Genomic DNA, 144179 nt, shown 5'->3' with positions numbered 1-144179 from the left:
GCAAATAATTTAGGGCATTCACTTTTCGTTAGCATGTATATTACGTCATGTGTCGTTTTGCTAATGTAAAAGGAACCTTACAATTTTTTTTCTTAAACAGTAAACTATATAATTAATTTGATAAATTATCACCAATAGCTAAATACGTATTAACTCCCTATTATTGAGCATTTCAGTTATAAGCTTAAGAAAAATCATAACACAACCTACGTACGATACATCCAAAATTGCATTCAATTTGTTTATTTATTTTTTTTAAACGTAGCAAAGATTAACAGCACAGACTTGTGTATTGCGGACAAGCCGGATGGGAGGAATTATGAGATTCAATGGAACATCTTAATGATAAACATTCATAATCATCCTTGATGCTCTGTCTATTGTCTTCTTCAATATTATTGTACAAGCGCAGTAAAACACCCACACTATATCCGAGAGAAATATTATGATCTGTATAAAGTATGTAAAAAGTGAGATTTGGCGATTATTTATTTGAAGAAAAAACTAATCAATAAGGAAAATGTCTAAATATTTTATACAAAAAAATCCAGACGATATTCTGCAAATTTTACATGGTTAAATGTATTGTAGTGATATATTTGTTTGTACTAAATGACAAGGCAATTAAAATTACAAATAATCGTCTTATTTTATTTCATCTTTGACTAGATATATAACTAAACATTCCCTACTATGTTATAGATGTAACCAGTTGTTAAATAAATAAAAAACGTGTTTCTGAACCAATAACAGTGTGCGTCTTAGAAAATTGCTGATTTTAGTTGAATATTCCTACTAACCAATCAAACTGATGGTACAACATATTGTCAGCTTTAGTATATTTTATGCTGCATCAACTATCTTAGTAACAAATATCCCCGTCACAGCAAAACTGCAAATTAAGTGAATTTCAACTTGCCTGATGAAATTTTTCCTAAACAGTTTTCATAAATAAGACATATATTCCCTATTTAAAAAACATTAGATTTCACGAGTGCTTAGGATTGCTGCTATGTAGAAAGTGCTATGAGGGGGGGGGGGGTAAAAAATGTGTGTGTTTTAATAAATCAGTACAAATACCGCTAATTAATAATGTTATGGTATGTAAATGAAATCAGGTGTTGCAGATGTCAATTATTACCTATAGTTGGTAACGAGTATTTGTCACTGAATATGTGAACTGTATGTTTAATGGTGAATGCAGCATCATAGCCACTAAACCATAAATGATGACCGCACAATAATGAGACCAAGACCATAAAGCTTTTATGGACCATATTATACATCATGTCAACCCCTACTACGTCAACGATAAATCGTTCCTTGTTATAAATAGACCAAAAAGAAACCAATGTTAATGCAAATGTGAAGCATGTTTGTTGATATGTTTACAAAACTTTCATTTTTAGAATTGATTAGACCTAAACACTTTATTTATTTGGAATGAAATAATTAGTTTAAATTGTAAGGATGTTCTGTATATGTCACTAAGAACAACCCTAACTATATTTTTTAGATGTGCAGGTGATTGAGCTCGCCTTTGTCGATCATTTGTAGGCCTACATTTGTATAAACTGGCTATTTACAACTCTATTTTTTATGCTAAGTACTGGAAATAAAATAGCTACTAGGTACGTAATGCAATAGGTTATAAAATCTCCGGAACGGTTTAATATATTTTTCACTACACTAAGGTATTTTTACCCATTTTACAAACGTTTATTGGAGGCCAAAAGCTACGTATTCCTGTCTATGCCAGCCGTCATCGTCATTTTGGGGACCGAGCAGGTTTTTACATCTTTACGGCCAAAAGTCAGCTGTTCACTTACTTTCTTAAAACATTAGTGCATATTAAATACACAATCAGTATCCGTAGAATTGAAGTAGACTTGTTTTATTTTGACCGCTGCCTAGCAACTACAAATTCTTATTTTTGGTGGTTCCTCAAATGTCTTCCCATAACCTTAAGTTGTAGTCATGTTGACTGTTAGTGTGCATTATTATAGTGGTGAATTGTGGTAATAAGGGCGTAGTTTGGTGTAAAATAGCATTCGTACCACGGATCGAAATGGTTATGCAGTTCGTCTCATAAAAATCCACTTTTTAAGGTAACTGTTTATTTATCGCAGTGGGGATTGCCCACGAGAAGTAGGTGGACAATCTTAAATGTAAGTATAGGTTGATTATGGACATTAAATTAAAGGCCTAAAATTTTAGAAAATAAAGCCACGAACCTCAAATGGTTGACTATCCAAAATTACGGCGTTTTAATATGTGTTTTCAAATATTTTAGAAATGTTTATTTACTATTCCAGCAGTATCGACAGTTTTTTTTTCTTTTTTTACCGTTTCTATTTTACCCTTTTCATTCTACCAATTGACATGAGTAGGGTTGTTTAGGGGACTTAAAGAGGGGAGTAAGGAGCCTGCGCCTGCGCCTGCGGCGGCACCTGCGGCCGCACCTCCCCCCCCCTTGCACCTCCCCCCCCCTTGCACCTCCCCCCCCTTGCACCTCCCCCCCCCCTTGCACCTCCCCCCCCTTGCACCTCCCCCTCCCCCTTGCACCTCCCCCCTGCACCTCCCCCCCCTTGCACTTCCCCCCTCCCCCCTGCACCTACCCCTCCCCCTTTCATTCGGTTGTTTTCATTCGGTTGTTTTCATTCGGTTGTTTTCATTCGGTTGTTTTCATTCGGTTGTTTTCATTCGGTTGTTTTCATTCGGTTGTTTTCATTCGGTAGTTTCATTCGGTAGTTTGCACATCCCCCCCCAACCTCCTCACCACTGCACCTCCCCCTCACCCTGCACCTCCCCCTCACCCTGCACCTCCCCCTCCCCCTGCACCTCCCCCTCCCACTGCACCTCCCCCTCCCCTTGCACCTCCCCCTTCCCCTGCACATCCCCCTCCCCCCTGCACATCCCCCTCCCCCTGCACATCCCCCCCCCCCGCCCCTGGTCATCCTACACCTCCGGATGTGCTAGACCTCCCACGGAGAGAGGTGTAGTCGGCAGTCCCTTTGATCTTTCGATACAATGGGAAGCAATAAACGGCGGCGCTCCCTTTGATCCTAGGATACAAAGAAATCCACTTAACGGGTGATTGACAGATCCATTAGTTGAGTTTCTAAAAGCTTTTAGTAAGGCCATTACATTTGACGAAGGTGAGCAAATCGTGACAAGCATCTAAAAAGCTTTGTTTAGTCCACTTACAAAGGATAACCTCCTGGAACGTTCCGTCGATTGATGCCGACAAAGAAACACGTGTTGTTTACCACTGGATCTTTCTTTATTCTTAGTTTAAAATTCCTGGAAGTTTCCATTCCAATACACCGTACCTGCCAGTGCATGACACTGCGACGTAGAAGATTCGTCTTTGTGCGTCACGTCCCTACAGCGGACCCTCAGTTATGGTTTGGTGTTCAGTGTGATAGGTTGTGTGTTCGAGCAGCAGCTACAAGTATTGCATCACTGTTTGTGCACATTGGATTATTGTGATTAAAAGCCGTAAGTACTCGAAATAATATTTATATAGTGAGTGTGTGATAGTATTATTATAAATTTTTTGAACTCTTAACAGATGTAATAGACGAGTTTTACATAGATTATATATAATATATATAATATTATTCATTCATTCATTTAACTTAAAACTAAATTAAATTCGTTTAACAATTTTTTTTTCTTTTCTTAGGAGTCTTTTTCATTATCTACCAAACATTGAGTTAAAGACATAACTTTAGTTTCCTATACATTTATTTTTTAAACGATTCTTTTAATAATGTTTTTCAAAATTTACCATATATATAGGAATTCATTGTATTTATTTTTATAACGATTCTTGTAATAATGTCTCTTAAATTATACCATAAATATTGGAATTAATTTTTTTTTCATTCTATTACATTTAGGAGTCTCTATTATATTGTTCGAACGAAGCTTTGTAACCAATGTTAGATAGAGAGGTTCTTTTTATGAATGATTAAATACTAGCCCACAGGTGAGTGGGAGTAGCATAGTGTGTGTAATGTTAGTGTAGTCTATCTGACACAATAGTACAACTTAGTGGTGACTGTACACTAAATTAACAAACCTAAAAAAAATATATATATTTATCTACCTTATTCAGTTACAATTAATAAATATTTATTTTAATTTTTTAAAATTTTTTTTTATTATTATTTAAATATGTAATGGCAGTTCAGGATAATCTCAGGTCAGATATTAGACACACACGTGATTTTAGTTCACTTTTTACAATTAACTAACTAAATATTTATTTATGTAATTGGTTAATGTGCTCATGATATTGTCGCAGATGGAGGGCTATTCCTTTGGAGGTCCACCACCAGCGGCGGCGGCGGGGCTGGGTCCGAACGTGTGTCCTGTGTGTCGTCGGGAATTCTCACGGCGGGATAATGTCACCCAGCATTTGCGCACGGTCCACCAGCGGATGGTGCGACACACGTGCGACTGGTGCGGCGTTTCGTTTTCCCGTCGGAGTGATCTCCGACGGCACTATGCTAGGGTGCACGAATCTGGCCGAGCTTTGCATCCACCACCATCGCAGTCATCACAGCATCTATATTCTCAGCAGCAGACTCGCCCACGACGGTTTGAGACGCCGAAGAATAGCAAAAACGATGACGACGACGACAACGACAAAGTCAACAACGTCTTGAGGATCGAAGAGGTCTTCGACGTTAATGACAACGACGATTATAGCCTGATGATGGAACCAATCGTCGAATTACCGGAAGGTTTGTTTACTGTACAATTATTAATTAGATAACAATAAAAAAAAAATCATTACTATTTAATATTTTCACATCAAGGAAGATGAATAAAAAAAAATCCACTGTGTTCAATAAAATGTAAATATTTATGTAATAATGAAGAAGAAGATTCATTTTATTGAATGGAATAGGGATCATTTGTTGAGAATAAATAATATTATACAAATTTACATCGGAATTCATAGATTGTACATTTAATTTTTTATCAGAGAGAGAGAGAGAGAAATGGCTACCATCCTTATTCTATTTCATTAAATTTAATAAATTATGTCACCTTGACAAAAATTATCATTTGCTTGCAGAGAGCCGTTCTGATACCCTTACCATGCAAGAGGAGAACATGACGGCTGGCCAATTATTGCGATTTGACAACGAGTTGCCTGTCAGCTTCGACGGCGATGATGTTGGCCACAACTCGCCATCCATTCCGGATATTATTGGTATGTAGTATTAATATTAATTTTTACAATTTTTACGTCAAGAATAGGATATGATTGAAAAATTTATTTACCATCAATTAATATTGAGATATTTGAGTTATTATTATGCATTAAAAAAAAAACTACATAAGAAAAAAAACCCATTAAGATGAATCAAAATCAAGATGGACCGAAAATGGAATAAATTTTAATAATTATTACATTCACATGCATATCGAATGATTGATATAGATATCAAACTACTTTCAATATCAACATCAATTACAAGAAGTATAACTTTTTATTTTATTCTAATCAAATTGTTTTCTTTTATTTGTTTATCATAGATCTGACAACTTCGGCTTCGACATTGCCACAGCCAGAACCAGCAGAGCAACAGCAGCAGCCACCGCAGCAGCAGCAGCAGCCACCGCAGCAGCAGCAGCAGCCACCGCAGCAGCAGGAGCAGCCACCGCAGCAGCAGGAGCAGCCACCACAGCAGCAGCAGCAGCATCTCTGGCGTCCGTGGCAACAGCAGCAGCAGCAGCAGCATTTGGATCAACAGCGTCAGCCAACATCCCCACCCCCACAGCCATCACCACGTAACCCAACAGTGAGTTTCAATTGTACGGACTGTGGTCTTTCCTTCACAAGAAGATTTAACCTGAATCGACATAGGGAGACCAATTGTCCAGTAGTGATTGCGACCACATCATCATCATTATTATCACCACTACGGAGATTCCAGTGTCCTAAGTGTGATAGAGTATTCAAAACGCATTACCATTTGAACAGACATTCCCGCTTCCACTGCGTTGCTGAGAAAGTGCGGATATGGGGCACTGTGGATTCTCCAGCATCACCACCTCCATCTGCTGGTCCTTCGGTCAGCAACAATAACTCAAACGATAATAGTATTCAATATGGAGGTGGTGATGGTAACGACTTAAACACTAGTAGTAGTAGTAGTAGTAGTAGTATTAGGGACAATGATGATGATGATGAACCGTCAGAAATTCCGACAAACATTTCACCAGATGACTTTGAGGAAGTCGAGACGGCGTTTCTTGGGCGTCTGAAGACGTATCGCCTACGTAACGAAGCGCCCTCTTGGCTTACTATCCCAGAATTTCTGACGACTTTGTTTGATCAGGTAGTTACGCTTATGCACCGCATATTAGAACACGTGACTGCCATCAAGACTAACCTGTGGCTGGACTGTGAATTTACCAACGTTCACGACCAAACGTGTCGACGCGCTTTCAAAACCAAGAACGTCACCGTCTTCCGGTCCACTGACATTGAAGACCTGTGCGGTCAGTTGTTTCAGAAGTTAGTGGATGAAAAGGAGACGTGTGAAATGAAGGGCTCGGGCTGGACCTTCGGGAGGATAATCGATATGGAAATCCGAATAAATGTTTATCGTCCTCTCGGAGGCAGTTCATACGTTCCATTGCCCCAGTGCGTCGCCGCAAAAAGAGCCGTGATCAACGTCCGGAATGATCGGGATCAAAAATGTTTTATGTACGCTATTCTATCTAAATTCATTCAAAATTCGTTTAATCGTCAGTTAGACGCCACGGACTTTCCACCTGAGTTCCGTGCGCGAATAAATTTAGATTTCACAAAAATCACTTTCCCTGTACAATTTGAACAGATCCCGACATTCGAGAAGAGGAATGCTGGTGTAAGCGTGAACGTGTACGGATTGGATCGGGTCCGGACTACACGGAGAGATGGTCAATTTACAACAAAGTATGAATACATCGTATATCCACTCCGTGTAGTAGACCGAGAACTCGATAACCATTTCGACCTATTGTACCTGACAGATGACAATTCTACTCATTACGCATTCATTGCTGACTTCGAGAGGTTGGTCCGGAGTCAGATTACCAGACATCGTGAACGACTCTTTGTCTGCAAGCGCTGTTTCGCTCATTTTGACAACAGACCGACAGTCGACGGTAAACGGGGTGAGCAGCGACTTGCAGAACACAAGAAGTATTGTTTAGACCACGCGCCATTGCGCACAGATCTGGCTCCGAAGAAACATATCAAATTTGATAGGTACGAGCGTACACAGCGACAAAGATTCACTATCTATGCTGACTTCGAGTGTGCGCTCGTACCATACGATCGAGAAGACAACCGACCTCTCACAGATCCACCAACCGTTCCCCCTCCGGATGAAGATCCAGCAACACAGCGAGGGGGAAAGCCACATCACCATCATCACAAGAACAATAGACCGGATTCTGAACATGTCAGGACAAGGAAGGTTCACAGACCGTACGCGTACGCTTACTACGTTCGTGATAGCCACAGGTTAGGAGCCGATCAAGAGGACCACGGTAACACGTTTTCGGAACTTCGTCTGTATAGGAGTGAGAATGCTGCGCATCATTTCATGCAATCTATCAAGAAAGACGTCCGGCGTATAAAAGATGTTTTGTACAAAACACGCCGGACCGAACCACGATTAGATGCGCAGCAAGAAGCGGAGTTTCGTGCCGCCACCAGATGTCACATCTGTAAGAAACCATTCGTCGATGACGGTGACGGCCGAAACGATCCGAAAGTTCGTGATCACCAACACTCACCCCCCTACACGTTTCGAGGTGCAGCTCATCGGTCTTGCAATTTAAAATTCAAGGAGCAAGACACGATACATTGCTACTTCCACAATTTGAGTAACTACGACGCTCATTTTGTGGTAAGGGAGCTGGCCATAGACGGAGGTGACGTAAACGTACTCGCCAATACAGAAGAAAAATACATATCTTTTAGCAAACGATTCGTACATGACGGTGCGAATCGTCACAACCGACTCACACTCCGATTTGTAGACTCTTATAGATTTTTGTCCCGAGCCTTGTCAAATTTAGTTTCCCTAATGCCAATAGAAAATCTTCGAATCACCAAATCATTTTTCCCTAACGATGCTGACTTTGCACTTGTACATCGCAAAGGAGGTTTCCCATACGAGTACGTAACGTCACTCTCGGTATTGGACGAAAACGTGTTACCTCCACCGGAATCCTTCAGAGACAGCCTACGCAAGGAGGACGTAAAAGAAGAGGATTACGCTCACGCCCGACGCGTATGGTCACATTTTAATTGCAACACCCTCGGAGACTACGCCGACTTGTATTTGAAAACAGACGTGTTGCTGTTGGCGGACGTCTTCGAGGGTTTTCGGGACCAGTGTCTGGAACACTACGACCTCGATCCAGCCCACTGGTTGACCTTACCGTCGTACGCTTGGGACGTGATGCTCTTTAAAACTGACGTGACCCTGGATACCCTACAGGACGTAGATATGTACCTGTTCTTCGAGAAAGGGATCCGGGGTGGCTTGACCCAGTGCGCAACCCGACACGCTGTCGCCAATAATAAATATACCAAAGCTACCACCGTCAACAATCCTTCAACATCAGCAGGTGGTAGCAGGAGCAGCAACAACAAGAGGCGATTGGAAGATGGCGTCAGCCGAGACGGTCGGTTCGCACCTGCGACTAGTGTTAGTGCCGTAGATAACATCAACAACAACAATAGCAATAACAGCGAATATGGAGATTATATTATGTACTACGACGCTAACAACCTATACGGATGGGCCATGTCCCAGTCGCTCCCGTACAAAGATTTCGAGTGGCTGTCGCGTCAGGAAATAGACGATTTGGTCATCGAGGACATACCGACAGACGGAGATGTAGGCTACGTCTTGGAGGTGGATTTGGAGTATCCACGAGACCCTCGACTCCATGACAAACACCGAGACCTACCGTTCTGTCCGGAACTGCGTAAAGCACCTCGAGACCAATTGCCATATACGGATGACGTCCTCCGAACATACAGCGTAGGCAAATCTGCAAAACTAATGGTCACCCTGTTTGATAAAGACGCATACGTAATCCATTATCGAGCACTTCAGCAGGCGATGGACAACGGATTGCGTGTGCGTCGGATACATCGTGTTCTGCGCTTCAAGCAGCGAAAGTGGCTACAACCGTACGTGGCGATGAATACCAGTCTAAGGCAGCAGGCCAAGAACAAGTTTGAGGTAGAATTATTTAAGCTTATGGTCAACGCTGTCTATGGTATGAGCCTCCAGAATGTAAGAAAACATATCAACATCAAATTGGCTACAAACCCAAAGACGTACACCAAGTACGTGGCCAAGTCTAATTTCAGTGACCGGACGTGGTACAACAAAGACTTGGCCCTACTACACATGAATAAAGTCCGCGTCATCTTGGACAAGCCGGTGTACGCGGGTATGTGCATTCTGGACCACAGTAAGACGTGGATGTACGGATTCCACTACCGTCTGCAAGAGCGGTATGGAATAGATCGGCTCAGACTTCTCTACATTGACACTGACGGGCTGATCTATTTAATCCGTACCGTAGACGTGTACGAGGACATGGTGAATCACCTGGACGACTTCGACACCAGCAACTATCCCCGGGACCATATCTGCTACGATCCGACCAACGCCCGGGTCCTGGGGAAATTCAAGGACGAAGCCAACGGGGTGATCATTAGTGAATTCATCGGCCTGATGGCGAAACTGTACTGCTTCATGTTCCTGCGGACCGGTAGCAGCGAAGACGGTGTCGGCGACGATACACCACCTGTGAAACGAGCCAAGGGGGTGAATCGCGCCGTAGTGGCCAAAGGCCTGACTGTAGACGATTACAGACGATGTCTACAAGAACAGCGGGTCTTATACACGGATAACGATCGATTTCAGACACGGCACCACATAATATACTCCGTTGTGGTGTCAAAACGATCGATGGCGCCGTACGATGACAAACGTTATATCGAAGAGGACGGCGTCAATACGTTACCGTGGGGCCACTATAGAATTCCAGCGCACCGGGCAATGCTATCGGCTCCAGAAGACTGCAACGGGAACGCCAGTAGATGCCACCGTCGGCGCAACATTGTATCGTCACCGTCAGCGACAATGGATGCGGGCGATAACGACGTTGACATCGAAGAAGTAGATTGAAGCAGTTCAACAATAACATCAACATAGTGCGCGTGTTTGCGGTGCATAAGCCTCGGATCGTCGTCGTGGTGGTGATGGCAAAGACAATTGACGGACAAATACTAGTAAAATGTATAACAAAATACCAAATATTTATTAATAATAAATAGTAATTTATTTAGGGAATCAATTTTTAATAAGTCAATTTTTTTCAACTATGATATTTAATTTAGAATCAAATTATTTCAACTGTAACATTACTGTAATTGTAAAAATGAAAAAAAAAACAAATTAATCAATATATACTTATTTATATTATGGTCATAATTGTGAATTGTACAGAAACTATTTTGAAAATATATTCACTCACTTGTTCTTGTTTTGATTTATATAGAGTCATGATGGAAAATAAAAAGACCAACATTGTTTTCAAAATACACTTGTGTTTTTATTTTTTCCAATCTTTACTTATTCTAATGTACATTAGATAACTATATTATTATTTTTATTCAAATTTAAATTAGCTTTTTATACAATCCAAATAGAAATAAAAGACAGGTAAGTAAAATCAGTGGTAAAACATGTCGAAGAGTCTTCGAACCAGAACATCGTTGTTAACAGCGTTGCTGGGTGTGACGAAGGAAGTGGCATCACCGTCAAACAGCTGTATGAAATCATTCATCGTCATGTCGTACATTATGCGACAGTACAGGTAAGTCAGACAGTAGTGACCGCACACGGAAGTGTCGTAGCGTTGGAGTTGGTATTTATTGGATATGTAACGACGTGAATTGCGTCTTAAAAACTGTTGGTATTCAGCCAGATACGGTTGACGGCCGAAACTGTCGAAATATTCTATATGCGTAGCGTCACTGTCCATTTAGAAGGTTACCCAATGTTCACCACTCTCCGTGTGTGGCATGGTGTTCACCACTATGGCCGTCGAAGGCTCGATACGTGTCGGTAGCCGGTCTGATGCGTACACTCCGATGTGCGTGATTCTATCTCTTGGTAATTGGTACAAATATCTTTTGATGTCAGTACTGTTCATTGTGTCACGTCTTCTTCTTCTTCTTCGTCTTCTTCGGGAATAGTATTGAGACTGGCGTTGCTACTGATCGATGTAGTCGTCACTGTCATCGATGCTTGTGTTATAAGTGACAGTGGTGGTGATGGTGACGGCGACGGCCCTCCTGTCGTTGACGATATATCATCGTACAATGGGCAGCAGTGTGTCGTTTTCGCCTCTTCAGCGGTGAGTAGTAGCCAGCCACGTAACAGAGTACAGTTTGAGAGCGAGCAACGGTGTTGTACGGTTTTGTGTCGACCACATCGCAACACGTTGGCGGACAGTAGATTGCCAATCGAAGCAAGTGAACCACAGCCAATATCGCACAAATCCACCACAGTTGTAATATTGTCACTCCATCTATTGTACTTGTTGTTGTTCACGTCTGTGATTAGATTCTTGATAATGTATTCTTTCTTTTCCACTCCCTTAACATATACGATGCTGCGACGCGAGAGGCAAGTGCGCAATTTATCGATCAACACGGAGTATGACACGTCACCGCGATTCCAGTCGAGTCCGTGACAATGTTTGGTCAACCAATAGGACTCTCTGAGTTTATCCGCAGTCAACGCGTCACGATCGAACGGCGCACGTGCGATGTGATGTAATAACAATGTGCCAGTCGACATGTCAACTACACTGGCTTCTTTCACTATGAAATCGTTGTTGTTGTCCTTGAAACACTGTAGGTCCAAAACCACAGCTGTGCAATCACTGTGCCTACATTGCTGCTGCTGCTGCTGCTTCTGTCGGTGCGACGGAGCTTGAAGGTAACAACGATCCATCACGATCAAAGGTCAGTGCGATACTGAGCTATGCGGTGGGGGTTGGTTCTTGTATTTAGCCGCTGAAATCCACGGACACGTTGCGATGTCGGTCCACTTCGATTACATTGTCCATTTCGGCGTACACTATACAGTTGATGGACGAGGCCAACGCTTCTTTGAATTGCAGTTCGATGCGCAAATTACCGTTTCGTACCAGATTCCAGTGACTCGATTCGCCGGCCGACATGTCCGGCGTCAGGTCGAACGCCATCAGACAGTAGCCGTTCGGATAAGCCGATCTGCCGATCTCGTTGCCCTTGTCGGCGAACTGTATACCGGTGCCGGTGAACAGCGTGTGATAGGCGAGTGCGTAGAGTTTCGAGTCTCCCGTGAAGGCCGGTGTCAACGCCTTGCATGGCACTTGTTCACCGTCGATGTACAGAGCGAAATAGTTCAAATTGAAGTGTTGAAAATTAAACGGGTTTTTCTTGAAATCACCGTTGAACGCCACATTATCCACCAGTCCCACGATTATGCGTTTCGGCAACTGACCGAGAAACACACTGTCCAATGTCTTGCCCAGAATACCACTCGGTAGCGTGATGGATTTCACGTCCACACGTGTGATTGGATACTTGGCCGTACCACTTTCCAGCGTCTTGCTGTGCGCCACCAACACGCCGGGATTGATCTTACAACGACGCACAAACAGATTGGCCTCTCGAATGTGCACCTTGTAGTTCGTTGCTGTTTTCGACATTATGGCAAATGAGTTTCTCGATCTGACGAGACGCAATCGCATTTCCACACCATTCAACATAAACTTGGCTTGATTGCACAAATCTAGATGTAAATTTCCCACCATATCGATGTACGTGCTCTTCTTCACGAAGTCGCGTCGTTTCACTAGTCCTGCGTTGTTTGCCTCGCAATCGTCCATTTTGTCGGCTATGTCTTCGTAGAACATTGTGCTGGTGAGATGTGACTTTTTTGCGCTACCGCCATAGTTCAGTAGATTTTCCAAATAGGCGCGATAAGCGTAAGTGTTGTTTTGTGGTGACACCAGTTTGTGATTGATGTACAGATCCACTTGACTGAACAGCGAATGGAGCCAATTGTTAACAGGACCCATCTCTTCGACTAACGCCTCTTCCACTTTTGTGCCGTCATCTTTCACTATTGTCGCTTCGATGTGCAACAGAGATTGCGTCAAGTCCGTGTATTCTTCTCCGTTAGCCGGTATGACAAACTCTATCGGCGAATCGTCTGTCAAAGACGAGATCGGCTTGTACTGAATCCATTTGCCGTTCTCTATACTAGTCTGAGTAGGTGGTAAAGAGAATAAATCCAATTCGGTTTTAACGCATTCACACGATTTCTGATGAATGAATGACATTTTCTTTTCTTTTCTTCTTCTTGTTGTAGGAAAATATAGTCTAATTGAATATATCGTCTATCGGCGGTATTCCTCTTGCTACTCTTCTTTTAGTAGATCTATTCCTCCTGTTTCTACTCTTCTTATTGACGCTTTTAACTTTGCTGCTGCTGGCGCCGGAACGTCGAGGTAGTCTTTTTGTTGTAGGTTTACGCTTTTTCTGTCCCTTATTGATAACAGGTCTTTTCATACTCTTCCTCCTCCTCCTTCTTTGTTTTGTTGTTGCAGCGGTGGACGTCCTTACTCTGAGAAGTGTCGCTAACGACTGCGGTGTGACGCGATGGACACGTCTTTTCTTATATGTGACGGCACGACCACCTCCACTCAATACGCGTTCCAATTTGTCATCGGCTCTGCGTTTCAACGAGCCGGTGAATTCTTTGAGGCGTGTGGCGGCCGCGTACCTCGGATGTTGTGTACCACCAGCGGACACTATGTCGCCGAGGAAACCAACACCTGAACGCAAAGCCACTTTGCCCATGGCGGTTGCACCAGACTTTAGTAACGGCACTACAGACCGCATGAGTCCACTGAGGAAACTGCCGATGCCATGACCGCGCTGGTACGGTGCACCTCTGTACACGGACGATACACCGTTACCCGACTGTTGTAACTGTCGCCGGTAGTATGCCAAATACGGATCGTTCGTATTCATCGTGGTTGTTGCTGCTGCTGCTGCTGTTGCTACTACTGTTGCTGCCACTGATGTTTATGCTGTTGCTGTCGTCTTCGTTGATGTTGTCGCCGTCGTATTCGCCGTCGTATTCGCCGTCGTATTCGCCGTCGTATTCGCCGTCGTAATCGCCGTCGTATTCGCCGTCGTATTCGCCGTCGTATTCGCCGTCGTATTCACTGTTGTCGTCGTTTTAGTTGTCGTCGTCGTTTTCGCCGTCGACGCCGTTTACGTTGCTGCTGCTCGTATATTTATGCCAGCGTGAGCGATCTGCGCAGGTGTAGTTTCATGCACGTAGTCCCAAAGTGGAATGGCAGATGATCGCCTGTGCTGCCCCTTAAGTCAATTTCCACGTTCTCAAATGTGCTCTTGATGACGGGCACGTAATGCGGATCGGTGAAATGCACGGTCTTGTGCGCGCCGTACATGTAGTTTGTCGTATCGATGTTGACGATCTTTAATAACGGTGCCACCGTGTCACCCACCAACTGAGGCTCCACCAAATCACAATACACATACATGTCACCCGGCAGTCCGGCTTGTATGTTGGCCGGCAGTTTGGCTTTCTTGTTGGTCTTCATGTCCGTCTCGACAGGATCAAACCCCAACTGCAGCGCGAGACCGGTGCTCAATTCCATTTGTACTACGTGACTGCGAATCGCTATTTCCACCACTTTGGTGTTTTCATCGTACATGAAAGTGGCGTAAAACCTCAAGCGTTCCATGGCATTCAACACTTGTATCAACTCGGTGATATCGCTATAGTTGCCAGGCTCCACTTTGAGAATGTCCACTTTGACTTTATTGGTTTTGTCAGCACCGCCAGTGGCTATAGCGCTGCGATCTTCATGGTAGATAAATATCTTCGCATCATCGCTCACCGTCAGAAATGAACAGGGGTAATGCGCTTCAACTAGAGCCACTTCCCATTCACCATCCGTCAGATGGATAGACGTAGGTAGTTGAGTTATATAATCAGCCACTGTGTTGTTCGGATAGTAATTCATTGAACTGTTACTGGGCAAGGTCAAATAGAACTGATTATGTTTACTCATTGTCACTGATACGCGGTTGTTAACCTTTATAATTGTTTCACTTCTGACGCCGGTATCCAAGAGTTGAACTCGTCGCCGTAACCTTTCCACTTGACGAGATAACGCTTACTGCGGCCACTGCCTTTAGTGTCCAATATTTTATCGATATCGTACAGTCGGTCTGGCGGCACGGTGACTTTTTGCAATTCTTCTTCGTAGAAACGACCAATCAACGGTGATCCGTTCAAATCGTGCAACACGTACAACGGTAACGGATGATGACCGTACTCGCGGTCCACCACGAACACTTCTTTAATCCAGTTCGTCTCGTATCCTTTGGCAAAAATATTTTTTTCCTTTGCAATACGTACCGTATCGCCCGCCACAAATTTTGCCTTTCTACGCTTAGGTAATTTAGTCTTGATGCCGCTGCCACTACTGTACATGTGTCGCCACACTCGATATACGAGTTTCTTATCTTCTTTTTTCACATCAATCGGACGTACACCTCTGCCGTCAGCAGTAGTACCCAGACTGCTGTGCGCACTGTGATTGTAGGCGTTCACCAGTTGTTGTAGCACATCGATGTAACGGTATGTGTTTTTATACGTAAGATAACGCCACATGCGTGATTTCAAAGTGCGGTTCACACGTTCCACGACCGCCGCTTTCACGTCAGGGTTCTGTGTTGTAACATATCTAACGTCGTATTTTCTGAACAACTGTTTTACCTTGACGCCGGTGAACTCAGTTCCCTTGTCCGTCTGTAGACAGTGCGGTACCGTGACAGAGGATTTTTTAAATATTTTCTCGAATGCGTCGACCACTTCTTTGCCGCTTTTTGTTTTCAACGCTATCACGTAAAGTCGTTTACTGAACACATCTATCACTGTCAGCAGATAGTTGATTCCATCGTTGAACGAGCTCAGACCGCGCATATAATTCAAATCCGCTTGCCACAGTTCGTCAGGACCGAATACCACGTAACGGTTGCGGGCGAATCGTTGACGCACCGGTCTGTGCAACGTGTAAGTGTCTTGTGTCCGTAACCAGTCCAGCACTGTTTGCCGTTTTGTCCTCTTCTTCTTCTTAACTTTTCCCTCCTTCTCGCGTATCGCATGTAATAGACGTGTGACACCACCGTATGATGCAGGATCTTCGGGATTGTAGTACACTCGTTTCATGATTTATCCGCACTACGGCGAAAACGGTTCCCACCTGTCCAACGGCGATTGTAATTGATCTCTATCAAGCTGTCGTTGTCTTCGATGAGCCGCCAACGAGGGTAATGGTGACGTAGGGGATAACGTACGCTGCTGATTGTAAGCCGAACGTAAACGATCGCGCATAGGTGTTCTCGGAGTCGATGATGTGATCGAACTACTCGCCACAGCCGACGTTGCGTCACCACGTAACGATCTGTATCCCGCACCCAGATACTGTAATGCTGTAGAATTGTTGATATACTCCTTGGGCACATTCATGTCGCGTAACGCGTTCATGACTTCGTACCACCCGGCGGGCATGTAATCCACCATACGTACTCTCACTATGCAGTGTAATATGTCCACGATATTTGAATCGGGAATTTTTTCATTTCGCACATACACCGCAAAGTTCTTATCCCAATTTATCACACTACCTTCGCGGACGATAAATCGTAACAGATTACGCACGTCCGGCTTGTACGATTTGGAAAACGTGTCCACAATCTCCTCCATTGTACCGGGTGGTGGCGACGCTGTTGCTGCTTGCAGTAATGATGATGATGATGACGATGCTGTCTCCATGATCGGTATATTGATCGGTTGTCTATTGACGGAGGCAAAATGTAAAAATCTCTGCAGCACCTGTTGATACTGTTTCCATTTTTCATAATAGCTCAAAGTTTTATCCATCAATATACGATGCATTTCGTTATCGATACTATCACTGCTGTCACCACCGAATCGACGTGACGATGATGACGCTTTCCTATTATCCACGTTGCTTTTGTTGTTTGTGGTATTGATATCACTGTTTTTTAACCGTTCGATTAACTCTTGCGGTACAACAACCATTTTCTTAGCGTACTCCATCATTGTGTTATTACTGTATTATTACGTAATCGATTTATGAAGTACGGCTTGTAGTACGGTGCTCAACAGTATTGGTAGTAGGAATCCACCTCCTTTTTGTACTAGATACTTGCGTTTCTTGGCCCAACTCTCACCTCGTTTCACCAATCGCCTGAGAGTTGATTTATACTTTTTCAATTGTCTTTTGCGTTTATCGGACACCGCTACGTTACCACGCAACAGGTTGTATGCACACTCGCACACTGATCGTATACGACTGAGGTCACACACTTTTAACAGCGCTTTACGTTCCTTCGGTGTAGCGTGCACCAGTGCCGTCAGTAGAGCTGCGTCTTTCCTCACACACTGCGACATGACGACTGATACCGATCCGCTATAGACGTTTTCTATTTATTGTGATCGCTGACATTGCTTGTTTTCGGCAGGTACACATAATTAATCGGATCGTCCGGAAAGATAGTCGAACGAATGCGCATCTCATCCGGTGTGGACTGTTTCAAGTCTATTAATAGATACGCATGCGGATCACGTGTAGCTTCCGCATATGCTTCCTCTATAAATTTTGTATTATCCGGATAAATTTGACGGGCTAAATGTTTTATCTGAGCCCGATCTCTGGGGTTTTTAAAACACACTATGTAATGAGCATTCAATGAGATGTCTCTCTGACCTCGGCCCTGATGAAATAGATTCTGCGTTATAAAGAAAACACTCAAGTTCCTATGGTGTGAGCCTTTTGTAAATAAATCCACTACACTGTCGTTTGTTTCACGCATCATGTCGTCCACTATGATCAAATTAGGTACACTACCATCGAAATCGTTCATGTCTGGCAGAGAGTTTTTATACTGGACAATACTGCCTCTGCCACTGTTACTACTGTTCTGCTGCACATTATCATTTGAGTGAGGATGATGCCAATATATGTTAGCAAAATATGTATCACATATTTCATTAGCATGGTCTATAAAACGCATGACAAATTGTGATTTTCCAGACCCTGAAGGGCCGGCTACTAAGGCCGAAAATGGATGCTTCCACCTCAAGTCCATCTCACCTACTGACTGACTGACTACACTGACAACACTACAAACTAATTTATAACAATAGGGAATAAGGAGTGTAAATAAAAGACGAATTGATTATGCTCTCAACGTGACTATACGTATTGACTTACAAAACCTATCAAAGTTACAATATCATTTTAAGAAAATTAAAATTTTCATTAGTTTTGAGGTTAATAAAATAAAATATTTTATGTACATGAATGTAGTTTTTGTAAAAATTAAATTTAAATTTGTTTCAAACAAACTCCAATGGAGTATATTTACTGCCAGGTGGAGCGCTTCTTCTGACGAGGTTAAGTCTATCATCGAATCCCCTGTTGTACTGGTCAATGCGTTGATCTGTGATCGCCTCGTTGTAGCGTCGTGGTAGGTAGACACGCATGTAGTGTTCATCGCCGACTAGTCCCTCCAGCACGGCCATGACAGTCTCTCCGTACGGCGTGGTCACTCGTTCGAATTTCACAATACGATAAGAACACTCTTCACGGAGATCGACGATCTTCGTGTACGGCGTGTTAACTTGCACGGTGTTGAGTTCATTTTTCAAGTTCATCACACCACTGCTGCTACCTCCACTACCATTGACACTGACTGAATCGCATTTCGACATAATAAATGAGCTATTAAAAAATTTAAAGTCAAGCGAAACTGTACACACGTTCGATCCACACAGTGGTTGGACGAGGAATGAATTGTTGCAGCAGCGACAGCGCAGTGGTGGGGAGAAGAATGCAGGTGTTTCGCAATATTTCTCAGAATCCACCCCTGTAGAAGTTTCTAGCACAGACCGGTTTTTTGTAGTTGTTTCTTTTTGTTTCGTCCCCTCGGCTGCAGCTGCGCGTCAACACGTGGCTTCTTGGAATCATCGCTATTGTTAACATTATTTTTTGTCTCATCCGATTGCATCATAGACACTGGCGCCACAGAACGTTTCTTCCTTTGTTTAATTCTTCCACCGTTTTCGATTGCGCAATCGATTGGTCTGCGCCATGCGGGTAGTGGCATCATCGACTGTATCACACAGTGTATTTTTGGAACTCCCGTCAAACGATCAACCCATAAATTTTTTAATTGTGTCAGTAAATTATTCACACTGTTGTATATTTTATCTCCTTTCTTTTCATTCAAATATATGCCGGAACTGTGTGTTTGCACTCCTTCGTCAAATAATTGCAATTTCAATAAAACTCGACCTCGATTAGCGGGATTCTGTACGGTGTATTGAAAATCTTCGTCTATCCACATGATAACCGGCGAATCATTTGTCGATTTAACTATCCATCCTGCATGTTGTGCGTCTTGTTCAGGTTCTCTTTTTTTAATTTCGCTGCCACTATCGGTTTGTACATATTTCACATCACTAGTCGTCTTCACAGGTTTCTTGATAATTTTCTTTTTCTCATTTTGTTGCTGCTGCTGCTGCTCCTCCTCTGCATGATTCATAGGAAAAGTACTAATTGTGTTATTTTCCATCGCATGTATCTCTTCCATAATCAAACGAATAGTTTCTTCTGCATCGGCAATACTCGTAGACATAATATTAATAAACACAAACCGCTCACGTAACGACTGTACTCACTGCACTCGCAGAACTAACTGAATTTTCGGATGTATTGTGATATTGACACCACCAGTAGCGTGTTGCTGCGGATAAATCAACAACTACTCTGATGTTAGTAATCACAAGATGATGTAATTACAAGCTGACATTACCACCTAGCTACGTGGATGATGTTTCTTCGCTATTAGAAGTATGACCACCGAAGAATACCTCATTTAAAAACACTTTTCTCGCTTTCTGTAACACACTGTTAATCAATAGCAAACTTCGCATGTCTTTACGTTTACGGCCAACACAAGCTTTATTCAGTGATAGATTAATCATATCTCTAGCACTGATCTCCATCGCGAAGTAGATACTGATGTAGACGGTTTGCAGGCTAGTAACAGACTTATAAGCGCTGTCAGGCATCCACCATAGAGACCTGGATTGTTCTAGGAAGCTGATAATAAAGCTGTTGTTTTGTCAACAAACACGTTGCCACCACCACATAATGCTCTAACAAAGGAGCATAAATAAAGCCCCTAATAAAGTCTAATAAAGCTCTAACAAAGAGATTGCGCCTTGTAAAAACTGTTAGTACACAACTAATGGAACTATTTATCATCCGTAATTGACAGTTCTGAGAATCCGAGCCAGACTTTGCCGCCGCCGCCCCGACGCCTAGCCTAATAAACCTCAAAGAAAGAGACCGCGTCTCGTAAAAGCTTTTAGAAACTCAAATAATGGATCCGTCAATCAACCGTTAAGTGGATTTCTTTGTATTCTAGGATCAAAGGGAGCGCCGCTGATAATTGCTTTCCATTGTATTGAAACATCAAAGGGACAGCTGACTACACCTCTCTCCGTGGGAGGTCTCGCACATCCGGAGGTGCAGGATGACCAGGGGCGGGGGGGGATGGAGGTGCATGGGGGGAGGTGTAGGGGGAGGGGGAGGTGCAAGGGGGAGGGGTAGGTGCAGGGGGGAGGGGGGAAGTGCAAGGGGGGGGAGGTGCAAGGGGGGGAGGTGCAAGGGGGGGGGGAGGAGCAAGGGGGGGGGAGGTGCGGCCGCAGGTGCCGCCGCAGGCGCAGGCGCAGGCTCCTTACTCCCCTCTTTAAGTCCCCCAAACAACCCTACTGACATGTAAAAAGTCTTCGATTAGGAGTGCGTAGCTTTTTTGCATATTATACCTAAGCAAATACAGCTTTACTGTGGTAAATAATAAAGCAAAGTTAAAACATGTTAGTAAGAAACCTATCACTGGGGATTCTGCCGTTTCTTAATTACGTTGAATCATAGAAACCAATGAAAAGAACAAAGAACTTACTACTGCTCAGGCCCGGACATTGTCTTGCTTCCCTTATCCTTTGTTCACTCCTTTGGTCGTTTGAAAAAAAAACACTTCAGTGGTCTTAAATTACTTAGCAGACAGTCAAAAGGGAAGGCATTTAAAAGATAATTATATGAAATAACTCAAATCTATGTTTCAGTTAATATCATAGTAGGGAACAGAAAATTCACCTGAATTCTTATGGCAGGACTTAGGTCTGTGACCTCCGTACTTTTGCGTTTAAAGGTCGATTCACACATATCAGTTCAGTCACAGTTCCGTTACATTCCAGTTACAGTCCAGTCTCAGTTGCATCCGCAATTTCTCAGTCAATTGTTCGTCAGTTGGTTTTAGTCAGTCTACCGTCTCTAAAATTCACAGTAATTTACAGTCAAAATGTTTAAGTTATAAACCGTTATTCTATCAAATTATCATTGTCCATCTTGTTGATTGTTATAAACAGTACTCAAAATGTAAACACAACCATTTAAATAACAATAACACTATTTCCTAACCTCAAACAGTTCCGTCAGGCGTCCGAACAATCAAAAAATATCGGTGGAATGAAATCTGATATTGACTGACGGATTCCAGCAGAGTGACTGACGGGACTGCAACGGATGAGTATAGATAGTGCTATAGAAAATCCATTAAAGAATATTTTTGTTAACTGTGGCGTGCCTGAAGTGACTGGACTGCAACGTGCCGTAACTGATGTGTGGAATCGCGACCTTAAGGCCACCGTTCGTTCTAACTGGTATAGGCTACACGTAGTACATTTTACTTCGGCACGTTGCTTCTCGAAAAGATTTGTTGATTTTTATGAAATTCAGGTTATAAAATTATACCTACATCTATTGAAATATATAGGCTACCGGCTTAATTTTAAGAAAGGTTTGTAAAAGTTCACTAATAAACACTACCCGACTAAATTTGATACTTTTACAGTAGAACCTAAAATTCAACGACGAAATCGTACGAAGAAAATTTGAACAAAATCAAACACACTTACAACTAAACTGGGTTCTTGTTATTAAAAAAAAACTCTTAATACTTACGACTTGGAATAAATAAATCTGTAGTTCTCAGAAAGTTATGAGGAAAAACTGACTTCTCAATTGCCATAGTCATCTATTTTGTTTAAAATTTTCTTGTACTTAAGTTAAAATTGTTTAATCATTAAAAACCTTTACTGTGGATGATTTAGTGCAAACCGTACTTCATCGTCAGATTCTGACTCAAAACAACTAAAAATCCGCAGATTTGAGTGTAAGAATTTATTACGTTGTGAATTGATTATGAAGATCATTGCTGTAACTCCCACGTAGAATTCAATATCATGAATATGAATAATAAATAACATTTATAACTCAAAAAACAAAACAACAAACATATATGATCTCTAACTCAAACATATTTATTTTTGACATTTGCTACAAACTGCATTATAGCGTCAACCAAAGGTTCTCTTAAAACAAATTAAAATTAAGTTCTTATTGATAAAATCTAAAAACTAAAGATCATTGTTATTGTTATTATTGTTGATCATAAGAACATCAAGAACTACAAGTAAAGTTATAGGCATATTTGTTTGTATACCTAAATCTGTATTACAACCTGGTTCTTGTATACTAAATCTAGGCATTACTTTTAGTATGCGAAACAAATATATACTAATTTCTTTTTATAAGAGAGGCAGTTCTCCTCACCTATGAAATCATTTCACTCTATAGTCGGACATACAGCTTCGATCAACCTTTCCCTGAATACCATTTATGCAGAGGCCATTAGTGAATAGCAACATCTGAACGTGCGTCTCTGTGACTAAAGTTTTTAAACATTCAAATGAGGTTTCATTGCGTACTACTGTACTGTAAAGAGTTTTACCGGACACCAATCAGCTGATTATACTGTATTTGGGTGGCAATTAATGGAATGGGCACACGGGAGGGACGAAGGCTAAAGGTGTAGTGACGTCATATCTCGTGGCTAATGTCTACTCTTGAGGCAACACGATTACCGTAACGAAACTAGGTGTTTTCAGCGGCGTTCGTGGCATAGCTAGTAACGTTTCGATTTGGTGTTCAGGAGGTCCCGGGTTCGAATCCCGCTGGTGGCACCAACTTTTTATCAAAAAATATTCATATCAGCAAGTTTGGTTGGTTAGGTTAGGTTATGACAGTTTAATTTTATAATACTAATTTTTAAAATTAATTTTATAATTAATTAAAAATTATAAGTAATCATTAATTAGATTTTTATCTTATACAGTTTTTATATTATCAGCAAGTCTGGTTGGTTAGGTTATGTTATGACAGTTTTATTTTAAAAATTAAAAATTTATTTTATAATTTTAAAACAATATTTTATAATTAAAATGTTAATTTTAAAACTAAAATAAAAATAAAATAACATTTTTCAACTTAGCGGTTCTAGCGGCGAACGCTGACACTACAAGATATGTTAGCCTTAGTCCCTCCCGTGTGCCCCACCGGGCAATTAATGGTTATAAACAAGAACATAATCTCTCTTAGAGGTTATGACTAGTTATTTTTAGTCCTTTAGTTGGTGGTAATGTATAAAGATTTGAACAGATTTAGTAGTATGGCGTAAACTACCGTACGTCACTCGCCCAAAATGTGTTTACCGGACTATTACTCGACTTTGTCTCGCACGGGAACGACCACACTCGTCCGGTAAACACTTTATTTTCAGGACTAGTAACGTAATATACTATTACATAAGACCGTTTTTGTAAGTAGCCGTTTCAGTTCTGTTCTCAGAATTGAAAAGTTTCACATAACAGCATAGTTTTATTTAAAAAACACGGGTAACGGACCAATGAGGTTCAAAGATTTAGAGAGAAGTAAAATTGTAATGCTTCGAACGACAAGTAATCAGCGGTTTAGACCAATTTAATTGTTAATGAGTGGTGCTAAAAGTGTTTGGTACAATGATTCGTTACATCACTGTCAGTGCCACTGAGGTTATGAACACAAAACATATCCTCTCTAAGTTTCCTCGTCCCCATCTTTCCGAAGTTATGAATAGTTATTGTAATCAATTAAAAAAACTGTCGTAGGTAAAGTAGTGTACGCAACTCGTGCAAATAGTCTTAAAGCACTTGTAGAAGATTTTAAGGTACGAGCCTTTTCGTCAACACTATATTCACGCGATTGTTGCGCAAACTACAATCTCCTTTGTGTACTTTATTCATTTATGAATCTATATATTTAATACACAGTTGTAACACTGTTTTCTCAGTAATTACTGGACCGATCTACAAGATTTATGTCTCAAATTAAAGGGGATAGTGTGTAGATTTGCCGAACTTCCTTGGAATTTATGTTTTTTCTAAGGGCTACGACCTACAGCCCTTTAAAGTTCGAGTCAATACAATTCTTATTGAAGAATATAATACACAGTTTATAAATTATTCGTCAGCTGTTTAATGTTTGTCAGACATTTGTTATTATTTTTATAACCTCACTTTCAGTATGCAATTATTAAACTTGGAGTTTCTGTTTATAAACACACGATTTTGATCAAGGAAAGCGTATTTGTTAACTTATTTTTGAAATGTTTTAGTTTTCCTGCAAAGTATCTGAAGGAAAGTGGTAATTGAGTTTAAGTTTGAGTATGGAATGTGAAATAATACCCATAATAGGGAACGGAAACTTATTGTTTTGATCGATATAATTTATTCTCTACGGCCACCAGAATAATCATGGGGAAATCCGCTTGCAAGTTGTACATATAATTGCTAATGAGTGGGAAACATACAAACATTTTATAGTTGGTGACGAATCTTACTCAAGATCAGTGTTAGACGTTCAGTGGTACCAAACTTTACCTTCTCGAGATGGCGAGTACGCTGGGATACGTGGAACTACAATATATCAGTGAATTTTTTTTCAAGTACACAGGGAAGTTGCTTGAGAAACTGTGACTTACCATTCGGTTCTGGCGAAGAAGTATGTGACTTGATGTTTAATGGCAATGTTGACTCGGGTCATTATAGCGTTATAAAACTTTATACTGTAAATAACCCCAGGGTGTGAAAAGTACAAAAAGAAAAAGAAAAGGTAATCATTAACCGGGCGTAAAGAGAAATACCGAACGAAAAAAAATGTAGAGAACCATCGAACTAAAAAGGTAAAGAGCAGTGTTGGTGTTAAATGTGCTCTGGAAGTCCCTACAAAAAAATACCAACTCTTTTGAATTGGGGTCGTTAGATTGGATCTGTCACTACTTCAAATCTATGAATTTCGAGTCAGAACAGACTAACTGGGACACAGAAATGTTTTAGTTTTCCTGCAAAGTGATCTGAAGGAATGTGGTAATTGAGTTTAAGTTTGAGCATGGAATGTGAAATAATACCCATAGTAGGGGACGGAAACTTATTGTTTTGATCAATATAATTTATTCTCTATAGCCACCAGAACAATCATAGGGAAATCCGCTTGCAAGTTGTACAGATAATTGCTAATGATTGGTAAACATACAAACATTGTATCGTAAGTGATTAATCTTACTCAAGATCAGTGTTCGACGTGCAAATTTTACCTTCTCGAGATGGCGAGTACGCTGGGATATTTGGAACTACAATTTATCAGTGAACTATACCCTAACTATATTTGTTCGAGTAGGCCTACACAGGGAAGTTGCTTGAGAAACTGTGACTTACGATTTCGGTTCTGGCGAAGAGTATCTGACTTGATGTTTAATGGCAATGTTGACTCGGGTCATTATAGCGTTATAAAACTTTATCATTAACCCCATGATGTGAAAAGTACAAAAAGAAAAAGAAAAGGTAATCATCAACCGGGCGTAAAGAGACATACAGAATGAAAAAACATGTAGAGAACCATCAAACTAAAAAGGTAAAGAGCAGTGATGGTGTTAAATGTGCTCTGGAAGTCCCTTCTAAAAAATACCAATTTTTTTTAATTGGGGTCGTTAGATTGGATTTGTCAGTACGGTACTGCAAATCTATGAATTTTGAGTCAGAACAGACTAACTGGGACACACATATTTTTTCCTTATGTTGTCACAAGGGGAAGGTAAAATGAACTCCTTATCAACATTTTGAGTTTATGGAAAATCTTATCAACAGCGACTATAAAAAAAGTATTAAGGGTCAAAAGAGACAAAAAACTATTTGAGTAAAATATAATACAAATCTGCATTTGAAATGGCCAGTTCTAAGTCGCACTTGAATCAACATCTTTCTGGTAGTGGTAGTCTACATAGTTTTAAAATCCACGACTCCTTTTCCATCAAATTGAACCGTTAATACCCTCTAACATTGAACTAAGTATGCCCAACTATACGACGTAAACACAGCTTTTACTCACAGTATGGGTCAAAGATTCGTGAAATGCGACCAACTGCTGATGCGTGATTTACATGTAGGCTAAGTGATTATCTTTATTCCATACAACAAATGTAATGAAAAAAACGACGAATATAGGAATATACTTGAGCAAATTATCTAAATATCATAAATAGCTGCTTATTAGGTTATCAGCATTGCCCAGTTCGTATACTATTTATTTTTCAAATGAAACTCGAATTAATATTAAACATTCATTTGGTTAAAATAATATATGGGTGTGATTAACATAAAATAGTTTATACAGGCAAACTATCAGTTCTATTTCATGTAAAAAATTAAACAACCCCTAAATAAAATACAAAGATAAACAGTATTAATTCAGTATTAAAACAGAATGGATAGGGTACCCCCTCCACCATGAAACAGTATTTGTAATTATTAGGCCTATTTCTTTTATTGCTGACAATATTCCCGTGGCGGAGCACGGGCGGTTAACTAGTATTAATTGAAATCTATGCTAATTTGTTGGTTAAACCTATTTTCTCAGTCTGTGAACACTGCTCTAGTGGATAAATAAAACTGTTTAATATCATATTTTATTATTCTTTTACTTTCTCATTTACTCACAGTTTATTAAGACATGGCAAAAAAACTAGACAGTTTGATTAATTTAAAGACGTAAGATCCCAATATGCAACACAGATTACAGTAAAAATCTAATATAGTAGATATAATTGTAAGTTTGTGTAGTGCGACCTAAATTCTTAGCAAGTCCCGAGTCAATATTAACATTATATTGTCAGGGTCGTAAATTATTTGCAGTAAACTTTATCACGTAGTGCCAACCGAGGTTTTATTGGCCTTAACTTGCAATATTATTGTAGTCTATAAACATTATAGTGAATTCTTTTGGGGGAATGATACACTGTTAAAACTGGTGTTGTATTGATTTAAATGTTTACAAGGTGTAATATAGCAATATAGTATATTGGCCTTTTCATAAAATGTTTTCTAGTATATTACTTGTCACGATGTTGTTTTTTTATTTTTTTTTTATTTTAACACCTTTGCCGAAAGTGACCTCCCGTAAAGCATATTCTCTTCCCCGTTCATTACAAATTTATGTAATCAACTTAAAAAAATGCGTTATAATGCTGTGTGATAACTTTTTATTTTATTGCATATTTTTCTGTTATAGGCTATTAAACTCGGACAAAATATGCTATGAGGCTAAATAGTTTTATAAAAAAATAGTTTTGACGTAAGCACTATTTGTTTCAATTCAGTTAGTATATTTAATTTTCATCTGCATTCAAACCAAATTTCTACCCTCTTCTTTCCTCATCTACTAAATTTACTTAGCATCTACGATTAGTAACTAAAACTATGAAACAACCATGCAATAAATTGATCCAATGAAAATAAAATAAACCGTTTACATGTTTATCTAGTGATCTATCCAGCAAACACCATAGAAAATCATCGTAGCTTGTATAAGTTTTATCTCTATGTTAATTCTGTCACAAATTTCTGTTTATATAAATACAAATAAAAATAATAAAACTCCACGATGCAGGTAAGTAATTTTAAATAACTACATTTGTTTACTTGCAAATCTTGGCAGTAAATTATGATTCTATTTACACTCCATGCAAAGCATCAAATATGTAAATGCTTTTTAATTCAATTCAACAATAGGTTTTAAACTCGATAGGTATGGCATCATTTGTTATTTTTAAGTTTTTATATTTTTATTTCACTGTTAAATTTTCAAATTTTGATGTTTCCCTTTTCGATCCTGTATTTAGTGGAGCAGGCTAATAGTGTTAGTTCAATTTCAAGACCATTGCATGTTTTTTCTTGTTTGCCGATTTTGTATGTTCATAGTACTATATATTATTTTCATAATTTATTACTCAGTTGCAAATTATAAGTGTTAGCATGTATTCATAAAGCATGACCATATAGCACAATGTAAAACTCACTGCATGTTAATAGTATTAATAATCCACAAATTGATATGCAATTTAATATACAAATTGATTGTAAAAGTGGCGATTTTGCCGTGAATAAATAAATAAATAAAAATCTGCTACAACTAATACTATGCTAGTTTTGGTCCACCCTGGGGGTCCATTCCCAGTACCCGCCACGTCTGACGAGCCTTCCCCTATTCGCCACCCGGGGAGGCGCCCGATAGGAGACTAGCAACTCCACACGGGAAAAATATGGTGCAGGGACTGACGGAGTCATTTTACAATTCAAAAAGTTTGTCATACATTTATAACGAGGCAAACGATTTCATAATACGCAAAGGGATGGGATTAAAATCAAAAACGTGTTAATGCCGTTACTCTTATTTTTCAGTAATAACAACGTTTTTAAAGGTGGCATTATACATTGAACGTAGGACTTATCAAAAAGTTTCAAAATGTTTGGAAATATTGTATAACATTTATTACTTACTAAAGGCTTAGAATAACTTACATTTACAACTAAAGAAATCACACATGGGGTATAAATATGTTGCTCAATATAGGATATTGGTCTAATGCTCCTTAAAAATGAAAATATACGTTTTACGCTGACAAATACAATAAGAATAATAGGCAACTCTTTACTTGAGCCTTTCCGAAGCTTGTTGCTAAGAAATATTAATCTAAGTGTAAACCGTAATACATTAGCCGCTACCACCTGCTAGAACATTTCTTATGACTCTGGTCGCCTCTTCTACTTATCCTTAACTTACACTAATTTACCCTAGCGTTAAGCCTATGAAGGTGCACCTATAGAGATAAGTTTTAACTACAGTACTAAATATAGTCTGTCTGCTTATTATATTTTAAAATTAGGAACTAACTGTGGTTATCTTCATATTGGCAGTCGAAATATTCTTTTAATAAAGATTGATTGAGCAAAAAACGTAAAATGGGAAATTTTACATAACGAAATGTAACGAATTTTCATAGTATTAAAACCACATATTGGTGAATAAAGAGTCTTCATGTCTTGACGTCTTGACCTGAGCTGTTCGAGTTATCGCGATCACGGACACCGAAAACACTCACACATTAATAAAACCATTTTAAGTTTCTAAGCCTGAGGTCACATAATTCAATTCTCGCTTTGTTTAAACAGTGAATGAATGGAAGGAAGAATAACAAAGACAGTATTTTTAGGATCAAGTGACTCTAAGGACCACATGCAATGCTTTTATTTAAAAGTTCAAGCTATTGAATAAAAGATTAGTCCTCAAATAGCAGTCCTTTGGTTTTACCGTGATTTCATTTGATATTGAAAAGTAGTGCTCACATGTTATAAATAATCATTCAACATGTTATACTGTTATTTGACCAGTCAGTAGTTCATGAACAAATGTTTTTAAATTGGGTTTTCATTATCAGAAAGGTATTTCAAAAGAATCAACATAAAATGTAATAGCTATATTAGCCAAGTCAATAAAGGGAATAAATAGTGGAACTAATTAGTGAAAAGCTGTTTTTTCCTGGATGTTAGTTGATTATGTAAGGAACATTTTCTGAAAAGTCCCCACCTCTCCTCCTCTTGCTTCCCCCTAACCCCTTTAAAATTAACTTGTGCTAGCCTCTCTTATTTTATCAATATCTAAGGGATAAATAGCAATAGGGTTATGTTTATCTCGATATTTCAATCCTTGTACAATTACATAATATGCCAGTTTTCTCACTTATATATTATAGTGTTACGTTGGATTGCCTTTTATTTGAGCAAACTTCATGTACAGAGAATAAGCTACGTAGGTCAAATGGTAAGACCTGGGCGCGGGACTGATTGATCAGATGTTGTTTTTGCCCTATATGGGGATATAAAATGAAAAAAGCATATCGGTCCCGGGTCTATGTCATGCCGTGCAACCTAACAGTAATAGGTACGTCCCTATACAAGTGAGCTATGTATCTTGTTTTAAAATAATGTATTTAACACCCTGGTAACTAGTTAGCATAATCATGTTATATAAGACTACAGTATTATATATTTTATATATTATAACTAATTCGAACGAAAAAAATATTTGTTATCGAAAGGTATATAATAGTTTATGGATAAAATAAATAACATAACATAGGCTACCCAACATTAATGCTCAATGCTTGTAAACAATATTTGGGAAATATAACATGAATCGAACTGAGTATAAATTGTGTTGTGTTTTCCAGGAATCTCTGTCCCATTTCGCTGTCCCTCTAGCGTAAGACAGGTCAAGCAGAAGTGATATATTGCAAGCAAATTCTTTACACGATTTCCTTAGCTTCAAAGTGCTCTACATTCTATATGAAATAGTTAATACTTTAAGAAGACACTGAAAATAGCCTAATTATCCTTGTATATTTAAATATCAAATCACATATAACTATTTGCTATTTTTCATCAGCAAAAATGATTTTAAATTGCTATGAATTAATTTCTTACGAACAATTATATTTAAGTTAGTTTTCTCGTTTGGTATATTAACTGGGTCTTCTTAGCATATTATTTAATTGTACTATTATAACATTTATTGAACCAATAGAGGACTTAAAATTAAAAAATAGATTCATAGTTATAACTTTTTTTACTTTTGAATTTTCTCTAAAAAATTATGTTTTTATTTTATAAAAAAGCTAACCTTAATAAAAGTATCCCTTTATAATAAATAATATTATTTTCAAAGGATAGGCCTAATGTTTAGTAACAAAAAATAAAAGAAAGACTACCCTAAATACCCAGAGAGGGTTTTAACATAAATTTATTCTTCCATCTTATAAAGGGTGGTATTTTGTGGTGCGATTTTTAAAACGAAATAAAACAATGAAAAATAAATTTTATTGACATAAAAATGTATATATTTTACCGGAACCACAGTGTTCTGACATTAGTGTATAAAATTGATTTCTGTCATATGGGCTCCATTGCGTTCCCATAGATAGTCCAATCTAGTAGTCCAATAATTTTCAAACTCCCTTTCCAGCAGATGATGGCGAATTCCCTTAATAACTAGACGAATGTTGACTTCCAAGTATTTTAGAGTCCGTGGCTTGTCAGCGTAGACTTGAGACTTGAAATATTATTCCCTCAGAAAATTGTCTGTCAGCATATCACTCTACCGTGGAGGCCAGTTAACATTACCTCTATATGAGATGATGCGTTCATTAAACATTTCTCTCATGAGGCCAACTGTGTCGTATGCTGTGGGGCACGTCACGCCGTCTTGTTGGAACTCGAATACCTGACTGATGGACAATTATGTAGTCCGTATCGGATGAAGTGCATGTTAAGTTCATCTGTACTAAAGGTTTTCAAAATACACTTTCATAATTCGTAAACTTTCCTCTTTTGTAAGTCTTACGATTAGCCTACTATGGAAACAAAATAAGCACTAGACAATACACATTGAAATTACATAAAAAATCAGCTGTTTGATTTAAATTTTATTTTTGTGTTTAGCAATGCTACCAACTTAAAAACCACACTACTAAATAATCACCCTTTAATACCTGTCTGTAATATTGATACTATCTACTTCACAGTATCTACTCCACAGAATCTTCTTCGCAGTGTCTGCAGCGTGATGAGTTTCCAATGTAGGTAAATGTGGTGTAAGAAGTTGGTAACACTGATCTGGCCAGCTGCCTAACTACTCTACTTCTCCAATCCACTTCCCATACATCGTGTCTGGGATTACAACGTGAGACAAATGGCTAATTCTGGACGTAAGTTTTGATCTTACTTTCTCTAAAAGTGATTGCTGATGTCATTTAAATACAATGATAGTAGTACAGAAGCATTACATAAACTGGTTATTCAAATTAAGGTAAAGTTACATTTAAAAAGTAATTCAAAAAGGTAGAAATTTCAATACCGGTACTATTTGATATGTATTGATTCGGCTAGTAATTATTAATCCAACGGAAATGAGTCTGAAATTAACGAGTTTTTAAATTCAAATCTGGATTATTTAGAAGAAAGAAATTGAAACTGTATGTTTTAAAGATAAATTAAAACACTATAAGAACTATTCAATGTTCTATGTGTTTAAGTTCATATAACGTTACGTGTTTGCGACTTGATTACCAACGATGTTTTTGGCAACAAACTAAAGTAAGTGCTTAGTGTACAACCATAATAATCCCGAGAGGTTTGCCGAGCGCGGGATTTCATTCAAATCATGTATTTATTTGTGAATCTACAAAGTGCCTGGCCTAACCTATCTTTATTGTATATCTCCGTTGATAGGCTGTTTAAGAAAATCATACTACGCATTTTTTGGAAAAGTGGTGGATGAGAATGATTGGCTTATTCACAAGTTCTTTTTAAGAAGTAGTGTTTGGCGGCTTCTTTTGACCTTGCATTTTCCCATTCAAATAGGCTATGGACTTATGCGTGGAACTATCCAGCAAAAGAAGGGGTGAGTCGGTACAGTAAAAGGGTGAACTGTACTGATAAAAGGTAGTGATCGTGATCAGGACCGAACCCACGACATCACTGCCTTGGAGCCCGAAGTCCGTGACGTTACCGATTGAGCTACCGATTATTGCTGATGGCTGATGTTACCGACACATTTCTGGAAATAACGATTTTCTGGCCTTACACGAGTAGGCCTACCGAACCAGAGCCTTCTCTAGAGGTGGCTATGACCGAACCCAACTTTTTACTGTGCAGTGTGGTTAAAATGCATTTATTCTATGTTGAAGATTTTGAGACAAGAAAAACGATTCGTTTATAAACTGATAGCAAAAAAATATAGTTATAGGTCTGTATTTTGTATTAATTAAAAATTATTTAATAGCTTATGCGTTATGAACAGTTGAAAAATAAATGTTGCTTTATATTTTGAGTAATTATTTGTAATTTAGTTGATAACTTGTTTATGAATATATACTTTTCCAGTTACAAAAATAGTTAAATGATAATGTACCTGTAATCCCTTTGTTGTGCAAAAATCCATGTAGTGGTATCACGATTTCGTATAGCAAAACCTTTTCAATTTGTGAGCAGTTTATTAATAAAGTAAAATTTTCCGTATGTTTAATCCCTATAACTAAAATTGATTGTGTAATTTTAATTTTTTTTCGATTATTATTCTTGTTGCATAAATTAATTCAATTTTTCCATATGTATAAACCCCTTTTTTCTCTTATACAATTATAATAAAACAGAACATTTCTATTTGAAACTATAATGTGTTCGGTTCACTAACTAAAAACAGGGCTACCAACTGAAATGAGATTTTGATGCAAGTTAATGGGTTGTAGGAAAATATCCTTGATGTTGCACCCCTGACAGTGGCTTCGGTCCAAATTCGCTCGTCTGATAAATATCTAGTTAGAATATGATTTCACAAAGTAATTTTCTAACAAAAATTATAATTATTTTATAGAAAATAGTTTATATCCCAAAATCTGCCCATGTGATCATAAAAACTTTTATCACTTAATAGTTAAATGTTTGGATAAATGGGACACTACACATAAGATAACCGTAGTTAAAAATAACACATGCCATCGTTGGTAAAACTAATATTTTATTTCTGAGAGATGCTTTATTTTGAATACATAATTTTGAATTAAATGTTTGCAGGGACTAAATTTAACTTTAAACCACATATTTGTTAAAAATAAACTTTTTTATTATCTTCTTGTTTATCTGTTTTTTTACTATCTTTTTAAAATGATTTTAACGTGGATGAAATTAACTATAGATTAAATTTGTTGTAAATTGTTTAGTGAAACGGTATTTCGTATTAACTCAAACAAAAAAGCAATTTAGTTGTTATTTTTATAACGAAAACTGCTAGGGAGGGCTTGAAAAATATGTAAAATAAGTAATTAATTTTTAGACAGTATATAGACTCTCAGTGCAACGACATAAGCAGACATTGGAGTTAAATTACAGCTCTCATAGAAACGGCCTCTGTCATTTAATATAATTACTGTATAAGTATCCATGCAATCTTGGGGATATTTCAAGTTAGTTTGTCTGAATACTTACAAATAAACTTACAAGGCCAAAAGTATGCTATCTGCTAAATAAATTAAAGTCTTAAATATAATAAACAAATATCTAGTGACTGAAATCATCAAATGATATTCATTGACTGTAAAATAGCCTCATGTTGTTAATTTATTTGAAAAAAATGAATAAGGCGTCAATAGGTATGAACGTGTAGTTACAGATTTTATCATACTTTTGTACAAGTTAATATGCATTTATTAAAGAAACAAAATGCAAAAGCTAGAACGTAAAATGTTTTCAATTAAAGGAGAACCTACAATGCGTAAAATGGTTATATTGGACGTATTGTCGCTCTTTCGTTCAAGCGAGAAAATTCTGGAAACTTTATGAAAATATTCTCCTCTTACGAGAGAATCTGTAAACAACTCATAATATAAAACCCCCTGAATATTTCCTGCCTCTATATTCACATACAACGTCATACATTGCATGCTCTCATTCGATATAACCTACAAGTTTCACATTCTACAATAGGTTTAAGTATATTCTCTCAGCTAATATTACCTTTAATTGTTTCCTTATTAACTAATATTCATCACTCATCTTAACAGGAACGCTCAGAGTTCAATATGACAAAATATGGTACATAAAAAATAAATTTTACTCACTATGATAAACTTCATATCAGCAACACTAGTTTACTTAAAAGTTCGAGAAATTTGGTGAGTTACTATGAAATTGAGCTTAAGAAGATATTTTTAATTTATTAAGTTGTTAAGTTATTTTAATTTAAAGAATAAATTGTAATACATATTTTAAAATTATACAGTTGTGTTGTAGCCTATGATCCAAATATTAGCTATTTCAATTTAAATTGTACATACACCGGTTATTTACGCGATCGAAGAATCTCTTTATTCTTGTACTTAAACTGAACAGCAACCTTTTGGTTCATCTTATTAAAATAATTCTGTGAGTTTTTGAAATCAATATGTAGGTTTCTTTATTAATACTTACTTTACTTTATTACATTTCATAAAACAGAATCCATGAGTTCCCAAGCTAGGATCTCTAAATGATCAATTAAAATGTATATACAGTTTGCCTTCTAGTCAAGTGTTTCATCACCATATAATATAGTTTAGTAGCATTTTATAATATATTTAATTGGATACAAATCGTCTTTATACGAGTAAAGTTCCTTAGGAACTACTCTCTGAATAAAAATCAAGCGATTCAACTACATAGCAACTAAGGTTTTAAAGACAATACTGTTATCATGCAATATTACTAACCTAGGAGTGTAGTTAATTAAGATGAGTAACTAAAGTAGAAAGGTTAGATTCTCATCATTATCTAAATTGATCTCTGTAAACGGTCATTAAACTCAAACGTGGCTTGAAAGGTTGAGTGGACATTTATAAGGAACCCTTTGGTATTGTTGGTAGTTTTTACCCATTTTGATAGAATAGTAAATTCTACTATTTAATATTCCAAACCGACTTTTTTTTATCTCGCGATTAATAAATAGCAACTAACATGACATATTTTGGGTTTGTAAAAACTTCGTAAATAACTTTAACTAGTGTGCCTATCGCTCGAAATTGAGCAATTGCCAAGTATTTACAGGGGTTATTTCAAAAAGAATAACTCTCAGAAAAATTTTCTATGAGTTTACTAGACTAAAATTAAAGAGTTTTATAACTTATGGAAATACTCTCACTGTTCATAAAATTTCTATATAATCAACACTTCGTGTTAATATTTTATAATTTTTCTAAAGTTTACCTTGCTTTTCAGTGTTTTCTACAAATATTCTACTTCCTCGAAAGGACTTTACCCGACTTACCCATTGCCACATGACTGCCCATGTTTATCTTTCAATGGACGTATCTTTAATTGATATTGTAGCATACATAGTACCATCCTTGTCGATTGTATGTCACCACGTTATTTGCTTCAGTTAGCTTTTTAGCAATTAGTGATTGTGTAAGATACGAACCTGTCAGAAGATTCTTCTGTGTTTCTAATTTTATGGTACGGAGTAAGTATGTTTGGTAAGTGATCATTTTTATCTCTTCACTTTAAACTACGTTCTTCCATTTAGCAATTTTCTAATTTCTTTTTTGAATTATTAAGAAAATTAGGTTACAATAAAAGTTAAACGTTTAAAAAATTGCATTTAATATATTCAAAAAGCTAGTTGCTGAATCTATTTATAGGACCTAGCGTAACCAATGATTTACTACTGTACGTGTACGTACAGAAATACACAAATGCGTTAACATTTTAGATACCTTTTATTTGTATTGCGTTAGAGGTTCCTGTTCAAACATGACGTATAAACATAAGCCAATCTCGTTGGCCTTTAGACCTTAATTGACACATGTTCCGTTATAATAACCTCTCCGCTCGTCCATTGTGCAGACAATTGTGCAAACAAGGTACATTAATGTACAATATAAGTACAACAGATAGTAAAACAATTACGTTGTAAGTACAATGTGCAGGAGTTATATAAGCTACGATATTGATTATCTTTGTTATTTTTTTCATTTTCATAGATGGCGCATAGTATAGGATCCCCTTATGTATGAATATTTGTTCTGCCATAAAGAACCTAAGACACATTATACTGATGGTGTATAGAATAGGGTAAAAAAATAACACTGTCAAACTACACGTGCTAATAATCATATTCTAAGTAAACCACAAGCATAAAATTGTAATTATATACTTACAGCTTAAAAGTGAAAACGCGATATTTTTATTTTATTTGTTATAACAATGTACTTGGTCCAAAACTTGTATAGTAGGGTCATTGACTCCACTTATTTGATCTATTGTTGTAATCGTATTCTCCACGCCAATATAATATATTGTTGTCATTACAATAGGTTATTGTATTAGACTTCCATAAACTTTTAAAAGATTCTCTCAAGACAGTTTTTATAACGTCAACACTATACGTTTTTGTGTTTGAATGACCCACCTTCACATCCTAGGATACTGTTTCTAGCCCGGAACTTTTATAAATTACTTCAGGTTAGTCCTAGAGGATCGTAGCATTTTATTATTACATGGATAAAACCATTGACTATACAACCCATTGATGATTGGCGGGATTTGAACCCTGGACCTCTGTCACCGAAGACTCGCACTATAGCACTAGACCAGCTCGCTACCCCCAACACTATACTTTAATGTTATTAACCCCATATCAATACAATACATCGTCAATACTACAGCTGAAAAAATATCTTTTGCACAGTGTAAACTAGTATTAAAACAATGTATACAAACTTCTTAAAATATTCTTTCTAGTAAGTAAAATAATTAATGGTATTGTGACCAACCTTTGATGAAGCGAAACATTGTCAACAACGTATATTGTTTTAAGTATAGTACATAACTGCAAACACAATGTGTTGTAGCGCTGTGGTTGTAGTCAATAACATGAACCAACAACATGCTAGTTTCCATAAACTATAGTTGTATGTACAGTTTACCACTCCAATTTTTGTGAAATATGTTGAGAAAAATATAAAGTATAGTAATTGGCTTTGAATATAGTCGTATTGGGGAGCAAAGTGGTCTAGTGTAGAGCGCGGTACTTCAGTACCTAAAGTCCCGGGTTCAAATCCCGCCAAATCACCAATAAACTGTATCTAAGTGATAATGCCACAACCCTTTATAAAATACCTAATGGGAAAAACGACCCCGGGCTAGAGCCTAACGTCCCCGGACAAGAACAAACCCGTATTACAAAGAAGAGGATGGTTCCATTATTCTCAAGTGTGTATGTTTAAGATATTTTTGTGATAAATAATTAATTAAAGCTCCTAAGAGAGTATTGTCCTAAGGACCATGCAAAATTGCCACTTTATTTTTTAAGTTTATGTTACATAAAAAATATAACATGAACATTTTAATTCAGTGGGGTGCTAAATAACAGGCACGCTTAACCACTTTTATAGTTTGTAGTAGGAAGTGATTATCGCTTACCCAAATTAGTTTTGATTTATACTATCTTAAAAATCGTTTGGCTTAAAATGTGTTAACTAAAGAATATACAATGCCTAGATTTGAAATAACAACGATAAGCTCAAGTTGTTTGCCAGTTCTGGCTAGTAAAAACAAATACATATAGTGCAATAGGATAACGTAAATGGATTAGTAGATGATATTATAATCTATTAAGCTAACAACAGGCCAATAATTGAACATAGACCAATTCCATGTAATAATATCAATACATAAGCCTCTCGTAGATGCTCAGTTATATTACAGGTGTTGTTTAAATAATGGCGTTAGTAATTAACTACTAATACATTGTTTCAAAAGTTAAGGTAGCTGTTTAACAATGGAATTATTAGCAAAACTAATTAAAACGACTCATAAGTATTTGCAGGTGTATCTATTGGTATACTATACTAAAACTGTTTACTAAGCTATAATTATTTTACTTAAAAACACACGTTATTAGTTTCGTTGTGGCATTAATCCTAGGTACTCGTCAAACCTAATGTTATTTAAATAGATGTATTGAAAATCAATTCAGGCAAATGTAAATTCGCTTAGACGGCAGGTTTACTGCGGTGGGGGTATTTTTTTTGTTATGATAAATCTTATGCTATTGTAGACAATTAATAATATCGCGTTATTTAAGATAAAAAAAAACAAACATATCACCTATGTGTTGGTACAACTCCATATATCTTTAGTCGTAGTTGATTAAATAAGTACAAAAATGTATTTATTTTTACTGGCAAACATAAAACATAATATAAACCTATAATATAAAAAATATTACTGGCAAAGTAATATCGTACTAATTGATCTGGTTCTTCCGCCATTACAGTAAGAACTGCTTAGGAAAAATATTGTGTGTAGTAGGAATACATCAAACGAACAAATATAAAGTAAAATTATTTTTTATCAATAATAAAAACAAATGTTAAGAATTTCTTATTTATTTTTGAAAATGTTTTATTTATTTTATTTTTTTATTTTAATTTATATTTTTATGTTTGAAAATTGACTAAGTTCCAGAACATTTCACACTAATAAAAGGTATATTAATTTCAGGGTGATCAGTTGTTGTTAATTTACTACGTACAGTAACATAATGAAAGAAGACAAATAATAATAGCAGAGGTCAATTGAGTTTACTGTAAATGTATAAATAAAACTCAGACTGCGGTATATTTATTTGGTTTGATAACCAATCAAAGAATTCACAAAAAAGCACGATGTTATTTCTGAATCTGTTATCGGAAAATCGTTTACAAAATCGTTTGACTAAAAAAGTAATCAACGAATTAATTGATTGAAAGTTTTTTCCCGAATGAGATTTACAAAGAATAAATAAAGTGGTAAAATAATTTTCAACTGAAATCTCTTTATATTTAAAGTTTTCAATACCTTATTTTATATCAAAAGAATATTTTTAAAGAACAGTCATGTTGCATAATTTGTAATAATACGTTTTATTGTCTGCTTGCAACTTTTACTTTGCATGGGTTTTCAGAATGTACAATTTAGTCTAAACATATTTCCTGTACTGGATTTGACATTAAGATCATAAAGGGATCACTAACAATACAGATCTATAAAAAAAACTGTGTAACAATTCAAACAAATCTAAAAGGAAACCAAACGTTTATTATATTAGTGGTATAAACAGAAATTAATAGCCATATCCAGAGCATTGTTTGATTCAATTCAAAAAAGTTTTGTCATTTACTCTCTAATAAATACAATTTTTACTAACTTTTTAAAAGGGCTTAAATAAATATGAATATTTAATTGTTCTCCAAGGTTTGTAGTAAGCATAGAACATTGCAGTACATCATGGCAATACATAGCAAACGGAGCGCTACCTCGCTGTATACAATAAAATACACTACACAATACACTTAGCTCGACATCGCTGTATTGTATTGTCCCATTTACATTGTATTGTCTTTAGTTTTGTACAAACCTTAGTGTTTATTGTTTAAAATTACTATTTTATTTGTGGAAGTGTTTAGTATTATAATTTTAAATAATGTAACGTACTTGATTTAATTGTATTATTGAAGAATGTAACGAAATTAAGATAAATTATCATCTATGTTATGTGTCAAAAACTTGTAATCCTTACGAACTAAATATGAAGTATTCATGTTAGCCTTACACACTGATGATGAACTCCTAGCAGGTCGAAACTAGTTGTGGAATACAACAATTGGAATTTCAGAATCAGTAGTTTAAACCACTATTATTAGATTAACTATTAAGGGAATGTTTTAATTTTACAGTGATTGAAATAAAACTTATACACCCCGGATTCCACTTTCGGTATAGTACATTGATAAATAAACATGTTTAATATGTTTTAACGGTGATTGTGGCCTCTCGTATTGTGTTAAATGCTTGTTCACATAAGTCTCTGGGCTGTCCGTAGATCTTATCAAGCAAGGGAAAGAGTGAACCGGGACCATTCAGAAATTAACTATACTTTTGAATATTCAATATAATATAATTGAATAAATATTCAAACACAAGAGGTGACTTCTAGACGCAAACTCGCTACATCTTTGCTTACGTGTTAAAGTCCTTCTGCAAGCATTGACTATTGGATTCTGTGCAACCAAATGAACATACTCGTGTTTGCCAAAGTACAACATAAGTTTTAAAAGAAAAGATAATTAAATTAAATCAAACCATATACCAATAGTTATTTGTGTAACTAGTGTGCAAAGTGGAACTTTGCTGCACATGAGAAAAATTTTTACGTGCGAGCCTCAGGCAAGTGTGGAAATTTTGTCGAGTGCAGCAAAAACTCATTGCACTCGTGTTACACATTTCATTTTTCCTACAGTTAATATAAAGCGTATAAATAATTATTCTTTCAAACACTATACAACACGTTTTTAGATTAGGTTAAAATCCAAGCGTTGAACACAATGAGAAACGCTGCACCAGCTGATCATAGCCATAATATTTGTTGCCAAATTATTTTCATGCGTGCACGTATTACGTGCCTAATAAAAGCACACTGTTTCCTGTTGTTTAGTTGGTATTCCAGTATTCTGGAGTGCGGCAAAGAATCAATGTGGCAAAAAAAGTATTAGAGTGCGGCAAAAGTAAGTTAATACAGAAATTAACTACTTGGCGTGCTATAATCAGTGCAAGGAAGCCCACTTTGTCAGGTAACTGTAGGAAATAGTATATTTCGTACCTAGGGCCGAAAATGAGGTTTTGCCGGCTCGAGATAGTTTTTAAGTTCGAGACGAAGTCGAGAACTTAAATCGATCGAGAGCTGCAAAACCATTTCTGCCCGTGGTACGAACGCTATTTTTCACCACACTATACCCTATTACCACTATTCACCACTATAATAATGCACACTGATAGTCAACACAACTACAACATTAAGGTTATGTAAAGAAATAATTTGAGGAATCAGCAAAAATAAAAATAAATAGTTGCTAGGCAACGGCGACAATAACACAATTCTATTGCAATGCTATGGATTTTGATTGTGTATTTAAAATGCATTCATGTTTTAAGTAAGTAAGCGGACAGCTGATTTTGCGGCCCCGGCCTGTAAAAACCTGCTCGGTCCCCAAATTTCGATGATAGGCCAGTCAAATTGGACAATAAAATCGCAAAGCGTGATGTATTGCTGCATTTTTAATATGTTGTTGGGACCCATTAGGGTAACTCAAAACCAAGTTTGCAGCTTCGAGATCCCTGTGCTCCCTGCGTAATAAGTAAAATATTACAAAATTAATGTATTTTTTTAAGTTTTTGGTTTATAACTTATTAACAGTGCGTTTTTCTTAATACTACTCAAACCTAATAATTGAAGTACATTAAATTTCCAACAATTTAAGCATAGTTTAATTTTTGTGTGTCAAATAGTTTTTGAGCAATGATTTTTCAAATATTACAATTTTTTTAAAGTAATTACCATAATTTACATTTTTTCTGGGTTGGACCCACAAAAATTGTGTAATACCCATATTATGGCAGAATTCTTAAAACCTGCTTTTGTAGTAAATTTTATTGGCTTTCGTTTTATCACAAAGCTAGGTATCTACCTCCAACACTTTTCTGAAAACTATACAAATAATAATTTATGAATATCACGATTTTTTTATTTAATGAGATTAAATAATGTCCCCAACCATTAAGTGATAAAAACGAAATAAGGAAAAACACATTTAAGGTGAAAAGTTATATTTAAAGATAAATTATGACAAAACATTCTTATAATTAATATTTTGGCTTTTTGGACACTGAAGGCATGGTATTAGAAATGTTTCCTGATTCAAAATTTTCGGGAAAAGACATATTATCGTCAGGGTCATCTTCATCCTCTTCAATAAATGGTAATGTGACATTTTGGCAGTTCTTAGCAGAGCAAGGAGTACATAATGGTGAACACTTTATCCCGGCCTTCCAACATGTGCAAGCACCCGTGCATCCCTTTTTGCACATACATGAAACTAGTTTCAGAAGGTTGGATGGAGCTGGACTGCATGTTGTTGTCACTGAAACCAATCCTGCTGTGCTATTTGACCAACCCCACTCTGTGGGATCCTTTTCAATCCCTAACCATGTTTGCACTTGGTGGTGTGCTCGAAATAAGTGGAAGGAAGCTGCTTCTTGGGTGGGGGGCAAGCGTGAAAAGTTTACCTTAGCGCGGGTGGCTGCCTTTACAAACAGGCGGAACCGAAGGTTTTCGAATTCATCGTGGAATGTGTTGCCACCATACAAAGCAATTAGGCACTTTTCTCCAGCTTCCTAGGAGGAATTTTAGGGTGAGAATGGGGAAACCTATTTTAATCCCATAAAACCCCGTACCCTTTAGTACGATCATACTGGTTCATAACATTTGCTTTTATGTTGTTCAAAGTTTTATTGCGGACATTTTCCATCACGAATGTAAAAAACAATACACCAACAAAAATGTGTGTATTGTTTTTTTTACATTCATGATGGAAAATGTCTGCAATAAACCTTTGAACAACATTAACACACCATCACTAACAATGAACTTCAATCAAAGGATTTGCTTTTAATTTAATCAAAATCGGATGAGTTTTACTCTAGTTCATGTGCTGATGGACATACACACACATTTACATAAACTTGAACAAAAGGCGTTTTTGACCTCTGGGAATTTGAAGTTGAAAAAGTAAATCAGTCCTGGATGTGTATAAATAATGATATATTTTCAACATCTAAATAAACGAAATTATAAGGTTTTAGCAAATTTCCTATATAGGGAATGATCTATTACCGTAGTACTCATGGTAAGACCTGGACCCGGGACCAATTTCAATACAGTACAAAATCAATAATATTCACGCTATAGATATAAAAAGCAGATCAAAACACAGCTTATCTTTTGCCATTTTAACTTAACAAAGTCATTTTCCCATTTGTTTAAAACAAAATCCTGCAAGTGACGTCCTTGTCCTTTTAACCTGTGAACAAGGTTGACACAACAGGAGGTCGTCTTTCGGGCTCTCGGAAAAGATGCTGCGAGAAAAGTACATCAGCAATCAGCATGAGTCTTATTGATGTAGAACCTGTACTATTGTAGTTAAAATGCATTATATACATATTTGAAACAGCAAAAAAAAAGATATACCGTAGTAGTAGACACAACGATTGTGTTCAAATCAAATCAAATAGTCTTTATTTCATATTGTACATAAATGAGTACATGGAATGGCTTCAAAAACTATATCTAAAACTTAACATAAAGAAAACAAGTATAATAGAAATAAAACACTAATTTAACATAAAGGCCTATTCTTCTTTTTTACTTACTGATAGGAAGTAGCTATTACCATAGGTAATACGGTAATGCTTAGTGCCGAGACCGATATATTTGATGATTTTCTGCGGTGGTAGGATTTACTGTAAGTTGTTTTTACACATATTTATATTATTTTTTTTTTATTGCTAAAACATAGTAACATTTTTTTATTTCTTAATAACTTACACATGTTGTAAAAACAATTAAGCTCGTATAGTTTTCAGAAAAGTGTTGGAGGTAGAGACTTAGCTTTGTGATAAAACGAAAGCCAATAAAATTTACTACAATAGCAGTTTTTAAGAATTCTGCCATAATATGGGTATTACAAAATTTTTGTGGGTCCAACCCAGAAAAAATGTAAATTATGTTAATTACTTTAAAAAATTTGTAATATTTGAAAAATCATTGCTCAAAAACTATTTGACTCACAAAAATTAAACTATGCTTAAATTCTTGGAAATTTTATGTACTTTAATTATTGCATTTGAGTAGTATTAAGAAAAATGCACTGTTAATAAGTTATAAACCAAAAACTTTAAAAAATACATTAATTTTGTAATATTTTACTTATTACGCAGGGAGCACAGGGATCTCGAAGCTGCAAACTTGGTTTTGAGTTACCCTAACGGGTCCCAACAACATATTAAAAATGCAGCAATACATCACGCTTTGCGATTTTAGCCTCTTTTTATGTACGATTTGACTGGCCTATGACAGCTGGCATGGCCAGCAAAACTTAACTTTCAGCCACCAATAACGTATGTAATACAGCCAAAAACATCATAGTGTGGTGAAAACAGTATTTTTTAACCATATATTTTATTGTAGAAAGGTTCACGTTCCAGTCATCTTATATGTGATGTGGGATGATGCAATATCTCCTTGGACATAACATTTCATATTCCCAAACGAGATAAAGAACATTTTAACCAACGCCATAAAACCTCGGGCGCTGACAAGACAGAAATGAGAATTTACGACTTAACCAGCTTCTTTATGACCTGTGGGCTCTCTTTGACCTTCCCCCTCCCTCCCACCATGTGTGGCGTTACTGGTATTTGGAGAAAAGGCAATACAATACATTGTATTATAACAGTGTATCTTATGTATCCATTGCATTTGATAGATTTGTAGCTTTAGCTTTACCTTTAGGTATTGTTGTGTGATTAAAGAACATAACTTCATAGCGATCTTCAAGGTCCAAAATGGTGGTGACAAACACTTCATGTTTTTCGGCAATATTTAAACAAACTTGGGAGAGTCAGTTCAATTTTAAGTTATCTCTTGGAACGTTTTGACGTCGAACATTTTGAATCAATGGTCATTATTATTTAATTTCCTCAAATTTTGTTAAGTGATGCTATTAAGTGTTTAGAAGTATTTAAAACTAAATAAAGTATATTAACTGTTACCCCTTTGCTCATTTAGTATCAATATTGAACGTTTTAAATGTAGAAGTACAATTTGCACATCTTCAAAACGCTAAAACATATACATATGTGTGTTTTAATGTCTGTTGTTACCTCGAGAATAAACTTTAAAAAAGATATTTTCTAATTTTAAAACCCATTGTCATCCGTAAATGAAGAGTGGCCATAGTCTGAACTTTTACAAACACATAAACAATGGTCCTAACCAAACTGTTACGTAAGCTACCCTAGGGACGGTCTCAGTGTATGAAGGTAATGGCAGAGTGAGATGTATGTACAGAGTTGTATGTGTTGAGCAAGCTACAAATGCACAGAGTAATGTATTAGCACTCTCTAGAGGAACACTTACTCCATTGCAACACTTTACGAGTATATAACTATTGTACCACGTCAATTTTATCTTTTAAATAATAAATGTTGTATATTGTATTTAGCCTTTAATATTACAGGGAACATACAATAATAAATTTGTTTTTTGTTTGGTATTTTGTATTTATATTTTAAATGGGAAATTAAAAGTCTCCAAAATGTTTAAATAGTTTTTATTTTTTTTTATTTTTAGTAAAAAGCTAGATCTTATAGCCCTTAGTATACTGGTCCATATAGAATGGTATGTTTCCTAAAACTGCTGAAGTCAATAGTGAACCAGGGTTTTGATTAGTTGCTTGCAGTAAGCATAAAAATGCCGAGTTAAAAAAAAGATAAATCAATTATTTTCAACATTACAATGAGAAATATTGTGAGATTTACAAATGAATATTTTTTTTTAAACTACTACACAATACAAATATTTAAACGACTTATAGGTTTCCAAATTCAAAAGGTAAACAATCAAAACTAGACACAGTGAGATTCTTTTTCTTGTCAAACAACATATTTTTCTAGTTAATTCTACAGAGTATTAATAAGTTTTTTTTTATAATACGATCGATATAAATCTGAAAAGAAAGCTGGGTTTAGCCAAATATTATTATACTAACTGACATACCGTTAATTGTTAAATAGATGGTTTGCCCTGATTTCGATAATAATTAATTAACTATTAATTATAAAAAGTTAACTAACAACTAATGACTAAATATGTTATGTTTTTTATTTGTTTACAGATTGTCAAGCTTTTTGCAGATTGTCAAGGGAGAATAAGATCCAGTCAACTTGTTTTGTATTCATACCTTAATTTAGGTAATAGGTTGATATTTTTAAAGAACAGCTACCTGCTAGTGTAATGTACAATTAATTAGAGCTATGTTATGTTATGGAGTAGTGTTATGTTTTGTCTCGAGAGGTCTTTAGATCTAGTCCGATTGACATGATTTATCCGTAAATTATGTTTATCAAATTTCATAAAATAAATACTGTAACATTCGAACATATTTTATATTTACTCATATTTTATAAGTGTTCTCAGCCCTTATCTACCTACAGTATGTTAGACTGTAAATCTACGCTAAAGTTTCTTAGTAACCTATTTTAAACTTCTTTGTCTCCACGATTCAGAGAATGGATGAGTATGCGATGCACATAAAAATATTCACAGAGCTGACGAAGCTAGTTCAATATTTATGACGGTTGTTCTCGTGTTTTACTGGCAGTTTACACCACATCATCACAGTTAACAGTCAATCATCGACTTATATCGATAATAATGTCACGGATGTTAATTATTAATGTCATTCGCCTCGTATAATTTATTTTTAGGATCGTAAAGCTTAAAATTTGGTTATGCATTTATTAAAATAACCATTGCCTTGTTTTATATCCAAATATATCATTGATATTTCAAATTCTTATGGGCTTAGATTAATAAAATACAAAATAATTAAAATTTTCAAAAAAAAATACTTGTTTTGTGACTGTTTAAGAAACCAGTCTAAAAATATGAGCAGCACAAATTATATCTAAAATTTCTAAAACCCATTTTCATTGGTGGGGGAGCGAGTTGGTCTAGTGGTTAGAGCACGAGACTTCGGTCCAAGAGATCCCGGGTTCAAATCCCGCCAAATCACTAATGGGTTTTATCGTTTTATCTAAGTGATAATGCTGCAACCCCTAGGTCTAGCCTGAAGTAATGTAAAAAAACAATCCCGGGCTCGTGCCTAGCGTCCTGAGACAAAAACAAATAATTTAATATCCTAATCGTAGGATTAATAATTTATTCTAAAATGAAAATGCCTCTTAAAATATCCTATATTTATTTATTTCTGTTATTTTATGTTAAGCAGTATACAAAAATAAAGTAAACCTTTCAACAAAACGATGGTGGGAATGCTCTCACAGCACACAAGCTACACTCGTATTAATTTAGTTGCGGTCTTGTTCTGAGGGAGAACCAGACAATGCTCTTTGTGTTACATCTTCAGTGTGTTCACAAATTAAGCTGTATGTTGTATACTAAGTAAATAAAGTAAACCTTTCAACAAAACGATGGTGGGAATGTTCTCACAGCACACAAGCTACACTCGTATTAATTTAGTTGTGGTCTTGTTCTGAGGGAGAACCAGACAATGCTCTTTGTGTTACATCTTCAGTGTGTTCACAAATTAAGCTGTATGTTGTATACTAAGTAAATAAAGTAAACCTTTCAACAAAACGATGGTGGGAATGTTCTCACAGCACACAAGCTACACTCGTATTAATTTAGTTGTGGTCTTGTTCTGAGGGAGAACCAGACAATGCTCTTTGTGTTACATCTTCAGTGTGTTCACAAATTAAGCTGGTTGTTGTATAAACTAAGTAAATCATTAAAACAGGTGGTCCACTTGTTTGTATATTACTTTATCTAGTAAAATTATTTACTAAAATATTTTGAAGATACGATTGTTTTATCCTTGAATGTCTCATTGCATTTTACCTAGCACTCTACTAGATGACGAATAAATAAATGTAGAAACAGGACGTATAGCATGATAAATTTGGATATTAGTGGGTTAATGGCTAAGTCAGTAGCGGCAAGGACTTCGGTTTGAAGGCAGTGATATCGTAGGTTCGGATCCTGGTATCTGTCACTAATTTTATGAGTACAGTTCACTCTTGTATTGTTCCACGCACAAACCCAGCCAGGCCAAACAAAATTCCCAAAACAAATTCCTAAGGTTTTAATGCACGAGCGGCCTACACACTACACGTGCATTGCACGCCGTGCCATTTTTTATATTGGCACGACGTGCTTTGCACGGCACATTTTGCCCACACACTTGATCTTCAGTGTAGCCTGCAACGTGCTAAATTACATCGACTGTTCGTACAAATGAAATGCAGAACACACACATGTTTTAAGAATATTGGACATGATTAATTGATTAATCATTAAAAATAGACACAAGGCAGCAGCACTAAGCCACCTTAGTGCCTAGGTTAGTCCAGACCTTGCACCTCGCTGCCGTACAGATATACGCCGGTAGGGCACTTGGTTCACAATACTGTGGAGGATGTATGCTCTATGATATATTATATAGAGATCTATGACTGCGTCTCGGGTCACGCATCACATACAGCGCGCGATCCATTGTAATCTCGATGGTCGTGCCAATTATCAATGATCAATTATCAATTATTTAAGGGGGGGGACGCCACTATATGCGTATTTAATCTGTGTTGCAAATGGCCAATACAAAATACCGTTGATTCACTAATAAGAAAGTACTATTATAGGGTCAAACTCTGTCAAAAGTTGTTGAACTACCAGCACGTGGCACGGGGACCGCCTACACACTAGCACGTCAGAACGGCGTGCTTTGGCACGGCACGCCAAAAATCAAACTCGTCTTGATTTCCACCGTGCCATACCAATGCACGCCGTGCTTGCACGGTGTTCACCACACACTTGCACGTTTCGTCAGTTTTTGGCACGACGTGCTTGCACGGCGTGCAATGCACGTGTAGTGTGTAGGCCGCTTTGATCAACGATTGTACATTTTTGTGATCCTGTCAATATTTCTAATAACTTAGACTATTGGTTTCTTTTAAATAAACAAATTGTTATCTGAATAAAATTAAATAACTTCTTGATCAGCTTCGTACGTGTTATTAAATTACCTGAATGGAAAAATACCTCAAATGACACTCATAATGATATATTTACAATTAGGCTATACTGTTTACTCACAAGACGTTAAATGGTATAAAAGACATTCGCCTATTGGGTCTGATGACGATTGGAGTGTCCAATCGTAATCGATCACCACTTATAATCTTTTATATGTATTTACCGTCTTGTCAGTACGCAGTATAAGTGTAAATGTATCATTATTAGTGTTATTTGACGTACTTTCTGTGCAGATTGGATAAAATTGACATCGAACAAAAAACCCGTAACAAATTAAAAGACTTATCTTTACGGTAAAATAGACTGTAAACATCTTTTTATTCGTTTAGGTCCTCGCAAAAAATTAGTCTACAGATCTGTAAAAATATTGTTTTAACATTTTTACGTATGTTGAAAAACAACTAAGAGACAGTAGGCGACAGGAAACCATAAATGTAAGGTTTCTTTCTCAAATAATATGAACGCATCAGTGTAATGCCCTAGTGCTGCAATTTTGGAGTAATTTAACCTTCCACTAATCATCCTTATGATTTTTTTTTGTAACTCGTAACGTATGTGGTGGAGATTGAGACACACTATGTGGATTAACAATCAAACGTCATTTTTTTATGCAATAAGTTTAATGGCAAATTTAGGTGTACAGTACCAAGACAGAAGTAAACCAAGACCAAATTGTTTTTCACTCGTTGTGCTGGATTAAAAAGAATATGGAGTTTATTTTAAATATCACAATTATTTGAGTAATCTTTTAGTAATAACTTACTTTTACCAGCTGTAGATTTGAATTGAAACATATAACTCGATCACAATGGCCAAAATATTAATTTCAAAATATAAACTTAATTTTTTTGTATAGTTTCTTAGTTTGCAACTACAATTACATAATTACTTAAGCAATTTTTTGTCACTTGGAAATGCCCAAACATTACTTTAAAGCAAAGTTAAGTAATTACTTTCGATTCATTTGTTTTGTTCGAAGTTCAAAAGAAATGCTGGAAGTGATTCTAAGAGCCTCTTTGTGGATGGAAGCCTTTAACATGCAAAGTACTTTTTAGACCCTGTAAGTATTTAAACTGCTAAGCTTCGTTTCTTGTGGATTTAAGGTAAGTTTCCTTTAAAGATGGAATGTTTTCTCAATTCACAAAACTGTTTTCATATTAACTGAGTAAGAATTGTTTTTGTGTTATGTTTATGTTAGGATATGTTATTCACTAATTTTAAAAATAAAACCTAATAGTACTCGAAATTGCTTCCTGCTGTGTATTTCTATTACTAAAGAATAAGCAGTCAGTAGGGAGGCCTGGTTCAAAGGTACATATGTAATCCACTAATGAAATACTTAACGTTATTTTCAAACCATCAACTCTTTAACGAAATCATCTTATCCTTAAGCATTCACGTACTTGCTATTAAAAGTGTAAATTTTACTCTTACATACACTTCCATTCACTAGGAACAATATGCAACTATTTTAATTACTCAAATAATAATTATATCTACAGAAATATTGATTCAATTTGAAATTTTATGTAAAAATAACAATTTAGCTACTGTATATCGTGAGGGCCGATATCAAATTAAAATAATAACCTGATAACTTCCTTGATAAATTTGGTTGATAACTCCGCTCAATATTGTAGACGCCTCTGCGAACACCACCTAGTACTGTATACAACTAGAAACTTAATTGCTTAAAAACAGAATATTTACAATACATCATCATACCTAACTCAAACATTATGCTTAACCTTTTAAAATATTAACTATAATACAATTTTACTCCCAGCAGAAATAAACTTTTACTCAACGGTCGCAAGTATAGCATACATTAAAGCATCTTCTTTAAGTAGTGCTTTGGTTTTATCTAATGAAAATATATTAAATGCATTATGAACCCTGCCCCTGGCCCATTTAAGTCTAAAACTGATGTTGGAATCGAACTGGCATCCTTTGGCTTTAATGAACACTTTTAATCACTCAGATACTTAGGCATCCAAGAGTCGTATGTAACCATTGGAAAACATAATAAATTTAAAATGCCCAAGTTAAACAGAACCGTGCTCAAATGTTTCCTTTTGAGGCGAAGCAGATATCAGTTGTGAAAGTTCCCAGTTTCCATCTATATATCATTCTCGCTCCGGTGGCGTTAAGTTCTAAAATATTCTGGAAAAGGAAATGTTACAACACTTTAGTCTTTGCGTGTCTGTTTAGTATCTTTTACATCGGCTTCGTTTGATAAATGCATATTTGTGCTGTAACTAACGATAGGTTATGAATCAAACGGCCAATATCACAAGAAATTATTCTTAAAGAATTTGTTGATAATGGATTGATCTTTATTGAAAATTAGGCTAGTAAAATAAAAACAGTTTATGGTGAAGATAAATTTTAGGCTGGGACAAGTTATTCTACTAGTCTTCGAATATATTTTTGTATTTTCATATTTTTTATATTTTTAGTATTATTAAAATTGAATATAGAGAGTTAAAATGTTCTAGAGTTAGCTAAATAGTTCATGAAAGAAACTACTTTCGCAATTGATTAGAACTCAAAACAACCATTTAATAGGGACCAAAGTAATGATTTTAGGCACAAACCTGCTATATATTAGGAGTAAACTAAATAATCATTACTTTTAATAGTTACAAACTGCGTAGTTTTTTTTGCAGTGTGAACAGAGGATTTGCTATTCTATACTTCTATACTGTATTGTATTTTTTATTGATCCTCGTTTGTAAATAACTTTTATTTTATGAATAATTTAGAGACGTTCTGTTGGATAATTTTATTACTAGACCTAAGCAAACAATTAAAGTACTTAGCCTATAGCAAGGGGGTTTCCCTATGTTTTGGCATATTCATGAAAACAATTATTATCAATCCCCTCAGTGAAAATTCAACTTTTTACGGAAGAATATAAAACTTTTTAAGTAAAAATTACTGTCCATATTATAAAATTGTAAACAATGTTTTCTACGCCAGTGGCATTTTTAAATGTCAGCGTGAGACATCAACCGGATGTTAGTTTGTAAGATTTATGTTATTTTAAATAATGATATAAAAACTATATATCAAGAACAAGTAGTGTAAAGCAAAATGGTATTGCAAATTTGGAAACAGGCCATTGTTTCGAGAATCAAAACAGGGTAATCTTTATTCAGTACATTAACTTGTGTCATTTTTGCTGGCAACAAAACGGACAACTAAAGTGAGAAAGACTAGCGTTAGGAAAATTGTATTTTATAATAGTGACATGTCCGACCATATTTTTATTCTTCATTATCGTCACAAGCAGTATGACGAGGCCAAATTCAAAGTTTACAGTAATACACAGTCAGCAGGATACAATTTTACAGGTTCAAATCCCAAGTCTTGTCGATACAAGTATTTAAACTTGTATTACAATTTACAATTTATTCATACAAAATAAATCATTGACTCTGTGCTTTACGCTCGGATTCGATTACTATATCATTTGTAATTCTTTTCTTGCACTGACTTTTTAAAATATAAAATGTTGTAATAATTGTATTACAATTTCAATTAGTTATTTAATGTAGATCTCTACGAATCCAGCTCTATTAAAACTAAATGTCTTCATGTTATATCACAAACAGAACAAGTAGAGCATGTGTGTAGAATAAGTAGTAGAACAGTTAATTAATAGCGGTATTCCGACTACAATGTATTGTAGTCATAAACTGTCTGCTATATTTATGTATTCTGTATTGCCAGGATGTGTTGGGTCTGCTTTTCCCTTCCACGTGTTGTAAAATACGCACCGATATGTTTAATGATGCTAATACACCATTGTAGTAAGTACAAGTACAATATACATGGACACTAGTTTTAAATTGTCCATTTAAGTCAAATGAAATACGGTCAATTATGAAATATGAACAATTTTAATAAGCCACCCTGAAAATAAAACCATTTAAACTTAATTTGATTAAATAATTATACTATAGAACGAAAAATATTGTTCATGACACCGCCCAAAAGGGTGGCCGTTAAAAATGAGCTCGTGTCGATAACGGTTACCTAAGCTCCAATTTATGAAGTATGCCTACACTATTACATCAAATAACATAAATTTGCAATACTGCAAAGTCACACCCAAAAGATATTCATTTCATTAAAAAGCATTAACTATTGGTTAAGTTGTTTCAAAATCTCTTATTCACTTCTTTATAGGGGAATGATCTGATTACTTAATTTTTAGTACAAACACACTATCATGGATGCGCAAATTGTTAATGAATAATATCATATATTTGTATGACCATTGATTAAGCCTTATATTTCTGTTGTATGGTTTATTTGTGAAGATTAATTATCACATGTTTTAATATTGTTAAATGAGTAAATAAATAGTGATGGAAATGTTGTACTGAGTCAATTTCAGTACAACATTTCCATCACTATTCTTATTTTGACTTTGATGATTGACAATTTAATACAAATCGAGGTTCAACTTCTATTTATTGGGTTAGTTATGTGCAAAGGCTTTTCGGAAATAAACCTCCTGCATTTTAAATGCATGTGTTCATATAAGTCATAAGGTTTTGTCACTAAAGATTTGGGTACGTTTATGGTAAACTAGCTGGCCCGACAGACGTAGTCCTGTCCTATTGTGGTTTTATGTCACATGCTCGTACATTTTCAAGATGAGCTCGTTCGCATGGCTTAATCACGTCCTGGTTGAAGTTCGTTCGCTACGCTCACTCACCTTTAGGAGTACGTATTGGCTTTGCCCCGTTTAACTTCATAAGTGAGCTCGTTCGCATGGCTCAATCACGTCCTGGTTGAAATTCGCTCACTCACTTTTAGGTTAGAGCTCGTTTGCTGCGCTCACTTGCCTTCAGGTTAGCTCGTTCGCTACGCTAACTCACCTCCAGGTTGAAGTTCGTTCGCTACGTTCACTCACCTTTTCGCATGGCTCAATCACGTCCTGGATAAAGTTCGTTCTCTACGCTCACTCACTTTTAGGTTAGAGCTCGTTCGCTGCGCTCACTTGCCTTCAGGTTAGCTCGTTCGCTACGCTAACTCGCCTCCGGGTTAAAGTTTGTTCGCTACGCTCACTCACCTTTTGGTTGCAAATTAGCTGTTGTCATAAATTAAAAAAATAATAATAGTGCTGCACCCTGTTGGCAATCCTTGTAACTTTAAAGCTATTGAACATCATAGAACAGAACCAACTTGTTTAATTGAAACAGCTGATAAGATTCATTAATTCCTTTTAAATATGAAAAATCATAAGGTTAACATGGGAAACTCCAGAGCCACTGGGGCGGAGCCCGAGAGTCCGATCAGAATAAAAACAACTTAGTTTTCCTATTTAATGCCTAAAGAATCGGTGTACCAAATTTCAGCCTCCCAGGTAAATGGGAAGTGGGAGAATTAGTGATGAGTGAGTGAGTGAGTGAGTGAGTGTGTCAGTGAGGGCTTTGCCTTTTATATATTTAGATGACAGCACTGTAATGAGACCAAGACCATAAAGCTTTTATGGACCACATCGTACACCATGCCAGACCCGATAAATCGCTAGGCCTACCTATCGCCATAGAATGATAAAACTAACCACTACCTTTAATATTATAAATCGTGCAATATGAATTACTGCACTGATTTGTCATTTAATTGTCCAATTATAATTAGTTTTGCTCTACTAATAGAGTAATAGATTTAGTAAATCAATGTATGGTCTACATCAGTAAATATTATGAGAAACATTTGATGTTTGTAATATATACAATCAAAATCTCTCGAATCTTGTAGTAGACTTCCTGCCTGTTAGTGCTGGAATCGATTCATAGGACCATTCACTAAACTTGAACATGTAATCTACAATACACTGCTTACTTTCTTTATTTAACTCTTACATCCGGATGACAAGAATTAAAACCCCTATAAATGATGTGCCACTTGACATATGTCGCTATTTTAAAACTTTCAACAATGGGCATTTGCAAATTTTCAAAAATATTTTATTTTAATTTTTATAATTAAAAAAAACTTTACTTCTAGCATATCACAGTAAAGCTAATTTCATTAAGAGTGAGAACATTCAACCGAAGAAGGGCTAAGTGCATTGGTATAGGAAACACAAAGTATTAAAAACACATTGATTTTTTCCAAAAAAAAACTGCTGCCATTTTGAAATGGAAAAATAATTAATTTATGTTTTTGCCAAAATGTTTGTCTGTTAAATACCTTTAAAATGCTGTATAACTTAACAAGTGTTTACTGTTGAAAATTCTGGGATTTGAACTAGTGACCCTCAGTTGTTGGCACACCCTGTATAGGAAAAAAGTAAAAATTATTTTACGTTATTCCTTGGGGTTATTTAGCGGGAAATATTGTATTTCATCCTTGTACCTTAAGACGTTTTTCCGCAATCAATTTGAGACACCTTGCGTGCGCAATCCTGTATATTCTATTTATATCATATTATATTTATAGTATATTATATTTATATCTTATTTTTGTCAGGTAATACCATTTTCCAGTAAGACGGTTACATTTGTTTATTATTCAAAACCATTCAAGTATAAACAGGTGATGCATTTAAAATAGTTGATTATAAAGGTTACTGCACTGTTTAATTGATTGATCAATTACCTAAGAGCAGGTTATGTCTGAACCCAATCAAACAGTGAAGACATTTCAGAGTTGTTGATTGTAGTGTAACAAGCAACCACAGTTTTAATGTATTCAATATTATTGCATAGATTTGTTTTATTGCTTAGCATAGTTGATTTTAACATTGATGTAGTTATCAGTAATAAAAAGCAAATTTAGCAATAAGAAATAAATTTGATAATACATGTATGTTAATTGAAGTTGTTTTACAAGAACGAAACATAACGATAATACAAGTTTGAATATCTAAAAACAAAGATTAATCAAATGCTAACTGTTTTCCAAAACAATAATATGCATATGCCATCAAACATAATATACTTTAGTTATTTTTTAGGTTCACATTTTACACATGCACTATGTAAAGATGACTGTGATTCTACGATGGTACTGAGTCTTGAAGGAACAACTCTCATAAAACCCTGTTCCTGATTACCATTGTAAGCATTTCCTGCAGTATATGCGGGATAAGCAACGCGACTGTTCTTCCAATCCCATTTCTCCGCTCCAGAAGGAAGGTATACCTGTTCCTTTTCATTTCGCTTGCAACAGATACAGCTCCAACATGACTTGAACGGTGTGATCTTTGGAAGTGAAGCTGTCTGCTTGATGTACGTAACGTTGTCAAGGCTATAAAAGTTATTTGGAATTTCATAATCTAGTATTCTCTCTTCACTAGATAGAATTTGGTAGTTTTCCTCGCCAAAATCTTCGTTCTTTGTACAAGGTGAAAGCTGCTCACTATCTAATGGCTTAATCTTTTCGATACCTCCGTGTTCTTCATTGATTAATTTGGTATTTACAGTCATCTTTGAACGAGATCTCTCAGGACTGTATGCTAAAAGGTTTGAATTTAGATGGAAAGGCATGGAGGTTCCAATATTGATAATTATAGAAGCTGGGCTTGATTTTAACTCAAAGCCATTTTCCTTTGTTGTTAGTTGTTTACATCGATTCTTCAATGAAACTTGATCAAAGCAACATTTTTGTGTGGGTAAAATCGCCATTCTGGTGATCGTTGACAGCTCTTTTTCAACTTTATCAAACTCTTCTGGATTGTTGAGTTGTATGCCCTTCCTGCTTTTGCGCAAAGGGACAAAATTGTTGGAATTATCTTCTTCTTGTGAGTTTTTCATCCATTGAACTTTCTTAGTCAATGAGTGTTGAATGCACTGCGCGTTATCTACGGTTATCATTTTCTCCCTGTTTAAAGCAAAAACACATGTTACATATTTATAAAAAAGGTACCTTCTGACATGTAAGTTACACGTTTGTTTCCATGCTGTTTGGCCATCCACAAACAATGATTTAAGTTATCTAATTCATAGTTGTGAATTTCTTGAAACAAAATTTGGATTATTGGTTGCATGAAATACAAAGTGCAGCATCTTGTAGGGTTCTTGGAGTTGGACAGTAAGTGGCACATTAACACATATGTTTGCGAATTAATATATAGATATTTACATTTGGGTCTTGGAACTAAATTAATTAAATTATAAAAATATCATAACGATATTGAAAAAGCATTCTGCATATGATCTTTGACTATTAATACAATCTTCAGTATCCATAGTCAAATGATATGATATAAAATAATGAGGAAAAAGACAACATGCAAAGGATAAGTTAATGTCTGCAGTTTCAATCTTTCCCCGTACGGTCACCATGGTAATATATACAACCTCTTGCACAATTTCTTATACCCTATGTTAAATTATTTTACAATATAATTCATATTTTATTTAGAACTTCAAAAATAACTTACCTTTGCTAAAACTTACTAAATTTATTAAGAACTACTTCGATGCAAAGTATGTCAATAAGCTTTATGACTATTTTAATTTTAACTCTGGTCAATTTTTGTCGCTAAGATACAATATTTATTTCCTGTTAAGACACACACCAAATAGTTTACAGATTTTTACAGTTGTAATTAATCAATGATTACAACTCACATCAGTATCGTCTAGATAGTTTGATACTGGGTACGGCTGGTCTTTGATGATTGAGTTAGTCATCAGTTGGTCACCAAGTAAACGGTGTCCGGGCAATTATTGCGGGCGCTAGGGATTACTAGGACCTTACAAGGTTTTTACGGGTCTCAATTATTCTATTTCCATTATAAAGTTAACAAAACAAGTAATTTCTTATTACCACCCATGAGGTTATTGTATGTTACACATGCAAATTAATGTTGTTTGTCTTCTGACTTTGAAACCATAACATAAAGCACGAACAACATTCACCTATAAAATGTGACAAGATTACGTAACTCACTTACGTTTCACTTATAACGTAACTAAGATGAATACCACGTCAAAACATTAGAAGTCAACTGTTAATTTACCTATAATTTTAATTTTGATTTGTGTACCTTGGGGTAAAGTTTTCTAAAGTACATAAGATTAAACTATTCAAAACATGTAAAAAACTACCCCAAAATATTTCAAACTCTTTTATGTCAAATTATTCAAATTTTCACATTTTTACACAAGTACAAAAACTTGTTTTTCAACATAATCAAATAAATATTCAAAATAAGACATTTTTATTTTTCAATTAGTTTTTTACAAATGTATTACTTTACTAACTTGAATTGACTAAAATAGCATAAAAATAAAGACGTTTCCATCTTCTACTTGAGTTTGTTCTTTGTCATTAAAGTTAACCTAAATCGGGCATGTAATTGCAGAATACAAGGAATCTTATAAAGAACCTTGCTCTCAAAGAATCTCATAAAGGCTAGCTAAACCTTCATAAAGCTGGTAATTAAAGTCTTTCAAGGCTCTACTTTGCTCTGTGGTTCCAAGAATTAATTAAGAACCCTACTAAAGAACTACTGTTTGTGTAAGGGTGATTTTCTCATTGAATTCATTGTTCCTTGACTTACCTGAGTGTTTACTTCTTATTTCGTGTAAGTTTTGGATTGGTTTTAGCCCGTTTATCACACAATATTTAAGTTTGTAAACACCTTCTTAGTAATGAGACTTCTAGTGACAAAGGCCGGCTCCAAATTTGAGCCATTTTAAAGGCATGAACTTCGTTTTGTCATCTTCTATGAAGACAGTGTAAGATGTTTTATGTTGTGTTTTAGGGAATTTAAGTAAAATATTGTAATGTTATTTGTTTAAAATGTAAAGAAGAGATTTTGTGTTTTCATAGTACGTTTAATTAGCATTCGTAATTTTACGAAAATGCCTTGAAGTGATCGCGCACACAATGAAAATAATAGGTATATGATGAGAAATAATCGTTTTCACCCTCATCAACTATACAGTATATCAAATATATCACGGATTTTGAAGTCACAATAAAGTAACGCAGGCTGCTATAGTTATATTTATTTTATAACGGAAATGACTCGAGTAGCAGAGAATAGGTTAAAGTAGATTAACGCTACTTTTAAACTATACGATTTCTGGCGTCAGGTTGAACAGAACTATTTTACACAGTTTCTAATACTTTCACATTACACGATTTCTGACTGTAAGGCGAGATAAATGTTTTTAGAACGTCACAATAAACATACACAGTGTTCAATTGGCAGGTCTAATTGTAAATTATAAATATTGTAACAGCTGATCTATTTGCACTGGCTGGAGGGCACCCGTTCAATTAAAAACTGTGTGTTGTGCAGTATGAAAGCTTGCATTTAACTGCACGCGCCAGTGGACGGCTCAAGATGGGACAGTAATCTACCGTCACCGCAATCATGTGAAACCTACCATGATCTTCTTTAGACTAATAAAAAAATTACCCATTCAGTTTTCAGCCGTACTGGGAAAACCTTATCGTGTAAAACCATTGCGTAACCATTGTACGTTTGCGTGCCAACCATTGTCAATGTTCAGTTACAGGAGCCAACAATAATTATTAAGGTAAGAATAAAACTGAACATAAATTATTTGACTCTAATCCAGATCTAATGAGATATTATAGTAGTGGGATAATTTGGCTGCTGGCCAGATCAGTATTACCAAAATTACCATAAACAAAATATTTAATAATTTTTGTCTATGGTATTACCAACTTCTTACTAATCAGTTTATATCATTGCCAGTATTATCAGATTGAAATTTGCAAGGGGTTATGAGGCATTACTACACTCTTGATAAAGGAAGTGCAGTGTACAGAGGGAATAATCAGCAACAATCTTATATATTAAAACGTGAAAGGGATTTTTTATTTCACGATTCTGAATCAACCACTTGACGGATTTTCATGATTTTTGTGTTGAAAGAAAGATAATTTTGAGAGCTAGGAATGTCGAAACCATAATTTTAGTTTAGGGTTTCAGTTTTTGAGAAATTATGATTTAATTTTCAAAAAGTCTAGCAGCCGACGCTAACATTCTAGACAAGCTTTTGGTATATAATAACATTTGCTTTACGTAACAGCTGTAAACATTCAGCGTTTTTGACACAAATTCAGCATTTGGATGAATATGAAATGACATACGTAGGGTTGACTGATTTATACTATGTGTAATGCTATAATCATTGACACGTTAATTTATTCGGTAAGACGATGGGAGATTATTTAAATATACGTAGTAAAATATTAGATGTTCTAATTTATTTTTTTGAGCAGTCTTTAAAATATACGAGAGGTCGTCCAGTGGTCGAAACTCGACCAAAAATACGTAATGTACTCACTTATCTATTTTCACCCCACACTGTAAATAAAACATGTGATTTGAGTTTCTTCCATTTGTTTTGGTTTTCTGTTTATATTTCGTTGTTATTTTCGTTACCAGCATGGCAACGCATAAGATCCATGTTAATATTTTCAAATTTTTAAACTCATTTTTTGTGCTTATCTTTGAGCCTATTTAAATTTATAAAGGGATTCTGCACACCTACAGAAAAATAGTTTTCTAACGGTATGCGTAGATTTTCCCTACGATGAACACGAGCTGAGAAAAAAGGTTTTAAAGAAACATGCTTGCCTATTAATATATAGATAGATTTAGTTTGTTTTAGTGCAATATAATTTGTTATAACTAACAGCTGGTGCCCATTTCATAATAAAGTACAAACTAATATTATTAGTAAATCAGCTGATCGCCCAATGCAAATCTAATGGAAATTACAAGTTACAAGTTGTAGCTTATTATGAAATGGGCCCCAGGTTGGATAAAGAAATATTCTATAGAAGTGTGAGGTGAGTTTGTTTACTCTGTGGTTTTCTCATTGATTATAGGAAATAAGTAAGATTCTATAACCATAGCTGTATACGAATCGAAGCTCACCAGTCATCAAAAGAAAGTTTATGCAAATTATTTTACCTCTCGACTTTTTGAGGAAAGGTTGTGAAAATAACAATGATCACGTTTTAATTCATCTTAGCAGCTTTTTCTTTACTATAAATTTTGAACTGCTTAAACTATGCTTGAATTAGTAATAGACACCCTATATACAGTTTTAATGGACTACTCGATTCCCGTACGTAAACAGCTCGTCTTGTTTATAACATGACACTGTAAATTACCAATCTAAAGCAATTGAGTTGTGGATAAAGTAAAACTGTGAAACAAAATTATAATAACAACAACTGTATTTGGTCTATTATTATAAATATGTAAATTTATAAAATTGTGATATTTTCAAATTTGTTAACAAATCATTGTAACATACAGCATTAAACAAAAACATTACAATTTAACACAAGAACACAAAATACACCATAGAATCAAAATAGGAACGAAAATGGGGTAGTGCATGGTTTCAAAATAGTTTACATAAGTGTACTAATAGTTTCAGCTATATCATATTGCTGAAGAGGTTCCTGAAATCCTTACAGATTATTTTCTAATCCTTTAGAAAATGTTCTTAACTGTGAGATTTCAAAGCTTGTCTACAGGTTTCTTTCCTCGTACAACAGTGACGTCACAGTTAGAACACATTCTTTGGTACGTAGAGGAGCACAGGCAGTAGTAGTGGGGCTTGACGTGATCGGCAGCATGACTGGAGCTGTAGTGATACGAGCCCCTCTCACAGTGCAAGTTAACATCCAGCGTGTCATTGGACAACACCCCAGACAGTAACATTCTATAAAGCACCTGTTGAAATAAATAAGTAATTATAGTCTACCATTTAGACGTTACTGTGAAACGGGAGGAAAGAAATAATTAATTATTTACCTTGCAAGCTTTTTCCCCAATTTGATTCCCTCTAATGAACAATCCTTGGATGGGATGTTCCTTCTTCAAACAATTCAGTATGTCAAGAACTCCTTCTTCTGTTATATGATTTTTTGAAATATCCATAAATGTTATTCTTGAGTAGGGGAACTTCATACTCAAACTTCTGAAAAGACAAAAGAATTTTAACTTAATGGTAACTTTATGGCACAATAACTTAGGTTATGAGTTGATCACATCATTCATAATCATATGTAAAGTAGAATTTTAATACCAAAACACCCAATTGCACATCAAATTGTTGTGTAGCCTACGATGATGTGTTGTAAGCATATTTTGCAATTTGAAGGCCTCAAGTCGCCCCTTGGTAAATAGTGTCATTTTCAAATGCCCTTGATTTTCTATTAGGCTTTATCACATGTTGCAAACCTCCATAAGAGGTGAACCTTAATAAGAGGTTTCATTTCTTGGACTGGGCGTGTTGGAATTTGGGCTATTTGATGATTAAGTCAATTAAACAGAGGAAGAGAGACCTGCCACCGTAACTCCACCAAGTCATCAAACCAATGACTCTGTTAGTCATCGGTCCAATTAAACTGACTGCGGTACTAGTAACCGTGTGTGTGTATATATTTTTGTAAATATAGACTATAGTGTTAGTGATAAGATTAATTCAGGAAAACCCCTGAAGATACCACACAAGGTGGAGAAATGCATAGGATAACATAAACTTCTTACCTACAAGAACTTAGGCAACAACAAATAAGGTAAATCAAACATAAATCAAGTTCTTGTAGAAAAAAATATTCTCTAGCATATACCAAATAACTTTCTAAAATTGTTCTGAACGGTTGCCTACCTTGCTCCCGAATCTCTGATATTATTGCTGCTGACCATCAATGTCTGCAAAGGACTTCTTCCGATGTATTCAGCGAGTCGTTCGACTCCATGGTCTCCAAAATTGTTACACGAAAGATCGAGTAGTAAAATGGAGGAATTGTGTTTTAACCCTTCAACTAAAAGCTCAATGTCGTGATCAACAAAACCTATTTTCTGTAGGTGAAGTTCTCTCAAAGTGTTGTTGATCTAGAAGATGGTTTTTTTTAAGGATGATAACAATCATTTTGAAATTCGATTAAAAAGTGTAGTACTACTTAAATTGCCAAACACTAGGGTGAAAGTTCAGTTGTAGTGTCTTAAGACTAATAATTAGGACTACCGATTAATATAGAATGACTACCTGCAGAATCACTGCAATTACTGGCTTGAGCATGACTATGATACGTATAACAACAGAGCCTACTTCACTGTCTTTAGATAGTCTTTTCTGTTCTGAGTTATGGTTGTGGTTTAACACATTAACATTATCAGACTCAGGTAGGTGGAATAACGTTATCAGTCACATATGCGTAAGACACCACAATAGTGTTGTTTGGGTTGGACTGCTGGACTGTTGTAGTCATTCCACCTACCCAAGTCTTGTTAAACTAAAACATAACAAATGCTGGTGAAGAGGATGGAATTCGAACCCACATTGCAAAGCACATTGAATTTAGCACCGTTAAAATTCAGTAATTTACATTTTCAATCTCTGCTGGGAGGAATAGCTTGAAGCAAATGAAGCTCTGGATTAAGAAGATATCCTTTGTGAGGTTAGAATACATGTTTTCAGATTGCAATAATTTTGAGCCATACATTTACTAAAATGTTATTTTGTATGGCCGCTTCACAAAGTTGATACTGTAAACATGGTAAAAAAACTTACTTAGAGTGCTATAAACAGAGTGTTTAAAATATATAGTTATGTGAGCTAAATGTAGGTGTTTAATTTTTTTTCCAACTAAGTTGTTTAGATCTAAGTACGTTTCTAAAGCATGTTACTGTTTCTACAGACTAAAACAAGATGGATCAAATATTATGTCTTACCACAAGCATTTGTTGGAGAAGATCAGCCACATGGTCAGTCTGCAGTGTGTGACCCAAAGGACCAAGTATCCTGTTAAAGTTGACAGCCTGGACTGTATTGTTGGTGCGAAGTACAGTAGTGAAGTACGCCAGAGCTGAGATATCCATATCTGTCTCTCCAACATCTAGGTGAGTCAGAGTGCTGTTGGACGACAACATCATCACCAGACTTTTCAACCCCTGAAAGCACTCAGGATAACCAATAGCTGACAGGGTCACGTGTGTTATTGTGAGATGTTCATAACATTCTCATTAACTCCTTACTTTATCTAACCAACACTTTTTTCAAGGTTCAAGAACCCAGCTGTATATCAATCAATCTTTGTTTGCCATTGGGATACATTTACATATGACAAAGAATTTAAAAGTGTCAAGCCCTTGAATGGACAAAAAACCAACGATCGAGGAAAGCAGAGTAAAAGTTCCAACCATAAAAAAATTACCCTTAAGAAATTAGGTGATTTTTAACATAATTATAAATACTTTACTACCACCATGATCGCCCTAGCATAGCAAAGCAAACTTCACTGATGTAACCTAAGATGGTCCACTTGGTCCAAGACCGAATGTTTACCCTTGCTAGTTCAATGTGGCCGCCTTTGACCACACACTCTCCGCCTCAGGTCATCATTCATCCATCAGGTCTCCGGTCTCCGCCTATGATCGCCTAATTGAATTTACAACCGGACAACCCAACTTAGGTTTATTAGATTTCACAAATCCATGCAGGAAGAAGAAATAATCGGGGGGTTCTAGCTACTTGACGTTTGTTGAACAGATGTTTTACACTTAAACTTGGTCTTGGCGTCTTTTTTACCAAGGCAGACGGTGCACCGTCCATTTTTACTGGGAGGCTAGATCAGTGGACTATGGTTTGGTTGGACATTTCCATCCAATTGATTTACAGATACAGTAGAACCTCTTTAATCCGAACCCCTGTAGTTCGAACGTCCACTAATCCGAACGCCTCATTGCTGTACTATATACACAGTACAGCAGCTCTTTATTGTAAACTGCATTTATTGATATACGCACCGTAATTATTTTAATTGTAATGTACAGTACTTTTTATTCCCTATGTTTACTACTGTATTAAACAAACACTGTATTTACTATATAAAGCATTTTACACTTTTCCCTAGCTATTGTTATGTTAAAACAACAATATGTTCTGTAATCCGAACTATTCAATAGTCCGAACTACCCCCGGTCCCAATTAGTTCGGATTAAAGAGGTTCTACTGTACTAAGTTTTTTTGCAAACTTTCAGTACACAATCAACAATATAAATAATAAAGTTATTAATACTAATTATGATGATAAAACTGAATCACTACTATGCGCACGGGGGTACACTAGACCCCCAATGAACACAGTACTGGTAACACAAGCATGCGCGTGGGGGTATTCCAGATCCAGGGTGGTGATAGTCAATGACTGGTCAAGACTAACAACCCTGCGGCCAGATGAGCATATGTCATTTTAGGAAGCTATACTGTAATGCTCACCAGGGTTGCCACCATACTTGTAAAATTATGACAAAATTACCATAAGTGGGGGTATATCATACACCCGCGCGCACATATTCCATTCTACTATAACATAAGTTTTATTATCAAAATACCTTTGGTCCAATTTTATTCCCATTTACTCTCAAAGATTTAAGTTTCAGATTTCTAGCCTGGGACAGTTGAATAATACCATTTTCTGTGATATTGTTGTTCATAAGATTCAAGTCTAATACAGAGTCATTTTCCTGCAAAGTAAGAATATTATAAAATTGTTTAGAATTAAAAAAAAAATAGTTTGATACATTATTAATCTCAAACATTGTTGTTGATAATATTAAAAACTATTCTGAATCAGCATTGACTTTTTTATACGGTAGAAGACATCCCAACTAAATTGACCAGCTACACACAGTGTAACTTACTATTGCTCAAATTATATTTCCTCCGTTAGATTTTGATATTATGGTGTATATTATTGTGTGTTGGAACGTAGCGTATTCAAATTGTTTAAGTTCCGTAAAGTGTCTAAAGATAAAAATCCAGGGCCAAAATGTGCATAAGGATTTTATTTTTAGCCTTGAGTGAAATATGCTGAAGCTGAAACTAATGAGAGTTAAAATTCATTTCCATCCTAGCTCCTGAGCTGTTGTATTCAATATAATAAATAGGTTACATACCTTATAAATCCGACAAACAGCTCATTTTGAAAAGAAGGTTGTAACAGGCCGAAATATGTAAACAACCTTATTTTCAAAATGATGTAAATGGATTTATAAGGTGTAGCTGTGAACTAGCATCAGCTGACTAGTGTCCTTTATGTTGACGATTTTGGATATTTCGGTTGTCATGGTGACTAATGGGTGTTGAGTTGAATTAATGTTTAAAGAAGGTTCGTTTTGTTGTCCTGTTTTTTTTTTTTAAGTGTAAAATATAACTAAGTTGTAGAAAGTTCTAAGAGTTTTATTTTCCCACAAGCTATTTCGGCATGTCTGGAAACGGTACAAGATTTTCGGATTTGGTAAAGTTGTATGATGGCGAAGGAGACTTCTCGGAATGGCTGAAAAAGTTAGAGCTTGTATGTAAACTTCAGAAGGTTAAAGAACTACAATCAGTGCTTCCCTTGTTTTTGTCTGGAGGAGCATTTGCCGTCTACGATGGGCTTACCGACGCAGTTAAGAGTGATTACTCCGCCCTGACCCAAGCTTTGCAGCAGGCTTTCTCTGCTAACTGTTTCCAAGCGTATGAGGAGTTCATATCCAGACGTTTGCTTCCAGGAGAATCTGTTGATGTCTACACATCTGATTTGAAAAGGTTGGCTAAATTAATAGATTCTTCAGTTTCTGACGAGTGGATAAAGAGTTCTTTTGTTCACGGACTACCCAGAGAAGTTCAAAATCAGTTAAAGGCGGCATGTTGTTTGCAAGACATGGAGCTGTCAAAAGTGTTAGAAAGGGCGAGAAGTTTGGTGAATGGAAGTGAATCCAATGTTGGAGCCGCCGCTCAGATGGAAGTGTCCGTAAATAAAAGACAGTATAGTAAAAAATGTTTTATCTGTAACTCGGAAGGACATCTAGCAAGATCATGCCCACAAAGAAAGCCGAGTAGCACCTTGAATGTAATTTGTTTCCGCTGTGGAGAAGCAGGACATTATGCTCCAAAGTGTTCACAGGCTCAAAAAAACGAGTAAAAGGGGCCACCCTTTGTTGCGCGGGTGGCTATCCTTGTTTGACTGCGCAACCACAACTGCCGACGTTGATGGTAACTGTTGCTGGAACTAAGTGTTGTGCATTATTAGATACATATTAGGTGCATATTAGGGGTGTTCAAGAACTATTATCTCACCGAGTCTTGTCAGGTCTAAGAAACTAATAAGGCCCACAAGTCAACGAGTGGTAATGATGAACGGGGACGTAGTAGACTGTAACTTAATGTGAGACAGAGGTGTCCGTTAGTGGGATTAACCTATCGTTAAACTGTTTAGTTGCTCGATTATTGCCAAACTATCAGGTGCTATTAGGAATGGATGCGATTTCTGCAATGGGTGGAGTTACGATTCAGGGGGATGGTGGCGTAGAATTTAAAAAGGGTTTGTGTACTGGAGCAGTGGCTGAATCTGAGCAAAAGGGTGACGGTGACCAGAAAATCATCAGGGAGATCGAATCCAAGCAAGAAATTAATATTGATAAGAAATCTGCAGAGAAAATCATTATTGAAGACTGTGATTTTAAGGCAGAATTTTTAGATGGAAAATGGACAGTGGAATGGAATTGGAAGGATGTGAACAGACTGCCTATGTTGGAAAATCAAGTAAAAATGTACAGAATTCCTGAGAATGCTACCGAAGCCTTCGAAACTGAAGTTGAAGAATGGATAAAAAGTGGTTGGCTGCAGCCCTATCATGGAGAGTTTGAAGGTGTGATTCCTTTGATGGCTGTCATACAGCAAAATAAGGATAAAGTGCGGCCTGTAATGGACTATAGAGAACTTAACCAATTCGTTTCAAGCCATACAGCTGGAAGTGAGGTTTGTAGTGAAAAGTTAAGATTGTGGAGACGATTGGGTGAACATGTGAGTACAGTTGATCTTCGTAAAGCGTACTTGCAAATTCATATTGCTCCACATTTGTGGAAATTTCAAATTGTCAAATTTAAGGGTGAAAACTATTGTTTAACTCGACTTGGGTTTGGGTTAAACGTTGCCCCAAAGATTATGAGCAGTATTGTTAACAAGGTTTTATCGATGGATCCGATAGTTAGGAGTGCCACAGATTCATATGTCGATGACATCGTCGTTAATGAAGAAATCGTCAGTAGTGATGTTGTGATTAGATTGTTGGAAACATATGGTTTGACAGCAAAGCCGGCAGAAACGCTTGATGGAGGCAGAGTATTAGGACTAAGGCTGAGAAGAGCAGGATGTAAGCTAATGTGGTACAGAGATAACAAATTAAAACCTTTGGACCAAGGTAAAACAAAGAAAGATGTTTTCTCGTTGTGTGGGCAATTGATTGGACACTATCCAGTAGCAAGCTGGCTTCGACCTGCATGTAGTTTCGTTAAGAGACATTTGTCGGATCTGAAGTGGGATGATTTGATCAGTGAACGTGCGCAAACTATGTTAACAAATATTATGGATCGAATCGATGAAAGAGACCCAGCCACTGGCAAATGGGCTGTGTCCCCTGGAGAAGAAGGAAAAGTGTGGTGTGACGCAAGCAGTCTAGCGATCGGAGTTTGTCTAGAAATTGAAGGTGAGATAGTCGAAGATGCTTCGTGGCTGAGGAAGCAGCATGATTCAGCACATATCAATTTAGCAGAATTGGAAGCTATCCTAAAAGGAGTAAATTTGGCCCTGCGTTGGGGGTTAAAGAAGATCGTATTAATCACGGATTCAGCGACAGTTCATGTTTGGGTGTCATCTATACTGACGGGGGACGGTCCTATCAAAACACATGGGTTAAGTGAAGTTTTGGTTAGAAGACGATTAAGCCTATTTAAAGACATTATTTTGGAATGCGGTCTCAATGTACAAATAGAACTCATTAAGTCACAGTTCAACAAAGCAGATCTTCTTACAAGAGTGCCAAAAAAATGGTTAGCAAGAAACGAAGAGACTAGCATTGCACTTGTGTGTGAGAATGAGAGTGTGGACCAAAAGACATTGGTGAAACAGGTTCATGACTTGCATCATTTTGGTGTTAACCGTACTTTATTCACCGCCAGACGGTGTCACCCAGACATTAACTTTACCACAAAAGTTGTTGAAGAAGTTGTGAAAAGTTGTAAAGAGTGTCTGTCAATTGATCCATCCAGCATCAAATGGGAGCCTGGGTTTTTGGATTGCCAGAACAATTGGTATAGGCTTGCCATTGACGTAATACACTATGGTCAAAGCAAGTTCATGACCATTGTGGACTGTGGTCCAAGTAGGTTCTGCATTTGGCGCCGGATCCCAAAAGAGACGAAAGATCAGATTTCTAAAGTGTTGTTGGAATTGTTTACTGATCGAGGGCCACCACATGAGATTTTGATGGACAATAGTGCAACATTTCGATGCGAAGAGATTACTCAGCTCTGTGATAAATGGGGTATTAAAGTTGTGTTTAGGTGTGTCAACCGGCCAAGTGGAAACGGGATAGTTGAGCGAAACCACAGAACAATCAAGCGTATGGCCGCAAGAACTAAAGGGAGTATCCAAGAAATGGTCTATTGGTACAATTTGACACCTAAAGAAGGATTAGGTGGCGATTCATCGCCGAGTTCCCAGATTTTTTCGTACCAATGGCGATGTAAAGGTGAACCTGTAAAAGGTGAAGTGTATGAAGGGTCACATTTTACAGTAGGTGAACGTGTGTATGTCAAGCCGCCAAACCCATCCTGTACTTCGAGATGGAAGGAAGGAGTGGTTACTGGACAGTTTTCACCCAGAAGTGTTGAAGTAAATGGCAGGCCTCATCACATAACAGATGTGCGAAAAGTAGTTGAAAGTAAAAATGAAAGTGTAAGTTGTGTCGGCACCTCGAGGGCGTGTGGTGGTGTTGACACCACGGGGGCGTGTAGCTGTGAACTAGCATCAGCTGACTAGTGTCCTTTATGTTTACGATTTTGGATATTTCGGTTGTCATGGTGACTAATGGGTGTTGAGTTGAATTAATGTTTAAAGAAGGTTCGTTTTGTTGTCCTGTTTTTTTTTTTAAGTGTAAAATATAACTAAGTTGTAGAAAGTTCTGAGAGTTTTATTTTCCCACATAAGGTATGTAACCTATTTATTATATTTAATGAGAGTTTCCCAACACAAGAAATTATCATCAAAAAATCTGATAAATTCCCAAATTGAATTTAATAATAAATATGTAGCAACTTGTCTGAGTAAATGTGATGCTTATACACACACATAACATACAGAACACATACATAGTCATCAGAAAATCATTGGTTCGATCCTGAGAAGTCAATGGATCAAAGATGGACCCAGCTGTCCACAATCATAAGGCTTGAATAAATGGCTCCGGCCATTTTAGTCGTTGAAAAAGCTTAATAATTATCAATCATTCAACACCCATAATTATATTGTTAAAATAGGCACCCTTTGGTGTGTGGATGCTGTATAAATCGAATCTAGTACACATTCAAGAGTGAAAATTTAAAAACGTACGTTTTCAGGAAAAGCACTTTGCAAATTTTTTTCCCGTTTTTTCAAAACTTTTATTATTTTTTTTATTTCATTAACATTTTAAGTTTCATAAAATGTCCATGGTAACGCAATATCTTTGGTAGTTTTTTTTTAAAGAGCATCTTTAGTGGAAAAACACAAAATCCTGTCACGACCATAACAGACGTTTAAATGAATATTAAAAATAGTTAATATTATTTTTATAACTATGTTTTGCTATAAACTAATTTACTTTTATGACCATTATACAATAAAAAGGTCACTGAGCTTTTGGTATAATTTGGTCTTTCTAAAAAAAAAATAAAAAAACTCAAAAATTGAAAAAAGCCAATAAAATCGTTTTAAGTTTGTATAACTCCGAAACAACTTACCTGAGACCCGAAAAATCGTTATGTTTGTATAGAGGTGTGCTTCTTTTGTGTATTTTCTGAAATAATCTAAATCTTTCTAAACAATCCTTCAATTATACTGTTAGTTATAATAAAAATATGTGTTTCAATTGAACTAAACAGTTCAATTTACAATTATATTAAAGTTATTGTCACGACCAAATACACTATAATCCATAAGGATTGGATTGGTCGTGAAAAAACCCGCGATGGTCGTGAAACTTTGGTCGTGAAATTACGTGTTATTTGGCTCTGTTCTGGCGGTAGCCCTGCACCTCATGTTCGAGGATACAAAGTGGACTTCTAGATTAATCTAGCAATTGAAATATCTTATAAACAAAAATTAACACCATGTCTACTTCATCGAATGACTACGTACGGTCATGGACACACCAAAATTACAAAAAACACAATCTTTCCTTTATTAATCTTGTAATTCCTCCTTTCAACTCGAAACGACCGGCACTACAATCCTGACGTACACCCCGAACTAGTCTCTAAAACCAACTGACTCCATCGACGCCAGTCTTGCCACTGTCGTGCTCCAAAGTAGAAAATTTTTCCCAAATGGTCGTGACGCCAAATCGAGGGACAGACTTATTTTGTCATGGTAATCAGTTTGCAATGACAATAAAATTATAATATGCTCATTTTTTGTAAGTTTAATAACCATTGATGACATAAAAATATGGCTTTATATATTTCGGCATGAATAATTAGTCTAAAAACAGCGTGAAAGTTGGAAAATGTACCCTAGGGACACGTCATGGTCGTGAATTTCGAGAATTTAAAAATACAAAAAAAATACCTAGAACCTATTTAAAACCAAATAAATGTGTGTAACATGTTGCCCCCGTCCCAAAAAATATTAAAACACATAATAATAAACTACAAATCCAGTATCTACGAAGTAAAAGGCCAGGGACATGAAAACGTACGTTTTTAAATTTTCACTCTCAAACTAATTGTTTGGAAGCCATTGTTCACCATAACAGTTAGCCAAGAATTTGTTAACATTTCACTTACCTCTAGGAAGTTTATTATGGTTTCCATCCCTCTATCAGTGATGTTATTGTAAGCTAGGTTCACTGCAATCACATCATTGTTTCTTTGGAGGAACTTGCAAATTATAGGAATATCTTTATCATCTATTCTTCTCCTTTAAAATAAATACTTTAGTGTTGGAAACTATCTAACTAAAATAACAATACAGATTACCTCTGCATATCTCTCAGGGGGTTACTCTGTGTGAACTATGAGATAAATCAATTAATTTCATACATTTAATAGACAACACACTGCAAATATTGATTTGTCCTTATGAAAAATCATAGATCAATATTATTAAAATACTTTATGGAAACTACTTAATACAAATAAGTACTGAGATGAATCAAAATATCTTTGTAAAATGATGCTTCAAACTTATTGCTTGGGTAGCTGAGTAGTTGTAGGTTGTAGTGCTCACTTTCAAATGGATGTTGCTGGTTTGATCTTAGGCACGAGAGATTCTTGACCCAAATACCATTTTAAAAGGCATCAATATTAAAAGATGCTATCTAACACAAGATTGACGTAAAGACAGTAAAACCCAGGTTTGGACCGTTCCCAAGTGTAAAAAATATGCCATGGCTGATAATGACTACCATGAAACATATCAACACAGACTTTTAAGTTTTATAATGAGATGAAAAGTCTACTATCAGAATCTGAAGTCAATATTTGTGCATATGTAGAAATCCCAAAGATGCACTTTACTGGAATTTAATGTTGTTTTCTAATCACATTTGTGCATTAAACAGGATTTGAAAATAGCGCTGCAATTTCAAATGCCTCTTCCTATTGTAGGTCAATGTTTCACTAAAACTTCTAAAATCAAATTTGATCAAACTAATCAATAATCACCTTACTCTTGAGAACATCTCTTTTCCAACAAGAAGAAGTATTTTTGTACCTCGTACATCAAGATTTCGTTTGCACATACAAGCTAAAAACAAATCGTTAACAATGTATTTTTTGTTTTGTGATTTATCCAATTCGGTCATTTTAAGAATGTTTAAATTTATTTAAGTGGTGCAGTATTCTTATTTACAAATCTATATTTGTTGTTTGGTTTCAAAACAACAATATTTATAAAACATCAACATATGCTTTGCTCAGAATTAAAAATATATTCTAACTTGCTCAACTTCAGTTTTGACTTATTAGTGGTAAGGAAAACCATCAATACAAATAAATTATACTCACCCTTTTACTTAGCATATGTAATCTTTGCTTATTGCTATATGCTTTGGTTATTTTGTTTTGTGTCGTATATCTTGTTAAAGACAAAACCAGTTTTAATCAGTTGCTGGCTGTTTGTTCATACAAAGAAACAATTTTTGCTTGAGTTTCAATCAACGAGTTTTAATGTTATTTGTTGTTTTAAAGTGCAACAATGTACCAATTTGACAAAAAATTATGTGTTGGATCATAGACAAATAGAATAAATATACTGTGAAAGGAAGGTTCCAGCGCCCACCGCTAGGTTTGCCGTGTAGTTACGGCTCACACCGCTGCAGGCGAGGAGCGCAGGAGCCGTATGCGACCAGCAGACACTACAGCGGTGTGCGCCGTAACTACACGGCAAACCTAGCGGTGGACGCCGGAACTTATGCCAACCGCAGCTCAGCTGACGGCAGTCTATATTTATTCTATTTGTCTATGGCTGGATGCAGGCAAGGATAAGTGTTCTGCACACAGTTTTCCAAAATAACATTTGGACTCCTCTACTATGGTTTTGAAAATAAACAAGTGATCTTTTGAAAGGGTATCAATATTTGCTTTTGTTCATACTCAGTGATGTTAACATAAAGAAAATTACCAGTTGTTTTGAAAGCAGAAAGGTTGACTGGTAATCTTATTAATATATACTAAAAAACTTCTGCAAAACTTATGACAGCTAGCCTGGCCATACTACTGGACCGAATTACACGCGGTTGGTACCAAATTAAAGATATTATTCTTTAGATATGCAGAATCCCTTTATAAATTAAAATAGGATAAAAAATAAACACGAAAAATTAATTTGAAATTTAAAAAAAACTTAACATGGGCCTTATGGGTTGCCATGTTGATGACGAAATAACAAAAAAACATAAACAGAAAATAAAAACAAATGGAAGAAATCCCAATCACATGTTTTATTTACAGCGTGGGGTGGGTAGCTGGCAGGAAACTGCAGCAGCTGCAAAGGCTAGCGTGCTCGGGGATCTGCGGGACCATGAAATCCTGCCCCACATCTGCAATGGAGGCAATACTCGACATGCTCCCACTAGGGCTGGAAGTCAAGAAATGTGCAGCCATATTTGCCCTTAAAATGGGAAGCAGAGGCGAGCTGAAACTACAGAGGCAGTCTGGTCACCTGTCCATCCTAAGGGACTTCCCAAGTATGGACGGACATGGAACTAAGTATACCGACCTCATGGCAAAGGAATACGACTTCGAGATTCCTTACCAAGTGGCTATAGGAGGAAGGGATAACTGGCAACAGTGTAACTTCAACTTTGATAGATCATGCTTGGTTTATTACACCGATGGAAGTCGAAAGGATGAGAAATCAGGGTTGGGAGTGATGGCAACAAAACCAAAATATCCCTGGCCTTGGGCAGAACAACAACAGTATTTCAATCAGAGGTCCTGGCGGTTGAGTGCTGTGCTAATAATATTATCGGCAAGAATCTGAGCAAGGGGAAAATCCTTATTCTCTCTGACAGCCAGGCAGCATTGAAGGTGCTGGGCTCATGTGTGACAGTCACAAAACAGTAAAAGGGTGCAAAAACACCCACAAAATGCTAGCAGAGCGGAACCAAGTCAAACTGTCTTGGGTCCCTGGACATTCGGGGCATGAGGGGAACGAAAGAAACGATGCATTGGCCAGGAAGGGTGCGGAAGACCAACTGTCGGGACCAGAACCCTACTGTGGTACCCCCATGACTCAGGAATAGCCAAAGTCCGAGACTGGGTCAAAGCTCAAAAGGCTTTGGCCTGGAGGAACTACCCAGGAATGAGGACCTCTAAAACACTAATTGACCCCACTGATAAGGGTTGGAAAGGCGTGCTGAGCCTTAAGAAGGGGGGCATTAGTCTACTAGTAGGAGTGTTAACAGGGCACGGTCCTATCAGGAAACATCTCATGACCATAGGTAGGTCACAGACAGACCTCTGCAGGTTCTGCGAGAACGAGGTAGAAACCTCAGAACACTTATGGATGGACGGTCCAGCGTTGGCCCAAAGAAGGCTTACATCCATGGGCAGGTCGTTTTTGGAACCAACAGAAATGAGAAAGCTGGGTGTCTTTCAGCTCCTGGGCTACTTCAGAAGCCTAGGGCTGTCAGAATGATTCAAGTGAAGCTGCAATAGGCCTCCAGGCCGAAGTAGCCAGGGGTAGGTCATTACCCCAACCCCACAAGGAGAAAAAAAACAGGGCGGGAAAGAAAACCGTCAGATCATTTTGCCACTCCCTGTACTTCTCATGTTATGAAAAAAGGTTGTTTACAATTAATTGCATTAAATTGCATTACAGCGTTGAGACATTTTTCACACCGCATTAGCATATTGCCTTAGGATATCAAGCTCACATACTCCACATGTTTGAAGCCTGTCTGAATTTTCAACATCACACAATTATACGTGCATGAATGAAATGTAACAAAAATAATTAGTGGTCAACCTAACATGATTAGCAAGAGATTGAGTGTCCATAGTCCATTGAAGGTAAGTTGCAAACTGTAGATGAGCCTTGTTACCGTTAACGACTCTGACCAGCAGTTCTTTAGCCAAATTCAAAAGTCCTAAATCACAGCTAACGAGCTAACCACATAGAGGTTGCAAGAATTAACTTTTTTGAACCCTCCAAAGAGAAAAAAACTCCGGAGAGTTGCATAACTACAATTTAACATTGCAAGTAAGAGACAAGATTCAATTTTAATAAATTACTGATATTAATACATTGAAAATTATTGCAATTGAAGTTTACTAGGCTTGTCTTGACGATGGACATCTTAGATGGGTTTGAAAATTTGACATGCCCAACACTCCTAAGCAGTAACCAAAAGATCATAGCAACAATTTTGAAATGAAAAACGTATAGTTTTTGTAAGTTTATTTTTTAAACAAACTATTTACAGTACAAATATTTCCATAACTCATAATTGCATAACATTAATATACATTTTTCTATAAATCGTAACACATGAAGTGGCATTGCGCTCTCACATCACAATAGCATCGTTGCCAAATGATAAAATCACAGAAAACAAACTTATCTGCAAAAAGTGCTTGGGTTTACGTTTGAAATTTTTAAGATAAAATAAAATATTTAACAAGCAAAATAAGTAAAGCGATAGGTAAGGCGTCAATTAAAAGGTATAACTCTGTACATGATACAATTTACAGCTTTGTTCAAGTTTAAAGACCCTACTATATATCAATACAAAAATAATATATCCCACACAACAGTTATATACACCTTTCACACAACGGCTTCGGAACAGAAGAAAGACAGAGATTCGTATAATACTTGGTAGGCCTAAATGCCTTTGTGCTTTCAGATGGGTTATAAATTGGATAGCAGTTGACTAATTGGTTTTACATTACTTTCATAATTCCAAATGTTATTGTTATTGTCCAAACATTCAAAGTGCTACCCTAAATTTTCAAACACTTTAGTCCAGAAATAAACATGAAATCCTCTTGAATTACTTTTGTTGATGGTTTAAACATACGACATATTAAATAAATACTTTGTTTGATAGGCCTATCAAAAGTAAGCAAAATTGCCGATACACCAGCGGGAACCAACTCAATTCACAAACGCGGCTCTTGTACGGGCAATGTTGAATGTCGTGTGTTAAATCTTGTGTGTTTAAACCATCAATGAAGCTATTCAAGCGGATTAAATGTTTGAAAATGGCAGCCCGCCAAAACATGTAGCACATTGAATGTTACAATTTGGAACCGATACAGGTAATTTTGACCTATTAGTCCATATTGCAGATATCTGGCTACGTCAATAGTTGATTGTTATTCTTTTAGTACCCAGAAGTAATATGTACGTAAAATCAATGAACAAAGAAACATGATTAAACATGATGTAAAAATGTATTCCACACTATACACCGCAGTAAGACTAATGTTATTCCAAATCTATATTGACCAGTGAAATACTGTTTGAAAAAGTAGACATCTCTATATTAATATTTAAATATTTGTATTTGGCATCAGTCAATAAACAATACTTTAAAATATTTTTGAATCGCACAGTAATAATTTTTAACACATACACTCATCGAATAACGTTATAGAGATAACTTTATAAACAATCGTTTTTCGGACGAATGTTTCTCAATTTCAAACTATTTCCAGAATCAAGGAAGATGACGTTAAAGCTTGAGTAAATCTTTGGTCTACTCTAAACTGGTACTGCTCAGAACGTACTTGACGGTGTACGCAAACGCTGCAAATCCAATGAATACAAAAATGTTTGCCACCACGCTCTGTAGCGGGTTTTGGTTTTGGTCGTTGACCCCCACGTTTCCATGTGCAGGGTTCGTGGGGTCGTAGCCAGGACAGTGGTTTTCATTGGCGTCATTGATCATGTTGTTTCGCTCAGCCTGGAGGCGTTTGTTCAGCTTTTCTCTCATTGTCTGGAAAAACAGTTGATTTATTCAACTATGTGTAAAATGCAGTTGTTATAGTAAGTAGTAAGTGCTAAAGTAGGCCTAATAGAAGCCCTGGGGGTTAGGGGAAAGGAAGCAGGATGGTTCAAAAGCTACCTGAAAGACAGAAAGCGGCCGGTTGAAATGAACTAGGCCTACATAAAAAACAACACAATATATGCAAAGCCCATTCAGAAACATCCGACATACATAGGGGTGTCACAGTATTGAGGGTGACAATTGGAATTGATCAAATTTCCCTTTGTAAGGAGAAAAGGCCTATTTCCAGAAAAAAATTATCCTGTATTCCGATGAATTAGGCCTACTCTTTTCCCCGGCAAATTACCCTTTTCCCAGGTGATAATTATTGCCCACCCTGTAAATCTCCCCCATCCAAAACCTCGACTCCCACCATGTCCCCTAGTGGTGAGTTTTGCTTATTTGTTTAATTATTAATAAAATCAAGTCTCAGCTTGGCAAAAGTAATTGAAGAAAATTAGAGTATAGTTGACATAGAATAGTGGTTTGAAAGTGTGGCAAGGGACTTGCCACTAGAGCACTAGTAAAATTAGCTTACTATAGCCTAGTAATTAGTTCAGAAGTCATTATTTTATTAATTTGTATAACAACTTTGATCCAGCAAAATTTCAAACCAATCTAACCTTGCATAGCTTATCAAATAACACGTACTCTTGCAAACTTGTTAAAACAAACCTTGATTGCAATCACAACCAAACAACAAACCTAGCAGATAACAATATATGTTTGAGATAAGCTTGACTCACTTCTACTAGATCAGGGAACAAATCACAAAACTGCTGATTGTTGAGGTTATGACTCAAGCTTTGTATCGCAAGATTTTTCCTTTCGTAATCACTCGCTTCAATACTGCCTAATGTTGGACTTTTTTCCGTCTGTAACAAAAAAGGAATATTGAATCACAGAATACTTAAAAAATTATAATCATATTCATCATTCAGTTCAAACGCTTAGAACTACAGTAGTGATGTGTCAAAGCCGAATCTCAAATCTCAAAACCATCAAAACTTTGGAAAAGTTTGGTTTTAACTGTTTCGAGAACTGATCACCGAGTTTCGAGATTTAAAAGTTTCAAAGCTTAAGATTCTGGCAGCTTTATTTTTGAAAATGTTTTTGTGTCATTATTATTGTTTTCAACGTTATTTCTACACAAGCTGGTAGCAACAGAGCAAACAGATCACCTTTAACAGTAATGAAACAAGTAAATTAATTGTATTCTGAACTTCAAAAGGCAACGGTTTTCGGCCCAGAAAATCGGTTTTCACTGCAGCCGTTTCTTTTATTGAATCCATCATAGAGTCCATAGATAAAGGGGAGAACGTAGTGGGCATATTTATGGATTCAACAAAAGCTTTTGAAAGCGTAAATCATCATCTATTACTTGATAAATTATTGAACTTTGGTGTCAAGGGAGTTGCATACAATTGGTTTAAGTCATACCTTTCCGACCGATATCAGTATGTTGAAATTAACCAAACCATTTCAAATAGGATCACGGGCGCAGCATCGGACTTATGTTTGGTCTCATGTGGCGTCCCACAGGGATCGATTCTGGGTCCTTTGCTGTTCTTATGTTACATAACCGGACTTCCTGAAGTGCTACAGACTGTTCCCCATAGTAATTTATGTTTATATGCAGACGACGCAAAATTAAAAATCTCAGCAAAGAACCAAAATGAAATTGAATATTTAAGTTTTATAGAACTAGCTAATATAAAGCAATACTTCAATAATAATAGTCTTTTGTTAAATCCAAATAAAACTAAATTTATTACATTTTCCACAAAGCAAAATCGTAAAAAAATATCTCCAAATATAATGATTGAAGAGGAAATTATTAAACAAGTGGATGAGGCTAAATTTTTAGGTCTATATATTGATGAAAACTTATGCTGTGACAAACATGTCGAACATATATCGAGAAAAATTAACTCCGGTTTATTCGCCTTAAGGCGTATGGCCAGCCTATGCTCATTGCCTGTACTAAAACAAATATATTTTGCTCTGATTCACTTTAATATTTCTTATGGAATTGGCTTGTATGGTGCAACAACAATAAATAATCTGAATACAATTCTAAACCTACAGAAAAAAGCAATTAGATGTATGCTCAAACTTGAAGATGATGACTCCGCAAGAGAACACTTCAAAAATCTTAAAATTTTAACTGTGTATGGTCTGTATATTTTTGAATGTATCTTATTTTTTATAACAAAAACTTATGTACAACCAATAGGTCATCAATATAATACAAGAAGACAGACCGAAAAACATTTTTAAAAACATAGATTGGAATTTAAAAAAAAAAAGACGACATACATTGGCAATAAATTCTTTAAAGCACTTCCGAATGAACTAAGATCAGAAAAAAATAATAACAAACTAAAATGTAAATTGAAACCTATATTTGATCAACAAACTCATTTACTCAATAGAGGAATTTTATGAATACAACAAAATTATGAAGCAGTAGTGGTACTAGTTTTTTTTTTTTTTTTTTTTTTATTTATAATTGTATTGTTTTTTAGTTTTATATTTGACGCCATTTCTTGTAATGACATGTACAAGGACAAATAAAGTGATTTGATTGATTGATTGATTCATTCATCTTAAATACTATAGGCTAACTGGAACGACGTGCCATTCAGTTTCATACCAATATTTACTAAAAATAAATAAATATTTACCACTAAATGTTCTAATTAATCTAATATTCATGTTTAGGCTATGTTGGTGTAAGGAGTTTAATTTATTTTACTAGTGTACTTGTTGCTTGAATTCGAGCAATTGCTAAGTATTACAGGTGATATTTTAAAACAAATAACAGTCATAATTTCTGATGACTTAAAAGATTATGGAAATATTTAAGGTGTACATAACATATCGATATAATCAACATTTCTTGTAAATATCTTAATATTTTTCAAAAGCTGATCATGTTTTTTAGTGTTTTCTACAAATAGCCTTACTCATAGCCGCATTAGGTTTTCCATAAAAACGATCATAAATTCTAAAAAAAACCTTTCTATTTCTTCTCCTTGGTGGTGTTCTATGACTTTTCTATGTTTCCATAGTTTGCAAATCGGCTCTCTCAATGATTAATAAGAAATGCAGCACAGTGTTAATTCAGTTTTCTTTTTAGTATATCCAGGCTATCTCGCTTTTCTCCAAATTGTAATATTTACGCCAACCCAAATTCAAATAGTAAATACCGTATTTCACTTCAACCAAGTCAGTAAATGTTTGTAGCAAACTGTTAAATTAGCAAACTTTTTGACTGATTACAATTAACATATGTTCTTCTTCTCACTTTTAATTTCTGACAACAGCTGGAGTCTCATAACAATGTTTTTTCCCCATATTAATCTTATCATGGAGAAATATGAAACTTTAAAGGGCCCCAGGGCCTCACTCTCTAATTAATTCCCTAAAAAAAAAAAAATGTTTCCTGCACAACTTTCCGTTACGCTCTTTCCAATAACACAAAAAACATGTCAACCGGTTCATTAGTTTCGGAGGAGTAATTGTCACAAAAAACCTGCTTGCGTATTAAATAAGTACTAGTGGTCGTCCAGTGGTCGAAAACTCGACCAAATATATATATAATGTACCCGCATTGAATATTGGATACTGAAATAGACATTCCATGTATATGTACCAGTTGTCACCATTTTTTATTAAAAACATATAGTTGTGTGAAACAGTCACGGTATGTGTGTCTAAAAATATATTTTCTATAATATTTTTTGTTGCTGACAAAGTTGATGGGTCATAACTGTTATTTGCTATAGCTCTTAATAAGCCATTCCATAAGTTTGACTTGGTAAAAATCTTCGTGTATTCGAGAGGAATTAGTAATTTAGATCAGTGCAATCTGTTGGTGGCCCACATCAACTACGACGAATTTAAAGAAAAAACTGGTGACAACTTTAACATGGGGATGTAATGTAAAGGTACAGGCTTCTCTATTTTCACCAAACGCTGTAAATTAAACATGTGATTCTAATTTATTCCATTTGTTTTGATTTTCTGTTTATATTTTGTTGTTATTTCGTCACCAGCATGGTAACCCATAAAGCACATGCAAATTTTTTTAAATTTCAAATAAATTTTTTGTGCTTATATTTTAGCCTATTTTAATTTTTAAAGAGATTCTGCTCATCTACAGGAAAATATTTTTCTAACAGTATCCGTAGATGTTCCCTGCGATGCACACGAACTGAGAAAAAAGGTTTTAAAGAAACATGCTTGCTTATTAATATATAGATAATAATATAGATTGTTGGTTGTTTATAAAAAATATCTTGTGGGTAAAATTATATATTGGGTTTTAACTAAGATTAGCCTATCAGTCACAATATTTATGTTATGTCATGGTCCGGAGTCAATCTCTTTCAGTTTTTATTACATAATTAACATTTTCTTATTAGGTACCTGCATCTTTTGTAACCTTGACCTTTGTAACCAGCTAAGTAAAAAATTTCGCGTTTAGGTTTCAAAATTCGAGATTTGGTATTCAGTTTTTTAAAGTTTTGGTTTTGGTTTTGTGATTCGAAATTTCTAGTTTTGACTGAAAATGTCATTACTTAGAACACTAGAGAAGCAGGGATTTTAAAAATTTTCTACAAGCACTGTAACAATAAATTAATTGGTCACATAAATTATTCCAATTTAAATATGATTAGCAAGGAATTTACCAATGATCACACCATACAAAAAAATTGAATTTCTAGGTGTAGGCTATGATTCATACATGAAGCCAAGGATTACAAACATACCATGAAACTGAGCAGTCCCGTTAAAATTGTCGACACACTCCAAGCGGGATTCCACGTGTCAGGATGGAAGTCACTTATAGATAAACACAGTCTCGTATTGGTTTTGAATCTAAAAAAAGCAACCAAGTTAGGTTATAACAAAGTAGGCCTAACTTATTACTTTATATCAAGCATGAATATTTGTTTACAGAGTATGCAGGCAGCAAATTGCTAAGAGGTTATGTATGTAAATTCTCATTGTGAATACTACATTTTCATCAATAGAATACTATACTAAAACACATCTAAATATCTATTATACATGTTTTTCGTAGATATTCTTAGCTAAGCAATCACAGGTTGAGATGAATCGGTTAGAAAAATAAGTAATTTGTTATTGTCGGTACCCATTTATCAGCTAAAATTGGCCAGTTTAATTTTTAAAAGTAGAAGCCACATTTTACGTAGAATTTATCATAAAACAGTGATTCCCTAGAGACGATTACCAACCACATTGGGTTTTATAATTCACACACATAATTGCATGACTGGCTGGGTAGCCGAGTGGTTAATGTGGATTGTTAGGCACAGCATTCATTCTACATTCATCTTTCCCTCTGTAGGTTGCGTCTCCATCTCAAATAATTGATAACTGATTTTTTTGGCAGTGAACAAATTTATATTTACACTAATTAGTAACAAAGTACTTGACCACAGTGAGTCAAATAAAATAATTACAGTAGGACAACATTTTACAATACATAAAATTGAACACATTATATTTAACTTCAAAACCCCCAAAAATGGATGAGAATATTCTGAGGCGTCAGTTATGCCCTTGACTATTGATACAATTTTCTATCTCCATGTTTAAGTTGTCACCAGTTTTTTATCAAAATCACCGTAGTTGATGTGAGCCAAGACAGATTGTGCTGATCTAAATTCCTAATTTCGGTCGAATACATGACCATTTTTACCGGGACAAACTAATGGAATGACATTTTGTGAGCTGCTATAGCAACTTTTGACCCATCAATTTGGTAAGCAAGAAAAAATAAGGTAGAAAATATAACTTTAGGCACTAGAGCACATTTTGTGACTGGCTAACACAATTTGGTTTTTTTATAAAAAATTGGCAACAGCTAATCCATATAAGTTTGCTTCAGCATGCAATAGGCCTAGTCAATGGTTGTACTCATAACGGTTATAGGGAGGTTTGCCTACTGGTTTTTATCAATTGTTATCTGTGGTGTAGGCTTAAAAGCTGTTATTTAGTACACTAATAATGTAGTTTGAAGCATGTAGTTTTTTTTTTATCTGTACTTTACAAACATGTATCCAATATCTATCCAGATTACTCTTTCTGTTTTTGTCAAACTCTTTGGATCAAATAATTGATTAGGTCTAAATGATAACTATGACATATCAAAGTTAATGGTTCTTTTACCTTCCATTAGGAGTTATCATATAAATGGAAGGTGGCTTGAATGGGAACTCCCTTGGAAAAACCAGTTTTCCATGATAGAATCCACCCTCATAAGGGGTGTTTTCTGGTCCTAATACCACGTAATGCCTGCAAAAAAAGTTAAAAGTTCAGTATTGGAAAAAACAACCATATAAACAAAACTAGATACTATACAAAATCTCTGTCATCTTGATTCGAAACATACTTTCAAGATTTGGTGGGAGAAAACCCCAAGTAAAATGTTTAAAGCTAAGAACTAAATTTTAGTATCAATCTTAAAAGTTGTATCATGCGCTCATCAAATTGCAAAAAAGTAGATTATTCTATAAACTCAAATTGTGAATGTGACATTCTTTATTTAGCCTAAAATTAATTTTGTACGAAGGCCTGATGAAACTAAAGCACTGTAGCATGGAGAATGATTCAATGCTGAAGAATGTTGGTAGGCCTACTTTTTAAACTGAATCCAGCTCATTGAGATCATTGGGCTTTTAACAAATCATCACGGTTAAAAAAACAGCTGATGTTACTCAGTTTAAGTACTGTCTGTAACAATCATCAATATAGACAGTGAAAATTTGATAGATTCAACACGCTGAGTGTGCGGGGCAGGAAATGTCCTCCCAGGGCTGGATTTAGAATTTTGGTGCCCCTAGGCCCAAATACTTCTTCTGCCCCCTAGTACAGTCACAGTTTCTTTCCTAGAAACCGTTATTAAAAACTATATCATGCCTATAGGCCTATGTTCGTGGGAGTGAGCTGGCGTAGTGGTTAGAGCGCAGGACTTCAGTCCCTGAGGTCTCGGATTAGATCCCCGCCAAGTCACCAATGGATTTTATCTAAGTGATAATGCCGCAACCCCTAGGTCTAGCCTGAAGTAATGTGAAAAACAATCCTAGGCTCGTGCCTAGAGTGCATGAACTCCATAACAGTACGTGATACCATAGATTAAACATACTCCTTTAGTAGATTTGTTATACTTAGGGATTAGCTGAAAACAATTCTTTTTATTTAAGTTATTTAAAACCTAGTTTGTCCAAATAAAGCAATCTAATCATAAACAATAGGTCGCCTCCAGGTTATATTACAGAAATTAAAACACACAACATAGGACTTTCACTATCCCTAAAATAATAGAAACAAAATTACGTTAAAACTAACTTCCAGTTTCACCAACATATGAACTAGACATGAAAAACAATATTTAGACTTGACAATATGATACGAAGTTGACTTGAGTTTATGGTTAATCTATGGTGGTACTGCATCCAGATTATATTTGCAAAGCAAAACAAAGCTATAGTCCGGCCAACCATAATTATCCTCAGGTCTGAGCTGAGTAGGAAATGACACCATTATTGGTGCTTTGGAGGGGATTAATTTTTTTTTAAACCTGTAGCAAACTCAGATAAATATTTTTCAATATTGAATTTTAAAGATAAACTTATCATATTTTTAATATTCAACAAAACGTATTATATATTTTAACTTGACCCTGCAGTTTGTTGTAAACTTATCAAAAGATTAGTTAATAAATTTTCTTTTTGTGAGGTGAGGGTGGTAACGGTGTCTGACAAGCATAGGCGCAGGCCCATAATCACTCCGATCAGTAGCGCCGAGCCAGCATAGTGGCAGTGCAAAGAGTACAGTGGCAATATGATGCATACCGCTCGAGCACTCGACAACATCCCTACAGCCTACTCCCGTATAACTAATGTTCTTTAACAATGTTGTAACGAAATTGATGCGTAACATTGAAAAATAGTTTATATTTTCTAACAGTTATTTCTTCCAATGTTTTTCAAAATTATAATGCTTTATTGGCAAGAACTTTTTTTATCAGCAAAATATGTTAAGCTACGGCTATTTATTTAATTTTATATTTTAAAAAATATTTTTCCTCTCGGCCGTGCGCCCTCTTGCAGCTTGCGCCCATAGGCCCCGTGGGAAATACGGCCCTGTGTCCTTCTCCTCCCATAACAACAACCTTGGTTCAGTGTGAGCTTAGCCTCGCACGGGGAACATTGTGTTTGATTGCCGTGTTTTGTCTACAAGTGTTGCTTCAACTTTTGGCAAGCTTCGTGTCCATGTCGGCCGTTCCAAACTTTATCGGTGCTTCCTGATTGTGTCAACTATATTGTGCAGAGTGTTAAATTAGTTCTCTTTCGTAATATTAATCTTTAAGATATACCGACAGTATTGATTATATTTCCATAAAAAATATATTCCTTATGAATATTATAATCTTTATATAGGCCTAATGGCGGTGGGGGGTTGTAAATATTTTTTTTATAGAAATATTTATTTTGTATGTACTATTGAATGTAAAAAAACTATTTACTGTGTGACTGTGAGCGTTTGGGCCTGAAAACTAGGTAAGGGTTGGAAAAAACCGGCATCAGTACCTAAGGACGGGAATTCCCACCCCAGAAGTAACGTCAACAATATCAAGATCACAGTGTTTACTGACCATTCCAAGATGTTGTTAGGTAGGGGCTCAGCAACCACATACGGCACAGGGTCTCGTTTGAGCCGCATGTAATCCTGCTTCAGGCGGGAAGTAGCACTGTTGTGTTTATTATTTGGCATCCTCTCAAATTGTTTTACAGCCTTGTAGAATCAATGGAATCTAAAAAACAACAATCTAATTTGTAGATTTTGGTGAATAACATCTAGGCACCACTAGAAATAAACAGAATGTGTTTATACTTTTAGCGTTACTTTTATTTCTCGCCTGGCACTCTAAGGGTTAAGTTCAAGTGACAAATCTCACTACATAAGTTAGTTAGTTAAGAGTTAACGATTGTGAACACATAATTAAGAAAACAGTTACCGGTACAGTAAGTTAATTTACGTAGGCTACATTGTTGAAAAACTTACCTGAAAGTAACTCAACAAGTAGGTAGTAAGTTAGGCTCAACAATTAAGTACAAGTTATTCTTGACCATTAACTAAAAATTAGGGTTGGATCTTAAAAGGCCTAGCCTACTTAAATTAGGCTAAGTTATATGGCTTTATTTTACTTTAATCACAGAGAAGTAAGGTACCTAAAGAGGAAACACTCAATGGTACACTAGGCCTAAGTGGTGTCTATAGCACTACGGTAGTCGCTGGTCTCTAGAGCAAAGCCCAACACTGTCCACCTCGCTCTCAAATAGGCTACTACAATGCTCACAGTGGAGGAAAGACCCTGTACCCTGTGCGATAGGAATTTCCATACAGTGCTCTGTGCTTGTCACAAGTATGCCTATAAGTTTTAGTAAATTCCCTGCAAAACATACCACAGCTGGAAGCACATGTTCATCACATCATTAGCGAGTTTTCTCTGTGATAACATACAGGGCCTTTAGGTAGGTAACTTAGGCTAGGCTAGTTATGTTTTGGGTGACTTCATTTGTTTTGAGATATCGTCGACAAGACTTTCATAAGCAGGACTCCAAAAAGCGAATGAAATAATCAAATCAAATTTTCGATAAGTTGGAAACAGTATATTGATATAACATATATCGATTAATTCATTAGGTTAGTAAGGTTATGTTAACCTAACTAACCAAACTTGATATAGCCTACCGGTCCCTAACTTATATTGAATGAAATAGCCTACTGTAATCAATAAGCTACCTACATATCAAAAATTTCATATTTGCATTTGGTATTTTGGTAAGTTGCTGATTTGAAAGTCTATCTATTAACTTACATGGGAGTCAGGCTTTCGGGTACAGTTTGATCTTAACTGGGCTATGCTAATAACTTATTGATTGAAACTATTGATTCGATTAGTAAACCTTCATGCGATTTTTTCACCATCAGCAAGTTTGGTTGGTTATGTTAGGTTATGATAGTTTTATTATATTAATAGATATATTTAAAAATATCGATTATTAGGCTAATCAATATTTTCAATTTGATTGTTTCAATCAACATTAGCATAGCCCAGTTAAGAAACTGTAGGCCTACCCCAAAACGGCATTGATTTAAGTCCATTTAGCCAAGTTAAAAGGGGAGTATTTCATTTGGTCCAAAATCGTTTGGTCCACAAGTTGTAAAACAGTTCGTTTGGTCCAAAATCGTTTGGTCCAACACTTGTAAAACAGTTCGTTTGGTCCAAAATCGTTTTATCATCCAGTTAGGGAGTATTTCATTTGGTCCAAAATCGTTTGGTCCACAAGTTGTAAAACAGTTCGTTTGGTCCAAAATCGTTTGGTCCACAAGTTGTTAAACAGTTCGTTTGGTCCAAAATCGTTTGGTCCACAAGTTGTAAAACAGTTCGTTTGGTCCAAAATCGTTTGGTCCAAAAGTACAGGCAAAACCAGAATTACAATTGTGTATTGTGGAGTAAACTTATGAAATAGACTGTACGTTTCACTGTGGACCATTCGATCGGGTCGTTTTATCCAAAACTCTAATACGAGTTCGTTTGGTCCAAAAGTATGAACTATTGCGTCCCTCACATAGAAGGCGTTCAAATAATCGCCGTCACGTCGTCAACCCAACCGCCTGCCTTCCGAGGCCTATTTGTTGTTTTGTGTTACGTTTCTAAATAATTGATATGTTTGCATTTATATACACGTACATATACATATATTTATTTATATAGCCTATAATGTGTTTGTGTAATGTTTACTTTTTATCCCCAGTCAATCTTAAAACAACGCGTTTTAATTCCCTAGATTTGTGGATAAACATTGACTTTGCTTTGAGTTTGCATTTAATGTTAAACAGATGGTTTATTTAATCTATAATATTAAAACGAAACAGTGTTTTTTTATTTCACGATTCTGAATCAACCACTCGACGGATTTTCATGATTTTTGTGTTGCAAGAAAGATAATTTTGAGAACTAGGGAATGTCGAAGCCATAATTTTAGTTTAGGGTCCCAGTTTTTTAGAAATTAAGTTTTAATTTTTAAAAAGTCTAGCAGCCGACGCTAAGATTCTAAACTAGCTTTTGGCATAAAATAATTTGCTTAACATAACAGCTGTAAACATTCAGCTTTTGTGTCACAAATTCAGCATTTGAAAAAAATGTAAAGACATATTCAGGGTTGACTTATTTATACTATGTGTAATGCTAATCATTGATACGCTCAATTCTTCTTTAAGAGGATGACCTTTCTGTCATGACAGTAAATGGTAAAAAAATGGTGATCACTCTTTGTGAAATTTGTTTTACAGTTAAGGTGTAGTGTTATTAAAAAAAATCCCACTTAAGGCCAATCAAGTGGGCCACGGTCCGTAATATCGTACAAAAGGTAACATGCTACTGCAAAACATCTGTCAAGATATAGGTACTACTGTAATTTAAGGTTTCTGTGTTTGGATGTCATTAGACACGATAAGAGCACACTGAACTTCTTCTGCAGATGAACAATCTGTTGGTTACGAGAAATATAAGCCGAATTAATAAATGCCACAATTCAAGCGCTTTAAATTGACTCTGGCCTGAGAAACTGTTTATAGTATGGAGTTTGGGCCTGTTTTATGTCACCATCTGGGTAAGTAACTTAGAGAGATCAATGATTTTTGTTGCTGAGTAGAGCCAGTAAACATGTACAACACTTCTTTAGTTGAATAACATTCATTGGCTCTATTGTGTATTCTTTCACTAAGCTGAATTAATACATCAAAGTAAACTCTTTAAAAGTCTGTAATAAACTGTAATTTAGGATTAATAACTTTCTATAACTTATTATGCATTTATTCATAAAATTATTAAAAATTTAATCCAGTAACTGAAAACCACTATGATTTAAAAAAAATATATGGGCAACGTGCCTGAATGTTTGTCTTAGACAATTATGCATATCACAAAGAGTAGACCTATAATTGATGTACCTTAATGATATGTCTATGATAAATAAAAGTAGCCTATTTAACATTCATTTTCATAGACTGTAAAAGCCTTCTGCACTTTTATTATTCTGTATCGTATTACATAATGGGAAATTGTCCAATGATTAAATACACATGTATAACAATAATCTCGTGATGATCTGTCAGTCTAGAATAATAAGACAAAATATCGGCAAAAGTAGTCAAAAAGGCAGACACCAACCAGTACAATAGATATAACATAATGCAATAAGAAATGATTGAAAGAGTTACTGTAATATTAAGATTATATAACTGTTCGTAATGGAACGTTATATTGCTAAACATGACATTATACAGAAGAACATCAATTTTAAAATAAGAAAATAAGATCCTTATATATAATTCTGTAAGACAAAATTTTTACCAGGAAATTGTGGACGTCCAGAAAATATGAGTAGGCTAATTAATGTAATTTTCATGTTTTATTTTAACCTTTTGATTATGAAATTATAGACAACCATGATCAATAGTAAACACTCCATTGTAAATAGGTACCGGTACAACAATACAAATTAAGGTGTATGATAAACATTTAAAACACGTTGGTCCACTGAACACTCTGTATATTAGAAGGTCGCCAAATGTGATAAAAACTGTTAATTTATAAGATTTCCAACCGTATGATACACTATTGAGCTTTAAGTTTGTTTATGTACGCTTTAGTGGTTTGAATACAACAAAACATGGCATCTTTAACGTTAAAAACATAGAAAGTCAACATGTTTAAAGCAAAAATTGTATTAATATTATTATTGTATACGACGGCGGATATTTGAACGCCTTCAATGTGAGGGACGCAATAGTTTATACTTTGGACCAAACGAACTCGTATTAATGTGTTGGACCAAACGATTTTGGACCAAACGAACTGTTTTACAACTGTTGGACCAAACGATTTTGGACCAAATGAACGGCAATATAAACGTACAGTATATTTCATAAGTTTACTCTACAATGCAACATTTTACTTCTAGTTTGGCCTGTACTTTTGGACCAAACGATTTTGGACCAAACGAACGTGTTTTTAACTGTTGGACCAAACGATTTTGGACCAAACGAACGAGTTTTTAACTGTTGGACCAAACGATTTTGGACCAAACGAACGGCAATATAAACTGTGGACCAAACGACTTTGGACCAAATGATATTGGATAAAACAATTTTGGACCAAACGAACGAGTTTTTAACTGTTGGACCAAACGATTTTGGACCAAACGAACGGCAATATAAACTGTGGACCAAACGACTTTGGACCATTTGAAGATGATCCGTTAAAAGCACTATCATAGCCTAGGCCTATATACTAAATAACAGATAACATTCTCATCCTTGAAAAATATGCCGTAGGCGGGTAATTTCTTGAAAATTTATGCTTCTAGATTCTTCCTAAATTTGGGTCAGTGTAAAATAAACTTACCTTAGCGATTATTTCAATAGATAATGAATCATTTTTGATGTTTTACATGTTGGTGCTCCCTTTACACACCTAATTGGTCAAACCTTTCTGACACGTAAATTGTTAACACTAATGATTATTAAAAACTAATGTTTGGCCTTGGAAGACGTAGGCTACTCACGGTTTAGGAATTAGAGAGGTTAAGTGTATTCTATGGATTTAAAATGTCAAACAATAGTGTGTTGTGCGTTAACAATCAAAATAAAGTTAAAGCAAACCTAATAATGGGTTATAATGATTATGATAACACTCTAATCCAACAAAACTTCTAAGATTCCAAGAGAACTGCGGAAATGTTGTAGTATAGACAAAATTGCAATGTAGTAAACTCACTTTTTTCTCACTCACCACCAGTCAAGTCACCCACCAGTCGGCGGCAGTCATCAGTCACCACTGGCCACTTAACGATATTTTTCTCATCTTATCTACAGGCAGTCAACGATATACAACCACGGCCACCCAGGACCGCGTTAACTGTCAGTGGAGCCCTGGGCAAACCCAAAAACAAAGCCCCTCCTTTTTTCCTAGTGTGGGCAGGTGGTGGTTGTGGTTGTGGTTGCCCCGAACCTCCGGCGCCCCTGAGAATATGCCCAGTCTGCCCGTTTATAAAAGTGTGCCTGCGGCCACCTTTAACTACAGGCCGCGACCTGGGGCCCATTTCATAATAAGCTACAAGTTACAAGTTACAACTTGTAACTTGTAATTTCCATTAGATTGCATTGGGCGATCAGCTGATTTACTTATAATAATATTAGTTTGTACTTTATTATGAAATGGGCCCCTGGTAGAATTGGCAACGTCGCAAGTATAAGTTGATTAGTGCCATACGTCCCATATAAGATAACATGGCAGGCAGGTGACATAAGCTCATTAATTCGCACTTTATTGATTTAAATTTTGAACATAAATTTATAAAAATATTGAAAATAAAACATACAGAATTTAAAACCAAAACCATATAAGAATTGAAAATATTTATAAGTACATTTTAAGCGGACTCAATATTTTCATAGTCCAGTAACCAGCGCAAGCTTTAGTAAATACACAAATACCGTTTAGCTGCTTCCAAACAAAACAGCTTTTACAACCGTACTTGCAACGTTGCCACTTCGAAGGCCGCGGCCTGGAGTTAAAGGCGGCCATATATACAACACTCTCTTTGACTGACAACTGGCTTGAGGAGGTATGTTTGGGGAGGTTCGGTCAGGGGATGGGGGTGTAAAGTAATCAGAACCACCACATCTCATTTCCAGAATCATTAACAATCCTCAAACGCACAAATTCTAAGTCAATAGCGAAAGTCCAAGAAAGCTACCACATATATAAACACACCCATAGTTCAAATGCAGACACCCTGTTAAACAAAAAAGAAGATTACAACAATTCAATAATTTTCAAACTTATAAACCATCTATAAGATCAATGTGGCAACAGCGCAGGGACTTGGCAACGTCGCAGTCCAAGAAGAGAAAGCTCTAACATCGTAAACTCACCCCCATCCCCTGACCGAACCTCCCCAAACATACCTCCTCAAGCCAGTTGTCAGTCAAATAGTGACACATGTAGTGGCTCCGGTCCGCGCCGTGGTCCGCGCACGCGTTCGCGCGCTGGATTCCTATGACTTTACCGTAAATCGTCATCCGACCGAGAATGTAAATATTTGTAAATAGTGTTTGTGTTAAATAGACTAATGTGACAAACTGTGCTCCTGACGATGCTACACATGTAGCGAAATGTACATCGAGCAAGATATCTACACATTTCAAGAATCTGGCAACCACAAGGTAAACTAGTTTATTAATAATTCGTTCTTGAAGCTGGAATAATACACAACTTATACAATGTTAACATTGTCTCACTCTAATTACTTTGTCTCACTCCAGATTTGCAATGTGAAGGCACGAAAAAGTGAGCGCGTAACATGCAGGCAACGTCGTATGCGCGCGAAATACGTTGGCAGCACTGGCTGTAAATCAGCTGGTCAGCTGTTGTACTGTTGTATTTGTCACTTCACATTAAATGTTATATTAAAAGTTCACTTCTGTGTAAAAATAGGTTATGTTTCTTCACCAATTTATTTGTTTTATGGTAACTGTAGGAAAAGTATAATGTGCAACTCGAGTGCAAAGTACAATTGCCTCACTCGAGAAACCATTCCTCACTCTCCTAGGCTCGTGAGTAAGGTTTTCTCTCGAGTGAGTCAATTGCTCACTTTTCTCACTAGTTGCACAAATAACTATTGAATTAATTTGACCCCTAATTACATGCCTTTGCAAACTTCGATTAGAAGTCTACCTTGATAACAAGCCTTATTTAATAATCCCTATCAGAGTCTTGTAATTAAAGGTTAGCTCATTTTTTAAATTTGATCAAAATACATCCATAAGCGATCAAATTACAACAGTTTTCATTTTCTTGAACAAGCATTATAAGATGAATTTTGAAATTCACTCTCTGTAACCTTTTAGATGAACATTGTACAACATGCACAAAATTATATTGTTTGTTTGAGCTAATTTCCCATAAAAGGGAATAAAGCTATTACCATATCTAGGTCACATGGTAAGACGTGGAACCGGGACTGATTTACTTTTTCGTTTAGATGTCCCCAGAGGCCAAAAACACCCACCGTTCAAATATATATGTGTGTGTGTCCATTTGCATGATTTTGGTGAAATTTGGTACTCAAACGTGTAAACCTACGTTTATTCGAACGAGTTCGCAAACCAGCGTGATCGGGCCATGGGAACTGGGTTTTACCACTGAGCTATAATAATAACTCTATTTCTAATCTATCTAATTATAATATATTTTATCTCAATGGGTTTTACAGGGGATAAAGATTATAGGTAAATTTCATGGGTAAATTTGCTAATACCACACGCGCTCGCGCTGCCACCCACCTAATAAAACAGCTGTAACCATCGATATGTCTATAACCATTGACTATATACCACAATGTTGTGGTATAGTCAAGGAAATGACCTAATGTATGCAGGGTGATGAACTCAAGGACACCACCATTGGGATATAGGAAACGGTAAGAATTGGAGAAGACTTTAAATGGGGGACATTTCTTTATTTTTTGTGGCAGTTACAAATATGATTTTTGTTTTTCATAATTCAGCCGCCATTTCCCAAAATGGTGGCCAACTTTGAAATTTCTTATGGAACAACCTTATGGAACATATTTTGTCATGTTTTCTGACACACACTTTCTCCAATTAGGCCTAGATTGTCAATAACCTTTATCATGGGTAAACGATCAGGGTATACTCATAAAGTATAACTACGATTTAATAGTTAAAATCACAAAAGTTGCCTCAACTTTAGAACCGTAGTTTTTACAGGAATGGGGGTTTGCACTATTTTGTTTAGAATTATAACAACATTACAGACAAATTTCGATCAGAATTGGTTTTTTCCATTTTTCCGGGGTTTTTATGGAAAAATAACATACCGGCCGGTAAGTTGCAATAGCTTTTGGAACGTATTTTTTACATGAATGCATTATGTTATTATATGCTGCACTGTTAAGAATTATAACGATTATCACCTACTAATTTCAATAAAAAACCTGGTTTTTTCGAAAATACGATTATCTGTCATTTTATGGGTTTTTATGGGAAAATATCATAATTTAGATAACTTTTGAACGGTAATTTGAATTAAAAGGGCTACAACAAACTAATTTTTTTAACCATTTGGGCCATTTTCGAAAAAGTCCGATGTTTTGGTTATTTTATGATAAAATCAACATATTATAAATAAAAATTGCAAAAGAAAAAAACTGCCTGGTTAAACCATGAATTAGTACCTACATAAGAAAAATGTAATTAAAATCGGACCACAGGTGTATTCTGTAGCTCTGTACACATCCACAAATACAGACACAAACACAGAGACATCACTTTGAAAACCGCTTACCAGGGGGCCTAAAATGGAAATATCCACTCAAAATTTAAACTCGAAAATGTTGACGAAAACAACACTTTCTCCATATACTATGGTAAAGGGGGAGAAAGAAAAAATACACAAATACCATTATAGCTGCCTCCAAACAAAACAGCTGTTACAACCCTACTTGCGATGTTGCCACTTCGACGTCCGCGGCCTGGAGTCAAAGATGGCCGTGGTAATTACATTAAAACCGCCTTGATATAATAGGTACATACGAATAAAGGTATATAATGAATGGTATCTCGAATGTTTTTACCGATGTATTAAATAAAAGGTATTTCTCAATAAACCGTTCCATTATAGTAAGATTAGACCTTAACTTGTGAGAGTTTAATAACATAAATAAGTTTAGCATGTTTATCCTATCACGGCCACCTTTAACTCCAGGCCATAACGGCCTTCGAAGTGGCAACATCACAGAGCTATAGCTCAGTGGGCAACATCGCAAGTAGGTTGTAACAGCTGTTTTGTTCGGAGGCATCCACGAGGCATCTAATGGTATTCGTGTACTTTTTTTTAGGAATACGAAAGCTTGGTTATTGGCTACTGCATGGGTAATGAAAGTATTGACCCCACTTTCAAAGTACAAAAATTGATTTTAAATTTAAATATTGTTTTGGTTTTCGATTCTATGTTTTATTTTAAATTTATGTTCATCAATTTAAGTTTAAATGAATAATACGCGAATTAATGAGCCGGTGTCACCTGTGTGCCACGTTATCTTATGGGACTTCTGGTGCTAGACAACACTACCACACTACTTGCAACGTTGCCATTCTACCAGGCCGCGGCCTGGAATTGTTGGCCGTGATCCTATAGTTTATTTATAATATAGAATCTATCATTGTGTACGGAATTCCGTAGTTTATCTTTATTCTATAACCGTTGCCTATGCCTACTATTATCTAAGTAGCTTTTTCAGTTTCAGCTAATAGTCTGTAGATTTACTTTTTAACTTCAACAGCTGTTGAACTGGATGCTGACTGCTGGGTGCTGAACTGCTGATTTCGAAATAATCGAAATGTCTGCTCCTGCTGGCTGCTGCTCCATTTCCATTGTGCATTTTTATTTTTAATTTCATTGTTCATCAACCGTGTTGACAAGGTGAAGTGGTTTGACATCCGTGATATCGTTTTTGACTCTGGTATTTTAGTTTGTATATTCATGAATATATTTTAATTTAATTTTTAAAAATACAATCTGGCTTATTTTAAGTTGAGTTTATTCAAAACTACTGCCCTAAGGGCACAACACTTTGAAGGGAAGGAGATGTCTCTTAGGATTTTCATCACTAGGTTTGTTCAACATGGTAGAATCCTTTTCCGAAGTTTCAGGCCACACCAAGAAGTGGTGGGCTTCGGAAAAGCCAACATATTACCTCAAGGAGCAAAATTTGAGGCGATCAAAGCTAATGCGCACCCACCATCCTCAGGAGTTCTAGGTCTACCTTCCCATCTCAGTTCTGCTCGCAAGCTTTTTGTTGACAACGTTCTTAAAAGAGTTACAAATTCGTTGGCCACCGAATTAAGAAGAAAGACTACAAATCAGTTGCTAAGTGGGAACTCAACTCCATTTTTCGCTCTTATAGGAGTCAGTCTTGCTTCAGGAACAGGTATTCTTACCAAGGAAGATGAGCTGGATGGTGTTTGTTGGGAGATCAGGGTAAGTAAACTTTGACTAGCTTTGCCATACGTAGCTTTGCCTAGGCCTACGCAAACAATACCTGTTCTCAATATTAGCCTAATAAGGACAATGCTTATAACTTACAGAACCTCGAATTGATAGTTAAGGAAGATAAAAATATTGGCATAGCCTAAATAGGTACTGGTACAAATCAAATAGGTTTCAGTTTTGGCACCTCATTTTTTACGAATCAAGCACTGGGTACGGTAAGACGACATTGCAGCATATCAAGGTGTAGGGCTGGCATAAGTTAGTGCCATAGTGGTAATAAGCTTCTCGTCTGTCAAACAGGCGGACATTCTCTTTAAGGTGTAGGCTAAATATGCCAAACACATAACTTACTGACTAAAAATGTTAAATGCCAGTGAGGTCTTTAAAAAAAGGGCCTACACCTGGTTAAGTGTAATTAGCTGATTTTATGATTGTAACAGATTTTTCTGGAGAAATAAGTTGCGCTGTACTGCTGACGAGTGACCCTAAAGTAGCCTACCAAGCCGTAGGCCTACATAAGTTTAGAGGCTGTGAAATAAAGCATGATACGCAGTTATCAAGTCCAGCCTACCTATTGTTTCGGGATGATGTTCCGAAGTTTCCTTAGTAGACAAATTTCCTGGATAGCCGTGCATATACCCTAGATCAATCTGAAAGTTCCAGCTCAGTTTGGGATCAAAACAGACCCCTAGAAGTTTCACCGCCTCATCCCTTTTTTTAAACTATGTGAACCTTATTATCTAGGTACCGTAACTAAAACTGTATTTTTCTTACAGGAAGCAGTTAATAAGATGCACAAAAATATGTTCCAAGCTGAGACCGAAATGTTTGATCAAAACACTGCAAATTTTGAGAAATTGGAAATAGGGCCAAAGATAGCGAAGGGAAGCAACGCTGTTGTATACGCTGCACGATTAAAGGATAATCCAAGTAAGCATTTCACTTTGTCTAATGTAGGCCAAAACTTAGGCTATGATATAGGCCTAAGTTACTAAAATACTCTTTGGATCTAGAGCTATAGGCTAACCAGGTAAATGGAAATTCGCTTAGTCTGCAGGTGTTCTGCGGCGGGGGCATTTTATATTTTTCTTCTGTTTCTTGTCCCATGTATGCCATATCATTATGTAAAACAAAAAAAAAACTGGGGATTGCTATTGGGATAGGCCTAAATAACTAGTAAAACTAAACACTCATACTTGTTTGTAGATACCGAAACATTTCATGTTAGTGAGCCGGTTGCTGCTTTTCCATATGCTGTCAAGATGATGTTTAACTATGATGCCGAATCAAACGCTTCATCAATACTTCGATCGATGTATTGCGAGACAGTACCTGCCAGAGTTCACTTTTCTACCCCAGAACTAGTAGAGTGGGAAAAGAAGTAAGTAGTAATACCATAGACTAAGCAACACAAGTAGACGCCTCATCCCATTGTAAATTTTGAAGCTAGTTTTTTATGTCTAGTTCATGTACGTCCACACCGATCGCTGGGGTAGACAAAATATTGTTACAATCATTTTAGGGTTATTTTGATGATTTGTGCTTTACTATTTGGTTATATAACTAGGAGACCAATTATTGTTTACGATTATATCGTTTTATTTGGTTAAATGAGGTTTTAGTTTTAAATGACTGAAATAACAAGAAACAAATTGTAAACAAAACACAACCTCTACAGTTGGACGTACAGAAATAACAATAAAATTGGCTTCAGCTGTTCCATTAGGATGACAAATCTACTAAGGGAGTATGTTTTATCTATGGTAATACTTTGAATGCACTTAAGTTATCAGCTGGTAACGGATAATTCAAATCAAATCAAATCAAAATATACTTTATTTCCAAAAATATTCAACAGAATAAAATATAAACATAAACTTCCAGTGAAACAGACACCTTACTTGCTATTACATAGATAAAATAAATAATTATAAAAATACATGTATAAACTTAATAATAATAATAATGACAAAGGATGGAAGGTTTCTGAGAAAGCTATGTTAAATATAGTCATTTAGGAAATACGCCTACATGGGCTGGAAGTCTGTGCGTAGGCTCAGTCGCTATCAGTGAATTACGTAGGCTATTTGTTGGAAAACAATAATATTCCTAAATTTAGAAAATCTTAAACAAATCAAAGAAATTTAATATATTTGTAATGTTTTTCTGAGGCTAAATTAGTGAAATGAGCAATTTGAGGAATGAGGCAAGGTGGAGGGCATAGACATAAATATAGTTAAGAATGTTAGATGTTAGTAATTCAGTAATAATTACGAGAGAATAAAGTAGGGTCAAGTCTGCCTGTACTCTGCTTTGATTATGAGTTCTGATTCATCTACACCCCACTCTATCAGACAGCCAGTGATGCATTATTTGAAAATAGTAATCGATGGTGAATGAAACAAATGATAAGAATTACAACGGGAGATAACATTACGATATAAACTTTCAGAAATGTAAGAGGAATTTTGTATAGTTTTCAGGTAATTTGTTGATCTCCCAACATCCACAGGGAACTCAAACATAACCTAAAAATTGAACTAAACGTTTTGCTGCCAACAGTTGCAGGAAGGTTTATTTACATATTTTGAAAGTGGCAGATAGTTCTAGTGAAATATAGGACCTGGAAATAAGGGCTCAAACGGTTTATAATATTCTTTTCATCACTCAGTAACGAAAGTAACTATTTAAGTAAAGGACTGTTCACACCGGCGTAGCCAGACGTATTAATACTTTTTCGAAATACGTAGCTGACGTAGCTCTAAATGTATTTCATAGAGGGTGTTCACACCGGCGTATTAATACGTGAGCTACGGAAGCTACGGCGCTGCCGCTACGCCGGCTAGCTACGCGTAGCTCGCATCGCCGAATACGCGCATGCGCACTAGCACACCGGGCTGTCACCGCCACCCTCCCTACACCTCATAATTAATTTATTAGTGGTAAATGTTGGACTATAACATAAAATTTCACTTAAAACTATTAAATCACATTAATCTATAACATGGTTTATTATGGTTCATATAGTGGGCTGACATTTATGAAACATTAATTAATTATATAATATATATATAATAATATATTATATTATAATTAATTATATCTAGACATAGGTCTTACTTACACCATAGACTATTTTATAATGTAATCCTTATGGATGAGCAAAATTATTGCATGTTTTCTGGTAATATTTTTTAATATTATAATATAGCGCAAATCTTATAGCCAACTATATACGGCCTAAAATTAGAGTGAAATATTTTTGTCAATTCAGGGTACTATAAAAGCTGCAATTTAACCTTGGCAATCTTAACTGAAATTCATGAATTACGAATAAAAATAAACAATAAACTAACAAATATAAAATAATATAATGAAATAAACAAACAACAGCCGGCTCGCCGGCTACGTAGCCGTCAAACGATGCTGCGGTGTGAACAGTGCACTGGCGACGTATTAATACACCGAATACGTCTACAGACGTCTTGCTACGCCGGTGTGAACAGGCCTTAACAGCTGACATCAATGAAAGTAGTCATTTCCCAAGCTCTAATTTAGGGCGAGGGAAAATCGATCAGCTGATTTTCCCTCGCTCTAAATTTACTTTCCTTCACTCTCAATTAGTTCTCCATTTATTCACTATGTGCGCTAGTGTTTTGTTACGGTTGAATTTAATGATTTGAATCAGCTGTGTGTATGGTTGAAATGTGTTTTATTCTTTTATTTCGATGTTTAAACAAAATTTATTGAAAAATATACGTAGGCTACCTTTAGAATATTTTCTCCTTTTTTTTGTTTTAAAAATTAATCAAAAATAAACCTAGGTTTCCTTTTAAAAAAAAAAATTTTTATGTTCGATCTAATTAATTGAGAAATAAGTTAAAACAGTTGCAATATTACTGAGGTCTGCTATTCTGTGTTTGTGTATTTTTGCGTCATGATGAAAAGTAGCCTATCGTTCATAACTCGTACCGAAAGTTATTATCCGGCACTTGCTCCATTATTCCCGTCCTCGGCTTCGCCTCGTATGTGAAAATAACTCTCACATACTCGGCTTCGCCTCACACAAAAACTCGAGCGCGCCCCGGAAAATGCCACTTTCGGTCCTAGTTATGAAATATACTATTTAGGCTACCATCTAAATAAAAGAAACATTAAGTTATGGAAAAATGATTATCTTTCACTGATAGGCCTATAATGATAACTTAAGAGATACTTTAATTATATTTGTTTTGATTTAAATGTTGTAGGTAAGTTATGTTGTGTTCAATGTTGTGATTAAAATGTTTTGAACACATATTCAGTATTGCAAAAAAAAATATTTATAATGTTTGTCTACTTATACCTGACACAATTATGGTAATAATGCTGCTAGCAATACCTAATTTCTGATTAAAAGTAAAAGAAAGAAATAAGTAGCCTATAATAATTAAGTTTTACAAACATAATTAATTAACAAACGATCGTAGGTAAAGTAGTGTAAGCCACTCACTCAATTAGTCATCACACGATTGTTGCATAAACTACTATAATATCTTAAATAGAAAATGTCCCATAATAATCCCTAAAACAATAGATTAAAAGCTATATAATTTTAAAAGACATTCAGACAACTGATAGTAGGGTACACTATTTCATTTGAAGTGTGTAGGCCTAGTTTACTTATCCTGTTGATTGTACAGCATGGAGGAGCACATGGTTGCGCTGCCACCCCACCCCAACATTGTGGCTATGCACTGTGTGTTTGCGGACTGGGTGCCGTCCATTCCCGGAGCTCTGTCTGACTATCCAGACGCTCTCCCCTCGAGACTCAACCCCGAAGGCTCTGGGCGCAACATGAGCCTTTTCCTCCTCATGAAGAGGTCAGTAATTTGTTAAGTGTATGGAATAAAAATTATTTATTCCATTGATCTTTTCACAAATAAATAGGGCACGTCATATACATTACAAAATAATCATCTTAATATATCTAATGTACAACCTTATAGTTGTGTACAGCCTACTAAGACAGTTAAGGTTATGTGGATTCCATTGACTTTTGATGTAATTTAAATATTTAAACAGTTTTACCTCGTCTCACAGTTCCAAAAACTCACAATGAAATTATAGGAATCATTGAATCTTGACAAGTTTTGTGTGGCATTAAAAATATGCAGTGTCGTGTCAATGTGAAAATATGTTCATACAATTTTCACTGTTCCAATTTTACTTGTAAATTAATTTGGGACACACAATTCAAAAATAAATTTTATAGAACAAAAGAGACAATATATTAGAAAATTATAAACAATATAGAAATAAGCCAAGAACTGTTGTCAATAGGGTCTGGGACATTTTTTTCCTTGTACTGGAAAGTATCTGTCACTTGAATCAGCAGCTGGTCGAATGTTGCTTGAATAGTGAACAATAACCAAACCGAATGCAATATAATTAGCCTCATCTATACCTAATACACTTTAACCTAACTAAACATCTCATCCTTTTGATATTGCATGATGGTGTGGCCTCTGGATCGTCTGAATTAACGTATAGTGGTTTAAATTACCTTGTTCTGTCCAAAACGATCCTATGTAGTTCGTAGTGACTACAGCTGTTTTGTGCTGCAGGAGCACATCTTCAGGTCGGGAGAATGTCAAGCAGTCATTAGATATTCCTCATGATGGAGTTCGTCAAAAGTTTATAGTAGTAAATAAATAACATAGATACGACATAAAAACATAAAAACACGAAACTGAACATTTAACACTGGTCGACCAGATGGTAAACGTACCAGGTGGTTTCGTTACCACCTGGTCGACCAGTGTTAAATGTTCAGTTTCGTGTTTTTATGTCGTGTCTATGTTATTTATTTACTACTATAAACTTTTGACGAACTCCATCATGAGGAATATCTAATGACTGCTTGACATTCTCCCGACCTGAAGATGTGCTCCTGCAGCACGACAACAGCTGTAGTCACTACGAACTACATAGGATCGTTTTGGACAGAACAAGATAATTTAAACCACTATACGCTTTTGATATTGGCCTAATGGTAGTCCTATGTACTTGCCATAGGGAAGTTAATTAATACTTAGGGCTCCTTGTTACTGTAAGAGTTTTATTTTCCAGGTACGACTGCAGTTTGAAAGATTACATAGCCGAGAAGAAGCCAGAAATACGAGATGCCATTTTACTATTCACCCAACTTCTCGAGGCAGTGGCACACATGAACAAGTTTGGAATCGCTCACCGGTAAGCTTTATCAGTGCTATGATAACTTGTAAGGCTGTGACACAACTAATTGGGTGAGCGCAGGACCTGTTTAGAAGTTTGGTTTTACATGGAAGAGTAGGCCTACCATCAACCTATATAATAATTTAAGAGGTATTTTAAATTTTTATTTTTATTTAATGACAGAAAAGCTTTAGCAAAGATGAACAAGTTAGCTTTAATGTTATAGAAATCTAAAAACTGTTCAATCTATTCAGTGACCTGAAGAGTGACAACGTACTGTTGGACCTGTCCGAGGCAGCTTGTCCCATGTTGGCTGTGACGGACTTCGGCTGTTGTTTGGCTGACAAAAGCGTCGGGCTGTCCATGCCATTCCGCACTCTGGACACCAACCGAGGCGGCAACGCAGCCCTTATGGCCCCTGAGGTTAGTGTAATTTAGGCCTAGATTGACCTGATTGATTGATAGATATGCAGGGCAAGGAGCTGAACAATACTGTGGTTCTACTTTTTTTTATAACATATAACATATCCTTGTCAAATTAAGTTTATAGCTCAGTTTGTTGTGCAATGAACTTTGGCTTCTGGATAAGCAATGGAGGTTCAGAATCCCAAGCATTATGTATAGTATAAATACTGGAGGTTTTTTTTTAAATTTTGGTACAAACAAAGTTCAATTTCATATCAATTTTTGAGCCGAGCCAAGCCTAGACTACAAGCTAGCGGGATCGAGTAGAAAGTTAGGAAATCTTGCTCGAGCTGAGCTTGTCTGCGAAGATAAAAAAAATTCCCACTATAGCTGTCATTGCAGATGATGACAGTAATGTTTCCGGGAGACAAAGGTGATGTTCTAGTGAACAGATATTCAATGTTTTTACCCGGGGAGACAATTTTGATGTCTTCAAGACCGCAAGGGATATCCAGGATTTTGCTCCGTTTACTCTGCACGATTAAATGGTGTTTCGGGAGATGTTTGATATTCTTCCATGATCACAAGTGGTGATGGTGGTGTCACATTCAATATTTTGCCGTGGAAGTGGGAGATTATGGTTATGTCTACATGACCATGGAAGTTGTCCAGGATTTTATCTCGATTGCAGAATACGATTATGACGTATTGGTGACATCCCAAGATGTTTAATATTTTAAGCAATTATGAGAGACATTAACGACCTCTACACGATAGCGGGAGATGTCCAAGATTTTGCTTGGTTTGAGAGAAAGATGATGATAAAGTCTGTACGACTGCAGGAGATATTCGTGATTTCTCATCGATCGAGGTAGACAATGATGATGTTTACGTTAAGACAGGTGATACTCAGGATTTTGCTGTAATCTTGGAAATCAATGATGATTTCTACACAACTGCTGGGATGTTCTTGAGTTTGCCGTGACTGTTTAAATTACATTTAACAAATTAAATGAAATACGTTCTCTTTTATCATCCTCTTACAGGTTGCCTCAGCTACTCCGGGACTATTCTCATACATAGACTACTCCAAGTCAGATGCATGGACGGTCGGTACCATCGCCTATGAGCTGCTCTCCGACGAGGGTAACCCATTCTATCGTGGTGCTGGAGGACGAGGACTGCGGAACACCTCTTACGAGGAGGCAGACTTGCCGCAGCTGGGGGAGGAGGTACCTGCGTTGATTGTAAGGCTTGTGCGCAGTCTGTTGGCACGGAACCCTAACCAGGTAAAGTACATTTTTTATGTGAAATAGGCTTATTGTGTCTACGAGTAGTGATATCGCAAAGGGAGTGGGTTGGGTAGTACAAAAATCACATAGCTAAAGCCAAAGATTGTATTCAATCTTGACTGTGTTTCCTAAATGTTTATTATTTCTTGTCCTTTCACTGCATGGAAATGATCACATTACCACACCTGTAAGCACAGTAAGCAAAATAGCTCATTTCCGCAATCAAATTTTTGCTCTTTTTTCGCGAGTGGGAATGAATAGTCGCTTTCACTAAATCGCTAATTCACCTGATATGGTGTTTCTAAAACACTAACATCCAGTTGGCAAATAACATAGCCTAAAAAAAGCAAACTTAACCTAAATTACATTTTTAATATTCAAATGGCTATTGTTCTTGTTATGGTAGGCACATAGGGCCTACGTATATATACATAGCCCAAAAATTGGATATTAGTCATAAATGTTTGATGTTTTAAATTACTGAAGTTTAACACAATCTTCAACATTCTTGTGTGTGTCTTCACAGAGGCCTAGTGCTGAGGTAGCGGCTACTGTATGTCAACTGTTCTTGTGGGCTCCGACCTCGTGGCTAGGACCACTACAGAACAACGTCCTTCCCAGCAGCAGTGAGGTAGGGAACAGTGCAAACTAAACCTAGCATGTCACTTATTATGTTTGCAATACAAAACTAGATTTTTAAAACAAATTTTAACTCTTTCGATGCTAGAATATTTTTTTGTAATTTTCCGAAAAATGCTACTAGAGTCCAAAATAATTTTGTCCAAAAAATGCTAGGCTTACCAAGGGGAGAAATCTAGTGTGCGAGAAAAAAAATTAAAAAAAAAAACTGTTCATCACTTTAGTGGTAAGGAACGATATATTGGGCCTGAATCGTATGAGGAATTGAAAGAAACCATCGCTGTTTCGAAACAACAACCGAGTCAACCAATATGCCTATTTAAATTCACACGATTAAAAGTCGCGCCGACACGATATACCATCGCTTAGCGCTTTTAGGATGAAACGCGAACAACCATATATCGTTCTATAGCCTAGCTCTTTTCGAGAAAAAGACGCACAATGATATATTTGTGCAGTTTTTAGTTGACTTGATAGATGGACCTAACACTTGGTGGGAGCGACAGACCAAATACTCTCAGAATATACTGTTAAAAACATGCCTTTGGTGAACCAAATTGCCAACATTTGAATCCAAGATTACCAGACAGGAAACTGCACTCTAACCAATAGACCAGCTGACTATAATTTTATTTCATTAAATTTAATCCCTACCCCAAAATTTACATCATAACTTAATAATTAAAGACCCCAGGTATAGGAGTTGTAAGTAATTTTAAGGCATTTGCTGTAACAAAGGTATACAAGTATAAGTTAGCTCTATTCCAAATATAATTTTCAAATCATGAAAGATAAATTTGCAGTAGATTTTAATACTTAACTGATGGCCTAAACATACAGCATATTCTGAACATTTAGCGCATAGGCATTTGCACATCAGCTGTACCCCATTTTGCCAAGTACAACAAAGTTGAATCACTTGAATCATAAACTCATAGAGTGATCTACTGTCAATATTCTATTTTATCCATTTGTTTCGGATGCTATGATCATTGAACGGGGTTGAAAGATGTTTTAGTTGACAGTAAGTCAAACTTTCAATACTACTAGGTGAAACCCGTCGAAATCGACGGTTACTTTCAAGGCTTACGTTAATTCATCCAACTGCGATAAATTGGGTGAAATATTCATATTATGAGCATTTAGCATTGTTTAAGAGTAAAAAGTGTAAAAACAATAATAATATTAATTGCGTTAGTTGTTAAATTTGGTTGATCATTCAATGAATAAGATATTCCCCATACCCAACGTCATAGGAGTTGTTATTAGTATGTTATACGGCATCTCTTCCTTTGGAAGAACCTTTAAATAGTATTAAACTCGTAATGGTGGATCTTTTGTAGTTAAACACGTCCGTGATTTCCTCAGTGTAATATGATTTTATTTCAAAAGATAATATTTTTTGGGAAGACATATTCTAACTTCAAAGGGAGGTCTATCCGTTACAGTGTGAGTTTGATTTTTCCTTCGTCACGTCACGTCAGTTTATACCGTACTTCTGTCACAGAAAACATACTATTCTGTGCCAATGAGTATTAAAATCGTATTGGTAGATCTTTTGTAGTTAAACACTTCCGTGATTTCCTCAGTGTAATATGATTTTATTTCAAAAGAAAATATTTTTTGGGAGGACATATTCTAACTTCAAAGGGAGGTCTATCCGCTACAGTGTAAGTTTGATTTTTCCTTCGTCACGTCGCCTCAGTTCATACAGTACTTCTGTGCCAATGAGTGAACATAGTTTTGTGAAATTTATTGTGGTGTTACTGTTGAAGCTGGAATTCTTTGACATGGGGGATGTCAGTTAGTTGTCTCAGCCTTATCAATAACATAAAGTTGTCAATATAATCTCTCTACGGAATGTTAGGTGTAGCGGAATACTTGAAGTGAAGTTGGCTTTTATTCTTGAACGGTTTTAGGGGCCTCCTAGTTCATAAGGTCTTGCGGCTTCATTGGCAACAAGTAATGCAAATGACATAGCAATGGGACATTTCCAAAAAGAAAAAATACTGTAAATTGGCTGTTACGTATATATTGACGTTTGCATATTGTTAATCAACGTATCTTATAAAGGATTATGTGATCTAGTTTAAAATGAATATGACCTTTCTGTCATGACAGTAGCTGCTTAAATAGTATTTTCTCTGTGTACCATATTTTACAGCCAAAATGTCGTGTTATTTTCAATAATGTTACCAAACCATTGCGCCAAAGTGCACGGGCAGGTGCAAATAATTTGTTAAGATGGATACCATTTTAGGCAAGGTTTCTATGTTTGGATTTTAGACACGATAAGAGCAGATATTTCTAGGCTATATAAATATTTTATATGTGTAGAATAATATGATAAAATGTAGGCAAAAGTAGTGAAAAAGGCAGACACCAACCCGTACAATAAATATAAGATAGTTCAATAAGAAATCATTTAAGAATTGCTGTGATAAAAGGATTTTCCACTGATTTCGTAATGGAACGTTATATTGCAAAACATGACATGAGAAAGAAGAAAATAAATTTTAAAATCAGAAAATAACATTGCAAATACTTATTTTGTAGAATTCAGTAACTCCCAATAATAAATGTGTGTTGTTTGAAATACAATTTAAAAATGAACAACTGTTTCATTATAAAGTATTATTCACATGGCCAAAATGTAAACAACTCTGTGGAGGGATCTTTAAAGGCTTCTAGGGCAGAGTCCTAAGGGATTTTGCTTAGTTTTTCTTTTGATAAGTCATCTACAGACCAAGACCTTTCTTTGGACACCTCTACCAAGTTTCTACCCCCAGCCGTTCTCTCAAATTAGTGGGGACAAAGTTTCCAATTAAATATTTAGATTCCCCCATGTTAATCTTATGGGAGAAACCCCAACTTTGATGGACTGTGGGGCAAAGCCCGAGGATTTTTATTACAGGAATTGGTGAAAGGGGGCGTCTACACAAAAAATACTTTTTCCTACAGTCACCCGACAAAGTTGGCTTCCTTGTACTGTTTATAGTACAGATAGCTGCTAATTGCTGCATATTTATACTTTGCCGTACGGTTTATACTTTGCCGTACGGTTTATACTTTGCCGCACATCAGGATTCCAACGAAACAACACAAAACAGTGTGGTTCCATTATGCACGTAATCCGTGTACGCTTGGAAATAGGTTGGCAACACTTAAAGATAATTATGAGCAGCTGATTGACTATTATAACTACGAGTTAACCTGTCATTTCGTGTTTATAGTTTCGGTATTTCTGAACTTTCTGGACTTTTCTTTTGAACGTTTTTAAACCCTTCCTACGATCTTAATAAACAAGAAAATACCTTTTAAGCATTTTTTTAGGTGCGGAAACCACTTCAAATTACAAAAACATACGGAACTATATTCTCAAAACACGGAGCACATTTCTTGCCGAGGAAAAATAGTGGAGTGATATGGACCGCGGGTACTACTTTCTCTAGGGCACCATTTGTGTTGCCAGCTGAACCTAAAAACGTGTTGCATAGTGTTTGAAAGACTAATTATTTATATGCTTTATAGTGACTATAGGAAAAATATAATGTGTAACACGAGTGAAAAAGGCCTTTGCTGCACTCGAGATCATTCCACACTCGCCTGCGGCTCGTGCGTAAACATTGCTCTCGTGTGCAGCAAAATGCCACTTTCACCACTAGTTACACAAATAACTATATTTTGACACGTCGTTTGTAAAAATCCGTCCATTATTAACGGAGGAGTAGTGTTTTGTAGAAATCGCCTTCACGTATTATATATAAGGATTTGGTTAGAAAGTTTATGTATTTGACAGAAAAAAACAATTAACATCAACACTCTTTGTCCATGGCTTAAATAAACTATTTTAGTCTTCATCCAAAACTGGATACAGGCTTAACATGGAGGATGTCCACTTGTACCGATAGTCAAAGACATAGACTACTCGACTCTCTCAACATCTGTTTTAACGTGTTTCTCCACCAGATCCTACAGTGGCTACTGTGTCTGACGACCAAGGTGTTGTGTGAGAACCGCACCTACGCCTCGGCCGGCTCTCGCCGCACGGCCACTGAGTATCAGCTGATCGCTTGCTTCCTCCATCGTGCCAAGCTCTCAGTCATTAGACAGGCCTTGTCCTGGATACATCAGCTGTGAACGCTCCAACTGTAGCTGTCGTCTGTTTTGTTTTATTTATTTTATATCCATTTTAATCCAACCTGCGCTTAAGGTGTTACTAGATCCCCGAGTCCTTGGCAGCACTTTGTGAATTTGTCGCTGAAAGGATAAAGGAACGCCCTTATTGAGGAGATTTTTTTCCTATTTATTTGTTAAAGCTGTTGTTCCGTATTTTAAAGGAGAAAGATTGTCAATGTTTTTATTTAAGTGTAATTTATGCAAAGTTGGAGTTTTTTAATAAAAAAAATGTTTTTCTCAAAGTACATCACAGTTTTTGTTTGAGTCAAACTATTACCAAGGGGTGAACACATGCAGTTTAAATTTACATCCAACTGTGTTAGAATATTGGAGAATATTTCAACACATGTTAGTTCCGACGGTAACACTAAAGCTTTGTATCTTATCTTGTGTTTGAAATGTACTTATTATTGTGTTAGAACATATTTTATTTATTCTTGAAACCTTTGTGATATGCTTGTGATTCTTAATCATTATTTTTTTCCTCACTCAATATATGGAGCATAATCAAATACATAGCGCTTGCTTAAAATATATTGCGGTGCATATGGTTTATTCATTGTAAATTCAAGTTCGCACTTGTAAGAAGAAGCAGGTTTTGATAAGACTGTTGATTTGCTTGACTAAAAGTCTTGTATATGTTGTACAGCACGGTTTGTATAGAACGGAAGAACTGAATAAATAGTTTTATTTTTTGCTAGTTTGAAGTGTTCTTTTATTTACCCATAAACGTTTAGCTTCCTTAACTTGTTTACTGCTAGGATGTAAAGGCAGTGGTTGGCAGCTTCCACTCTCCCATCCACATAAGCCCTGGGTCTATGCACGTGAGGTATCCAGCATTGCAAGGGGTGAACTGGCACAGTATGAGAGTTGAACTGTTGCTGACAGAATGGAGTAGCAGGTACCAGGATCTTAACCCACAGCGATATGGCTGGCATGGTTCAAAGTCGGTAGTTTTAAACATTTTTTTCAGGGATGAAATGGGTATGAATGGAGGTTTTAAAGTCTATTGAAAGTAGAATTAGTGTATGTAATTCGAGATACAAAAGGCATAATATCCAAGGAATGAAATTAGTTCGAGCCATTGGCAAACTATATTTAGGATAAGTTTAGGTGGCATTATATTGATTCTAAACTTGTATCTGCTCTTAACAGCCAAGATTCTTAAAACTGGAATAGTTATCAGAAAACCTACTGTCTTATCGTTGTGGTTACTGCAGTGCTGAAATGTTATCTTGTTCTGGCTCACCACTTTTTTTTCATCATTAAACCATGAGGCAGGTTGTCCAAGTAAAAAAGTATGTTTTGTTGTAATGTAATGCAAAATTATTGTATGAACAACACACAACTGTTTTTATTTGGTTCTTTTAATTTACGGAAGCTATAGTATAACACATATACCATAGCAATAATGTTCTACCATTACACCTAAACAATAAAAAAGTAAATTATCGAATATCCGCACAATATGAAAACATTATTTATAAATTAAAAACATAAAGTTAACTGTAAGCAATCCCACTTTAACAGTTCTCATTGTGCATCACAGCCTTTTGTTGCGGCTTGGTTCAAATTAGCTATGTTGTCATGAACGAAAAATCAAATAATAGTGCTGCACCCTGTCGGTGAACCTTATGACTTTTAACACTATTCGTGCTGTCGACATGTTTGAACATAAAAGTTGCATTTATTTCAATGTTAAGCAATTGCGGGAATTCCCGTCATCAGCACCCAACGTGTTAAGAATATTGAATATCATAAAACAAATTGTGTAATTGAAACAGCTGACAAAATCCTTTAATCCCTTTTAAATATGAATACTCATAAGGTTAACATGGGGAACTGCGGAGCCCAAAAGGATTTTTGAGATAAGAATATGCCTATATGTTAATCGGGAATGTGAGCTATCATCATGCCAAATTTTAGCCCAATCCGACCAGTATTTTTCGTGTTTACTTGTCACAAACATACATACATCCATACATCCAAACATTCTCATTTATAATATTAGTAGGATTTATTGGTAAGCAAACTGTATTTTTCTGTGAAAACGGCGAGCGTTCCCACACTGGCATTTTTACGACTACACCACTGTGTTGTACGTCTTAAAACATTAATTTTTAATAGCTTCCTCCAAAGTTTTAGAGAGGTAAAATCTATGAACTGTAATAAAATCCGTGTACCAGTAATGCACAGAATCAAGTTATTTTTTATCAAAATTAAAAACTTAAAAAAAATTAAAACTTTAAAAAAATAAACGGAGTAACGCTAGAGAATTGTTTCTAAGCTTTTTTGGGTGCAGTGATTAACTATTAGGATGTTCAGATTGATTTATTTACTATAGGCCTAGTTGAACTATTTTATATTTTAAAAACAGAGTTTTCAACCAGTAAAAGGAAGATGAGTGCTGTAAAATTGAATATTCTTGTCCGAGGATAGAAAGAGCAGAGCTAGGTAGCTATAGTTTGGCCGCTTAGAAAACGACCTGCGCGCTACTGCTAAACCAATGCTGGAGGAGGTCACTTTCTAAGCGGCCGAACTATAGTGGTTATAATGCTTGCCTAGTTAGTAATTATCAATTTATCTGTAGAACTCAACAACTATCAATGAAATTACTTAAATTCATTTCCAATCAATTTAATGAGTTACTTAAAATAAAAATGTTCTATAGTGTACTTTACAACAAACAACACAGTGTTATTCTGTGAAAGATCAAAAGGAGATAAAAAATATTGATATTCAGTATTCACTCATTTTAATCTAATTGATTCACAATACACACCCAAATCATTCCAAGATAGATAACATCAGGAGGAAGAATATTTGTGAGAATGTTTTACAGTAGGAAGGTACAAAGGTATTTACAAACTATACAGTTGTCTGGTTGAGTTTGTCTGTCAAACGGAAGGCTGGATGTCTTTGAGGAGTCTCTCTACAGGAACGTTTCCGAGGGCTTGACGGAAGAAGAGCTCCTGAAGACTCTGCCGGCTGACGCTACTGACCAACAATAGTGACAACAGAAGCCTGCCAAACCTAGAAATAACATTAGCTCACTGTACAGTTGAAAATATTTGTTGATCTTTTATTTACAAAACCATAAGTGTTATTTAAAAAAAATCTGATAAAATTAATTTCTACAACGATTAGACACCAGAGTGTGTATTTTAAAGTGGAAATGAATCAAGAATTACTAAGATGAGTTGTTAGTATTGTTAATAATTATGTAGCATTGAATTCGGAAATAGTGACACAGAATTTTGTTTGGAGTCATATTTGAATAAAAAAAAAAAACATTTGTGGAGTGAGAAGTTTCTCAGAATAGCATAGACTTTAGCTAGCTTACCAGAAAAAAAATACTGTCCGAGGGATTTTAGATACAAAGGAAATGAAGGTAACTCAACATAACACTGATATAACTTACTATTTAGGAATTCACTCACCTAAATCTAGCTAATCTATCCTAAAAAAAAGTATTTTAAAATAACTTCTATGGACACTACCCTGTAATAAATCATGCGTTATCAGTTTCAACTATGTCCTCAATGTCAAATAAAAATATTTTACTATGTATTTTCGATTTTCAAACATTCGTCACAAAAACATGCAAAAGTCATGCTAAATCTTCAACATTTCCTTTGTGACCATTGTGGAACAACATGGTTTAGACCTACCTAGCCTTGTGCTGGACACTGCAGTATTCATGCAGCATCACATGGGTCTGGTCTTGCAGCAGCTCTATGTGGTAAGGTTCCCTCAAACCCCTCTTCTCTGAAAACAAGATGATTCAGTATAAGGTCCTGTCGAACTCTTGTTTTTAAGTAAAGAAATAGTATCACCAAGGCTTAGGTTGACTCTTTACAACACCATGCAAGTTTAACAAACAAGATGAAGCTGAAGCGATAGTAAAATATACTATGTAATGTAATAAACAAATGCAAATAAATTGTAATAAGCTTCATCACAACACTTTTCTAGTAAGAACTATACGAGGGAACCCGTTCACAAATTGCACAGTTTAATAAGGTCCAAAACTTGTTTCCGAGGAAAAATGAATCTATTGCAATACCGTACTCATTTTAAGTTTATGTTTGTTTAGAATAGTCATTAGCTGAATGGACTTAAGAAAAAAATTAAATGTAAAGGGTGAAGCCCTAAAAGAAATTATCCTTTGAATTACCATTTGCATGTGCGCTATTTAACCTTTATTATTTCACCTCAATCGGAAAAAAATTGGTTAAGTAGGACGGCTGAAAAAGCGATGTAAAAGGGAAAACGCTTACGGTACGGTAGCCCCCCAAAAAAGTTCGAGGCAGTTTATAGCACACAAAAAGTTCACAAAAATTGACACAAGTGCTACAATGGTCATTTCCCAAAATATATTGGTTTCCCATGCTATAATAGAAGACATACAGCTACAGATGTAGATGTTTATTTAATTGTGTAAACCCCTTCTAGACCAACAAAATATAATTATATTAGAATTTAGCCATGCTTACCTGCTTTGAACAAGACAAGTGCCTTAAGACAAGCATACTCTGTATGGTCCACTCTAAGGGCTGACATCTTTGTTATGATGTCCTTCAGCCTCCTTGCATCTTCCGTGAGAACATCGTGTCTCAGTGATGGAGCCCCACATTCTCGGATAAGTGAGACTAAGAAATGTTAATGGTTTCGATAAATGGAACTTGTCTTGTATACCAAATCCTTATAGAGACTAAGTTGTGCAGATTACCCGTTTTGTTTCTCTTCATGAATTTGGCCAATATCCTAAATTTTATTGGAGACTAAATGTATAAAAAACCATTTTAAGCATCTCTTAACTAGCAAGCATATTTTTTCTAAGTAATTATTAAGCCTTTACTGTATCAGGCTATAGAATCTAAATTTGAATTTTTATTCACTGTGGAAGTCATACATATAATTTCACATAGTCACTGATGATTCGAAGTATCCAATAGTCAATGGTTATAGCTTACAGGTTGTTCTAATGAGGGTATGTTTTATGTCAGTCTGAACTATGATCTCACAAGTGATTAAATCTGCTGTATGTAATTCTATAACAATACAAGGATATGATAAGATGTACTCATGTAAACAATCAAATAACAATACATCAAATGGATCAAAGTGATCACTACAAAACTTAACCTCCCATAAACCTCACTAACCCTTTTGATGCTAGAATATTTTTTTGTAGTTTTCTGAAAAATGCTAGAGTTATTTCATTATTTCGTCCGAAAGTGCTAGGCTTGCCACGGGGGCAAAGTCTAGTGTGTGAGAAAAAGAATCTGTAAAAATAAAATTTCTCTTCTCAAAAGTGCTAAGAAACAATATAACGGGCCTCAATCGTATGAGGAATCGAAAGAAACTATCACTGTTTCGAAACAACAACCGAGTTAACCGATATGTCGATTTAAATTCATACGACATATCGTCGCTTTATAGCACTTATTGGATGAAACGCAAACAACAAAACCTATATTGTTCCATAGCACTTTTTAAGAAAAAAACGCACAACGCCTATCTATACCTATATCATCGCATAGCACTGAAAGGTCTACTTGAATTTTCAACAGGCTAACCATGAAAGGTTGTTTACATCTAAGTCAAAAATACTTACTGCACTTCATAAGTAAATACCTTGTAAAGTAAATTTTACCTTCATCAATAGGCAAAAACCATTGAGCAGCACTAAGGATAAACAGGGAACTCCATGCTTCCTCCAGCAATATACTTTGGTCTCTTGTACCCAACTGGAAAATAAAATGTCAAACTTCATAAAGAGCGATAAAACATCTCATAAGGCCAAGGATGTAGGTAGAAAATCAGGGGAGTTTTTCCCTCTTATGAACAAAAATCTGATTTATAATTTGTTGGAAGATATTCTTACTTTGTTGGAAAAAATGTTTCTTTGTAGTACGAACGTACAGACTGGTAGGACAGTTACCTGTTGGAAAGATGGTATGCTGCGAGCCCAGCGTATCGCCAAATACAACAGTTTAGCCGCAGACTCATAAGTGCTCTCGGTCGACAGGCAGCTCATGTCTACTATCGGGGACCTGGTGGGCAGCACATCTACGCTGGCATCTGCAGCCAGAGATCATTAACAAAATATATAATAAATAACTGAAATTTGAGAGATGATATTGAGTTTAGATGAGGAAAGGTAAACTTTTTGCTTTGTGGCCTTGAGAGAGTCTATGTATCCTAAGAGAGGGGAGGAATGTTTTTGAATGTTTGAAACCGAACTAAGACCCCAAATAATCCATGAAAAATTAATAATTCTTTACAAAACAACATATTTCATGTGCAAAACTAAAAGTTATGTGCTAAACAATAAATTAATACTACAATAAACTTGTTGTAGAGCTGGACAAATAGACAGTGCGTTTCACTATGGATGAGGTGGCAGGGCGCATACTCTTGAGTTTAAGTCATATGCAGGTAGCTGTCCAGACCAAACCAACATGATCGAGGAGGAGCTTAAAAATTGGATAACCGTTATCACAGAGCAACAAGGGGTTCACTCTGTATTTTGTGTTAGTACCATTAGACTTCGGTACCAAAGAACCAAAACTATGTCTCAAGCTCAAGAAAATGTATTTTAGTATAAAGTTTGATAAATCTTGAGGAGATATTTGTTTTTGTTACTTTCAACATCTATATGCTTTTTCTGAAGTGCAATTTAATATTGAATATTTTTTGTTATCATCTGTATAATACTTAGTTAATGTTATTATATGTTATTTTTGTTACATTGTTGTCTTGTTATTATTTTTTGTTGCAATGCTGCTTTGTTTCATGGTCATTATGTAACTTATCTAGCTATTTTTATCTTTTCATTCTGCTCATGTGCTTAAAACACATATATATTTTGTAAATGGTGTATCCGTTGATATGAATAAATAAATAAATAATTTACCAGTCTGTTGATGTCCTGAGATATTGACCTCTTGTGAACTCGTCACCTCATCCTCTTTCTCAGGATGTTCGACTCTGTAGAAGGTCCTGAAAGTCCTGGTTGGAGTGGGCGTGGGAGGCAAAGGAAGTCCTGGATAGAAACACATTAAGGTGTCTTTAGGATAAAATAAAATAAAACGTATAAAACCAAATAGAAGCTGCCATTTATACTCTGTTCACAAAAGTTTGGTGGTTTGTGGGGAAGTTCCCCCACTACTTTTTTTGCTTAATGTTTTTATGTTTCAGCTGATTGAAGTTTTGGTGAATCTCAGCTGTTGAGTCATTGTTTTAAAGGTAGGATAGGATCAAGTGAAGGGGATAGATTTCTGCACCTAAAACTGCATAAACTTTGTGAACGGAGTAAAGAATTGGCCATTCTTAAATTTAGCTTATTTATTAACAGAATTTTACAATCAAAGTGCCATTGGGTTGGGTTAAAAGTGCTCTGCTGCTCTCAATATTATATAGACTGTATTATCTTGATTGAGTCTCTTTGTTTTCATGCGATTCGACATTGAAAACTTTAAAAGGTTGCCATTTTGAAATGCTACATAGACAAGGTTGAGTAATTTTCCAACATAGGCCACTTTTACCATAGCAGTATATGCAAATTTTGATTAAGATTAATTGACTTAAAATATATAAATTTGTATTTAATTAATCCATAATGATGGATACCTCTGATAAACAAAGTACTTTTGGAAAAAATTCCATACTCTTGATTTTTTTCTTTATTCAACTCATAAATCCATTACCTGGAGTTTAGCTGTTTACTAACTGGATACCGGTACCCTACCCTGTATAGAGGTTTGAAGATAAATTGAATAAAGAAAGTAAGACAACACATCAAAGTTGCTGTTATGATAAGTGAGTCTACAACTTTTAACACAAATTTCTGCTATAAAATGTTTATCTCAGTTTTCAATGAGTCCTATAAGTACGAGATAAGACATTTTAAATTACTGGAGTAACCTTTAGAACAAAAAAGTCCTGAGGTTCTTTGCCTCCTCTGGGCAAAATAAAGATGTTGTTTCGCCACTCAAACACAGCATTCTAGCATCTCATTGTTACCTCCTTTGATTTTCCTTGTGACATACCTGGGTACGAGGAGTGTATGTAGCTGTGCGGACTGAAGGTAAGTCCTAGTGGCTGGTACAACAGAGGGTAGCTCGATATAATCCTTCGTTCTGTAGAGAGACAGCTGTTATGATGAGACCTCGGTGCTCTCTCGTGCTGAACAGCTGCAAGGTGTGGGGTTTTAATTTTTAAATACCTTGTGGAAATGGTTGTTCAACTAAATAGAACCACAAAACACACAACAAAATACCAATTGTCCCGCAAACATCATGTCTACATGTTAATTTTGTGTTTTCAGGTTTTTTTTTAGTTTTTGTCTTACACAAAATATTTATGGTCACAATGTAGCTATAATATAGCTTGTTTGCTACAGCGTTAGGCTTTGATCTTACTCTAAAGATAATTGTGAGTTCAAAATAGGTAAATATAAATGATTTATTTTACCACTTAAATTTGTTGTGTGTTAAAAATGCCACCTATTACTAGTGAAAAATTAACAGTGTTAAGCTAAGAGCACATGTTAAAAAAATGTATTACCATTTTTTTTCTAGGACGCTAGGCACGAGACCACGATATTTTTGTTTTTCACATTACTTCAGGCTTAGACCTAGGGGTTGCGGCATTATAACTCAGACAAAATACATTGGTGATTTGGTGGGATTTGAACTCGGGACTTCAGGGATCTGAAGTCCCGCGCGCTCTAACCACTATACCAACTCGCTCCCCGAAAAAAATCTATAAGGTACCATAGGGCCTAGTTTCATACTAAATACTAAAGCTTTATAAAAATTAAAAAATATGCCACAGCAAAACCTACTGAATGTTTTATCCTGTGAGGCCAATATATTTTGATTTGATGGTCGACGTTTCAAATATTGTTGGGTTATTCTTTTAATCACGTCATGATGTGCCATTAACACTCCTAGAAAAATAACACTGTCTTGTCTACCCCTGAAGAGAACTCAAAACCCCAAAGTGTCTCGATTGTTTGATGACATGAATACTTGATTGTGTTTTGAGGGGGGGGTGAGATCGGTCAGCTGGGGCAAACACCGAGTTGACACCTTGTTTTGACAGCCCCTCCCCCCCCTGGCGTCACCCACAGCACCGCGACAATGTGGCAATGTAAACAACGCGACGGCAGTGATAATAATACTACTCCACAGTCTCTTGTTTTGATTCCTCTGCGATAAGTAATAGTGTTGGCAACGAACAGTTAATAAAACGTTACAATACCAGTACCTCAAACTATCTTGTTCCAACAACCATCGTGAAAAAAATATTTTTTTTATTAATTAAAATTTTAGATTAAAATTGCAGGACTCTTTCCGTAAGATGACAGACCAATTATATGAGCTCCTTTTCCCATATAGTGAAAGTGGCTTTAACATGAACAAAACGTATGAACTAGAAACAATTATAAGGCTCCTAAAAAACCTTTTGGGCAACCTATAGCCAACCACGTTTTTGAAGGTAGTTAGACAATCTCATATTCATTATTATGCTTATCCTCCCTTAATTTAACTAAGATTTTCACTCTATCATCGCAGTTAGTTGAAGTTACATAAAACCTCAAGAGTAACCGTCGATTTCGACGGGTTTCCCCTAGTTTAAAGCTATATTGAATTAAAACACTGTGAATAACAGTGGGTACATTGGATTAATCATAATCATTTGGATTAATAATTTGAACAATAACTCGAAAAGGAGTCAGTTTATTTCTGAAATTTGTTTACATAGGTAACATGGATATATGTATACACCAGTTCAAAACCGTCAACTAAACTTTAAAACCACACGATAAATCTGCGCATATCTTTGAACACAAAACTATATCTTAATTTAAACATTAATGTGTCAAAGTCAAGCATAATTTCTGCGACATAATTAAACTGGGTTAGGTATACGAAATGTTCCAGAATTTTCTGTCTTTCTCGGCAATTTCCCCGTATTCTTATTCAATGCTTAAAATCATTTGTACTTTATTTTTTGTCAATTTGTACTCTTTATGGATGATAGAAACCACCTATCCCATCTCAATCTCAGTTTAATGGAGCATCCTTCATAAGATTTCCACGTCTTCCGGGATTTTTTTCTCGCGTTCTTGATTACTTTTTTCAAATCCTCAATAGTTTTAACGTCTTTTTAGTTTTTCAAGTATTCTCGGTAGTTTTTCCCATACTCGTTAATGTTGACGTGTTATTGTAATTTCGACCTTCGAGTTTTCTAGGTGGTTCCCAAGTATCCTCGGCCATTTTCACAGTTTTCGATTATTTACCCAGTTTATCTTACAATGTTCTTTGTCCATCCCTTAATCAATTTCCACAGTTTATATCATAATTCCCCTAGCCCAGAGTGGTTACTCACCGTCTTTCTTCATGTTGACCTGGAGACATTTGTTGAAGCGGCAAGCTTGGCATTGGTTCCTCCTGGAGACGTCGACGACACAGCGACCATCCTCCTTGCACACGTAGTCCAGGTTCCTGGGGAACACGTACAAGTCACAAGCAGATCGAAGAAATTTGCATTTAGTAATTGTTGTCAATATTATAGCTAGTTGAATTGTATTCCCATTAACAAAATCTGAAGCTAGTTTACGGTGTGTGTGTTCATGCCTGGGAACTTTTAAGTGCATTGATAAATAAACGTTTCTCTCAAACTTTCATCGTAATATTATCTGATGATAGAGAGTGGGTCATGTTTCGGTTTCAATCATTGACTATATATACCTGTAGGTATATATAGTCAATGGTTTCAATACAACTTCCGTCTTCAAGGTGAGAACGGAAAACCCTATACGAGCAAACTTCAAAAACTAGTTATTTTTCCTTTTGTACTTTTGTCGTACAATAGTAGATAAAACATTGTAATATCTGCCACAAAATAAGCAAGATATATTTATTAATGTATTCTACATCAACGCACTTAGGCTTAAACGTTATCTACTTGAAACCCGCATGAAAAACGATAGAACTGGAGGTCTACTTGCAGTATCATAACGATGTAATCTAAACAATACAAGGGGACCGAGCCTTGCTCGGTTTTGGTTAATTGTCTTTGATCGTTAAAATAATAGGTATCGTAAACAGTAATTTTATAATTTACGAAAAACATTTTTATTACAAACCATAGACATTTATTCACTGAAATAATAACAATTATGTAATGTAAAAGTAAAACTTTAGCATGAGCATACTTTCTAAAATACTCTCGTATGATGTATTCTAATTCAATAATATTCAATAATTCAGCTGAATAAACCTGTCCAAATTATTTGAACTATAAAAAGAATGCATACAAATGGTAAAATATACCCTTAAATAAGAGTAAAACATTGAGTGGAAGCCAGTGCACTCAAACGGCACCAGCACAAAACGCCCACTCGTCAACATGATTTGCTCTTTTTCCCCTATAATTTTTTCTAATTATAATTCCTTAATAACTTTTCTTTTTTTCTCGAGTAATCTTCAGTGTAATCTTTGCTCAATACTGGAGTTTATCACTTTGTACTGTATACTAGTATACTGTGGATGTCTTGTTATAAATACGTGTTAAACGTCATTTGTTTACTTTTTACTTGTTATTTTTCAACCAACATATTAGTTATTTGGCAACCCATAGGCCTAAAATGTTAAATTTTTAAATGAGTTGAGTAGCGAAATACGAATTTTCCTGAGATAGTGAGTGTCGTCAATCACGTTTTTAAGGTTATAAGCCCGCAATTCTTAAATTTAATCAAAATCCTTCCGCTGAATTTCGAGATGTATATTTCAGACAGACAAACAGACTTTGCTCGTATTGGAGTATAGGATAGACTATATAGATAACTCTACCTGCGGATGCTTCTTTTGAAGAACCCTCTACAGCCGTCACAGGAGGCGACTCCGTAATGCTTCCCAGAGGCCTTGTCTCCACACACCCGACATAGCGTCTCTTTGGAGTCCATCTGTTTAACAGTTTTAAAGGTTATTATTAAGTTTGCCCATGGATTAAATATGCTTCCAACACAACATCTAATTAAAGTCAATCTTTAACTGTTATAAAGGTTATTTGTAAGTTTGTCCATAGTTTAAACATACTTCCATATAAATTTGTACCAACGTATACATTTATAAATTGTTATTGACGTAGCATCTCGTTAGAGTCAATCACTTTAAAACCTTTTACTTGAAATGGAGACCATACGAAGGTAGTACTTACAGTACTTATAGTACGTAACTTACGTTACTTATAGTAGTTATAAAGACTATTAATAATTAATTATGTCCATGAATTGATGACAACTTTATGCAGCTTCATGAACCTCGTGTATCGGCTAAAATCAGTGAAAGGGGGTGTTTCGGTTTGGTTTATACAGAAGGTTTGTTTTGTTGTTTACCAATTGTTTCCTGTTATTTAAACTACTTAAAAAATAACCCATCTTCATATAATGATAGATAATTTAAACTATTGCTTATACTTAAAAATTATAATCAAAGAATAAAGCAGAGATTGCTAATACTCGTATTAAAACATGGTAAAATACAACATGGCCTTAAAAAGTTTACTTACAATAACTTTAATTTAATACATATTCTCGACATTAGGAGTTACTATTTCCAAATAAACAGAAAAAAATTAAAATACATGTAGTTTGAATCGTAATTTTATTTGGTATAGACTAGGCCCGTTTTCAAAAAAAGACAATGCAAGAAGCATTTCATGTAACAATTGGGGAAACAATGTTTTTAGGGTATTTTGACCCTGCTGAGTACGAATCTGCCTGTTGCCAACGCGAAATTTGAACTGGAAGTGCGGTATCCAAGATGGCGGCCAAAACTCTGTTTGCCCCATATCTCCCTTGTTAGTTGGCCTAAATTAATGGTCTAAACGTGTATATAGGGGGTTTTCAGATGCCAAGCACATTAAAACACTCAAAATTTACTTAAATTAAGTTTTGAGGGCATATCTTCCAAAATGGCGCCCAAGATGGCCGCCAAAAACTCTAATTTCCGCATATCTCCCTTGTTTTTTGGCTTAAAATAATTATTTAGACATCTGCATAGGGGTTTTCTTGGATGCCAAACACATTGCAACACCCAAAATTTACTTACATTAAGTTATGGGGGCATATATTCCAAGATGGCATGCGAGATGGCCGCCAAACACTCTTATTTCCGTTTATACAGGGTGTATATAAGGTCCCGCACGGGCTTAAGTTTTTCTAAACGACAACAGATAAATCAATAAGATTTGGTACATCAACACCACACCTAAAAATCTACTTTTTCAAGAAACTATGAATTTTCTGTCATATCAGGAGGACGTCCCGCTAGGAGTCAGAAGGAAATCTTAAATAGGAGCATAGGTCAATATGCACATCAAGTAAAGGTATTTTTTAGTAGAATACAATGCCGTAAACCGCACTTCAAAAGGTTGATCCTGCGCAAAATGACAGTTGTTCAAAGATTTGCTATTAAAGATGCTATTATACGCTTACTCCTCAGGGCGTACAGCCCTAGGAATCGGAACAAAATTGTTAACGTAAGCATAGGTCGATATGCACATCAAATTAAAGGTCTTCACTAGTAGATTACAATGCCGTAAATTCAAGCTCAAAAGAATGTCTGGGTAAAAAAATGGCAGTAGTTCAAAGATTCCAAATGGCAGATTCAAGAAATCTTTGAACGGCTGCCATTTTGCGTAGGATCAACCTTTTGAAGTGCAATTTGTGGCATTGTATTCTACTAAAAAGACCTTTCATTTGATGTGCATATTGACCTATGCTTCCTTTTAAGATTTTCATCCGACTCCTTGTGGGACGTCCCCATAATATGACAGAAAATTGACAGTTTCTTGAAAAAGTAGATTTTTAGGTGTGGTGTTGATGTACCAAATCTTATTGATTTACCTGTTAGTTGTCGTTTAGAAAATATTAAGCCCGTGCGGGACTTTATATACACCCTGTAAAATTAATTATTTAAACGTCTACAAAGGTATTTTCTCGCATGTTAATTACATTGCAACACTCATTATTTACTTCCTTTGAGTTTAGATTACATATGTTTCCAATATGGCAATAAAAACTTTATTGTGCTTACGTGAGCTACGTGCGTATTATTGTATTTAGTGTTTAAACCAGCCAGTTACTATTAGTGACTGAATATTTGCTACTATTTTTGAAATACCAATTGAAATTTTGCAATGTTAAAGTAGAAGGCAAATTGTTTAATGTACTCTGGTGGCAACGTAGATAACGCGTAGTATAACAGAACCTATAATTAAGTAATTGTAGAATTAATTGTGTATGATGTTGACGAATTTATCACTTATTTAAGGTGTCCAGTTATGTAAATAGATATTTATTGTAAAATATGACGATGCCATACGTATGTTTTATATTTTATGGTAATAAATAATTTGATTTCATTTCATGTTATTTGAACATTTAGTTCAACAGAACCTGTAAATATTATTAACAATCACGGTAAACGCAATACGTTATTTTCACATTTAATAAACGAGAAAACATGGCGAATAGCGTTTACCGTGATTATTTAACGGATGGTTCAAATACTCCCTATTGCTAATTTTGAATAAACTAAGGATTTAATACAAATTTTACTTACCGCAAATAATTATTTCTTATAAATTTACAAATGTTTACTTTCTCTTCACAAACAAACTTTTATAGGCGGTTGGAAAACAAAAGATGTTACCTTATTAACATTTATTTTGTACACATGTATACACCTGTTTACTTTCTCTTCATAAACTAACTTTTATAGACGGTTGGCCAACATAGGTTATTAAAAAGAATAAGAGTTGTTTGCTGATTAATTTTGATCAGTGCAGCCAACACAATGCTGCCATAAAAAAAAAACCTTTAAAAAATCTATTTCATCCATTGAGACCCATGGTAAACAAACCTCCATTGATGGGTGGTACCACAAGATCAATACAATATAACAGTACATTATCATTGTAAATATTATAACCGAATTGTTTATTATTATTTATTAATGTGTTATAAAGAACCATTGTTTAATATAATTTACATGCACCACCTCTTGCGGATTCGAGGTATGGTCTAAAAAAGAATTTTTACAGGTTCTGTTGGACTAAACGTTCAAATTTCATTAAATCAAATAAAGTTATTTATTGCTGTAAAAGATACAGAACATACGTATGGCATCGTCATATTTTACAATAAATATCTATTTACGTAACTGGACACCCTAAATAAGTGATAAATTCGTCAACATCATACACAATTAATTCTACAATTACTTAATTATAGGTTCTGTTATACTACGCGTTATCTACGGTGCCACCAGAGTACATTAAACAATTCGCCTTCTACTTTAACATTGCAAAATTTCAATTGGTATTTCAAAAATAGTAGTAAATATTCAGCCACTAATATATATCTGACTGGTTTTAAACACTAAATACAATAATATGCACGAAGCTCACGTAAGCACAATAAAGTTTTTATTGCCATCTTAGAAACATATGTAATCTAAACTCAAAGGAAGTAAATAATGAGTCTTGCAATGTGATTAACATGCGAGAAAATACCTTTGTAGACGTTTAATTAATTAATTTAAACAAACAAACAAGCGATATATATATATACGGAAATAAGAGTGTTTGGCGGCCATCTCGGGTGCCATCTTGGAATATATGCCCCCATAACTTAATGTAAGTAAATTTTGGGTGTTGCAATGTGTTTGGCATCCGAGAAAACCCCTATGCAGATGTCTAAATAATTATTTTAAGCCAAAAAACAAGGGAGATATGCGGAAATTAGTGTTTTTGGCGGCCATCTTGGGCGCCATTTTGGAAGATATGCCCTCAAAACTTAATTTAAGTAAATTTTGAGTGTTTTAATGTGCTTGGCATCTGAAAACCCCCTATATACACGTTTAAACCATTAATTTAGGCCAACTAACAAGGGAGATATGGGGCAAACAGATTTTTGGCCGCCATCTTGGATACCGCACTTCCGGTTCAAATTTCGCGTTGGCAACAGGCAGATTCGTACTCAGCAGGGTCGAAATACCCTAAAAACGTTGTTTCCCCAATTGTTACATGAAATGCTTCTTGCACCTTATAGAGAGGGATTTTTCAATTATGGGCCTGCTCTAGTATTGTCTGCAGGTTAATTAAACATATTATTTCGGTGTTGTTATTTATTAATTCTTGGCAATATATAATACAACTAAATAAAACAATAACACTAAATATTATGTAATTCAATAAAAAAGATTCAAAAATAAAATCTCTTACTTTGGGAAACAATTGTACTAATTTTTGTGTAGAGCCGTACACAAGACATACGACTTATTAATTAGTAGTGGCGGAATAAGCCCATTGGCGAAGAACTTACAGCTTTTGATAAACAAAACTCAAAACCTTACGTTGTAATAACTAGCTAAACTTCAAGTATGTATGTTCAATAATTATAATGTGAGAGGAGAGTTAAATCATGTAACTCTCTTAACAAACACAATTTAAATAATCTTAATTACATTAATCACACCAACACCAACAATGTGAAACAAATATTTTGGTTAACAATACTTAGTTTTTTAAAAGCCTTGGTATAATTTTAAACCCACTGAGTGTCACGCCCCGCAGAAACCGCCGCGCCGCGCCGCACTGACCACAGCGGCAAACTCAGCGCTGTACTCATATTGCGTCGTGCGCCGTCATATATAGTTCGGTCCTATTGTACTTTAAAAACAACGACGCCTTAATACTTGAAATTTTATTTAAATGGCAAGAAATCTGACCAAATTTAAATTATTCCAACTAGCTCAAAATATCTAGTTAGGGACCGCGGTATATTATCTGATGGTCAGATGCATTTATTGTAGTGGTCACTTGGGTAACAATAATTTTGCGATAAAGTAAATTTTTCAATCTCTCTTTCAATTATTTGTGTGCAGCTTGATTTTCATTTTACATGGCATCTCGGCATTTTTTAGTCTTTATTGTCTGAACGCGTCGATAAAATCTCGAAACCTTTCCAATTATTGGTTTTAGCTTTCGAGATCGACACATCTTTAATACTTTAATAACTTCCTTTGGGAAATGGCGACCATACTAATGTAGGAATTTTAAGAATGAATATTGAGATGAGTGTAGGATGAGTGGCGCGATCTTGTATGTAGTCTTGTTAGTTACTGACCGACATGTTCCTCAGACCATTCAAAGCTCAGACACAGCTGATAATTAATAGTCCATACAGCCAATGGTAACTAAGAGGCCTACTTATTAGTGGAATTCGAACCACATTTTTGCCTTGTAATTAACGAATTGGTCTAATTGCCAGGACATTATTACGGATAATTGTAGTACTCACTAGTGCGGACGTTAATCCACACCAGGGAGTATCACATCCACAGTGCATGCCTATAAATATCCACAATTCGTGACCTCATAGTAGTTGGATTACAGGACGACGCCACCGTCCAGTCATCATTTTTGAGCAGTCATCACTGCTCAACATCGCTAGACACACAACATACACAGTACATACAGCGCAACATACACTCCATGTCTAATTTCCCTGTCAGTTTTAACCACGCAAAGTCAATAAACCGCTAACGACTATTGAATCATTCACTTCGTAATTCGTGTTTACACGATTGCTACCCCACAGGTGATTAGCGCCAGGGGGGGAAGGGGGGGTGTTGTGGTCGCAAGCTGACCACCGTCCACCTGTCAGGTCACATGTCCATTATTGAGGGCACCTGAAGTCAACCCCTCCATGTAAGCGGCCTCTATTATTCAGTAAATACCGCGTAACGACTGACAAATACGCGGGAAACTAGCGTTGTTTACCGCGGGAAGTGTCATTTTACGCTTGAGTTTATAGTGTTTACATTGATGGGTGGGTGGATGTTGTATTTTTTTAAGGTCAGAGGCCTCTTTAACCATCCATTTGCTTTTTCACGTTAATATCAGGTCTGTTCGAATAAAATATCGAATAGAGCAAGGGGTGAGCCGGTTCAGTACAAAGAAACAAAAACATGAGTGTAGCCTCATTTTAACCGAATCTCCAATTATCCGAATCACTTATTTCAACAATTTTAAAAACGTAAAGCTACAGTAATAAGTTTTACAAAATATCAAAGAATTGTTATTAAACACATTTAGCCAATTTTGGACTTTGATGGAACACTATTGACTTAATAACATGTATAGAACACTTGTACTATGAGCATTGTAAACTGTAAAAATGTTCTGTTTTAAGTTATTATTATTAATTAAAAGTTCACTTAGTACCGAAAATGAGGACTTTTCTTTAAAATTCCCGGAATTCCGGTAAAACTCCGATTATCCGAATGGGGTCTGGTCCCTATTGATTCGGATAATCGGAGTTCTACTGTACTATTTATTTGGTTTCGCTATCGTAACCATTCTAATGATATCATTGTATTTATGGACAAATAATTCTACAAAATGTTGAATCAGAATTTGTTGTGTTTTCTGTGAGTGGTAACTACTACTATAGTATGGTTAGGATCCCAAAACGGGAAAAAATAATTCTGGTAATATAAAAACTGTCAGAAAAAATTAAGGGAAGTAACTGAAAGTGTTTAATTTGCATATTTAGTATAAATAATAATTTAGCATACGCCAATATAGGAAAACAAATTTCGTTGATTTAATTTGTTATTTACTACCGAAAACAGTATTCGAAGTAGGGTTTTGTAACAATTGGTAAGCTGAAAAACTATTACTACTGTATTTGATTAGTATGAAATATTTTTCACGCGATTGCAGTGAATCAAGCTGTAAAATTTACTTGGAAATCCAGGTTCATGACAAAAATACATATACACTGACAAATTCCTTTCATAAGGATGGGAAAGGAATACTCCTCTTGACCCATCGGTAAGATTGGGGCCTCAAGTTTCAAGTAATCAAAATAAAAATCAAGCTAATTAAACACCTGGTAGTACCAGGAAATGTCTCGTTTCCCGACAGGTGTATAAAGTCATGTCGCAGCCTAGTGGTCACCTCGATGATTTGAACCCTATAATCACTGCAGTTAGTACGTAATTAAATGCCATTTGGAAGCTAACCGCACCCCATGTGCGAGGGCAGAGGGTGCATAGGGGGACACGCGCTCACTCACACACAGATACATTGCACGTTCTCCCTCTTACAGTATCAATTTGTATGAAGGTACATTTTTAAAGTTGTAGCTCTGGATTTTTCACATTACTTCAGGCTAATCCTAAGCCAAGCAATATGATTTAGATAAAATTTATTGTTGATTGGCAGGATTTGAACCAAGGAACTCGGGGACCGAATTCCCACGCTCTTCTACTAGTCATTTTCGCTCGTCTTCATTTTCTATAAATATCAGGCAGTTTTTGAGAATGCATTAATATGAAACTCTTATGCAAATTATGTATTTTCTTGTAAAACGAAAACGCAAAAAAAACTTTAATCTGCTCCTGGGTAGGAAATCTATCTAGTTTGTTTGAAACAGTAAAGTATGTAGAGAGAAAAAAACTGACTACTTGATCCAATAGTGTGGCCAGCAGTTCTTTTTTAGTTAACTGAAGCAAATATTGTTATGACTATGACCTACACAAAAATATTGGATTAATTCATTTTTTTGTAACAAATATTTTTGCAGAATACTCCATTCAATTTAAAGAACAAACCTATTTTCAAACTACTTAAACACCCAAAAACTAGCAACAAGTTAGGGCTGAACAATAATGCTTAGTCATTCAACCACAATTAATTTAAAACTAAATATTCTAACTTTAGTCCATGAAATTTTAACAAATTATTTTCATTATTTAAAACAGAAAACACTTTTCTTTTCAATATTTTAATTGCTCGAATGAGACTACGTCCTGAGATGCCTGTGGATTTATTTAATTTAAACCTAATTTGCAAATTTAATGTGTCATTGCATTGTCTTAGCAACACTATTTCAACAGAGAAAAATAAATATTTAACCATGGAAACCAAAAATTCTGTTTCTCAATAACTTTCGCACTGTAAACACGTAACTTACTTTGTGGCAGTATGTTGAGGAACCCGTTCGCTGTAAACGTAAGGGAAGGGTTGCCTTTACCCGATGAGGTTGCTCTGGAAGCGCTTGACTGTTGTGACGTTCTTGACCCCTCGGTGGAGGACGCGGAGGAGGCTCAAGAAACACCTCAGCCAAGACTTCGAGAGTTGACCGAACCGGGCTCAACCTATACGCTCAAGTTTGTTCGATTTAAATTGTCAGCGTCTTACGCTAAGCGGTATTATCATACCACTTTTATTGAGTAGATTTGGGCTATGGGTTGTGGACCCCCTTCCGCCAAGTGACGTACGAGCTCTTGGCCAAACGGCCCTTTTCAGGGCCAACACATTTTTAACTCCGCTACACCGGTCCCCAGCCCGGGACCTCTCCTGACAGTAAAATTAACATTTTTCTAATAGTTACCTGGAGTTTAAAAGAAAAGAAATTGTTATTTTTACTATTGGGGAGGGAGGAGGAGGGAAAATGTGGATATGGTCATTAAACTAGAAGTGCAATTAAAATTACAAAATGGAAGAAATAAATATTACAAGATGCCAAGTAAAGAATGCCATTTGAAGCAGATTAAAGTTTTGACAAACAGATTATGCAGGAAATCGGGTATTACTTGAGTAATTTTAACCATTTTTACCGCCATTTAAAAAAATAACTAAATTTTGTAAACATACTGGTGACAATGGTGCATGCAGGCTACAGTATGCAACTTCAGCAGCAATATTGTTACAGATTATTGATTTTTTTCATTGTTTTGCTTGGTAGATTACAAGCAGAATGGACAAGATATCGTATCTATTTTCGCTTGTGGTTTCACTCTTTTATTTTAATATTTCAATTGCAATATGAACAATTCAATTTGTATTTATGAATAGAACATACTCGTAAATAAATGTTATTATTCTAAAATGTTTCTTATATTTTTGTATCGTTTTTTTCCGGAATTTACACAAATATTAGATAAGGGAAGAAGGTCAATGGCGTTGCATGCATTTTAAATGGGAAAACTCCACTATTTTATGTACCTATTACAAAAAAACTATTAGTCATATTAGTTTAAAATTTTTACCACTTGTTTTGGACATTATGAGGAAGGTACAGAAGCTCAGTCAAGAAAAAAAATCAAAATTGAAATTTTTTAAAATATATATATTTTTTAATACATTTAGCGTTTCCATGGTAACGATATCTATTTTATATTTTATACGTGGTCACTGGAAATTACATTATTTTGGTTCAGTAGATAGTTATAGACCATGTTAGTATGGTGAAAAAATTTTAAGTCTGTAAGTTATTCCAAACCAGAGATATAGGTACATATATTCATAAAAACACAGGTTGCGGAAAATTCGAGTTTGAAGAAAAAACTAATTTTTAAAATTCCCCAGCACCATATTGGCAGGCTTCTTCCTCTTCAATATCTTCTTTCTTCCTCGTCATTTGCCTTCTTTTAACCCTAGCTTCCTTGGTATGTCTAGTGCAGCTTTTTCAGCTTTTCGGAGGCGTGTTTCATCAATTTTTCGCAAAGCACGACGAGTGTTTTTGCCCACGTTTACACCAAGATTTTCTAAAACTCTTGTTTTAGCCATGGCACCATCATTGAAAGTTAGCACTGCATCCAATGCTCCACATTTTAATGTAGTAAAGCCTACAAATACTCTTTTTGGGATTTTTGACAAAATGAGATGGTTTAGGCTCTCATTTGGGTTCTGGGTTTTGCCGTGTAAACATTTACCTAGCAACTGATCTGATGACAAGTCAGTAAATATATGTTTGATGCTCATCAAAACTTCCTTTGGAAGTGAATTTGTGTGAGAATATCTCTCACCATTTGCTTTGGCTTTCTGGTATTTACACCAGGAGTCGGGCCCTACAGGGCAGAACTTGTGGTTGGGTGCTCGGTCAGTCGACATCTTATGATGGTAAATTACCCATACAGCTTTTTTCATAGCTTTCAGATTGTTTGTATTCCTTCTAATGGCCAAGCCATAGTAGGATTGGAGTAGGTCAATTTGAGATTTTGTTAACCTACCCTTTCCGGAAAGGCCTTTCCCGTCTTTCAACTTTACGTCGCGTGATTTATTTTTCAAACGGCGCAGGCGGGATCCCATCCGTTTTTGGATGTGACCCACACACTCTAGTTTTTCAACTTCAATTTTATTTTCATATGGCATAGCCTTTTTGACTGTATCAAAAGCAGATGAATCGCCATCACCTAAGAACCTGGTATAGAGTACATTTCTTTTTGATTCGGACCGTTTGAAAATGTTCAATATCCCAACCGGTTCCATCCCCCCACAACTATCCTCATAGTTTTTCACACATCCATCATGGATTCCTTTTTGTTCCGGGTTTTTAATGCACCCCTGGCAGTACTTTGACATTATTTCTAAGTCCAAAACCTTTCCAGTATCAAAAGATGTCGCACTTACAATACCATTGAGGGACGTGTGGCCGCGCTTCTGCCACGTCCCATCAAACGCAGCTGCAATTTGGTTATCGCCTGAATTCTCCACAACTGCCTCAATAGCAGCTTTTGACATGTACTCTTCTACAGCAGGCTCCAGTGCATCAACCAATGCTTTAATATGTGTTACAAACTTTAGGGGAGGAGGCGGCAGGTTCATGTGTGCACAAAAGGCTCGAGACCCAGCTATGCCTACGCCAACGTCCCGCATGGCATAAACAAAGCGAACGTTTGTCTCGTAAATGCGAGAATTGGCCTTTGGGATTAGTTTAGATGTCATATGTGGGCTTTCACAAATATTATATGTGACTTAGTCGCTTTACACTTACTACATTCTACAACTAAATTAGTCACGAGCCCTTTCCTCTTCAGTTCATCTTCGGTCACCGAAAGTGTGCCTTCAGCGTCACAAAATTTGCACTTACACGATTGAGAAATCAATGAAGTCAGAAATTCTAAATCTACAATCACATTAGCATTGGTATCACTGTTTTGATCTAAACCACTCTCGTCTTCCTGTAGGTAATTTAGTTTCTTTTTAGAAGAGCTGGGAGGAGTGTTTGTGGTAGGGGTGTTTGGCCTAGGTGTGCTGGGTTCAGATTGAGAAGGAGACAATGGATTAGACTCTTCGTAGTGTTTTACATACTGATTGCCAGTAAAGAATCGTTTCTTCTTATAACTAATAGTGATCTAGGCATTTTCGTAACACTTTTTGAATGAACAAACTCACTAAAGATAAAGAATAAGGATCACCAAGTTAGCCTACACTGCACAACAAAACAATTATGAGAAAGTGTAAACAAAACAGCAACTTTAAATTCAAACCAAAACAAACATGGTAACCTAGCAACAGACTGCTAGGCACAGTTGTCTGTAGACAGTACAGTGGCAAACCATGTATAGAGTAACAAATAACAGGGTTAGATACGAATAGGCGTACTATGAGAAAATGCTCGCTTCATCCCTATTGCCCACGGCGCCCCAAAATAAAGTGTCACTCATAAGTAAAAATTATTTTTCTCAGTAAAAATATTATATACACATGGTAAGTTATATATAATTTTATTTTGGAAGAAATTAGGAATTTTTTAACATAAAAAACAAAAAATGTTAAATTTTTACATTTTTAGCGACTTTCTTTACACAAATATTAGTTAAATGGTTTTTCTTGCTTTGTATTATTGCATTTAATCTTTTATTAAAGTAACAATTAATTTCAAGTGTGCTTACTTCGGCAGTTATATACCCCAAATTGGCTAGACAGCTGGTCTATTAAATGTCTACTTCGTTATCTGAAAGTCAATGATAAAATTTAAAATTTAGTGTTGATGACATTTATTTTTGTTCCTTCATCCTGTTGTTCTTCAATACTTAACCTGTTGATCTTTTCGTTTTTCTGTATATTTTCCTACAACAAATTAAGTTTTTTATTTTTTTCCCCTTTTAAAAGTGGGTTTTACAGAGTATGTGATAGAGTATAGGTAGTTATCACTAACACTTTATGAGTATGCTTTGTATTATTTTGTGCATGGTCTTGAACAATTTTGTTTTTGTACATGGTTGGTTTTGATCGATTTTTGCTTGGTTGGATTTTTAACTCTTGATATTTTATTTTATGCTTGTACATTATGCTTGTACAATGACATAGCCTGTGACAATATTGTTGATTGGCCAAATAAAATAGTTGTATTCGTTATGAGTCGTTCATTCAAATGTTCACAAGTGGTTAAGTAGACGTTCATAATGAGGGATCGGTTAGCCTACTTCAGTATCCAAAAGTCAATGATAACATTCACAAACAATTAAAAATATGTTTTTTGTTTTTTTCATATTTTCGTGTTTCTACATTTTTTTTACTTTGTTTTTTGTTTTCTATGTTTAAATGTATACTATGCGTGTTTCCTTTGAAAAGAGGACATGATGGATAGTATAAAATATGGTCGGCACTGCGCAATTTATGAATGGTTCATTCAACTATGTTGTTTTGGATTACAAGTACAATGGCTAAAGAAGATCCATATTGATGGATTGTCTACTTCAGTAAAGTACCTAAAAGTCAATGATGAAATTCACAAATATTAATAAAATATATTTTCGTGTTGTTCTTGTGGTAATTTATTTCCTTCATATTTTCGTTATTCAGACATTTTCCTCTTGTCTATATTATTAATTTGGAAAGAGGAAGTTTTAGAGTACAAATAGTCGACACTGCTTACTTTATAAATAATTTAAAGCCATTTAAACCATCAGTAAGTCAATGGCAGGGCTGCCACACGTGCACCACAACAGTTGGCAACCCTGTGTTTACTAGTCACGTGTGACTTACCACTGCCACGCCCCTAGCAGCACACCCTGTAATTAGCCACAGGTGCTCTACTGAGGTTCAAACGTGGGCTTTAATATTTAAAGGAGTAAATAAATAATGCGTAGTATTTTTATAAATTCTACGAATGAAATCAATCTTTGCAGGGAGTGTAGATATGTTAGAAACTCCTCGCTTGCTTCGGTTACGTTAAAATTTGTTTTACCATATTGAAATTTAAAACGTGTGTAGTTTTATCATCACAGTATTTTATGCTCTTTTCAAATTTTCAATGTGCTATAATTTATTATTAGCATTTAATTATATCATTGCATTGAGGTAAATAGACAATGCTATGTGTTTTATTGGAACATGAAAAGAAAATAGCGATGTTCCTTCTGTAGCTTTGTTACTGCCTGACACAACCAAATGTTTATTTAAATAAACATCGCATAATAGACCAATGATCTAAAACAGCTTGGTTCAGTTTAAAACCATAAAAATTAAAATTACTTTCAAAGAAATGATTCATTAGAGTGCTACTAGGGGAATCCTATACTCTCACAACTATCCAGTTATACAAGATGTTCTAAAATTTCGGGGATAACTTACTAAAATATTTACTATGACCTCGACACACAAGGCTATGATCTGATAAATATACATACATAATTCTAATGTTTGACAAACAATTATACAGAGTGTTTATAAAAAGACTTTACAGCTTTACCATTCTCATATTTTCTTTCCGGAAAACATAAATGAAAGAGTGACTAAAGCGTTTTAATCATAAGAAGTTTTATCAGCTGATTGGTTTATATTGTTTCTTGGTAAACAATAACAAAGCATTGATAAGTCTCGTTTGAATCGCAGTGTGTGGGCTAGTTGACTAGTTCATCAGAACCACAGAAAACGTACTATAGTAGTACGTTTTCTGTGATCAGAACCAAGTCCGATGTTGTTCAACAGAGATTTCGGACAATATACAATAACAATTATTATCCTCCAACACCTACAATTAGGGGTTGGTACTATAAGTTTATGGACACTGGCAGTTTGCATCACAAGATCATTTAAGAGGAGTCTCTGTTGTAGTGTCAGTGGAAAGTTAGGTTGCAAAGTGTTTGTCGTGTGCAATATGCTGGTTATCCTTCCTCCTGAGCAATCACCTAAATCTCTGTTAGTAATCGTTACATTCAAAATTTCACCATCATGTCTTTTAAATAGACCTCCCATGTAATGCAAATTTGAAGAAGAAGAAAAAACGTGGAGCAATCTGTTGGGATGGACTACCAACTAATGACAATATTTTGTTTATGACTGTTTTAAAGTTTTAAGCTGATTTTAAAGACGGAATAAAAATACCTCAATGGTAAACTAATTAAGATCCTAGATCCTATCATTTACAAAATTACTTATATATATATATATATATATATATATATATATATATATATATATATATATTTACTTATATTGATGGGCAATAATCATCATAACACTAGTATTATTCATATTGTATTATTCATACCTACTAAAAACCCATAGAAACTGTATTGATTTCGGCGGAGTTTGCGCCGAACCAACAATGTATCGTTTCAGAATTTTGATCGGACAACCATTTAACACACCTTTTAATATGTAAACCCGCTTGGAATAATTTCAAAAACAGCTTAAGTTTTTAAAATTTGCGTTACCTCTTTTCTTAAAATACCGTAAATGTAATTGCTACAGCTAATATAATTCAAGATGAACCTGGAATAACTCCAAAAATATTTTTAGTTTAAGTTCAGCCGGTCTTCTAATCCTGCAAACGTTATACTTCAATGATATTAATTTGCAATTTAAATTTTACAATCGATTGAATATTTAAAGATTAAACCGCATGACTCGATATAAATGATCAATACGATATTGATTATCGAAGGGTGTAAACCCTTGTGGAATGACGCGCATTTTATAAGTTCTCCCTCCCTTATCAAATCGTCGTCCGACCCCTGTAACAGCTGCAGCCTAGGCCTAGTTTGGTTTTAATTTTGAATAAATTTAAACTTGTTGCTAACTTCTCAAAGATGAAAATTTAATTATAATATGACAACTTGGATTTATATAAAAAATATGGGAAAAAGTAGGAGATAAGCATGTTTGAAGATTGATTTGTAATGAATTTCAACTGTTATCTTTACTTTATTATTACATTATGTTTTTGGTTGGTGGTACTGTAGTAATTTGATATTTTTCTGAAGTGTGATTGTCAATGTGTGATTGAGTCATTTTCAGATGCATCTTGTGAATTATAGCGGAACCCTTTCGCAAACGAGTCAACTACAGTTCTGTGGACTGTGTGGAGGTAATCATGGTTTATTAAACCATGACTTTAAGGACCAATGTATTCATATTTTTGGTCCATATTCAGGATTTTTGGTCTTTTCATTATTGTAAGCTGTTTTTATTTTAATAAAATAGTAATACCATTGACAAATAGAATTAAATAATTCTATTTGTCAATGGTATTAATATATTCTTATTGTACCCACAAAGAGGTAAGATATGGTTTTGGTCCGGTCAAGCATACCTTTAAGGCGATTAAACTTTAAGAGGATGACGTCATAGCCTTTGTAGATGACTGGTCGTGAGGCGCTCAGAACGGTTTGAAACTCATATTTTTAAATTGTAGAAATAAGTGTCTGATTCAATATATTTTATTAAAACGTTTTTATTAGCTTGCTTTCTTGTCCGGTACAAATTTTGCAATCAATTGTATACCCACTTCCCGATGAGCTAGAGACTTGAAACATAGCTCACAAATGGAAGACAATGCAATACTCTATCATTTAATTTTCATATTTCCATTGGGCTACGCCCCATGGGCTTGTTTTTGTTAGCCTAATTCGTTTTCTTGCAAATGTTGATACTTCCCGATGAGCTAGAGACTTGAAACTTGAACCATAGCTCACAAATGGATGACAATGCAATATTATATCATTTAATTTTTATATTTCCCTTGGGCTACGCCCCATGGGTTTGTTTTTATTAGCTCGCTTTCCTACAAATTTTGATATCAATTTAAAACGAAGTTCCTGATGAGCTAGAGACTTGAAATTTGAAACATAGCACACAAATGGATGACAATGCAATATTATATCATTTAATTTTCATATTTCCCTTGGGCTACGCCCCAGTGGCTTCCAGTAACGTCTCAAGCCTTTTGGAACAATATGAAAGTTATTCCTCAGCTACCAGCACTAAAAAATTTCTCAAAAGTGGAAAATTGGTCGTTAACACGTAAGCCTATAGTACCTTTGGAAAATATTATATGAAAGATTGGTTCAGCTAAAAGTGGTGTAAGTCATGTAGGGGGTTTTGTTTGCTCAAGATATAGCCTAGTCGAAATTGCAAATCATCTTCCTCTAGGACTTTCCGAAGCAGGCATAATAGTATTGATATGTTATAGTAACTGGGTAAAGAATATTAATAAACATTCCACATCTGCAAATGAAATATGTATATGAAAGATTGGTTCAGCTAAAAGTGGTGTAAGCCATGTAGGTGGTTTTGTTTGATCAAGATATAGCCTAGTCGAAATTGCAAATCATCTTCCTCTAGGACTTTCCGAAGCAGGCATAATAGTATTGATATGATATAGTAACTGGGTAGAGAATATCAATAAACATTCCACATCTGCAAATGCATGTTTAGTAATTAAAATATTTAACACTTTTAAGACAATTGACGATTATGCACTGTCACACTTATTAGATCGTGTAAGGAATAATTACATTTAATTTATATATTTAGACCTGTTTTACGAATGTTTTAGTTTTCACAATACACCTTTATTTGCCAATGTCATACAGCTATTCACTGAAACATATATCTTTTTGTAAGTCAGAATATTCAATACTAAAAACAGAATTACTGTATACACAAATCAGGTGAACCGTTAATATACATTTTTTATAGTAACCAAAACAAAATGCATTTTTCTCAATGTAATTCATTTAGGCTCCATGGCAAGAAATAGTTTATTGATCAATATGAAGCAACTGTTTCATGAAGAATTGTCTGTAGCTTCATTTAAATGGTTTAACTAACAGCTGTAGGAAAGTTATTATTATTTATTGCCTTCTCTGCACAAATGTAAACAATCTGCACAAATGTAAACAAAATAATTGTTGAATATTTAAGGTTTTCAGAAATTATCACCGAAACAAATATTATACTTAAACATAATATATAAGGTACCAAATAGAAACTCTCCTGGTTATTTTGGTGGTGGAACCACACTGATCGATAAAAGAATCACAGAGAAATTGGTGAACATATATAGAAAAAAAAACATCGCCACAAACAAATTGAGAACCTCCTCCTTTTGTTGGTAGTGGGGAAGTCGGTTAACAAACATTTCAAAATAAAGATAAACAATCTGATTGCAGATATAAATAATAATGTATTGACAATAATAATAGTGTTCTATAAAGTAAACAATAAATTAAATAGATTGATATATTTGTAGTTATGTAGGCCATACATTCAATCTAATACATAATTAATGAAAAGAAACTCAAATAAACCTTAGATTTCCCACATGCCTCTGTCTTAATCTGATATAGATGCTTGAAATAGATTTAACATCCACACACATTAAAAACTAAAAAGTACAAAATAATTTATAAATAAAAAACCTTTTTAAAACAAAACGTTATTAAACGCACTAAAAAGTAGAAAATTTTTTTTAAATATCTGGAGAGTATAAATATTTGTAAGATTTAAAAAGAAAAACGTGGGGTGCATGCAATTGATAATAATACATTAGTTTAATAGGTGAAGGTAAATGTAAATTACCTATTGCATGCACCCCACGTTTTTCTTTTTAAATCTTACAAGTATTTATACTCGGGGGGCCACCAGTTGACCGACAAGATACTTGGTCGTCTTGCCACTAGACCGTCTTTTTTAATTAAATAGATAAATACTGAAAACCAGTACGTCGACAAGTTATTTCATCGTCAGTCCAGTTGACCGGCCTGTAAATCTAAATTATTATATACGAGAAACCAACTTGTCGTCAATCCTCCCGACCGACTTACCACTTGCTCGTCTTTTAGGTGGGGATGTGTTGAGCGGCAGTGCCAGCGGCGCGCGCAGCTGTGGAGGGCACTGCAGGCGTACCAACTTCTGTATCTTGTAGCGGCGGTTTTCATTCCGACGATTTTCAGCTATCACAATGCAGCGGACTAGCGAGGTTCTTAATACGTGTAATTGTTTGTTTCTCAATCGATATTTTGTTATACACAGTACAGTGAATATAAATAGGCCTATATTAGTTTACTTCAATGAAATAAATGTTTTATTTAGCTAAATAAATAAAAATACGCCGATTGAACAAATAAAATTGTTACAGACAACAGGAAGTCCTTAATATGATCAAAAAAGTGTTTATCTTTATTAAAAAATTACTGAAATTTGTAAACTTACTGCTGGCGACAAGGGTGGTGCCATACATAGGTTTATCAATAAATAAGATAAACATGGACAACCTTATAAGTCAGGAAACATTTGTAGAAACATTAAAAAGCAATACCAATTTATGAAATATGATAAAATATTTACAGGAAATGTTGATTACTGTATATACATCGTGAGTATCTCCAGCAGTTACACACTGGTGATCTTTGAGTTGACTCTTTTAAACTCATTGATTATTACTTTTTTTCGTTTTGAAATAAATTCTGTATTACTTTGAAATTGCTCGAATTCGAGCAACATGTACACGAGTCTGAATATTAAATTAACTAACATATTTATTAGTTATTAATTAATTCTACTAATTAATTACTTAACTAATTAATTAATTAGTTAATTCCAATATTGACAAAGGAGGGTCAAATATTGTTAACAGTGGTGAGGTAACTACCGTTACATTTATTCAATTGAGAGATAAATACAAATTGATAATACCGGTTATTTAAAGCTTTGTTGTCTATTTTTCCCTCTCTTAAAAAAATAAAATAAAGAATGAATTTAGACTTTTGGTGACATTAGTTTGTACTATTTCTCCTTAAATGACACTGCTGTCTTGGTAAGCAATAGTTATCTCGGTAAACTATTTATTTGCTGAAGTGCACAGTGTGCTACTTAGCCTGAGAAACATCTTTTGTTTTATGATTTTGTTGTAGGCCTATTGAAAACCTTGTCTAGAAGGAATTCCCATTGCCTGTGTTACCGGGGAGAAGTTTTTCTTAGTAAAGTCTGTAGACGTCTTCGGTTTTACACAGAAACATGTAATTATAATTGAAGAAGTACATGTTTTATCCTCTCACGTTGTTGCGTGGACAATACTATGGTGATTCAATTGTGTGTACTTCAATTGTCTAACTGGCCCTAACTGACGCATCCTTCTTTTTTTTTTACTAAATAATGTAGTCTTTACTTCCGTGGATCTTTGCGTTTTATTGTTTAACTGTCCTCAAGTAAGTCTGTGTTCTGAGTAAGTACTTCAAATGCACGGCACTACTGTATATTCAGATTTTCTAATGAACTATCATAGATAAAAGGAGTATAGACATGTATGTATGACAGAGCATGTCTACTCCTTTTATCTATGGTACTATTTCCAAGTTCATCTGGACGACCCTGCAAATCGTTTCTATTAAAAAAAATGTATTTGGTTTATGTTTATGAACTTGTATGAGTGTTGTTAACTAAAGCTAAATTCACATGAAATTAATTTATTTAATTTATTTTAATAGTATTTCTAATTAATTTCAGTTTTAAGAACATATAGTAAACAAATCCTTGTTGAAACGGCTGTACTATCCATGCAATTATTGTCAAACTATATGTTCAAAGATTCCTGGACGGCAATGTTATAATACTAGTTGGAGCAGAGGTACTGGATCTAGGGTTAATACAGTTTTGTGACGTGTAAGGTATATCACTGCAGAAGTAGTTAGCTCAAGAATTATGACGCGGATGACAAAGATTGGTAGCTTTTGCTATAATTATAAAAAAAACCAAGTACATAAAATCATTCACAGTTTTTTTTTTCACAGTCTATTGAATAGCCTGCAGTTAAGTTCACTCTAATGAAGAATATAGACGTGGCCAGAGTTCCAAACGATTTAAGCAACAACTGTTTACATGAACTATCCTATATGTAAGTTTTTTTTTTATAGTGTGCAATGTACTTATTGAATTTTCATTAGTAATATATCATGGCTATATCGTTTATGTAAAAGTATCAAAAGATAGTAAAACGAAAACGAAACAATCAACCAAGACCAGTGACCGAAACAAGTGTCGAGCTGGCGGCGCCGCGCCTACCTCGGGATTCCCCGAGGGCAATAATTCATCTTTGAAGTAACACCGGTAACACTGACTCACTGGCCGACACGGATACCCGCCTACCACCCCCTTTGTGTCGTCACCCTATGACCACCGGTCGGTCAGCCACCCATCCAAGGAAACTCTAGACATCGGCGGCTCTTTGTCGTTCGTTGACCAGCGTATTTTCTAGAGTTGAATGTATACCCTCACTCACACCAGGGAATAAGTAAACTGTAGTAGTTTTCTTGTTTATGAAAATATTTGCATTAAATTAGAAAAAAATCATTTATTTATTTATAAAATTTTATTATTTTACAAAAAAAACACACTTTTACCCTCCCTGTTGCAGCAAACCTAAGTACTTGTTAAACTTATTCTATTTAAATATGGAATAACTGTGATATTTTCAAAAAGTCATTTTAGTGTGAATCCAATCAGGCAAATAGAAATTTGCTTAGTCTGCAGGTTTGTTGCGGTGGGGGTATATTTCGTCATAAACTCTTTTGCCACTTAAGAATCTTCAATAGTAAAGTGGCAACTAAAACGCGACTCCAGCGACCCAATTCTGGCGGCGCTCTAGAACTACCCGAAGGCTTTTTCCGGTATTACGCGTGCCGCATCACACAAGTAGTTTTCCCGCGCCCCTATTCAAACGCTTGTAGGCGAAGAAAAAGAAAGCGAGTTGACGACCGAGGCTAGGTCGACCCGATCGACTTCGACAGCTGTTTTACTGTCTCTCTCCCTCTCTCTCTCTGTCTTTGGATGTGTAGGGTTGGCGAGGGTTGTAAAATTGCTGAAAGTGAAAGGGACGTGGCTGGCGCTACGTTCCTAGTTTTTGGCCTCTTGATGCTAACACTGGGTCGGCTACTCGAGATCAAACAACAGCGTGTGTTTAGTACAAAATTGGGTCCACAGTCACATCTATACTTATTTAATACGCAAGCAGGATTTTTGTGACAATTATTCCTCCGAAACTACTGAACCGATTGACATGTTTTTGGTGTCATTGGAAAGAGCGTAACGTGAAGTTGTGCAGGAAACTTTCTTTTTAGGTAAATAATTAGAGAGTGAGGCCCTGGGACCCTTTAAAGTTTCATATTTCTCCATAAGATTAACACGGGAAACAAACATTGTTTTGAAACTCCAGCTGTTGTCAGGAATTAAATATTAATAATTAGTTGCTCCCCATGGAAGCATGAGAGTTCTGTAGAGTTTATAGCCTACACCTTATTGTCTACAAATTGGCTAAATAACTTAGGTACAGTACATTATAAAAGCTGACAGACTTTTTATTTTGACTTAAATTGTAAGCTTACCATTTCCCGTCCATGGGCAGTTTGATAGTTAAAAAATAACCCTTTAAACTGGAATAGGACTGTTATGTAAATTGTGAGTATTTCCATTAGTTAATAATCTTTTAGTTGACTCTTTTAAAATCATCGGAAATTATGACTGTTATTAGTTTTTTAACAAGTCATTTGTTTATATGTAACTCCTGTACTTCTTTGCAATTGCTCGATTTCGAGCAACATGTACACTAGTTAAGCTATAATTTTATACAATAGCTAAGATATTCCACATTCCAACCAAATATCTGGCCGAAAGTAGTTTTTGATTGCATTTTAATTGAATAAATTGTAACGAATCGAATTAAACCACGAATCGGACATACCATGATCCGTATGTCAAAATGTATGTTTTAATAGGTGAGGAATCCG

At 35.6% G+C, this 144179-nt stretch overlaps 7 protein-coding genes across 9 annotated transcripts; 1 reads left to right on the top strand and 6 right to left on the bottom strand.

Moving 5' to 3' along the window:
- Positions 1-12123: 12123 nt before the first annotated feature.
- On the bottom strand, positions 12124-13446 carry LOC128992835 (uncharacterized protein F54H12.2-like). The gene has a single exon (XM_054416579.1). The coding sequence runs from the start codon at positions 13444-13446 to the stop codon at positions 12124-12126; it is 1323 nt and encodes a 440-aa protein (XP_054272554.1).
- Positions 13447-15239: 1793 nt separating this feature from the next.
- LOC128992834 (uncharacterized) lies at positions 15240-16376 on the bottom strand. Its single transcript, XM_054416578.1, has one exon. The coding sequence runs from the start codon at positions 16374-16376 to the stop codon at positions 15240-15242; it is 1137 nt and encodes a 378-aa protein (XP_054272553.1).
- A 40389-nt stretch (positions 16377-56765) lies between these two features.
- LOC128993614 (uncharacterized) lies at positions 56766-58302 on the bottom strand. Its single transcript, XM_054417613.1, has 2 exons — positions 58220-58302; positions 56766-57657 (listed from the first exon to the last, which is right to left on the bottom strand). Exon 2 carries the CDS (start codon positions 57648-57650, stop codon positions 56781-56783), a length of 870 nt encoding a protein of 289 aa, XP_054273588.1. The 5' UTR covers positions 57651-57657; positions 58220-58302; the 3' UTR covers positions 56766-56780.
- A 3687-nt stretch (positions 58303-61989) lies between these two features.
- On the bottom strand, positions 61990-73731 carry LOC128993655 (leucine-rich repeat-containing protein 34-like). 2 transcript variants are annotated; one of them, XM_054417715.1, is made up of 7 exons: positions 73538-73731; positions 72659-72791; positions 66185-66316; positions 64523-64741; positions 63456-63682; positions 62597-62762; positions 61990-62515 (listed from the first exon to the last, which is right to left on the bottom strand). In XM_054417715.1, the coding sequence occupies exons 1-7, from the start codon at positions 73675-73677 to the stop codon at positions 62300-62302; spliced, it is 1233 nt and encodes a 410-aa protein (XP_054273690.1). In that variant the 5' UTR covers positions 73678-73731; the 3' UTR covers positions 61990-62299. The 2 variants fall into 2 exon arrangements, with proteins under 2 accessions (XP_054273690.1, XP_054273691.1); XM_054417716.1 differs by having other exon boundaries at positions 72659-72720.
- A 3029-nt stretch (positions 73732-76760) lies between these two features.
- On the bottom strand, positions 76761-92276 carry LOC128992582 (ubiquitin-conjugating enzyme E2 J2). 2 transcript variants are annotated; one of them, XM_054416230.1, is made up of 6 exons: positions 92255-92276; positions 87062-87220; positions 84574-84699; positions 83148-83256; positions 79116-79244; positions 76761-78318 (listed from the first exon to the last, which is right to left on the bottom strand). In XM_054416230.1, exons 2-6 carry the CDS (start codon positions 87178-87180, stop codon positions 78079-78081), a joined length of 723 nt encoding a protein of 240 aa, XP_054272205.1. In that variant the 5' UTR covers positions 87181-87220; positions 92255-92276; the 3' UTR covers positions 76761-78078. The 2 variants fall into 2 exon arrangements, with proteins under 2 accessions (XP_054272205.1, XP_054272204.1); XM_054416229.1 differs by lacking the exon at positions 92255-92276 and adding an exon at positions 91883-92248.
- A 4626-nt stretch (positions 92277-96902) lies between these two features.
- LOC128992420 (serine/threonine-protein kinase Pink1, mitochondrial) lies at positions 96903-110989 on the top strand. Its single transcript, XM_054415988.1, has 9 exons — positions 96903-97543; positions 98332-98485; positions 98762-98936; positions 102238-102417; positions 103667-103789; positions 104026-104194; positions 105223-105465; positions 105995-106099; positions 110077-110989. Exons 1-9 carry the CDS (start codon positions 97151-97153, stop codon positions 110245-110247), a joined length of 1713 nt encoding a protein of 570 aa, XP_054271963.1. The 5' UTR covers positions 96903-97150; the 3' UTR covers positions 110248-110989.
- Positions 110990-113133: 2144 nt separating this feature from the next.
- LOC128993458 (photoreceptor-specific nuclear receptor-like) lies at positions 113134-128082 on the bottom strand. The gene is made up of 10 exons (XM_054417365.1): positions 128064-128082; positions 122157-122256; positions 120691-120806; positions 118344-118487; positions 117209-117337; positions 116234-116373; positions 115946-116039; positions 114783-114938; positions 113958-114054; positions 113134-113319 (listed from the first exon to the last, which is right to left on the bottom strand). Exons 1-10 carry the CDS (start codon positions 128080-128082, stop codon positions 113184-113186), a joined length of 1131 nt encoding a protein of 376 aa, XP_054273340.1. The 3' UTR covers positions 113134-113183.
- Between the last annotated feature and the right edge of the window lie 16097 nt (positions 128083-144179).

Source organism: Macrosteles quadrilineatus, unplaced genomic scaffold (assembly GCF_028750875.1).
Source record: "Macrosteles quadrilineatus isolate MER2022 unplaced genomic scaffold, UCM_ALF_1.0 Scaffold_4__1_contigs__length_99947679, whole genome shotgun sequence".
Taxonomy (NCBI): Eukaryota; Metazoa; Arthropoda; class Insecta; order Hemiptera; family Cicadellidae; genus Macrosteles; species Macrosteles quadrilineatus.
Note: the sequence above shows the minus strand (reverse complement) of the source record. Positions and strands in the feature narration are given on the sequence as shown.

Bases quoted from the DNA above. Each gene is read 5' to 3' on its own strand.
- LOC128992835 (XM_054416579.1), bottom strand. From the start codon at position 13,446: ATGTCATTCATTCATCAGAAATCGTGTGAATGCGTTAAAACCGAATTG.
- LOC128992834 (XM_054416578.1), bottom strand. From the start codon at position 16,376: ATGAAACGAGTGTACTACAATCCCGAAGATCCTGCATCATACGGTGGT.
- LOC128993614 (XM_054417613.1), bottom strand. From the start codon at position 57,650: ATGATAACCGTAGATAACGCGCAGTGCATTCAACACTCATTGACTAAG.
- LOC128993655 (XM_054417715.1), bottom strand. From the start codon at position 73,677: ATGACCGAATTGGATAAATCACAAAACAAAAAATACATTGTTAACGAT. The intron at 62,763-63,455 runs GTAGGCAACCGT...TTGTCTTTTCAG, and splicing joins ATCAGAGATTCGGGAGCAAG to AAGTTTGAGTATGAAGTTCC. The intron at 62,516-62,596 runs GTAAATAATTAA...TTATTTCAACAG, and splicing joins TTGGGGAAAAAGCTTGCAAG to GTGCTTTATAGAATGTTACT.
- LOC128992582 (XM_054416230.1), bottom strand. From the start codon at position 87,180: ATGCCAAATAATAAACACAACAGTGCTACTTCCCGCCTGAAGCAGGAT. The intron at 84,700-87,061 runs GTCAGTAAACAC...CTTTTTTTGCAG, and splicing joins CCTAACAACATCTTGGAATG to GCATTACGTGGTATTAGGAC. The intron at 78,319-79,115 runs GTGAGTCAAGCT...CTGTTTTTCCAG, and splicing joins TGTTCCCTGATCTAGTAGAA to ACAATGAGAGAAAAGCTGAA.
- LOC128992420 (XM_054415988.1), top strand. From the start codon at position 97,151: ATGTCTCTTAGGATTTTCATCACTAGGTTTGTTCAACATGGTAGAATC. The intron at 103,790-104,025 runs GTAAGCTTTATC...CAATCTATTCAG, and splicing joins AAGTTTGGAATCGCTCACCG to TGACCTGAAGAGTGACAACG. The intron at 106,100-110,076 runs GTAGGGAACAGT...TTTCTCCACCAG, and splicing joins TCCTTCCCAGCAGCAGTGAG to ATCCTACAGTGGCTACTGTG.
- LOC128993458 (XM_054417365.1), bottom strand. The intron at 118,488-120,690 runs GTGAGTAACCAC...CACACCTTGCAG, and splicing joins GGTCAACATGAAGAAAGACG to CTGTTCAGCACGAGAGAGCA. The intron at 113,320-113,957 runs GTAGGTCTAAAC...TGTTATTTCTAG, and splicing joins AGTGTCCAGCACAAGGCTAG to GTTTGGCAGGCTTCTGTTGT.